This window comes from Rattus norvegicus, chromosome 20, assembly GCF_036323735.1.
Source record: "Rattus norvegicus strain BN/NHsdMcwi chromosome 20, GRCr8, whole genome shotgun sequence".
NCBI classification, from domain to species: domain Eukaryota; kingdom Metazoa; phylum Chordata; class Mammalia; order Rodentia; family Muridae; genus Rattus; species Rattus norvegicus.
The window spans coordinates 47,924,637-48,068,340 of NC_086038.1; the positions used below are offsets into that span (position 1 = coordinate 47,924,637).

Genomic DNA, 143,704 nt, shown 5'->3' on the forward strand with positions numbered 1-143,704 from the left:
AGTGCCAGGAAGCTGTTGGGATAGACCAATTAACCACTGTGTCTTGGAAGCAAATGCCTGGGCAAAGCTGTCCATCACTTCTGAGCCCTTGGGCAATTTGCCTAGCATCCTGGAGGCTCATTTTTTTTCTGGTCTGTGGAGTGGGACCAATACCTATTTCCCAAGATTGATGAGTGTCATAGTTAGGGTTTTACTGCAGTGAACAGATGCCATGACCAAGGCAACTCTTACAAAGGAAAGCATTTAGTTGGGGCTGGCTTACAGATTCATTATCATCAAGGGGGCATGGCAGCATTCAGGCAGGCATGGGGCTGGAGGAGCTGAGAGTTCCAAAGCTGTTCTTGTTCCAAAGGCAGCTAGGAGAAGACTCTGGCTTCCAGGCAAGGAGGGGTGTCTTAAAGCCCATGCCCACAGTGATAAACTTCCTCCAACAAGGCCACACCTCCAAACAGTGCCACTCCCCGGGCCCAGCATATCCATCCCACCACACTGAGGTTGGACTACATGGAGCAGTAGTCCTTTAGTAAGTGTTACATATCACCTTAGAATGGCTGTGTGTGAGGGCCATAATGCTGATGGCTTGCCTACAGCGGAATCCTCTCAGCCTAAAGCTCGTGTTGGGAAACTCCATTTCTCCAAGCAAAGGTTGCACTTGATCTGGGTGATGTCTTCATCAGCAACTAACAAACCCCCAAAGGGAACCCTTTTCCCTTCATTACCTCTTGCTACCCACCAACCAAGTGGTGTTTATGTGGAGTATACTGTGCTCTGAGAGAGAAATGTGACCACAGCACAGAAAAGAGCAGGGGGGCAGGGTGGAGGGAGGCTGGAGAGATGGCTCAGTGGTTAAGAGTATACACACTGTTCTTCTGAAGGCCTAGAGTTCAATTCCGAGCACCCACATGGCCTCTCACAACTGTGTGACGTTGCCTTCTGGCATGCAGATGTACACGCAGCAAAGTACCCATATACATAAAATTCATAAATAAGGAAATCTTTTGTAAAAAGAGCATGGTGGAAAGCACTAAGCGATGCGATGCACTGTGTGTGTGCGCGAGTGAGTGTGTGTGCGTGTGTGTGTGTATGTATGTGTGTGTATGTGTGTGTATATGTGTGTGTGCATGTGTGAGTGTGTGTGAGTGTGTGCACATATGTGTGTGTGAGTGTGTGCATGTATGAGTGTGTGTGCGTGTGTGTGTATGAGTGTGTGTGCATGTGTGAGTGTGTGTGAGTGTGTGAGTGTGTGTGTGCATGTATGAGTGTGTGTGTGTGCATGTGTGTATGAGTGTGTGTGTGCATGTGTGAGTGTGTGTATGTATGTGCATGTATGAGTGTGTGTATGCATGTGTGTGTATGAGTGTGTGTGCGTGTGTGAGTGTGTGAGTGTGTGTGAGTGTGTATGAGTGTGTGTGTGCATGTGTGAGTGTATGTGTGTATGTCTGTGTCTATTGGCACATATATGTGCACATACGTGTGAAGGCCAGAACAGAGGTTGATGCTAGGCATCTTCTTTGATCCCTCTACTTTACTTAGAAGAGCAGAGTCCCACAATGAGCTGGAACTCTCTGGCTCACCTGACCCACTTAGCCAGTGCACGCCAGGATCCTGTCTCTGCTTCCTGGTCATGATGGGATTGCAGAGTCACCACACCTGCCTGGCATTTCTGTGAGCGTTTGGGGTCTGAACTCCGATACTTATGCAGCACGCACACACCTTATCCACCGAGCCATCCCCCCAGCACAGCCTGAGCATTTTGGTGGTCATCCAGGGATATACAAGGTCAGGGCTGTGATGGAGGAGGAGAACACTTTGCCTTTTAAAAATCCTTTGGCGGATACTCACCATCCCACACATTTAATTTTCTTACATGCTTAACTTAAATTTTCTTGGAATAAAAAATATTCAATATTTTTGTAAAATATTGGTAACTTCAGGTGATGGTTAAGCAGAAAGGATTTTGAGTATCGTGCTTGCATGCATGTACAGTTCATCTCAGTAATATCGATCTAAATATTTCAGCTGGGCTTTAGTTAACTTCAAGGTCATGTGTGACTGCCAAGTTGACCCATGGAATGGCGAAGCAGCAGCCCAGCACACCTTGCTGAAGGACAAGCACACAGACAGAGTCCGCAGGCAGAGGAAGCGTTCGGATCAGAGGCAGAGCCCCTCAGAGTCTTCCTGGGAAAGGAAAACCAAAGGTCTTTGGAGTAAGAGTCCACCAAAGCCTTTTCTCTTTATATGGTTTGATTCCTTAAGAAGCGTTGGTTTCATTTGTCGAAAGAGCCATATTAAATTAAACACCAGTTACCCACGTTCACCTAAGGTGCCCTTCAGTGGAACACTGTGTGAGACTCTATGACCACAGCTGTGGCTGGAACTTGGTGCAGGCCACATTTAAACCACCCATCAGGCCCTAGTGTGCTCCTCCTCCCCCCAGGGCCTTACCCTATAGTTGAGGTTGCCCTGAGACTCACCATGTAGCCCAGGCTGGCCCATTTCTTTCTGCCTCAGGCTCTTGAATGCTGACATCACAGGTATGTGGCCCACGCCTGACTGGCTTCTAATTTCTCTTCTCCTTCTCATCTTCTTCCTTAGGCCCTTTCTTCTTTAAATGAAGTCAGTTATATGAAATTACAAACAGCTCCCCCCACCCAAATGAAACTTCCAAGACTGTATTTTCCTGAATAAAACATTAAAATTCGACAGGTGATTAAAGTAAGGATGTGGATTCCTTCTCTTCCTTCTCTTCATTTTTACTTTTCCTGTCTCCATTTTTACTTTTTCCGTTTGGTTTTATAATATATTTATTTTCAAAGGATAAAACCCTTGACAGTTTAAATATATACAAGTCCAAAGGAGTTGTTGTAGGTCAGTGGTGAACCCACGATGCTTTCTTCAGTTGCCCACTGCCTCCTCTAAGGCCTCTTCCCACGAGGAGAGGACTCTGACTATTCCTACCCCTACTCCTACCCCTCCTCCCTCCAGGGCTGGAAATGAGTCTTTATTGCCTCTGCTATTTGAGGGGGATGAATCGGGAGGAGTGGGTGGCCTCAGTATTGGGCCGGCCGTGTTTTGCCAGCTTGTAGGCGATGGAGAACTCGCCCAGGTAGTGGCCGATCATCTCTGGTTTGGTCTCCCCCTGGCTGAAGGTCTTGCCATTGTACACACCCACCATGCTGCCAACCATCTCAGGCAGAATGATCATGTCCCTCAAGTGGGGCCTCACTACCTCGGGCTTCTCCATGGGTGATGCCTCCTCCTTGGCCTTTCTGAAGCCCTTGAGCCTGCTTCCGCCGCAAGCACGGTCTCTGTCAGGCGCTGTACAACGGCATCAGCTGTTCGTAGGACATGTCTAGCAGTTGGTCGAGATCCATGCCATGGTAGGTAAACTTGTGGAAGGTTCACTTCTTCTGCTCCACTTCGGCCATCTTGGTTGCTGTTCGGAAAAGGAAGTGTCCCATCCTCCCTAACCGCACGGATCTGCACTTTGTGGTGAACATGTTTACTTTTCCACATCTACATCATGAGTTTCAGCCCAAAGTTTGTCTCTCATGACCTTAATAATTTCTACTTGGGCCAAATTGCCCATATCTTTCATAAAATGGAGATCTATCGGGAGCTTTTCTGGACCAATCTTGTTTTGCTAACTCAGCCTGATTCCCTTGGATGTCAAAGGGGACATTTACTATACTGTTGGTACAAATGTGTGACTCTTTGTGGCGTTTGGTAGGAATGGAGACTGCCATCCAAGCTGGGCCAGGACCAGCATGGGAACCAACTTGGGGCAGAGGAGTCAGGGCCATGGCCGGCAGCCAGCATAGGCAGGAAGGACACATGCCACCCAGGGGATTCCTTCTTTCTTAGTAAGGTTAATGCTTTGACTTCAAAAACATCAATTTCCCGTATCTATTTAATTTAATTGGACAAATTTACTTCAGACGGCACATACCTTCAGGTAAACTTCAAATTGAAGTTCCTTTCTAATTTTTCATATTCTCGGTAACTGGCTAAGCTATGACCCAGACCTTCCAAATTAGCTTAGCTAATGGTCAGTCCTGGCTATAAACATGCTGCCCGTCCCTGCACGTCAGCCTGGGAGAGAGACCAGGCATTTCATCTGTAGGAGATGCTTGACACACATCCCGTGTCCCCAGATGAATGAAGTCAGCACCAGAAAACCTGGACTCACTTTATAGAAAGAAGGGGAGGAGAAAAGGTGCCTTCTCTGGTACAGGCTGGTTTAGTGGACAGGCAGTGTGTATGGAGGAGAGACAGCAGCCCTTCCCCAGGCAGGTCCCAAGCATGTTTGGGCATGGAGAAACACTTCCATATGTGCATACACGGATGTGGAGCCGTGTGGCATTAAATGTAGGATAGGTAGCTTCAGAGCTGACAGGTACAGCCATGGTGTGTCCCCATGGGTAAGCTCCTCTGACAATATACAGGTTCTCTGTTGGAATAGCATCTTTCTTCCTTCCTTCCTTTCTTTCTTTCTTTCTTTCTTCCTTCCTTCCTTCCTTTCTTTCTTTCTTTCTTTCTTTCTTTCTTTCTTTCTTTCTTTCTTTCTTTCCCCCAAAGCCAAACATTAGCCGTGTCAGATCACGACAGTCTTATAAGCCTGGTGTGGCCCTCACTGCTGCAGGACTGGGACAAAGAGATGGTGTTACAGTCTGGTTTCTATGGCAACGGGAGGAGGGGTCATGAAAACTGAAATGCAGGAAAACACCCATTCTGACTATTGTGACATAATTCAGTTTATTACAAGGAAGTAACTACCTAAGAAGCAGAAGTGTCATTACCTGCCAGCTCCTGTTCACAAAAAGCTGCACTGTACAGAGGAAAGAAACACCACACACACACACACACACACACACACACACACACACACACACACAGAGCTCTCGCTTTCTGCATGTAAAATGTGTGTGTGTTCTTTAGAAGCCAGTGGTTGGCTGGTTTTCCGGACATGATGTGGTTGAAGCTGTCATCGTAATGGAAATTCACTGCTGTAGCTATGGTAAATCGAGCGCTCTGCCTGTGCTGAATGCATTAGTCTAATGAGATGTTTGCAGCGGGCGAGCAGGGCTGCTGGCGACTAGCTGTGAGCCGTAGCACACGGGTGGAGGATAGCTTGTGCCACACTCACAGTACGTGTGCGTGCGGGAAGTCACCTGTCTCCTAAGACAACACTCCCGACCTCATCAACACCCTGATCAGGGTCCTGTGACCCAGCTGTAGGTAAGGGATGCGCATGCTGGAGGGTGTGCTGTGGTACTGTTATACGACTCCTCGTCGTGCTGTCAGCACAACAGGTTACCTGCTTCAGTTCCTTTGGGAGGGTTTGCATGCCTGCCTCTGTGGTAATGCACGAGTGTCTGGTGCTAAAACTACTGAGCCCGGTGGGGAAACTTCAGATCCTAACATGCAAAATACAATGTTTGATTTCTCAACTCTATCTCAAAGGAAGATGAAATAGAAACATACAGTTTATAACCATTTTTGATATTACACACCGCTCTTTAAACCTGCATGTAAATATGTGCAAAGTTTTATTTTTTCAAACGTGAACTTGGTGTTTTTTTCCCCTAATAGTAATTTTGCCTTATTTTGTTTTATTAATGTAAAAATTGTAGTGTGGTTTAGGTTACAAATATTTACCTAAAATTTATTATTAAAATCGGCATGACATAAGCACTCACCAAAGTATTTGTTTTTAAGTTGGATTTTATTGACTTACGTTGAATGTTGCAGGTGGGATAGTTCATGTGTTTTTGTGGCTAATTTACCACAGATAAGAATAGTATTAATTGTCTGCAAGTTCCTGCTGTTAGTTCTTTAGGAAGAAAAAAAAAAAATCCCAGGTTAGTATGGAATGCTTGGAGTTTTCCCAAGTTCAAAGTTCACTTCCTTCCCCTACACAGTACTATGTGACCCAAGCTAGCTCCCACCGGTTCTTCCTGCAGCACCAAGTGTCACAGACAGGTGCTCTGTGGATGGACAGGACCGGTGGGAACCGGTGCGGAGGGGGCTGCTGAGTAAGCAGTTTTTACTCGTCATTGATGGGTTTTGTGACGATAAACCAGGGGTGGCTTGCTGTGTTGCCTTTCTAGGGTCATGGCATTTCTCACGAGGGCTAAAACCATCAGCAGCCCTCTGAGAAAACAGGACCTTGTAGCGGGGGGAGGGGGCTTGAAAAGTGATCCAGATGTGGTGGTTGTGTGTTCTGTGTAGTTCCTTTCTCAATTAAGGAATGATGTTTTTGAAGGGCCAGAGACATAATTGCCCTTCCCCTCCTCAAGGCATTTTTCTCTTCTTATTAAAAACAAAACGAAACGGAATGTCTGGAGAACTCGGGAAAATATAGAGGCCACTGTAGAGAAGGTGCCTGAGTTAGACTATTTTATGGATCATTTTGAATGTCTGTTGCTTGGTAGAATGGCTCGGTCTATCTGAGTAACAGTTACAGGGTGGCAAGTACCTGGAAAACTACCAGTGAGTGGCCGTCAAAATGCTGCTACAATGTAAATACCGATGCCCCATTCAGAGAAGCTGCTTGTAGCTTTAGGACCGACCTTTAAAACATAGCTGTCAACTGTTTTAAAAACATGAATGTTTTCTATCTCTCTTAACATTGTGCCTGCCTGACTTGTGTCAGAAGAGGAGACGCAGATTCTACAAAATCCCATATTTTGTCGAAATTACTTTTATTTTATTAAAAGCTGTATACACGAGCAATAATAAGACAGGGAAAATGAGCGGGCAGGTGTGACTTCTTCCTGCACAGCCTTTCTGCTGCTGGTGTTTTCTGCAAGCGATATACCAGCCACCAGCGTAGTTTCACTTTCTGGTTCTGGTTGTGGGGCTGAAGGTTGGAGGTCACAGGCGATCAGCTTCTGGGAAACAAGCCAAACTCAAATGTTGTCACCTCAACTCATCCGCTTTGATCTTGCCAACTCAAAAAAAAAAAAAAAAAAAAAAAAAAAACCAAACCAAAACAACAACAAAAAAACCCAAGGACTTTTAATATATTCAATACTGCTCTCGTGTGATAAAAATTCGAACAAGACCCTGAAGGACAAAGAAAGACAGAAGTTAAAAAAAAAATTTTTTTTTACTAAATGTTTGGAAAATCATGACCAGATTGCCTTAAACCCTTCATAACATGGTGGTTTTTATTTGTCTCTTTTTCATCCTAACGTTGGAGCTCAGTGCTTAACTGCAATGAATGGAGGGAAATGACGAGGAATGCTCGCCGAATAACAGCTTTTCTGGTGTGTGGAACACAAAACTCAGAGTGTTTCTTAGGTTTGTCTACAGTTTTGTCAGACCCAGGGGCATATCACACACACACACACACACACACACACCACACACACACGCACGTACACACACACACACACACACACACACACACAGACACACACGCACGTGCACACCCCTGGTGGCCCACACTTTAGAACAGACGCCACCTCCGACAGCTTCAGCATTCCATGACCTCAGTGTAGCTGGGCTGTACGCTCCCTGGAGGTTAGAATTCTACCTCCCTCCTGTTTCATCTTCACAGATTTAGTTTGAGAACAGATCTGGGATGAAGATGATGGACCCCTTTCCCATGAGGGAAAATCGTTTTCCTGAGATGTTTATGAGAACAGGCTCCTTCCTGTCAGGTGTGAGCACAGAGGTTTGTTTTTAGTGATGGACAAATTCAGTATTTCTGAAAAAGCCTTTTAAAAAAAAAAGTTTATAAGGCTATTTTATGTCTTCATCCCAAAGTCTCCCAAGAGACTGAAATTTACACGTTTTCCCCTCCTTTTAAAATGTTTTTGTTGCTCTCGGAGACAGGTGAGGAGAGACGGGGGAATTCAAACGGTCCCTAGGAGGAAGAAAAATCAGATGGTTTGGTGCAAACATAAAGTTACAGAAGCCGCCAGGGTGTCTAGTAAATTACTCTAAATTTTAATTAATGAGACACAAAAGCCATACTACAAGCTTTAAAAATTACCCTTTTATCAATACGGTGGTAATTAACTTTCTCTAGAATTAGCGATTCTCTGAGCCCCGGGCAGTATGCCGCCTGCTAAGTTCTTTGGAATGCTGCCAGTTTTTAACAATCGGTCTCTTGGCAAAGCTAGTGATTTTTAATTCAAATATCTATTGTGGCATTTTTCAGTTGTGGCTCAAAGACCATTAAGATCACTCAAACCCTGGCGAAATCTCTGAGACCCAGAGTAGCTGGGAATATTTGGTTTGCATTAGAATTAGCTACTTTCTCTTTCTTCGTTTTCCCCGCTTCTACCTTTTTCCTCGGCAAACCCCGTGGCCGGAAGCCATGGTGATGAATTATGGTTTGCGGGCGCGCGCACAGCCCCCGGCTTCATTCGCGTTCGGTTTATCTCGGCTTCAGTTCTGGAGAGTGGGTGTTCCCTTACACTCCTGCAAGCTTGCGTGGGTGGGTCATCAGATGCAAAGACCTAGGTGGAGACTCGAAGGAAGCACAGGTCTGAGACCTTTTTCCGTTGTGTCCAGAGGTTTGCAATTTGGCTGATTTACCCATAGTGATGGCTACTGGTTGTAGGAGGCAGTCCTTACATCTCAGAGGAGCACCCAGCAAAACCACGCACATGCACACGCACGCACACCCACACGCACACGCACTTTTTTGGTCAGGCTGGGATGCTAGTGACTAGGTCTAGGCAGTCAGTGCCCACTGAGACAAAGTGCCCCCGCGGCTCGCCTTTTGGAATAAATCAGCTCCCTGAAACCAGGAGGAGCCTTTTAGCCACAGCTAAAGAGATCACACTCTTCAGGTCGTAGGGTGGTGACAGCTTGGGTTACTCTTTCAGAGAAGGAAGGAAGTTATCGCCCAGGGGCAGTCCTGAGTTTGTACTAAACTAAAGTCATTCCACAGAGTCCTGGTGTCACCCTGAAGGCAGGGGAGTGTGCCCTTGGCTCTCCAGGCAGGGGCCTCTTCGGTGTGTAGCTTTTCTTCCCCCTGCCTGTGGCAGTGTCAGGAATCTGGTGCTGCCAGCCTACATCCACCTCTCTTGAACCCCAGTTCCTCAGCCACCCTCCTTCAGAAAGTTTCACTTATGAAGTACCTGAGTGAAGGTGTTGACTCAGGGAGAACAAGGACCCGCCTCGCTTTCTGCAGAAGCCACAACAGCGAAGGGAGATGTGGGGTTGGCTGTAGGGAGAACACCAACATGCCTCGGGGGCAAAAGGCCCCAGTGTGCTCTGAGAGGTGGCCGTGCTGGCTGCCCAGACTGATGGTGACTCAGCTCTTGAGAGCTGAATGTTTGGTGAGAAAAGCCTGTTCCCTTCCTCTCTCCTTGCGAGAATTGTTTTATGTAGAGACCTCATTGGTTCGAAACAGAGGCACGTGGCTTGAAAGTCTTAAAGAAATTTTATGAAGGGACAGACGCAAGTGAGGCAAAGCACATAATTGTCCCAACAGGGTCCAAGTGAGGGGAGGAGAGGGGAACTGTGGGTAAGTGGTAATGGGTGCTGGGATAGAGCCCCAGAGAAGGGGGTTAGGGAATGTTCCCCTGGAGAGAGATGGCCCGTGGCTCTCAGCCGACAGAGTATAGGTAGAAGCAAGGTATTTCTTTTTTCTTCCTTTCATCCCAGGACATCATGTCTATAAGGAGAAAGTCAGGATTAAACACGAGATGTGTTTCCCTAGTATCCAGAGCCCTGCCCTGGTCCACTCCCCAGCTACGTGTGTTCTCAGCCATGTGTGAGGCTGGCTCTGCCACGGCACTGGCCCCTAAGCCATGTGTGAGGCTGGCTCTGCCACGGCACTGGCCCCTAAGCCAGCCTGGGGTGGCCTCAGGATCTGAATCCTGTTTTGACTGGCAGCCTGTGCCTCTGTGGGCAAGAAAAGGAAGAAATAGAGAGAAAACACATGGTGGGAGTCAGCTGTGGGGATACGTGCTTTTTTTTTTTTTTTTTTTTTTTTTTTTTTTTTTTTTGGTTCTTTTTTTCGGAGCTGGGGACCGAACCCAGGGCCTTGTGCTTCCTAGGTAAGCGCTCTACCACTGAGCTAAATCCCCAGCCCCGGGATACGTGCTTTTGATTTTGGGAACTGAGATTAGAAGTTTATATAACCAAAACATCCCTTTAGACCTATTTCTGGGCTACTACCATCTCGGACGCACAACTTGTTCTTTGCGTGTTTATGTATGTACACACACGTGCATGCATGTATGTATTTGTGTTTATGGCAACCAGAGGTTAATATCAAGTATCTTTCTCAATAGCTATCTTGCTGCGTGAGACGGGGACTCTTATGAACCTGGATCTTGCTGGGTATCTAGACTGGCTGGCCATTGGTCCCCAGAAGTCTCTTGTCTCTGCTTCCCTAGTGCTGGGATTCATTGCTTATGTCACCATGCCTGGTTTGTGGCGTGGACGCGGGTGCGGAGAATCCAAACTTGCTTCTCGCTTGTGCTTTCTCAGTCAGTTCAGACTGGATTGAGACATCTCCAGCCCCGAGGCCCATCTTCCTCTTCCACTTTCCTGAAAAGAGGCTGCCTTCTTAACTCACTGTTCCTTACGCTCTGCTCTCTTTCTTGTTGGGAACGTGTGTGTGTGTGTGTGTGTGTGTGTGTGTGTGTGTGTGTGTGTATGCCTGTGAGAGTGTTTGTGGGTAAGTGTTCATGTGTGTGTGTGTGTGCATGTGAGTGTTTGTGTGTGAGTGTGTGCACTATGTGCATATGTGTCTGTGTATGTATTTCTCTGTGTAGGCATTTCTCTGTCACCACTGCTGAGCCTCGTGGGCCACGGCACTCTCCGCTGTTGTTACTTCCTCTCGCCTCCTTAAACATCTGACTGAGAACGCTTGCCGTTAGCTGAGGACTCAGGTTCCGTTCTCAGTGTCCCCATGGGAGCTCACATCCGTGAGTCATTTCGGTTCCACCAGATCTGGTGCCCTCTTCTGGTCTCCTCATGGTCCAGGCATGCAAACCACCATACATAGACAAGAAAAAGTTTTAACTCTTAAAAAAATAAAGGTCTTACTTGATTCAAATGGTGATGGCTGCCAGCACCCATGGGGATCACAGGGCTGCTCAGAGGAGCCTGAGGGACCCACGGAGGCTTTGAGGGGAGAGATGAAGAGAGGATGAGCCTGAGAGCATGCAGTATCCCTGGAATAATTTTAAGAAAGGGCAGGTCTTACGGGAAGGTGCTTTTTAAAAGTGGTTTTATGGAATTAGATAAAAAGAGGGAAGGAGAGTGTGGGACCACAGTACTGTCCCAGGACTTCCATGGTCAAGCTCAGGGAGCCAACAGGGCAGCAATGGGACATCTGCAATGAGTCTTGACTCTAGTTATGTATTTGTAGTGCTTCAGAAACCTTTAACCAACACTCCCACTCAGCTGGCACTTGAGATTCCTGAAGTGCTTCCCCGAGCTAATGAGGCCGTACAGTCCCTAAGCCTTCAGCCAGTGACCTTTGCCCATCCTGGGTGTTCCTATCTCCAGTCCCCCAAATTGTATGTCTTGGATCACTGCCATCCATGGACCGATATTGATCAACAATCCCCGAGGGTAGGGAGAACCACAGTGAGCCACCATGTGGGTGCCTTGAACCCAACCTGGGTCTTCTGCAAGAGCAAAATGTTCTCTTAAATGTGGAGCGTCTTTCCAGGTCTCCCGCTTTTCTTTGAAAGGCACCGGTTCTATTTGGGGCCTCACCCTCATGACCTTATTAACCCCTACTTATTTCTGTAAGCGACCTGTCTCCAAATACAGTCATACTGCCAGTTAGGGCTTCAGCGCATGAAAGAAACACAAATCAGCCAATGGCACTGCTTACCTAAGTCTGGCTTGTTGACATCCGCATCCCTGTCAATATCATGGAAACCCTGCGAGCCTCTCAGTGGCCTCTCCACTGAACAGATGCCTACCTTTCATGGACATTTAAGCCTATCTTGTCCCTACTGTACTCACTTCAGGCATGCAGGGGTCCACAGAGGTTCCAGATCTCCCCCACAGCAGACGAGGTGACCTTTACGTCCCCAAATCCCTTTAAACAAGAATCCCCCATTTCTTCTTTCCCCTTCAACATTCCCTCCTCCTCCATGGTACACAGGTCACAAAGTCCGTAAGACTGATGAGACGTCCCAAGAGAGGGGTACACTGGCTACGCCTGGTTATCACCCCAGAGTTCACACTTGCTGTCAAGTCCAATGTCCTACCTGTTAGTGGACCATAAGACCCCTCCCCAGAGGTCAGGATCCATCCTAACATGCTTCAAATGCCCATTGGAGGGAGGTCTTGATGGTAAGAGTTCCAGGTAAATGGGAATTAGGAGTCACACTTTCAGACCAAATTTTCTCTACTCCAGTTCTGTTCTGTCGGCTGGCCTCCCAGTGAGATGCTCCTTTGCCCGAGTCTGAGATCCCTTAAGTTAAACATCTCGATGTGGCACCAGGGCCAGTGCCAGGGTCAGACCTGAAGTCCTGCTTTCCTGAATCCTATGCCAGAGTGGCTGTCAACGGTGGCCAGTTAATTCAAGGACATCTAATTTGATAGCGAACACGGTGGTGTTGAGCACGGACGGCTTTGGAAAAGCCTCACCTGTAACTGTCTGTCTCCAGCTCACACCCGGTGGGCGCTGTGGGTGGCTGGAGGCAGACTTCTCAGTTACATGGGGATGCTAAGCCCAAGAGGAAGGCTCACAAGCTCAGCTTGCCTGGGCATTCGAGATAGACCTGGAGAGTTTGATTTTTCTTTGTCCACATTTCACACCCTACACCTCAACCGGGGATTTCTAGTGTATCTCGATCCCTGACTGGTGTGGCAGGCAATGTGCAGAGAGCTATGGGAAGAAGACTGAGTGTGGGTAACCTTGGTGACAACCCCCACACCCCTGACCGAGCCTCCAGGACAGAGGCAGGTGCCAGACAAATGTCTGCCCTCCACCTGAGGAGAAACCCTGGCTAATAGCCCCTTCCACCCCAACCCTTCGAGCATTAGAGAGGGGCCATTATATTTTCTGGGTGCATCAGTAGATCTGCAGACATGGGGAGGGACGGGTCATTGGAAGCAGTTATGGGCCTGAGGCCCTCCATGGCTGGCCCCATCCCTGAGCTGGACTATCAACTCTTCTAACATCCTTGCTTACTGGTTGCATTGAAAACCTAACCTTAGCATTCCAAACCGCTTCTCCCACACCTCTTCCTCCTTTGTTCTGTCCTCATTAAAAATATCATGACTTCCCTTCTCCACTACCTGAGGTAACAGTTGTGAATCCCCAACTTTCCTCATGCTATGACTTCAAGTCTGAAAACAAGACCTTACAGATGCTACTTTTTTTTTTCTTTTTTCTTTTTTTTTGGAGCTGGGGACCGAACCCAGGGCTTAGGCAAGCGCTCTACCACTGAGCTAAATCCCCAACCCCACGGATGCTACTTTTAAGAGAGTGTCCTGCTTCCCCTGTCCCCTCCTACTCCCTATGGCCTTTGCCCAGGTGTCAGGGCACCCTCAGGAGCCCATGGCACAGAACCTTTATATGTGGCTCCTTCTTTTAGCCCGCTTTGCACACTGCACTAATGGTACCATTGTAAGACCCAAGATCTGATTGTCTCAGCCTGTTGTTGTATGATAAAACACCTTAGATCGGATAACTTATAGATAATAGGGGTTTGTTTCTCATAGATCTGGAGTTGGGCAGTCTAAGGTCAGAGTGGGAGTGACGTTAGTGGAGGATGCCCTCTGTTTCCAAGATGGTGCCATGTTTCTGGGTCCTTCAGACAAGACACAGTATTGTCCTGTAAGGGACGAGGCAGGGAATGGTTCTTAAACCTTGAGTCCTTTGTGGGGCAGCTAATTCCAGTCATGGGAGGAGAGCCTTCAAGGCTTAATTACTCCCCAAGGGCCACACATTTCGATACAGTGGCCATTGAGATTTAATTTTAATATGAATTTTGTAAATCATAGTGTCTTGGTCACTCAACATGTTTTCCCTCCACATTTGTGTGTGTGTGTGTGTGTGTGTGTGTGTGTGTGTGTTTAGGTATGTATATGGAATGTTGTGTGTGTATATGAGTATATGTGTGTTTAGGTATGTTTATGGAATGGTGTGTGTGTGTAAATATGTGTGTGTTTAGGTATTAGGTATGTATATGGAATGGCGTGTGCGTGTATATGAGTATATGTGTTTTCAGTATGTATATGGAATGGTGTGTGTGTGTGTGTATGTGTGTGTGTGCGCGCGCGCGCGCGCGTGCGTGTTTAGGTATTTATATGGAGTGGCGTGTGTACAGCACGGTGTGCAGTCGATCAGAGGACAACCTTCTGGAGTCAGTTTGCTCTTCCTATCACATGGGTCTTGGGAATTGAATTCAGGTCGTCAGGTTTAAGGTAAGCTTCTCTACCTGCTAAGCCATGTCACCTGCCAGCTCAACCACTCACAATCCCAGATTCTGTCGCTTACACTTGGTTGCCAAATACTTTATTTACTGTGCCCTCAACTACGCCATCATAGTATATGTCTACTGCTTATAATGACCTAATTATGGGTATTCTTGGGTACATATCTCCAGTGCATGTGTAGTGATGAGATGCTGTATACCCATGTTAATGCAGTCATTCACCATGGATATTATAAAGCACACGGAAAGGAACAAATGGAAGACCCGTTGAGCCTTTGCCTGCTTCCGGTTCCGGTTCCGCTTCCGCTTTCCCTCCCCCTTCCCCTCCCCCCTCCCCACTATCCTCCATGTTGCTTTTCTGTGCCCTGGCATTCTCTTGTGTCACATCTTCATGTGATGACATTCTGTGTAAGGATGCAGACAGACAGAGAGACAGACAGACAGGAGGAGGATGGGGGAGCAATGGAGACTTAATATCATGCAATTATTAGGTTAATGCAATCCGGGACACAATGGGTGAGTAAAGCTGGTGTTTATTTTCCCCTCAGACTGTAACTAGTTCTCAGAAGTGCTGTAGGTTGTTGAACCTTAGTAACCAGAAAACAGCACCGCTCTCTGACTTCAAGCAGTAGCGAGAACCTAGTCGTTTGACAGGAGCAGGACTGGAAGATAATCCCAGCTGGAGGGAGCTAGTCTCCATCTTGGGCAGCAGTGCTAGGGCCTGTGCCTAGGAGAGCTGCGAGCACCGGCTGCAAACCAAGTTTTCGGGCCACAAAGACATGGCCAAGCAGTTCTCCTTGCCCAGCCGGGGAGAGAGTGCTTAATTCGCTTTTTGGGTATTCCCACCAGTGTTGAATTGGGGTAATAAATATGACAATAAGAATGAGATGGGACAGGAAAGGCTGAGGCAGCGTTTCGTTAATCTGTGTGGAGCATCAGCCAAGGCTTCACAAGCCCACAGCAATGAAACAGGAGCTTCTGCTGCAGGCATTTTAATTAGAGGCCCTGGGAATACCAGAGTCTGTGGTAGTGGACCCAAGGCAAGCCTTCATCTAGACCCTGTGCTGCTATTAAGGAGTCTTGCTAGGGGTGGGGCTTGGGGAGGAGAGCCAAGAGTTTCTGAGAGGAGGAGGCGGGGCTCTGTGGGCTTGTGTCCAATAGCAATTAGCCCCTTGGCTGTCAGCACTTCGGCCCTTGTTTTAACAAAGATTGGCTGAAAGGCTTCAATCCGTGATGGACACCAAAACATTCTTAAAAAGGTTCTTTTCTTCCTTTCGTCTTTCACCCTGTGACTTAAATACCACAGAAAGGATAAAGACATCATGAATTGAAAGCGGCTAGCATACCTAGTCCCTGAAATGTGGGGGTATTGAGCAGAGAACATTTAGGCACATTTCACCGAAGAACTCTCCAGCTCCCAGAAGTTTCAGATTCCCCCTCCTCACCCTCAGGGCTGATTCCAGATGCTTTGGCACAGGAGGATCTGAACCCAAGGCAAGGGGGACACCACCTTTGTCCCACAGGCTCAAGGGGGTGGCCCTGTGCTCTGCCACCTACAGACACCATTTGTACAACAAGCCAAGAACCAAGAGAAACAGATGGCAGCCTCCTAGAGTCGTGGGTCTGTCACCAGCATTGGGTCTCCTCCTAGCTTGGAGCTGGGTGTGTGAGGTGTGTGACACAGTGGGATTAAATGGGGGGGGGTGGTTGGGGATTTAGCTCAGCGGTAGAGCGCTTGCCTAGCGAGCGCAAGGCCCTGGGTTCGGTCCCCAGCTCTGAAAGAAAAAAAAAGAAATGTAAATAAATGGGGGGGGGGGGTGAAAGGTCTATGCTAACCCAGGAAGAGAGTTTGGTACTCAAAGCCAACACTTCTGTGACAGCTCAGGGACACAAGGGCTAGTACCAGACATTGAGTCCTGGAAGAGTTAATAACAGAGGGGCCACCTGCTGTGAACACGGAGTCCAGCACACACGGGGAGGGAGGGGGCTCTTTTGCATTGCCAGGTAGGAGTGGCAGCACATGGGGGTTGAGGGGGTGGGGAAGGGTGTCTCAGGAGGTCAGTGGAGAGAGAGGTCGACTGGCAGAGTGACTTTGATTTATTAATTAGTGACTTTGATTTGATTAATTAATTATCAAGTGTTCGTAATGGGTGCAACTGGTAGGCTACCTTACTCTGGACATTAGAGAACAGGTGTCTCCTAGAGCCACAAATGGGTTTTCTAACCCCTAGAGACTCCTTCTTCTACCAGTGCTGCTTTCTGTCGGTCATAGGCTGTCTCATGAGCACGCTCAGGCCCACAGCCAGTTCCCTGTTTCTGTAGGTTGGGGTTCAACTATTTAATGTGTGAGATTTTTCTTAATGAGGGTACACTCTGAGGCCAGCTACTGCCTTTTCTGCTCTTGCACATGAGGTCCTAGGGTAGGCTGTTGGCGTTGTTCTCGGTTTTTTCTGTCTGTCTGTCTGTCTGTCTGTCTGTCTATATGTCTATGTGTGTGTGTGCACCTGTGTAAGTTTATGTGCACCATGCATATGCAGTAGAACATCGATCTACTGGGGCTGGAGTTACAGGTGGTTGTGAGGCACTGTGTGGGTTCAGGGGACTGAACCTGGGTGTGAGCGCTCTTAACCACTGAACCATCTCTCTAGTCCCAGCTATTAGTGTCTCGACAGCCCAGGATGGGAACTATAGCCCTGACAATGTCCAGGTAGACAAGTTGCCTCTCCTTGAGTCTCTGAGTCTTGGCATGGTCATGATTAGAGGGGAGATGAGAATGCCTAGCTCAGCTGTCTGTTGTGCACACGAAGTGGGGAGTTTGGGGTACATCGGCAGGCTGAGTCCGCCTGTGCTCAGTATTTCTTAGAGGCCAGGTTCCCTGTTTGACTGTCCTGAGTTGAGAAGAGAATCTATAACTTGTCTAAACATGTCTTATACACACAAAAAAAATCAGGGAAGACCGTAGGTACAGGACACTCTCGGGTGTCACCTCCATGACACATCCTGTTTTATTTAATGAGGAAAAAAAAGGGGGCCTCTCTCTAGACGGTTCCCAGATGCTTACATTCAAATGTAGTTGTAGAACTCACAGCCAGGCTTCTCTGTGTGAGAACCTTGGACCTCGTGCTCTCGATTCCTCTCGTCCCAGTTGTCACCCCTCTACTCCCCCACCCTGAGAGAAGTCCAACTTCAATTCTGTTGTCCCTGTGGTCACTGGAAAGACACTGCATCAGAGCCAAGCTGCGTTCTCATCAGCTCTGGTTGCCAGGGTTATATAGCTGCCCCGTGCTCCTCAATCGAGGGCCTATAAAACAGTTCACCACGTACTCGAAACTTGACATCACCCTCTGCTGAGCTGAGCTGGGAAGTTTACAGCTGAGAACACAGAGTCCAGGGGACAGTGCAGTTTTGGCTCAGCATAGCGGGTTCTCAGCTGTCCGTGATGCCTTTCATCTAACAGAAACATCCGGGCACACAGCACCAGCCAGGATTAGATCCAGGGTGTTATGTTAAGAGGTCCTGAAGTGTCCCCCAACCCCCGCTTCTATCAAAAGGGCAGCAGCATGAGTTCTTCATCTCTGTCTTTCCCAGAGTTCGTGAGGACAAGCATGGGGCCCTTGCACCGGTGCACTCTGTTTTCTTGCTAGTTGTCACCCTACAGCTTATCCAAATGCTGCCTCTGGCCCAGTTCCCGCTCTTGGTCTGTCCCTGTGGTTGTGCTTCTCAGAGACATGCTACAACATGGAAAAGGAGACCTCAGGGAGAAGGACACAGGCCCAGGTTATCATTTATAGTGTCATGGATCCTGGGAAACTCACACAGGGCCAAGTCTCTCCTGAGGGAGTTATAAAAATCCAGCAAGGTGATCAAAGCCTATGCCAGGGCCTGGCATGAGGCAAGCACCATTCAACAATCTGTCGACCTTCTCTTCTGCAAGCTGCTTAGTGTTGGGACTCTGTCTTGGAGTCTGAGGTGATGGTAGACTGAGGTGATGGTAGACTGAGGTGAGGGTAGACTGAGGTGAGGGTAGACTGAGGTGATGGTAGACTGAGGTGATAGTAGACTAGACTGAGGTGATGGTAGACTGAGGTGATGGTAGACTGAGGCAATGGTAGACTGAGGTGATGGTAGACTGAGGTGATAGTAGACTAGACTGAGGTGATGGTAGACTGAGGTGATAGTAGACTAGACTGAGGTGATGGTAGACTGAGGTGATAGACTGAGGCGATGGTAGACTGAGGCGATGGTAGACTGAGGCAATGGTAGACTGAGGCGATGGTAGACTGAGGCGATGATAGACTGAGGCGATGGTAGACTGAGGTGATGATAGACTGAGGTGATAGTAGACTAGACTGAGGTGATGGTAGACTGAGGTGATGGTAGACTGAGGTGATGGTAGACTGAGGTGATGGTAGACTGAGGTGATAGTAGACTAGACTGAGGTGATGGTAGACTGAGGTGATGGTAGACTGAGGTGATGGTAGACTGAGGTGATAGTAGACTAGACTGAGGTGATGGTAGACTGAGGTGATAGTAGACTAGACTGAGGTGATGGTAGACTGAGGTGATAGACTGAGGCGATGGTAGACTGAGGCGATGGTAGACTGAGGCAATGGTAGACTGAGGCGATGGTAGACTTAGGCGATGATAGACTGAGGCGATGGTAGACTGAGGTGATGATAGACTGAGGTGATAGTAGACTAGACTGAGGTGATGGTAGACTGAGGTGATGGTAGACTGAGGTGATGGTAGACTGAGGTGATGGTAGACTGAGGTGATAGTAGACTAGACTGAGGTGATGGTAGACTGAGGTGATGGTAGACTGAGGTGATAGACTGAGGCAATGGTAGACTGAGGCGATGGTAGACTGAGGCGATGCTAGACTGAGGTGATGCTAGACTGAGGCGATGGTAGACTGAGGCGATGATAGACTATACTGAGGTGATGGTAGACTGAGGTGATGGGCTGTTTATTTATTCATTTTTAAAAAAATACCCAATTTATTTACTGTCTTTCTCCTTGTCTGTTCTTTGTTAAGATCTGGTAAAAATCAGTGTGAGGAACTAGTCATGTGACACTGGAAAAGCTCATTCACTCATCCAGCCAATCAATAGAAGCCCCTTCTGCTTTAGCTTTGTGCTCGTCCTTATGGATGCTGGGGGAAGGACGTGACCTCACCCATGAGACACTCAGTCTAATTATAGTGCAGAGCAGGAGGGCTGTCAAGTCACTAGTGAGTCCCATGTGTGTCGAGGCAGGCTATGCAGGGCACTATTGGAAGGATCCCTTTGCATATGCTGGGGCAGAGAGGAGAGATGGGAAAGGGATATGAGGGCGAAGCAGCCCGTGTAGGGGAGTCCCAAAAGGAGAGGAGGTACTGGACTGGCTTCCGGTGTCTCACCAGGATCTTCCCCTATAGGCAGAATTCTGCTCTACCAAAGGGAAAATGGGTCTCTGCAAATCTACAGTCTAGAGCTGGGCTTGGGGAGAGGAGTTTCTGAGAAGCGAGGGTCCGCAGAGGATCAGGAAGAATTCAGTCAGTTGTGCCCAGCAATGGAGAAGGTCCTGCCTTCTAAGAGGAGCACTTGAGGGTGTGGGTTTTGTACCACCACAGAAGGAAAGCAGAAAGGAGAGGAGAGGGAAGGAGGAACATAACTCCTGGGTCTCCTGCCACTCCCAACCCCCACACTCAGATCACTCCACCTCCAATCCCCACACTCAGATTGCCCCAAACCCAACCCCCACACTCAGATGGCTCCACCTCCAACCCCCACACTCAGATGGCTCCACCTCCAACCCCCACACTCAGATCACTCCACCCCCAATCCCCACACTCAGATGGCCCCACCCACCACACTCAGATCACCCCACCCCACCCCCACACTCAGATTGCCCCCCTTGACTATCTTGCCCAGCTCCACAGTCAGCTTTGCTCTAAGCAGGGAGGTACAGGTCAGATAGGGGACTATATTCTGCTGGCTCTAATCTGTCTTGGGGGCCCCAGTTTTGAAATACTTTTCTTCTAAAGAGACTCAAAAAAAGGGATGACCAGGTAATATCTTCTGATAGAAGAAACTGCAAAAGGAAATTAATGGATGTGCATGGGTGCTCATATACGTACACACATGATTTTAGATAACTTAGAACGAACAAGGGCATACTGTGATTTTGCATCCTGTGGTTTCTATCTGGCACCTTCTCTCTATATTCCCCTTTGGACACTGCATTGCTCAGGCCAGAATTCATGAAAAGTTTGGAGCCTGTCTTGTCCTGGGGTCTAGCCTCAGGCAACTGTAGTCATTCTACCTCCACTTAACCTTGCCTGCTCCGAATTGGTTTACATTATATTTCTTAGTTATCCAAGTTGAACGCCATAGTTTTGTTTATATTTCAGCAAAAATGAGTGTGTCAGTCCAGGCAGTAGTTAATCCCAAAGAGGAGAGGAGAAAGACCATTGACCCAAATCTTCATGGCTAAATTAATTGAAACTAACTATTAATTAAAGTAAGCTTTTAAATTCATGTACATGAACTGTCTCCCCCTAAGGCGGGTTTCCAGAGGTCAGCACTGGGTGTGAGGAAGACAAGGTTTTTATAGCTCAGGGTAGGGGCTTTCCAAATGGGAGAAAAGAGGTGAGGCTACAGAAACAACATAATCATAACTAGTTAGTCATAATGACCTCCTGGAACAAAGACACAGTTGCAAAGTGGGCGTAACAAGGTAGTCATAACAACAGGTAGTCATAGTAACCTTTTCAAACAAAGGTAGTGTTGTGAGATGATTATAAACCAACTTCTCTGAAACAAAAGCATGGCGTCGTTTTCTGGACAGTACAGAACTATTTGTGGTTAGGTGGGGCACAGCCCAATCATTGAGAAACAGAGGTTTAATCCAAACCTTAGTTTGTCTTTCCCATAGATGGGTTTGAAGTCTAAAATGGAGGCAGGCTGGCTCTTCACTGTGTAGCTGTACAGTCAGAGTGAAGCTTTTAAATTCAGTGGGGGATGTAGTGGGGCTGAGTGTCATACCACTTAGAACACACACACACACATATACACACATACACACATACATACATACATACACACACATACACACATACACACATACATACATGCACACACACTTACACACATACACACATACATACATACACATACACACATACACACATACATACATACACATACACACATACACACATACATACATACACACACATACACACATACACACATACATACATGCACACACACACACACATACACACATACATACATACACATACACACATACACACATACATAATACATACATACACATACACACATATACATATTACACATACACACACATACATACACATATACATAATACATACATACACACATACACACATATATATACACACATACATACATACACATACATACACGCACACACATACATAATATATACATGCACACACATACACACACACACACATGGGGAGAGATGGGTGAGAGAGAAACTCCTGTTGTATCTCTGCTCAGCTTAGATATGCCCAGTGGTTCTATATCCAGTGTTCTCAGTGCCCCAAGAATAGCAACACTGAGGACCCCATTGTCTCCTCTACCCCATTCCCAGCCGTGTTCCCTCATTTTGTACCTGTTGTGTTAATTTTGAGCACCAAGCCCACCCCGTCCCAGGGTTTTATCTGTCGTTTTTGCTTCTCTAGGATGTCTTCATCACATTTCCTTAGGACTGTAAGTGTCTTGGTGTCTGCTTGAGTTTCCTCTAATTAGAGAGACCTTCCCAGACCCTCCCTGCATCAGGTTTCACTGCCATTTCTAAGTGTACCTTTGTTCCATGTCTGTCTTTAATGGTTTGCTTCTTCCCACTGGAAGACAAGTTCCAGGGGACCAGTAGCACTGGCTGTCATTCATATCCTTGGTACATGGGGAACCCTGACACTAGACAAACATTTGCTGAAGAAATGGGTGAAAGGATGAGTGACTGGATGCCTCAGAACATTCTCGTCCTGCACTCCCATGTGCTGATCTCCACTGTCTTGGTTTAACTGCTGTGAACAGACACCATGACCAAGGCAACTCCTACAAGGATCAGTGTTGCCTGTGCCCTGGACTGCTTGCTGCCCGATCCTACTTGCCCTTGGGGACTGGAGGTGAGGTGGCTCAGAATCAACAGAACAGACGCTGGAATAGGCGAGAAACACTTAGCAAGCTGCTCTGAACAGTCCTGTGAGCTCTCTTAATACCCTCCACCCATGTCCCATTGGTCCCAAGAAAGCATCTCTTCTGAATAGCAGTTCCCGATTGGCTGGCATTGTCTGCACCAGCAATCCTTGGTCTCTCAGGCAGTCCTCAGTTAGGTCCTCCTGCAGGAGATGCCTTTGTGGCTGCGATACCCCCCGCCCCCACACCCCCTCTCCCGGCATTTATGCAGAAGCGGTGTGCAGTTCCTCCTACGTCAGAGGTCAGAGGTTCATCCATTATCAAGTCAGGAGCAGGGCCGTGTCCAGGCAGGCATGGTGAGGAGAAGCTGAGAGTTCTACACTTTGTTCTGAAGGCAAACAGGAGAAGACTTGACTTCCAGGCAGCTAGAAGGAGAGGCTTAAAGACCACGCCCACAGTGATGCTCTTCCTCCAACGAGGCCACAGCTCCAAATGGTACCACTCCCAGGGCCAAGCATATTCAAACCACCACAGCCATCCATCCCAGTTTCACTCACAGACAGTGTGCTTTCTTGGAAACGTTCTCTTGTGAGCAAGTGTGCCTGCAGGCCCTCCTCCTCCGGGTAGATGCAGAAGCACAGGAGTGATCTCTGTTCCTGGGAAGCAACAGGAAACATCTGGAAAATCGAACATCGTATTTGTCAATGGGAGAAGTGATGGAAACCTTAACAGACAGTATTCCAGAAAAAAAAAAAAAACAAAAAAAAAAAACCCGCTCTTCTACTGTGTAACAGAGAGCTATACACAGACGGGTAGGCTTCACCCTGGGACTCAGATAAATATGGGGGGGGGGGCAGGGGAGGCTTCAGCAGGTGAGAGAGATTCCTCCTGAGCTCCCTGGAAGGATGACTTGAGTGTGCTCAGCCATTTGAGGCGAGGAAGGGACCATGGGAGTTGGGACTAGGGTGTCCGAATGTCTGGAGACCAGGCAAGGAATGGGAACTGGTCCATCTCTAGGTAGAAGATTCCAGAAGGAGATTAATCTGGTTCTCATAAGAAGGTTACAGGGAGGGGCTGGAGTTTGGAAGACCCTTGGGATACCAACCACAACAGCAATTTGCATAAGAAAAGTTAAAATAAAACACTTTAAGGTAGCGACAGCAGAGCAAGGTGGTTTTCCTGAGAATAGAAAGTAAGCAGCGATAAACTCAGAAACTCAGACAAGCCAGAAATACAGCCCCTGAAATACAGCCTCTCCTAACGAGCCTCTGCAAACACAGCCCCTGCAAACCAGAAATACAGACCCCTTTGTCTAGGGAGAGCACCGTGAATGGTTACTAGAGATCTGATCGATCTGAAGAACCCACTGCTGTCTTGTGGGAAAACAGTTCAGTGAAGAAGGCTCCTTCCTCCTCTCCCAGACCTGCAGTCCTCTCCAGGAGAGAGACATTGAAACAGGGCGAAGGGTGGGTAGTGGCAGATACCTTTAATTCCAGAACTCAGGATCGTGAGGCTGGACGTCGGTCTGAGCTACAAAGTGAGACTAAATTAATAAAAATTAAAAAGGTCTGGAGAGACATTTCAGCCAGATGTTATTACAAACACGAGGACCGAAGTTCAGACTCTGCTCCTGCACGACAGAGGCAGAGCGGAGCAGGTATCTGACAGCACTTAGGATGCCCTAAGCTATTTGATGAAGTTATAGACCCATCTTAAAGGAAAGACAGCGCCTGAAGAGTGACACCCTGAGGTTGTCCTCTGACCTTTACACACATGTGTGCACACATGCGTACACATACTGTCCCATAATGCAACCCCCTGCCCACACACACATGCACTGGTAAGACTAAAACAATAAATGAAACTAATCATAGAGAAATAGCTTTTTTTCCTTTGAGAAGCAATCACCTTGTAAATATTAAGAATGCACAAAACAACTGTGTATTCAAAAAGCCTCGAGTTCTAGAGTAGTTGTGGAGCACTGGTCTAATACTCTCAAGGACCCCAGGTTTGGTCTGGAGAGATGGTTCAGAGGTTTAAAGCACTGACTGCTCTTCCAGAGGTCCTGAGTTCAATTCCCAGCAACCACATGGTGGCTTAAACCATCTGTAATGGGATCCCATGCCTTCTTCTGGTGTGTCTGAAGATAGCTACAGTGTGAGTACACTGTAAATAAAATAATAAATCTTAAGAAAAAGTTGAAACTGGAAAGATGGCTCGGTGGTTAAGAGCACTGACTGTTTTTCCAGAGGTCCTGAGTTCAAATCCCAGCAACCTCATGGTGGCTCACACTCATCTGCTATGGGGTCTGATGCCCTCTTCTGGTGTGTCTGAAGACAGCTACAGTGTATTTATATATAATAAATAAATACATTTTTTTTAAAAAAGTCAAAAACAAAAATAAAGGAAGCATGGAAGAAGGAAAAAAAGGAAAGAAAGGTCAGCGGATCTGAACCTGGAGGTCTGAGACATAAATTCAAGGCCAGGCTGGACTCTAGAGCAAGACCCTCTTTGAAAACAGAGGAACGGCAGGAAGACCCTTACAACTGTCCAAGGGATGGCCGATGATTACGATACAAAGAAACCAGTGAAGGCGTTTAAGAAGAAATTTGTCTGCAATGCCACTGTAACTGAGCATCCAGAAAATGGAGAAGTCATTCAGCTACAGGGTGACCAGCACAAGAACATAAGCCAGTTCCTGATAGAGACTGGACTGGCTAAGGACGGTCAGCTGAAGGTTCATGGGTTTTAAGTGCGTGTGGCTCTCTGTGAGGATTTCCTTGGGATGAGTAGAATTTCCCTTCTGTCCCTTGCCACACGTTTAAAAACCTCATAGCTTGTATAATTCGGGGTCCGCTTTTAACTTGGACTACTGTCACTCCCTCATGAAATAAATTGAAAAGAGCCGTAAAAAAATTTTTTTAAAAGCCCTGGGGGAAAAAAAAAGACCTAAAATGGTTCTTAAGGTTTCCACTGTACAAAACTAGAAAAATTAGATCGAGTGAAATTCATGCTAATTGACAGAGAGCCATCCATCAAGGTAACGAAAATCTATGGAGTAAAATCCCAGCAAGAGAGACGTATTGATAAAAGCTGAAGTTGTTTGAATAGATGAATAAAATTACGTTCTCCAAATTGATCAAGCAAAGCGATGAATAGCGCCTATCCAGCAAGGGGGAGGGGCATCTATCCAGCAAAGTGGGTGGGGCGGGGTGGGATCTCCAGCGTACTTCGAAAACGTAACGAGGAAGGTTGCGAACCAGAACGGAGGCCGTGATGTGAGGGGGTCCTACAGAGAGCTCACACAGATGCTCTTTTTAAAAAATTTATTATTTTTATTTTTGTGTTCACTTTACATCCGGATCACAGCCTCCCTTATCTCTTCCCGGCTCCACCCCTACAAAGCTCCACGGCCCCGCCCCTTATCCTCAGAGAACCGAGAGCCCCCTGGGGCCAGCAGGACTAGGCACATCCTCTCCCACTGAGGCCCAGCCAGGCAGTCCAGGTAGGGAAGAGATCCAATGGCAGGGAACAGACAGACACCAAGACAGTGCTCATTGCACTTATTAGGGGACCGATATGAAGACCAAGCCGCACATTTGTTACAAGTGTGTAAGGGATCTAGGTCCAGCTGCTGCAGGCTCCCTGATGGTGGCCCAGGCTCTATGAGCCTCCACGGTCCCGGCTGTGGGACCCACTCTGTGGGTCTTCGTGTAGTGTCCTTGACCCCTTCGACTTGCTCACTCTTTTTTTTTTTGGTTCTTTTTTTCGGAGCTGGGGACCGAACCCAGGGCCTTGCGCTTCCTAGGTAAGCGCTCTACCACTGAGCTAAATCCCCAGCCCCGACTTGCTCACTCTTATCCCCCACTCATCCACAAGTTTCCTGGGCTCTGTTGTCCGGCTGTGGCTCTCAGAATCTGCCTCCCTCCCCTGCTGAGTGAAGCCTCTCGGGAGACAGTTATGCTAGGTTCCTGTCAGCAAACATAGCAGAGTATCATTAGCAGTGTTAGGGGTCGGCTCTCTCACAGGGCTGGGTCTCAAATTGGGGCTGTCATTGGTTGGCCATTCCCTCAGTCCCTGCTCCATTTTTATCCCTGCACGTCTTGTAGGATGGATGGATTTTGGGTTGAAGGTTTTGTGGATGGATGTTGCCCCCCTCCCTCCTCTGGAACTCCTTCCTGGCTGCAGGAGGTGGGCACTTCAGCCTCTATGTCCCTCTCTGGTAGGAATCTCAGCGAGGGTCACCCCAGAGACTCCCAGTAGCCTCCATCCCAGTTCTCCAGTTAGTAATAGAGATGGCCCAACCCCAGTGATTTCCATTCTCACTGCCAGCCCTCTCCTGCCCGCCTCCATCCGGATTGCCATCCCGTTCCCCACCTCACCTTCTCTCCTACTCAGTTCTCTCTCATCCACCTCCGACAACTAGTTAGTTTCTCCTTCCCAGTGAGACTCATACATCATCCCTTGCGACCTCATTATCACCCAGTTTCTTTGGGTCTCACACAGATCTTTTTTTTTTTTTTATTTTGTCTTTATTTTATTTATTTATTTTTATTAACTTGAGTATTTCTTATTTACATTTCGAATGTTATTCCCTTTCCCGGTTTCCGGGCAAACATCCCCCTAATCCCTCCCCCTCTCCTTCTTTATGGATGTTCCCCTCCCCATCCTCCCCCCATTGCCGCCCTCCCCCCATAGTCTAGTTCACTGGGGGTTCAGTCTTAGCAGGACCCAGGGCTTCCCCTTCCACTGGTGCTCTTACTAGGATATTCATTGCTACCTATGAGGTCAGAGTCCAGGGTCAGTCCATGTATAGTCTTTAGGTAGTGGCTTAGTCCCTGGAAGCTCTGGTTGCTTGGCATTGTTGTTCATATGGGGTCTCGAGCCCCTTCAAGCTCTTCCAGTTCTTTCTCTCACACAGATCTTCTTAAAACCAAAAAGAAAGTCTTTATAGCTGGCTGGAGGCTGCCCAAGTCACCCAGCCCCAGTCTTCACAGTTCTTTTTTTTTTTTTGCACACGAAAACCACATCCTGGGTTGGCACACTTCAGACAGCAGGAAGAGTTAGCAAGAAGCAGAACTACAGAAGCCAAAAATCAAGGTTAGTTCCTTTAGGACAATTTCCTGGATCCTGGAACTACGGACCAAACTTGTTATTGTTGATGTTGGTTCATTTGTCTTCTCCTCTTATTGATTCTTTGTGAGTTTCACATCATGCACCCCAATCCCACTCATCTCCCTGTGCCTTTGTATCTGCCCTCTGCCCTTGCATCCTCCTTCCACAAAATAAATTGAAAAACAGAATTAGAAAAAATTAACAAAAGAAAGCGTAGAAGATGTCCTAGTGTGGAGCTGAAGTTTTGGATCTGGAGGACCAGCTCTTCCCCGAACTCCAGTAATTTATAGGTGGGGTAGATGTTGGACTGGGCCTGGGACATAGCTGAATTCACCAGTCTGACAACTCTCCCACACCTGCACCACCAAGGCAAGCTCTCAGCGCTGCTCCAGGGAGCTGGCCCAATGCTGCAGCCCTTCTGTGGGTGGGCCCCAGACTGGCAGACCTCTGGGTGTCTTCTGCCTGCCCGTGCAGTGTGGTGTGGCTGCGGGTGCCAGACCCAGTGTTTGATGGATTAGGTCTTTGTTCCTGTTTTGGCAAATGTTGGGGCCTTTGTGCTAGGTTTTAAGGTCAGAATGGTGCCCTCGAACATGGAATCATTGCGCCAAGGTCTGGGGTCGTATTCTAGCAGAAGAGGGATACGTCCCAGGACTGACTGAGCTACAGAGTGAGGCTGCCTCAGACAGCCAAGAGCTGGGCTCAGGGGCAGAGCATTTGCCGGTCACACACAAGTCTTGGGTTCCACCTGAGCACAGACCAGGAGAAACCTCATTAATCTGATAAAAGGCATCTAGGCACCCCGGATATAACAGCTTAGCTAGAAATAAAATACCGAAGTTTGCCCCTAGGGGCAGGAACAAGCAAAGATGTCCTCTCTTGTCACATCAGCAATTTCCTGGAATTTCAATCGCTCTAGCAAGACAAGAAAGGTGCAGAGAGATGAAAAGGAAAAAGGCAAAAGATCAGAAAGACATGCACGTTTGTCATGGATCTGTGTGTGGTGCATGTATGTAAGTATCTGTATACATTGGGGGGCATATAAGTACGTGTGCCTGTGTGTGCACATATGTGAGTGTGTGTGATGTATGTATGTATGTCTCTGCATACATTAGAAGTGCGTGTGTCTGCGTGTGTGTTTTTGTGTGTGTTTGTGTGTGTGAGTGTGTGTGTGTGTGTGCACATGCACATGTGCCTGTAGAGGCCAGAGGCTGATAACAGGCATCTTTCTTTGCTACTGTCCACGGTGATTTTGAAGCAGGGTCTCTTTCTGACCCTGGAGCTCCGTGATTTAACAGGGCTACCTGGACTGCAAGCCCCCTGGAGTCTCCTCTCTGCCTTCTGAAAGCTGGAGTTATAGCTATGCCTTGCTGTACCCCGTTTTTAAGGCTGATTTTTCTTGTTTTAGATGTATGAGAGTGTTCCCTGCATATATGTATGCATAGTACACATGTGACCAGTGTCCCCAAAAGTCAAAATGTGAATGTCAAATCCTTAGTAACTGGGGTTAGACATGGTTGTGAGCCACCAGGTAGATTCTGGGAACCAAGCCCAGGTCCTATGTGAAAGCCAAAAGTGCTCTTTTAATGTCCGAGCTTATCTTCCCATCCCCTGCATTTAGGTTTTTAAATATGGGTGCTGGGGACCCAAACTCAAGTCCTCTACTCTCCCCAGTCCTAGAAATATACTTTTTTTAAAAAAACCATACCTTTAAAAAAGAAATACCATCTCAGAGTCTAGGACGAGGCTCAGCAGTTAAGTGTCTACTTTTCTCGCACTGAATTTGGTTCCCAGCACCCCTGTGGTTACTCACAACCCTCTGCCATGTCAGCTCCATGACACCCTCCTCTGGTCTCCACAGGTATCAGGCACACGTGTGGAACACACAAATACGCAAAAGCAAAACACATGAGGTAAATGTAAGCATTTTTAAAAATAAATAAAAAGAAATACAATTTTAAATCCGTGGATGATGTGATTGTGCTTATAGAAAAATCCAGAGAAATATTTAAAACATGGTCCCAAACACGGTCAAACAGTTAGCTTTCTAGTGGAATTGAGTTGGTGTACTAAAAATCAGTTATGGAGGGAGGATCTCTGTTGGGCTCCGAGGGAAGAGCCCGTGCCCGGTACCTGCAGCTCCTTCAACACGGGCCGTGGAGACCCCAACAAGCTTCAGGGCAAAATGTCCTCCTCTTCTTTCACACAGACCTTCTGGGAAGAGCACAGGACTAAATCCCCAGTCAATCTCTTGAAGAAGTGCCCCAGTATGACACAAAGTGACAAAGCTCGTATGACAGGGAGATGAAGGATTACGTTCTTCACAAAGGTGACAAGAAAGGAAAAAGACTTCGATGTTCCCAAAAGACTTCTTCCTGTTTTGCTCTGAGCGGCACCCAAGGGTCAAAGTGAACACTGAGGCCTATGTACGGGAAAAAACGCATAGACGTTGGATGAAATGGGGTCTGAGCAGTCAGCTAAGGGTAAATGATCAAATAAAGAAGCAGCGGAACTGTAGGAGAAGGGCGTGGCTGCAGACTGTGTCAGGGCATGAAGCAGCGAAGAAGGGTCCCGCTAGGTCAGCGGGCTCGAAGAAGAGGAAGAATACACCAGAAGATGAGGAGCGGAGGGAGGGAGAGAGGGAGGGAGAGGAGGAGGAGGAAGGGGAAGAGGAGGAAGCAGAATGAACCAGAAGACAAGGAGAAGGAAGAGGAGGAAGGAGAAGGAGGAGGAGGAGGAGAAGGAGGAGGGGGAGGGGGAAAAGAGAAGGAAGAAGAATGAACCAAAAGAAAAGGAGAAGGAAGAGGAAGAGGAGGGGCAAAGGGAGGAGGAGGGGGAGGAGAAAAAAAGGGGGAGGGGAGGAGAGAGAGGGGGAGGGGGGAAAGGAGGAGGAGCAGGAGGAAAAGGAGCAGTGGGAGGAGGAGGAAGAAATGGCTGTCTTATAATGTGTGTGTTGCTAAGAATGCAAGCACGGGTCAACATTAGCGTCAGTGTAAGAGTATACAGAGTTTTGCGTACCTGATGAGACTCTGTAGAGAAAAAAAAATTTTTTTAATGCAGTTTGCAGTTTTTGAGGGGCTACAACAAACAGTTCGATTTAAGGCTTTTGATGTTGAGGGTTCCTAAATATCTAATGATTACTTCATAGGAATTGGCATTACTGGCAAAATTGAGTTATTGTTTATTAAAATTGCAATAAGATAACGTATACTGAAAAAAAAATCAATTGCATGTCTGTGGAAAAGAAACAGTTTCTGGGAGTAAAGGCAGCCTCCAGAGTAGCATTAAAACCAGAGCATACTGACCGGGGATGCTCGCTGAAAACTGTACAACTATTTCATGGGCAAGCTACAGAGCCCTAAGAGAGCAGAGGCTGGCAGCACATGTCAGAACTGTAAACCAGACATTGCGAACATTTCAGTCTATCTTAATTACTCATTGATTCAAAGCAAACCCAATAAAAATCCAGTAAGTTATTTTTTTCAATTCGATGAAAATTACAAAATAATTTTTTGATCGAACCCCGGGCCACGAGCATGCTAATACCATCAGAAACTAGTGGTGAAAAAGGAAGACAAAATTGAAAATGCAGCCTCTCTCATTTCAAGACTTGCTATGAGTCGCAGTAACCTAGAGAATTAAGTGTCAGTACAAGGATAGAGATGTCAACAGAATAAGATCAAGAGGGCACAGTGTCTCCTACCTGTAACCCCAGTGCTACTCTGGCTTCCCAGTGAGCATCAGGCCATCCAAAGAACACATCTCAATAAAACCAGACAAATAGTAACCAAAACAAATAAACCAGAGTCCAGAAACAGACACCAGTTCACAGGGCTGACAGACTTCAAGAGAGGCGCCTCAGAACAACTTTTGAACCCGCTCTGGGTAACTCACAGTCATACAGTAATTAACTGAGGATCAGGTAAGCAGCAGCCTGCAAGGGGTGAGACAAGATGGCGGGTTGAAGAAAGCAGACTAATCATAGTCTTGGGGCATCTTGGTCTTTAGATGCAGAAGCCGATAACCAGAAAACAAAAGGTTGTTATATTGGACTTCATAAAGCATTTAACACATCTGTTTGCTAAAAGATACCATTGAGAGTCTGTCGTGGTGTGGGACACAGTGGTAGAGTGCTTGGCTGGCATGCACAGGACCTCTAGGTCCAATCACCGTCACTGGATAAAAGAGCACACAAATAAAAAGTAAGATAGACGAGATACTATCTGGAAAGTGAATAGTGAGCCAAAGAGGATAGTGAAGTTCTAGTGTGTGTGTGTGTGTGTGTGTGTGTGTGTGTGTGTGTGTGTGTGTGTTTGAACAAAAGACATGTATAAGACTATATAAAAAATCCTTACAGCGTAACAATAAAAACAAGCAACAAAAATATGTGTAAAAATCTAGAACTTTAAACTTTAAACCGAAGCTATATGACCGACAACCTAGACACAGAAAGACACCCAACGTTGCCATGCATGAAGGAAAAGAGAATTGCTTTCCACCAGCAACTCCTCGGCGGAGGCTGCGGAAAGATCGCTCTGTTACTCTGACATTGCTGGGAGGATCAAGGCTGTCCCCGCCCCTCCGTCCCGTCCCCCCCCCCCCCCCCCGCTGTTCCCACACAAAGTTCAATGGGAACCGAAGCTATGTCCCTTCATGCCTATCATCAAGGAAGAGCAAACAGACATCTACAAAGACCCAAGCAGGCATGTTGCTGGCAGAATCTTAAAAGCAGCTTAAAATTGCAAACAGCCCCAATAAACAGCCGGGTGGAGGACTGGCAGGTGGTACATCCATCCTGCCTTGGGGTACGCTGCAAAGGCCCATGGGTAGTGGAATGCCGGCTCTGTCAGCCAATACGCCAGGCGAAAGAGTGTGAATCAGTAAATCCATGTATGTGTGGGTCGAAATAGTCTAGTGGGGAAAACAGTCATTGCCACGGAAGCAGTAGGGCTCATCGGGAAAAGACGCGATGAATCTTTCTGAGGAGACAATGGTTATTTATTTAATGTTTTGAGGTACTGGAGATCAAACCCACGGTCTCGGTGCAGGCCAGAGAACTGATCTACCACAGGGCTATATTCTCAGTCCAGCAGCCGATGTTTTGAGTGGGGAGTGGGTTACATTGGTATATGCTTTAGCTGAAACTCGAGTGTGTCTTTAAAACCTGTGAGTTTGAATGTATGAAAATTATCCGTCAACAATCCAAATATCAGGGTTTGAAAAAAAAAAATCTTAGAAAGGGAGAAAAGTAGTTCCCCAAACTTGCGGAAAGTTAGGTGACCTTACACAATAGCATCAATCTACAGAACTTCGTGTTGAATTAGCACCTAGTATGGTGGCCTCACCTTTGTAATCTGAGTACTGGTGAAGAGCAGTCAGGAGGATCAGGGGTTCAAGGCCAGCCTTGGTTACACAAGAGATGTCTGGAAAAGAAGGTGCAATAAGAGAGAACTGTACATTGAATTAATTAGTGGTGGTGGTCTTGCCTGGAAAGGTTGCTACAAACTATTTGTGTAGGTTGAACAACGTCACTCTCAAAGGTCTTATCCACACAGACCTTCAGACTTTGAACTTATTAGAAATACAGTTTTTTGGGGCTGGAGAGATGGCTCGGCGGTTAAGAGCACTGACTGCTTTCCCAGAGGTCCTGAGTTCAAATCCCAGCAACCACATGGTGGCTCACAACCATCTGTAATGGGATCCGATGCCCTCTTCTGGTGTGTCTGAAGATAGCTGTACTCACATACAGAAAATAAATAATTCTTTAAAAAAAATACAGTTTTTTTTGCCAATGTTTTTTAGCAAGCTGAGATGAGATGACACTGAGATTGGTGGCCATAAATTCAATGGCTAGTGTCCGACTCTGACCCTATGGATCCTGAGGAAGAGAAACCTTGGAGCAATGGAGGAAGAAACTGGACTGGTGTGGCTACTCGTCAAATAATGCCGAGGACTGGTGGCAACCAGGAGAGGCCAGGAAAGGGGCAGAGTGGATACCAGACCCTCTGCCGGGTTCCAAGACTGAATCAGCAGGGTGGCTTTCAGACCCCCTGCTAAGACTAAACCAGTACAGCTGTCGCCTTGACCTCAGACTTTGGCCTCCGGTGTGAGGACCCACTTTGGCTGTTGCAAGCTCTCAAGTGTGGGGTAATTAGCGAGGTCTGCATTAGGACGCTAGTTCACTAAGCAATCTGGCTACCAGAGAATACTTAAGAATTCAAGTATCTGTCTGATACAGCAAGACTCAAATCAATATATAAATGAGCTACTTTAAAATTAGGCATTATATTTAGCATACCATATACCCCATGCATCTCCAAATATAAATATCGTTCTTTTATGCAGTTTGAGTAGCATGCAAACGAGGTGTCAGCACATAGCCATAGGAGACCTGTATTGTCATTTTCTGATGGATTTATAAATCCTAGGGACCCTGCCCTGTCAGCAACTGGGGAAGCCTGAATGGGTCCCTGTGGGCCGCTTTGGGACAGGTTGATTGGTGTCTCAGGAAATCACTGTGTCCCAGGATATGAATGTATGGTCATTTATTTCGACAGTCTGGTTCGATTAGACTAAGGTTTATTAAATGTCTCAGCCTGAGCATCCCCATTAAAACCGATTCAGTTCAATCCAATCAAACCAATGAGATCAGCGTCTACCGGGGCCTTTCTTTAAAAGTCACCGCGCTGAGCCCCTCTCTTAGCTCCAGTCTTGAGCACTGCCTCTGCCCCTCGGGTCTCACCACAAAGGTACTTTTTGAAAATCTATTATGAGATGTATGTAACAAGAGACCAGTAACAAGACCTCAGTAAGAGAGATCGATGGCTGGGATGGGACACAGAGGTTTTGTTTTGTTCTGCATCACCCTTCTTATTTTAATAAGCTTAAATATCCTTATGAAATTGATCTTCTTGGAGTTAGGGATTTGCCTCCAGGTGTCCTTCCTCTCCTGCCAAGAAGTAATAGAACAGGACATTTACTTTTGGTTGCTGTTGAAATACAAATACATTAATCCCCCCTTACCCACTTTTGAATGACTGGGCCATAGATAATGAGAATCCAGTTATTATCTGTTTAACTAATACTTTTATTTTACATGTGTTTTGAAATATTTTACTGTGTAGCCTATGTTGGCTTTAAACTCCTGATCATCCTGCCTCAGTGTTGGGAGTGTTGATGTGCATGTGCGTGCGTGCATGTATGCGTGCGTGCGTGTGTGTTTTGAAATGCCATTGTATTTCTCAGGCCAGAGATGTGGCAGTGGTTGTCTCTCAAGCTGGATGTTCCCAGCATCACAGAACCAAAATGGTGGTGCCTGCCTGTAATCCAGTTCTTGGGCTGTGGAGGCAGGAGGATCAGAAGTTCAAAGTCATCCTCTACTATATATCAAGTTAGAGACCAGCCTAGGTCGAATGAGACCTGTCTCAACTAGGTTTGTGGTTGTTGCTGTTGTTTTGATTCAAGGGTGAAAATTTATTACTAGAAATACCTAGTCTTTGGACTGCATGCTTAAATAATTTTAAAAATGAAAATCATCAATATCAATACTCTTTCTTCTCTCTCTTTCCGTCTCTGTTTTTGTGCCTCTGTCTCTCCATCTATTTGAGTCTCTTTCTCCATATTTCTCTGTATCTCTGTCTCTGTCTGTATCTGTCTGTCTGTCTGCCTCTCTCTGCCCTTTTCCTTCAGCAGTCTGGATTAGTTCTAATTTTGCTTCCTCTTTTTTCTCAAAATTCTTAATGCAGTGCAGGGAGGCTGGCTCACGAGACTGTTGTGATACACATTGGTAGTATGCAGTGTGGGGAGGCTGTTGTGATACACTGTAGTATACAGTGTGGGGAGGCTGTTGTGATACACTGTAGTATACAGTGTGGGGAGGCTGTTGTGATACACTGTAGTATACAGTGTGAGGAGACTGTTGTGATACACTGTAGTATGCAGTGTGAGGAGGCTGTTGTGATACACTGTAGTATGCAGTTTGAGGAGGCTGTTGTGATACACTGTAGTATACAGTGTGGGGAGGTTGTTGTGATACACTGTAGTATGCAGTGTGGGGAGGCTGTTGTGATACACTGTAGTATGCAGTGTGGGGAGGCTGTTGTGATACACTGTAGTATACAGTGTGAGGAGGCTGTTGTGATATACTGTAGTATACAGTGTGGGGAGGCTGCTGTGATACACTGTAGTATGCAGTGTGGGGAGGTTGTTGTGATACACTGTAGTATACAGTGTGGGGAGGTTGTTGTGATACACTGTAGTATACAGTGTGGGGAGGCTGCTGTGATACACTGTAGTATGCAGTGTGGGGAGGCTGCTGTGATACACTGTAGTATGCAGTGTGGGGAGGCTGCTGTGATACACTGTAGTATGCAGTGTGAGGAGGTTGTTGTGATACACTGTAGTATACAGTGTGGGGAGGCTGTTGTGATACACTGTAGTATGCAGTGTGGGGAGGCTGTTGTGATACACTGTAGTATCCAGTGTGAGGAGACTGTTGTGATACACATTGGTAGTATGCAGTGTGGGGAGGTTGTTGTGATACACTGTTGGTAGTATGCAGTGTGGGGAGGCTGTTGTGATACACTGTAGTATACAGTGTGAGGAGGCTGTTGTGATACACTGTAGTATGCAGTGTGGGGAGGTTGTTGTGATACACTGTAGTATGCAGTGTGGGGAGGTTGTTGTGATACACTGTAGTATACAGTGTGGGGAGGTTGTTGTGATACACTGTAGTATGCAGTGTGGGGAGGCTGTTGTGATACACTGTAGTATGCAGTGTGGGGAGGCTGTTGTGATACACTGTAGTATGCAGTGTGGGGAGGCTGTTGTGATACACTGTAGTATCCAGTGTGAGGAGACTGTTGTGATACACATTGGTAGTATGCAGTGTGGGGAGGTTGTTGTGATACACTGTTGGTAGTATGCAGTGTGGGGAGGCTGTTGTGATACACTGTAGTATACAGTGTGAGGAGGCTGTTGTGATACACTGTAGTATGCAGTGTGGGAAGGCTGTTGTGATACACTGTAGTATACAGTGTGAGGAGGTTGTTGTGATACACTGTAGTATACAGTGTGGGGAGGCTGCTGTGATACACTGTAGTATACAGTGTGGGGAGGTTGCTGTGATACACTGTAGTATGCAGTGTGGGGAGGCTGTTGTGATACACTGTAGTATCCAGTGTGAGGAGACTGTTGTGATACACATTGGTAGTATGCAGTGTGGGGAGGTTGTTGTGATACACTGTTGGTAGTATGCAGTGTGGGGAGGCTGTTGTGATACACTGTAGTATACAGTGTGAGGAGGCTGTTGTGATACACTGTAGTATGCAGTGTGGGAAGGCTGTTGTGATACACTGTAGTATACAGTGTGAGGAGGTTGTTGTGATACACTGTAGTATACAGTGTGGGGAGGCTGCTGTGATACACTGTAGTATACAGTGTGAGGAGGTTGTTGTGATACACTGTAGTATACAGTGTGGGGAGGTTGTTGGGATACACTGTAGTATACAGTGTGGGGAGGCTGTTGTGATACACCATTCATAGTATTGTGGATCCACCCCGTGTTGCCAAACAGGATCATTTCTTTCCTGGCTAGATGTCCTTACTTTTGATGGTTACACAAAGGAAAGCTCCATGCCTTGCCCTGCCCTCCTGTTTGAGTCAATATTTATTTTAATTCCGTCTGGGACACAGGTGTAGACTCCAGCTGTTCTGCAGACAGTGGTGCTATTGTTTCTTTCAGCTGGACTCCGGTCTTAGCCCCAGAGGCTCCTTCGTCAAATGCTCTAGGTCATAATCAGAACCAGGCCTTTTCAACTAAAATCCCTAAATCTCTTTTTAAAGATTTGTTTATTTGTATTTATGTGTCTGGGTATATTGGCTGCATGTGTATCTGTATACCATGCGCATGCCTGTTATCTACAGAGGCCCGAAGAGGGTGTCAGGTGTGTTGGGACTGAAGTTATGGTTGGTTGTGAATCACCGTGGGGTACTGAGGATTGACTGAACCTAAGTACTCTTGAAGAACTGTGAATGATCAAACCCCCAGCCATTTCTCCAGCTCCACGCCATATTCTTCACACTGGAAACCTCTCCTGCCTTGTATATATATCTTGGAATGACAGGGTGCCTTTTAGTTTCCTCTGGTTTTGAACATTTTGAATCCCAGCTCTGTAATCTGCAGCGCTGGACACCTCTCCCGAGCTGGGTATTTGGCACGCCTGCCTTCCAAACCTTCATCCATGTTCCCAGAAGATGATGACTAAACTGGAAACCAGAAGCTTGTGGCTAGAGGCAGCCTGTGGACCGTGCTGTCACCCGCCTCGGACGTGGCTCATTAGTCATGAACTCTACCCCACTGCATCTTCCTCCTGCTCATATGCTATTTAATATCCATTCCAGAAACGTCTGGGGCAGTTTGTCAAATGCTGGGCAGCTGTCAACAGTCTGTGGTTATTTCATGCTTCCAACCTCCTTGTAACTACCCTGCTCTTTCTCTCAAGTAAACCTTAATAGGTTAACCCTTAAATTTGAAGGGAATTAGTCCTTCTGGAGCCAGTGATACATTACAAACAAAGGTACCATCTTCTCGAAGTATTGTGTACGGATCTGTTGGTAGTTCTGAAATGATTGTTACACACAGGGTCCAGCTTGCTTTGAAGTTGGGAGAAAATGTGCTTTTTTCCCTCTGATTCCACAGAAAACTTCCCAGACATATTCATAGACTCTTGCTGTACCCCAGAGCTCATTTTGTCCAAGGCTACCAAGATCTGACTTCACAAGACCCTGAGCTGTGATGAATGTCTCCACCTGGACCTAGGACCCTTCATATTATCCCACCTCCTTGGCCCCATCTCTATCTTCTCACCTCTTGTCCCCTCCTGTCCAGTCCTCACTCTTGTCCCCTCATGTCCAATCCCCACTCTTGTCCCCTCATGTCTGGTCCCCGCCTCTTGGTTCCCATCTCATCCTGTGTCCTGCTGCTTCTTGTTTTCGATCCTTTCCTGTTTCTTATTAGACAGAAATGAAACAGTTCCCGAGCAGTCCCAGCGCCTTCTGGTTGGCTAATTTCCTAGGAGCAGGCTAAGTTCCTCTTTGTTTTTCTGGCTTCTAGCACCTTTTGCTTTTCCAGGGTCCCATACTGTGCCTCTTCCTAAACAACCATGCGGGTGTATCTCTCTGTCTTCAGGAACGCGTGTCCCATTGTCCTCACGCAGCCTCAGAGTACCACATAAATGCCTCAGTGTCCACTGAATATTCACAGAGACAGATAGAGGTTTTCAGAAGGTAAACTGACCAACAATTAAGAACTGACTTAGCTGAGGTTTCCTGGACTTGGGAGACCTTTGAGAATGGAGACCTGTCCTCCTCCCAAGCCCTGCTTGCTGACTATATCACCCTGGGGAGTGAGCTGGAAAAGGAAGGGGTCATTGTCCTTTATTGACCTTTCCTTTGGCAACTAAGAATGGAGGCCTACAGCTGTGTCATGCTCCCCACCCCCACCCCCAACCCAGTCCCTTCTCACAGCATCATCTTCACCCAGCCCAGACACAGCGTGTGAGGTGGTGGCAATTTTACCCTCTAGCTGTTTTAAGCTGAGTTCGAGGGTCCCAGAGTAGGAGCCTTCTCAGCTCCGCTGTGTACGTCTGACAGGCTCGCTCTGCATAAGAGGGGCTTCTCACGCCCCTGGCCTCAGAGTCCCACAGTGAGAATCAAATGGAGAAAGAGTAGCATGTGTGTGTCAATCCCCCATTTGTTCATCCTCTCTCTGTGGTCTTGTTGGTGCTGTGGACACGGACCTGCGTGTGACTGCGCACCAAGGACAGTCCCCACGCCGTGAAGGTCATGGTGAAGGGTGGGGGTGGGGGAGCAGGTTGTCTTCCAAAAGCAGGCACTCTGAGAGGAGCCACTCCCAGAGAGTCTTTGTGGTAGGTGTGCTACACACACACACACACACACACACACACACACACACACACACAGACACTGTCATTTTGGCTACTGGCCACTGTCCAGTGTGTCCTGAGGGTATACAGGGTCTGCTCCTCTTCAGGTGACCTGTGGGTGTGATCCAGACTCAGCACCATGGGGAGAAGCTATGTGTTAGTGACGAGGTGGTCATGCCGTGAGCTGTGCTGGGTTTGCACACCCCAACATGTCAGGAGGACTCACTGGACATGTAGGGATGCTCCGCCCTCTTCAAGGGACCCCTGAGGGTATCTGGGTACGTCTTCGTCTCCTCAGTGTTCTGCACAGATGATACACGGATGGTCGGGAGTTCGACAGGATGGCAAAAGGATACACAAGCAAAGAGGGAGGCGCATCTGGCCAGCACTTCCCCATGAGGGCTAAGAGTTTGCCCTTGGCTTGGTCTTGTGATACCTGTCAGGGTGGTGTTGGGCGACAGTAGGTTGTGAGAGGGTATGGGAACACTTACCAAGGAGGGAGTGACCCTCCTAACCTGAGACCCTGGTGGGGGTGAGGGCACTTGCCCCCTGATGAGGACAGCCCAGAAGCCTTTGTGACCCTGGGTGATCAGAAGTGAATTCAGCCCATTTTGGTTTCCTTCCTGTGAGATGGGGACTCCGTGGTATGTGTCACTCCAGCCCCCACATTCCTGCTGTTTGAAGAGTCTGGGTTCCTGGTGAAGTACCAGGGGCTGGTGAACCAGTGAGTAATGGTTACGCACGTCCAGACAAGGCTTACACCATGCCTGGCTCTCAACGCCCGCCTTTCTTCCCAGCCTCACAGCTTTCTAGACTGCCGAGCCCCTTCCCAGGTTTCAGCAGTTTTACTCCCAGGACGCTGGTGCTGTGCAGACAGGGGACTACTGTGCCACACTGCAGGCAGAGCTGAGTCTCACAGCGTTGTCTGGGTGTATTCGTCTTCTCGGGAGATAAAGGGAAAGCTCTTACCTGCCTGCTGGCTATCTTTGGGGCTGCTGCAGGGTGATCAGGAAATACACTTCCTTCTACTCCATTCTTTACAAGAAGAATAGAAAATCGTGTCGGGGGAAGAGCAGTAATTCATATCTCACGAGCCCTACTTATTACGCAGGGCTCCCACGGGATCCTAGTGGTATACTAGAAGCACAGACCTGGCAAATTCTTGTGTATTTGATTGCCAGCTCAGGACAAGGCTCGCCGGTCTCTCTGCCATTCCACTTACCGCCCATCAAAGGCAGCGTGCGTGATTGATGCATGCTCCCGTCTGCTGGGGAAGATGAGCCCAACTACGGAGCATAGAGAATCAAAATCAAGTCAGAACAATGGTGTACTTGCTGCTGCCTTCGCTGCCAATGTAGCTGTTGTCTTAGTTTCTCGAATGCTGGCTTTCCCAACTGCCGGAGGGGCAGCGGTATCGGTTGCGATCCCACACTGTTCTTTCTGCTTACTGCTGACTGCTATACGCTGCTTATGCTGGCCCGGAGGTAGTGGGTCTTCCAGAGCAAACACCGAGTTCTATAGTTCTAAAGACGTGCCTGAGAAACCTTGGTATTTTCCAAAGCATCTCTCATGAAGACATCAGAGTTGCACATCTCTGGACTTCAGAGTGATTAACTGTGTGCCCCAAATTCTATGAAACGCGGGCATTGGGAAGGTGGCCATTTCAGAGAGGTTTGTCCTTATCCTAGCTGGCTCTCCTGTTGCTGTGACAAACACCAGGATCAGAAACGACTTAGAGAGGAAAAGCTTTATTTGGCTTAAACTCCTATATTGTAGTCCATGACTGAGGGAAGTCAGGGCAGGAACTGAAGGCAGGAATCTAGAGGCAGAAACTGAACCAGAGGCCATGGAGGGAATGCTGCTTACTGGCTTGCTTCTCCTGGCTTGCTCAGCCTGTTCTCTTGATTCTTTTTTTTTTTTTTTTTTTTTTTCGGAGCTGGGGACCGAACCCAGGGCCTTGAGCTTGCTAGGCAAGCGCTCTACCACTGAGCTAAATCCCCAACCCCAGCCTGTTCTCTAATATAACCCAGGACCATCTGCCCAGGGGTGGCACCTCCAACAGTGGGCTAGACCCTCCTTCTTCAATTAGGAATGAAGAAAGTGGTCCAGAGACATTGCCACAGGCCAATGCCTCTGTCGGAGGCAATTCGACCATAATGAATGAGGTTACGAGGTTCCCTCTTCCCGGGTGTGTCAAGTCGACAAGTAACATTAGCTGTCACCGTCCTTGAGAAATCCACACACTCCGGAGACTGCTAAGGTCCCAGATTTGGGGAGTTATGACTGGTACTATTTGAATTTTCATCAGGGAAGTCTTTACTATTCTTTCTAGCAAAGTATTTGAAAAACTTGCTCTGTTCTCTCCCCCCACCCCCTCTCTCTCACACACAGCGCCTTGAAAAGAAGGCTTTCTTTGCAGAGCTTGAAGGATGAAAAACCCAAAACAACCAAACCACAAGCACTTTCTCTAAAGATAAACAGAGAGCAAAACAGGAAGCAGTGGTTTGCTGAAAACAAGAAATACCACAGCTGCCCTGGAAAGTGCTGCTCCCCGCCCTACAGAGCACAGGTTCAGAGATGCAGTGAGCCAAGAGCCTCCTGGCAGCTGTGTCCTTAGCAGACAAGTGTCTTCTACGGGCACTGCTTGCAATTGCTCTTCAGCAATGGCTAACAGTGTCTGCATCCACTCCAGTTACCGCAGATGCTAAGTCACAGGGGCATCCTGTGGATTATCGGGTTATGAAGATTGTGGCCAGAGGGGTCAGGATTCCTTTTTGTGCCCCACCTGTAGCATTACCAGTTCCATTCATGGCTGCCCCAGAGGAGCACTGACAGGGCTTTGTACAAAGCTCTGGGATTAGATATGAGCTCTGAACTGATGGTGGTGATCTCATGATATCTCTCTGGGCATCAGCTCCTCTTCTGTAAGTCCGAGGGCAGTAATGCTCGCCTCAGAACTGTGGAAAGTAACAGAGATGAAGCAGGTGATCTGTGGCAGGTCTATTTTGGAAACGTGTGGCTGCCATGACTTGCTGGAGTAGTTTTCTTGTTTGGAAATGGTTATTTTTTTTAAATTAGTGTATATGCGTATGGGCATGTGTGCATGCCGTTGGTGTGTGTGTGTGTGTGTAGGTCAGAGGGCAACTTTGTGAAGTTGGTTCTCTCCTTCCACCTTTGTGTAGGTCCTGGGAGTAGAACTCAGGATTGTGTTGTGTTTTTACACTTAAGTCACATGTAGCTGACCCAAGAACATAGATATTGAAGACTCCTCAGGTGGAGTTCTGAGCACAGGGCCACTACTAACACTAATACACACATGGCCGGTCTGGACCCTGCTGCCTCAGTGCAGTCCTGGGTGAGGGGCAGCTCGCCACACCACTCAATCATTTGCTGAACGTTTGTTACCTCCCCGAGATGTACGGATATTCAGCTCTCTGCTGGAGTTGGAGCCAGATGTGCATACCTGTAATCCCAGCACCCAGAAGCAGAGGCAGAAGGATCACAGTGGATTCAGAACCAGCCTGGTCTAGATAGCAAATGCTAGGCTAGTCATGGATACACAGCAATTCCCTGTCTCAAAAGCCCAAAGCAATCAATCAAAGACATAGAGCTGCAATCGTGGGCTTTTCTACCCACACCCTAGTCCCTGTAATAACGACTCTAAAGCCTAATTGTATGTGAATAAATGCCTAGGCTGTAAGCTTGGGCTTGTTCCCAGTACCTCGGAACTCAGTTATCCCGTTTAAACAAGTCTAAATCTGCCATAGGCTAGTTACTCTCCTAAGTCTGATGTGTCTGTCTCCTTAGACTTCAGGGCGAATTTCTTTCCGTGCCCGACTCTATCCTAGAATTCTACTCTCCCCACCGGAACTCCCACCTCCTACTTTCTGCCTCAGCTCATTGGCCAATCAGCTCTTTATTGACAGGTGACACTTCCATACAGGACACAAGAGACTGTCTCTGCACAGGGCTCAAGTGTATCAAGAGAGCTAGACATGGATACACATTGGTGTTAGGAGAAAAAGAATTTAGTTACAGTATAGAGAAGGAATTGGGAATTGGAAATTTCTGTTGGACTAGCAACTTCCAGTCAGAGCTCTGGGAAAAGAGGTAAAGCCCCTAACGCCACAACCGTGCCCTCCTAAAACAGCCCCCTGAGGTGCCTTTTCATTCAGGCAAGGGTAACGACTCTGTGTGTGTGTGTGGGGGGGGGGACACTTGTGGTAATTAATTAATTAGGGCTCTACCCAACCTTTGATCATTTAGTTTCCAGATAAAAGACACAAAACCTTCATATTTATATACAGCATTAGAGCTGGGCAGATACCAGCCCTCTATGATATTCTGTCTACTCCCCTGTCAGTAACCCTGAGATATGACTTGCATGTTCTGCCTGGGCCACTGTTACTCCAACAGGCAGGCCCTCATGGCCGGTTCTCATGATCCCTTACCTCATATCATCTTCCTCTCTCTTCACTCTCACTTCTCTCTCTCCCCTCACGGCCTCTGCTTCAGATTCCAAGCCCTGGAACTGAAGCCCCGCCCACCTCCCTTCTGCCCACCCACAGGATATAGACATCCTTATTGACCAATCAGGAATAACTTGGGGGGCAAGGTTACATAGTATCACTTGGTGTACACAACGGATCTCCTTGTCCCTGGGGGCAACCAGATCTTGAGGGGTCACAAGATCTTGGGGGGGCAGTCTTTAACATTACAATACATGGCAACAGACCGAACCTCAGCAGACATGGATTCCTGTTGGAGAGTGGAGGACTGACTTCTGTCGTGTAGAGTTGAACAAAGGTTAATTAATATTCTTTGATAAAACTGTGAGGGAAGCCCCAAGCAACAGGCTCTGAGGCCCTCTGTGGCTCAGTTCTCACCTCGGGCCCTCATTCTGCGTTTGGTTCGGTGGTGAGCAGGTCATGGAAACCTCTGAACGAGATAAGAGTAAGGGGTGTGGGAGTCCACGGATGCAGACTCGGGGCTTCCAGCTCCCACATGATGCAGGGTTAAGGGTGTAAGGAACACCCAGGAAGGGCAAGGTGGAGAAGAGCAGGAGTGCTGCAGGCTGTGACTGTCCTGGACTCTTGGGTACCATCTGTGAGGTCCAGTAGTCTCAGAGATGTTCTGCTATGTGGTACATGAGTATATCTACTCCCTTCTGAGTGTTCACCCTCCAAAGACAGGGCACAGGCTCCAGCAAGGTACTCCAGTGACCTTGAATGGCTCCTCTAGACCACATAGACGAGGCTTGGCTGTGGCTAACCTATTGTGAGAAAGCTTATGATACTCTCCCAGCCTTCTGCCCTCAGCACAAGGCTCGTGAGGAGCCGCTCCACTCTACTTTGCATCTAGACATCTGCTGGATGCAGAGGCCTTCTGCCTCGGCTGTTTTAGGTCACAGCTAAGGCTGCAGCATAGTTCAGCTTCATCACGCACACCACTCCTGCTGAGTCATCGGGGCCCCTTCGTTCTATTAATTCTGAGAGTTGCCAGAAAAACCAAGCAAGCTTTACAAAATATTAAATACTGACCAAGATTTGGACTTCGGTCAGGACCATTCCTATGAATTTCCCAGCTAAGAATGGCCTCGAGCCACATGTTGCAGGGGCTGATAAGGACAAACCTAGAGGCCACTGTAGTTTCCAGTGGGGCTTTGCTATTCTCCAAGAACTACAACTCCCAGCAATCCCAGGAAATTACCCAGTTCCTGGGCAGGTGGGGCTTAAGGGTTAATTTTGGGCATTATAGTTTCTGTATTGTGACTGTGAGTCCAAGGACCTGGGTACTTGTTGCTTTGACTGTGTGAGTCTGCACCGTTCACTTAGCTATGCATGAATGTGGGCGTAAATATAAAATATTCACTGTGCTTTTACCGGCATTGCTCAATGGGGAGTTCAGAAACCTGAAACTGTACCAATGGGGGACTAAACTCAGAAGGGTTGAGCAACACGTCCATCTGTCAACTAGTCAACAGCAGAGTCTACATGGACTTAGTCCAGGCTCATTCCCACCAGTTCCTACCACCAGACCCGACGTGCCATCAATGCCCACAGGGATAGGTGTGGTCTGGCCATCTGACTCACTAGGATGCGTAGGCATCCTGGTTAGTGTGAATGCACACACACTGCAAATGTAGCAGACTCGTGAGTGTAACACTCGGATGTGGTCCCATGATTTGCAATCTAAAGGTTGAGCTCTCCTTACCCTACCCACATCACCCAGGCCAGTGCAGCTGGCCCTGCCAATCAACAGCCGTGGAGGGCAGATCCACTCTCTCCTTTAGATCACACCTGATTTTTATTCTTTGAATAAAAAGGATTCGAATTAGAAAACAAGGCAGAGAGGAAAGTCTCTCTCCATCCCTCGGACCCCAGTTTCCCTCCTTATCCCATCCAGAGACAGTAGCTACCGTTGGAAGAACACCTCCAGAAACACTTCGTGCATGGCAGTCTACACAGTAGCCCCTCCCCTCTGCCCCATCCACAAAAGACACAACCAAGCCCCGCATTGAAAGCCTAGAACTTCAGATAGCGCTACTTGTAAGTGTTTTATTCTTATACACATAGCTGTGACAGAGCTGAATTTATAGGCCCAGCATGGTGAGAGAGCGACAAGAACAACTAACAATAAAACATGATATATACTATAATAAAGGTCATGCGACTATGATCTTTCTCTCAATGTATCTTAGTCCTTCATTGTGTTATAGCGATATTTTCAGACTACGGGTAACTGATGTCCCTCAAAGCAAAACCATGGCCAAGCGGCCAAGGGAGTCTGCAGGGATGCATAGCTGTGTGTGCATTTATACATATACCTTTCCTGCCCAGCATCTGGTTCACGATACCTTGCAACTATGCAAATTTCAACATTTACCCCTTCTTTTTCTTACCCAGAAGTCTGGGGAGCATGGATTGCCTGTCAGGTCCCCTATTGAGACCCAAAAGCTGGCTCAGGGGCACATCTCCAGGTGTGGCAAGAGAGGGGCATACTCAAGCCTTTGAAATAGCAGACACAGAACTTCCCAAACATCCCAAAGGAGCCTTTCTTCCAAGGTTCCACTCGCCCTCGTTGTTAAGGACCTGCCTAGGGCAGGTCCATGCTGTCATTTTACAGATATCTTCAGGGAAACCTCTCTTGTATTTAAGACAATGATCATTTAACGGAGGGGGATGGCCACAGGTGATGGAGAAGTCAGAATAGAGGGCTGGCTGGGTCTTCAGCTACAGTCCATGCAGCAAACACTTTATGGTACAGGAGACAGAGGATCAGCAGAAGTTAGGACCCTGAAGCCAGACAGGAGGATGTTTCTGGTAGACAGCTAGCAGAGCAGCGAGGGGGCTTCATCTGCTGGCTCCCTCAGCCCATGCCCACCTTCCAAGCTTAGGCCATCACCTCCTAGATAGTAGACTCAGACAGCATCCGGGTGTCACAGGAACTAGGGGATGTGGCTTAGGCAGACAGCTCCTTTTTTTAAGGAATGTGGTGAAGAGCATCAGATCCAGGCCAGTACCCAAGATCTCCAGAGTGTTGTCTTTTGTGAGGATGTCCCTTGAAGTGTAAGACACTGTGGTGTTGATATTAAAAGAAATGAGCACCTGACACCAGGAGAAGTCAAGGCTAGCCTGACACCAGGAGGAGGCAAGGCTAGCCTCTCATGGCCTTACACCCTGCTTCTCTTACCTCAGACTCATCTTCTGAGAAGCAGGTCTAAACCAATGGACCCTAGGGCAAAGCTAGTTATAAGGAAGTTCCTAGGCTGCCCATGGGGACTGAAGAAGAGTTAGAACACAGCTAAGCCCTGCCTAGCCAGTAAATTCTTAGTGCCTGTATGGCAATCTGTCTCCCACGTTTCCAGCTACTCTGATGTTTCAAAATCCTGCAGGGTGTAAGACCCTACTGCAAACATTTGCCCTTCTTGTGTTATGACCTCTTCCCTCCTTCCTCTGATGCAAATCACCTTTGGTTCTCTATCCCCCTGGCGGCTCTACCATTCATCGCTGGGGTTGGGGAGTTCATCAGGAGGGAGAGTAGGTGCAGCCAAAGGTAGCTGATTTTGCTTGCTTCTCCCTCCCCAGCATGTGGCCCAGCATAAAGACCCAGGGCAACTGCCACCTCGCCTCCCTGACATCATTGTGAGGATGCTATTTCTGTGGGCAAGGAGGCACCAAGGTCCTGAGATCTCCTTCTATTTCCTAGGCATGTCTAGAAGCTTCATGTCCTCCAGTTCCTCTGGAGCCCTTTTCTCCTTGGTTATGTTGTGGGGACCAGCACTGACCATTGCTTCTGCTCTGGATTCAATTCCTATTCTTCCAGGATGAGTCGTCATCTTCACAACATAGTACACTTATCTTCTCTATTTAGACTCTAGAGGCCGGTGCATACCAGAACTTAGTGGAAAGAAAAGCTATAAACGAGTTCTCTCTCACATGAATGAGGCCAGCTAAAAGAAATTATATTTTATCCTGCTTACCTTTCAATTATATTAAAATAATTACAGTTACATCTGGGCTCACTTCTCTAAGACTTCTGTGTGCTGAAAAGAATGTGTTGCTGCACACGTAATGTATCCCGGTTGCTATGTTACTACTGTCCCTGCAGATACACATCATTACATTGTTCCCCTTCGCTCTTTAGTAACCTCCTCACACCCTTAACTCCTCCACCCTTGCCCTACACTAGTCAGAGAGTCAAGCTAACCCTGACCCTTCTTTATCCTGCAAAATATGAAATCAGCTGCCTCAAAAGACTCTTGATTTTATTTCTAGGATAAAATAAATGAAATATTTATCCTATAAATAAAACATGGAGAACAATATCACCAAGTAAAATTTTAATGCTAAGAATAAATATATGTATTGATTTTTGGCTTCAGTTAGCTAAACTTTGTCAGAACCGGGAAAAGCATGCATTAAAAAGAACGCATTTTTCTCAATTTAACAGATTCTATTATTGTCTTTATTCCTTATTTTTAATAAAGGTTTATTCTATTTTTAATTATGTGCATGTGTGTGTCTGTGTGCACATAGAAGGAGTGTGTGTTCTGGACTGCTGAGCTATCTCTCCAGTCCTTATTGGGCCCATTCTTTGTCATATTTATTTTGTTTTGGCAGAACTGAGTATCGAATCCAGGGCACCACATAGTCTATTCTTTCTTTCACTGAGCTGCGTCTTCATCCCAGTGTCTATAGGTTTTGTTGATCTTCCAAGTGCTCTTTTATACCGAACACACTTCTATCCAAATAGATACATTTTTTGGCCCATAAAAACATAGACACAATGTTGCCACCTCACAGGCGTCAGGTGCAAAACTGAGCCAGAGGCGGAAGAGCAGCGTAAGAAGTGGAACGCAGGCTGCGGCCTCCCGGAATGTACCTCACACACTTAGGCGAATGACACAGTGAGGAACTGTGAAAACCATCGTTAATCAGTACGTGAGAATATTACTAGTCAGACAATGGGGGAGGGTGTAGTTGAGAGGCGAGGAAGAGGAAGTATCTCTGAAGTTTGAGCTCTTTGGGTAGCATTGAGCATGACTGACCAGTGCCGAAGGGAGACATTATCATTAGAAATCACCTCCTGTATACCCCTAAATCCCTAGAGCTATTAGGGCATTAGGCGTCCGAAGGCTGCATGTAAAAGACGCTGGGTCACAGTGAATTCGGCATGGAGCCTCAGAGCAAGATGAAATAGGATTGCCGTAATGTTTTGAAACGCTAGCGAGAAAGACCATTACACTGTGGTCAGGAACCCATTCCCTGTAGTTAACAGGAGAATCCAGGAAAGACTTGAGATCCCGCACCTGCTGTCTTTCATACTTTTAGAAAAAACAGAAAGCCATGAATCTTTCTCCTTGTCTAATTTATCCACCTTTCCTTCATACAACCCTCAAATATCCCTGCCCAACCCACCAGCCTAGGTAATTCTGCCCGAGAAGGTCCTAGATCTGATGTCATGCTCTGATTTTCCCATTTCCACCCACCCCAACTCTGCTAGCAGAAGGGATTTCTTCTATCTCTGATTCTCTAGCATTTCACTTTATTATTTTGTTACATATACACACACATATAGCTTTACAGGTAAATATTATGGGGCTGGGGATTTAGCTCAGTGGTAGAGCGCTTACCTAGGAAGCGCAAGGCCCTGGGTTCCCAGCACCGAAAAAAAGAAAAAAAGAACCAAAAAAAATATTATATATAATCTTATACTATTTCAAAATTATTATATTGTTTTTATTGCCTGCTTTTCTATAGGTGGTGATTATCATAGAATCTTTCTGCCCCCTCTTCTAGAATGTTCACCCAGGTCTTGAAGGGACTGATACGTCTTTTAGGACTGAATACTAATAGTCTCTAATTCTCAGAGTCTCAGTTATGAGACTGCATTATCCATTACCCACTGCAAAAAGAGACTTCTTTGACCAAAGCTAAGGGTGAAAAGCCATTAACAATCTTGGGAGCCCAAGTTGTGGACCCTGCTTACTACAATGTTGCCGTCTCATTAAGAGATGCCAGTGCAGGGGCTGGGGATTTAGCTCAGTGGTAGAGCGCTTACCTAGGAAGCGCAAGGCCCTGGGTTCGGTCCCCAGCTCCGAAAAAAAGAACAAAAAAAAAAAAAAAAAAAGATGCCAGTGCAATAGTGGTGAGACTGTTACATGGTAACCAATTATTTTCTGGTTGTCTCTGAGGCCTGTTCAGCAGGGGATTATGTGTCTGAAACTATAAAACTGGCTAAAGCTCAGTCAGTCACAGGCCCTACCTGGAAAGCCACACTAGCATTTTGCTAAATGGACGTACACAGTCAAATTGTCCTCTGAGTAATGTTTACATCAAATGCTGTAAATCAGGTGCTGCTCTCAGCCTCGTTCAAAGCAACTCCCTTTCACTGCTTTTGTCTGAGATATTAAAGCAATGACCAGTGGTGTTCAGTGTCTCGGGGTGTAACATCATCAGAAAACAAAGAAAACGAAAGGCTATTTTTTCTTAAAAGAGTAAAGGTATCCAAAAGAGCTCCTGGAGAATGAGACTCATTCATGAATCGTTCATTTTTCTCTTTGCATATTTGTCTCTGATTTAAAAATTTCAAACTATGCAAAATGGCACACAAAACAAAATAAAAAATCACATTTCAGTTTCTTTGTTCAAGGGTGACCACCTCCAGACTTTTGAGGGTTTTCTTTCCCAGACCTAGACTAGTTTATAAAGCACTGACGATTCCTACATAAAGCCATGCAAACACTGTAAGAAGAATCCTACATGAGCCCTCTTGTATACACATATACATGCACACGCATGTACACACATACGCACCACACACATGCACGCACATGCACACACACACTTTCGTACTCATGCATGCTTAAAGTCAGTAAGTATTCCATTTTATAAGTTAGAAATAATACACTAAATCAAGGCTGTTTTGGGGGATGTTTAGTAGTTCACCTTTATAAGTCATTTTGCAAAGAAGGACCTTGGCCATATATTTTTGGCTGTCTTTAGATTTTTTTCTTAATAAATTTTAAGTAAATTGTTTTCATTAGAATTTGTTCATTCCACCTTTTCTTTTCTTTTTTTATGTTTTTGGTTTGTTTGCTTGAGATATGGCCCACTGTGTTGCTCTGGCTGTCCTAGAACTCACTATGTAGACCCGGCTAGCCTTGAACTTACAGCGATTGGCCTGCCTTTGCTTCCCAAATGCTAGGACTAGAGGCTTGCATCACGACATCTGGCTATCCTTATATCCAGAGGAACTTTTCCTTCTGGATGGCAGTCTTTTATTGCATATTTCAATATTTGCCTTTTCTGTTACCACTGAACCATGTTTAAGCATGATAAAATGTCATGGTATCTTCCACAGTTCTACTCTCTTAACGAAATCTCCTGTGTCTTGCTCTCAGTGCTCCAAAGCCGAGACACTTCCTTATTTTTACTATAATTTTTTTTTAATTCTTTTTCTCTTTTCTATCCAAACCATAGTTTTGGGAAGGAAGATTTTGGGGACCTACATTCCCCACCCCATGCCCTCACACACACTTTCCAAAGTGTCTGGACCTGTTATTGAAAGTCAGTTGCTTTACTGGTCACTCTAAAATAACCCTACAGGGACATTTAAAGGAACCCTATGGTACTGATATATTCATTTATTATCCAATCAAGTATCCTTGGTACTTAGCAATAGATTTGTCTGGGACGAGTGTTGGTGAACCCACTGAAGTGGAAATTTCCGTTTTCTTTGGAGACTCAGTTGTGTCATGGGATGTTTTTCTGAAAACTTTCCTATGACAGGAAGTTTAGGCTGAAGCAGACACGTGGGAGGGTGTTTTTCTGAGAACAGACACATGGTGTTTTTCTAGAAACAGCCAGGGAAAAGGGCACCATATGTTTTGCTACAGAGGATGCTTGGAAAGGTTATAAATATCACCCATTGGACGGTAGATGACGCTGTCTGGTATTGGTTTGCCTTGCCACTCTTTGCTGGCCATAATTTGCCATGATTTCAGAGAGAGAAATGTCACCAAAGAACTTCTGGTGGTGTTCTGGTGGCTTCTTGCCACTTCCTCAGGCTCAGGCTGATTGGTGGAGCCTTGTGGTTTCTTCTGGATTGAACTGCCGTTGCTGAGTTGTGAATGGTGTTTTCAGGTGAATCAAGCTGCCACTGCTGCTTTGGTGTGAACTGACAATGCAGATTGGATTTGCTCCATAGAACTATTTCTAAAGAGGTCCACATCTACCTTTTCCCTATTAACCTTCCCTTCCCACTATCTCTGGTGGGTGGTGGGCTAGAAGGGCAGCTAAAGCATTTAAGAACCTTATTAAAAGTAGGTTTTGAAAGATATAAGCCTACAACCTGTTCTTGATTCGTAGGTAAAATGAGCAACCACCGGGGCATGGTAGGATGAGGAAGCTTGGCTATTTCTTGCCTTTGGCACTGGCTCCCATCTCTCTACTACCTACAGCTCCACCAACAATGGCTGGTCAATTAGCATAAAATTACGTATCAGACTGGTTATCCAGCAGGGCTGTCACACTGCCTAAGACTGGCCCTTCTGTGGAAGGCAGGGAGTAGGAGGCAGTATGAGGCATGGTCTTTCCTCAACGAGAAGGAGGTGAAATGTCAGGGGAAAGGAAATTAGTTGAATAAATAGCATCTGCTTCTGCTTCTGCTTCTGCTTCTTCTTCTTCTTCTTCTTCTTCTTCTTCTTCTTCTTCTTCTTCTTCTTCTTCTTCTTCTTCTTCTTCTTCTTCTTCTCCTTCTCCTCCTCCTTTTCTTCTTCTTCTTCTTCTTCTTCTTCTTCTTCTTCTTCTTCTTCTTCTTCTTCTTCTTCTTCTTCTTCTTCTTCTTCTTCTTCTTCTTCCTCTCCTCCTCCTCCTTCTCCCCTCTCCTCCTCCCCCCCACCTCCTCCTTCCTTATTAGGAAAGGATTTTGTTATATGGAACTGTGTAAGGAAAGTTAAGTTTAGTTGTTAGACGTCAAAGACTTCTTAGGTTTACTTCTATTTGAAACTTTGTTGCTAACTCATATCATTCTAAACTTGATTTTCCTTAAAGATTATTGCATTTTATTTATTTATTATGTGTGTGTCTGTGTGTGCACACAGGGACAGACCTGCATTATATAGGTGAATTTAAAGGGTAGCAATTACCTTCCATGTTGGTTCTTGGATGCTGTCCACCTTAGTTCTGAGACAGGGTCCGTCAGTGGGAACTGGCTCACTAGTTAGGTTAGGCTGGCAAGCCAGTGCACCAAGCCAACAAATGTACCTGTTTCTGCCTCCCCAGTGCTAGGATCCCAAGCACAATTACTATGCCTGCCTTTTTATATTGTGCTGAGAATGAAACTAGAGCCTCACCTTGCTGTATGAACAGTGTAGCAGTTGGATTTCTGCTCGGCTCCTAACCCTAAACTTTCTCTTGCTTCCCTTTTGACACCGATGCTATTAGACACATTGTTAATCTCTACACAAAAGGCGAAGTAAGACAGGCATGTCCAAACACTGTGTTCCCAGCACTCTGGAGACTGGAGCAGAAGGAACCTAAGTTGGAGGGCAGCTTGGACTGCATAGCGAGGCCTTGTCTCCTGAAACTAAAAACATAAACCAAAATAAAATTTAAAGAAGAAGGCAAAAGTAGAAAGGTGCAGAAACACAACCTACAATAAGAAAACCACCTGTTTCTGAAAACTTAAACTCATTATAAAGAAGCAGATCTTTGATCGCCATAGGTCAAAATGAGGCTGACTTTCACCCAACAAGATCTTCTTAGTTTTGTGCTTTTGACTTCTTCTGTACCAATGAATGTTTGGGAGGTTTGTCAGTGTCGAGGTCCAGGAATAGATTTTTATGCTATGGATTCCTATACAGTGATCATAATTTATTGACTCTAAGATGTATTCAATTACAAAACGCATCATTTTCTTATGCCTTACTAAGAATTCTGATTTGCTTGAAGTGATATAGGGGCACCTGTATTGCAATAAGGTTAATATGTTAGAATATGTTAATATGTTATCTTAGAATCAGTAATATAGGTTTTTTAACACAGAGAAAAAAGATATTTTTAGCAGGCTGAGTGTTTTATGTAAATTATCTTATTTTATTTGTAACTATGTGTTTATATATGTGCGTGTGTGAGGATTTATGTTTGTGAGAACAGTGCCTACAGAAGCCAGAAGAGGCCTGGGGAGTTGCAGGCATTTGTGAACTGCCTGAGGTGGGTATTTGGGTTCTCTGGAAGAGCTCTGCCTACTCCTAACCACAGAGAAACTCTCTATATCTAGCCTTTTTCTTTATCTGAAATATTCAACAGTGTGTAAAATACAAATATTTCTACCTTAAAATTCTATTTATAGAGTTGGGAAGTAAAAATGTTCCTCCTTTAAAATTGTATTTATGGAGTGCGAAGTGTGGCTCACTGGTGAAGTGCTTGGTTGGCACACACAAGGTTCAACCCCTCACACTGTGTATCTGCATATATATATATATATATATATATATATGTATATATAAACATATCCACCAAATATGGTATTTCCAAAACCAAATCTTCCCCTGTTGTGTTTTAAGAGAATTTCTAGTGTTTTGCCTTTTCTTCCCTGAGTAATGCGATGTAGTTTCTGCTTCCATGCCCCCCGCCAAGGTGGTACGGGGAGCTTCCCTACTAACACCTACTGCAGGCTTCTCAGAAGAAGCCTCTCATTTCTTTTGGAAGGTTCCTCTACTCTGTAGAAGTGAATTGCATCACCTAACATCGTCCCAGAGTTAAAGCTCGGCCCCACTCGACACATTCATGCCCAAGCTGGATATCTGACCTCTGAGCTTCCACTTCCTCTGTTCTCTGGGTCATGGTCTTGTTGGTGGCCTCTTGCTTCCAGATTTATGGACTTCTGCTCAAGCAGCTTATGATTAATATTGTCGGAACTATGCTAAGGTCACGGTCGCGTGCAGGGGGGCTGTGTACAAAGAACGTTGCCCACAGTCTGGTCATCTTTAGTGACCTTTTAGCAAGCCTCCTTCCTTTTATTTTACCATATAAAATTTTTTGCATAGTTGGGATCATTTTTATGCATCGTTTGTGCGCAGGATGCTTACTTTGCCCAACATCGTGCTATGAAAAATGTGTTGCTAAAGGCAACTTTAACTTCTTTGCCGGTTTTAGTTTGTGGATGTATTAGCTGTTCCCTTACGCATCGTTATTTGGGCTGTGTCTATTTTATTTCTGCAATTCTAAATAATGGTGAAGCGAACAATTTCTGCGTGCAAACTCCCGTCCACGTTTTCACTGAGGGATATCATGTCTTTAATAAAATTGACTTGTATTGTTAAAAAGGGCGATGACAATTTGTAATTCAACCAAAGGAACAAGAGTAAATATAGGGGGATGGATGAGTTTGTGTAATACAATAGTATTAAATATAATACAATTATATTATATATTTAATATATCAATATGTTAATTAGCAATATAATTATAATCGTTATTCATGTGTCATATAATTGCATATCAACCATTAATATGCTGTTATAATATTAATTAATATGATTAATATGATATTATATTTCTATATTATTAACATAATATAGTTTATGTAGCATTAAACATTATAAATGTAGAAGATCATGCATAGTATTTAGATACTATTATGATACGATTTTATTAGTCCAACATTGAATAGAGACGTGAAAGCACCCAGTCACTGGTGATAATCTCAGGTATGTCTAGATCCGGGAATCTCCTGTCTTCTCCACTTAGCAGGACTGCAGCCTAGTGGTGCCTGGCTCACTTTCGGGTGCCGCCATGTTTCTCCTGTAAGTGGTAGGTGTGCACAGATCACTATCAGATCTACGTGCTTTGAAAACCAAGCAGACGTTTCCAACCTTGTTTTCCTTTCTGTCTGGACTAATTCCCAGGACCTCTCTTGCCTGTGTGCGGTTTGCCTCCTCATTCAGTAAGCCTGGCACCAGCAGAAATGCAGACCCAGAGGGTCCCAGGGAGGAAGCGTGGCCGGCCTCCACTTCACTCCACGCGGGTGCAGATGGCAGTGCATAACCTTTATTCTGCTTCTTCTGCCTCCGTGCCAGCAGTGACAATCCCGAAGAAGAGAGGACGGAAACCCAGGTACAAGGTATGCCTCCTGGTCCCCATCATGTTGGGCTGGGGCGCTGGGAGACTGGGCACAGCTCTGCTGTAAAACGCCATGGAAGACTGGGCCTGGGCAAACTCAGGCTGAGAAATAAGTCTCTCAAAAGAGCCTGTGACGGACAAGGTCTCGTCGGGACAACGTGGCACACGTTGTGTGCTTTTTTTTTTTTTTTTTTTTTAACAAGTGGAGAAAGCGAATTACAGCAGATGGGGAAGCTGTAAGTTGAGCAGATTTTAGGACTGTTGCTAAACACATATTGTTTGTTTGTTTTTTTTTTTTTTCTTTTTTTCGGAGCTGGGGACCGAACCCAGGGCCTTGCGCTTGCTAGGCAAGTGCTCTACCGCTGAGCTAAATCCCCAACCCTTTAAACACATATTGTTAAGCTTGCATCTAAATGAGTGTCAGGGGCTGAGCTGTCCCCTGACTATTCTCAGCAGGGTGGCTCTTGAAGCCACTTGTAGAACTTATTCCTCATCTATGGTGGTTTTTTTGGTGGAAGCAGTTGACATTCCCGAGACATTTAAAGTAATGCCGTAAGTAGGCCAGTGTCAAAAGATGTAATAAGATTTTTCTGGACAGAGATTTAGCACAGGACTCCTGGGGGATGGATTATAGTTTTCGGCTTATAAAAGATGCTGATGTCAAGTTTGGCTGCGAAGAGGCAGATTTATAGCAATGAGGAACCTGAGAGCATTTTAAGGACTAACAGCATGGAGGGAGAGGCTGTGGGTGGGAAACGGATGACGTAACCCCAATCCTACGACCCCGCCCAAACCAGGGACCAGCCTCCATCTGACCCCGCCCAAACTAGCCGCCACCCCGGCCTATGATGTAACCCCAATCCTACAACCCCGCCCCAACCAAGGGCCAGCCCCCCCCCCCCGACTATGACATAACCCTAATCTTACAGCCCCGCCCAAACCAGGGGACAGCCCCCCGTCTATGACGTAACTCCAATCCTACAACCCCGCCCAAACCAGGGGACAGCCCCTCCCCCGTCTGACCCCGCCCAACCCAGGGGCCAGCCCCCGTCTATGACAGATTGTGAAGGGCTGGCTAACTGAGGGAAAAAGAGAAACTTGTTCTCTGCCAGCCTCCGGGCTTTAGAAGAGAATTTGTAGTTGTCTCCCACATAGTTTCCATGAAGTAAAACTGCAGTTTCCATCTTGAGACCTGAATTTTGCAACCAAAATGCAAATTGGCAATTAACTCTCAAGAATTAGGAAAATGTATGGAAATTATTTTAGGTCAGCGGAGAGATCTTGTGGAAGATCCGGTAATGAATTCAACCTTTATCCTTCTTCTTTGCAACTCTTTCAAATGAAAAAAAAAAAAAAAAACCCAGTCATGAGAGAAAAAGGTTCTTGGCTATTCGAAATTACTTTAGTTTTCTTAACTTTTTTTTGAGATATCATTTATTTTATTTTATCGTATGATTTTGCTAGAATGTATGTAGCATATGTGTGCGATGACTGAAGAGACCAGAAGAGGGCGTTCTCCCTAGGAGAGAAGTTATAGATGGTTATGAAGCAACATGTGGGTTCTGAGAATTGAACTTGGGTCCTCTGCGAGAGCAGCACTCAATGTCTGAGCCATCTTCCCAGCTCCTTATTTCAATTTTTAAAAAGTGTGTGTGTGAGTGTGAGTGTGTGTGTGTGTGAGTGTGTGTGTGTGAGAGTGTGTGTGTGAGTGTGTGTGTGTGTGAGTGTGAGTGTGTTTGTGCCCACAGAGGTCAGAGGCATTGGTGTCTCCTGAGTTACAGTTGGTTGTGAGCCACCTCCTGTGAGGGCTGGAAACAGATTTGGGTCCTATGGGAAAGCGGTGTGTGCTATGAACTGGTGAGCCATGTCTCTAGCACACGGTATATATTTTTTAAAGATCTTCTTCACCAATTCTTCCATCATTTTTCTGATGGGGAAACCTCTGTCAGGAAAGCTCATGATGATTTGATTTTAGGATTGTGTATCTGGTCTCAGAAGCTAGCCTGGGCACTTGTGCCTTCTCAGGCACCTACCTGTACCATTGCTGGAGTCTGGGAATTGCGTTAGGTCGGGGGAGGGGTGGAATGGACAGGTTTTCTGTTTCATAGAACCAGGGAGCAAGTCCAAGTTCCAAGAAAACATAGTAAAACTTCTCTGGCCTTCTTCCTGGTCCTCGGGGGGCTGTGACCCAAGAATGAAAATTACCAACAGACACAGTGTTTCTTGGGCCAAGAAAAACGGCGGTTCGCCCCCACGGAACAAACCTGATTCACGTTGCACGTTTCCTCCCTCCTAAAAGGGGGTTTTCAGTGTCCCCAACACTCAGGGAAACCTCTTAGTGTGCCTGATATCCAGGGACATCTCAGAGCGGTACGCAGCATAGGTCCCTTGGCTGACACAAAGACCCTGCACAATGCAAGCAGGTCTGGTTCTACCTCATGGTGAATTTCTTTTGTAGGAACAAGAGGCCACCGCTGTTTTGTGAGCCTACTTCCCTCAAAGTTAGGAAGATGCATGGGACATTATCTCAGACCCTGCTCCCCACCCCCGAATGACTCTATAGGCCTTAAACTTAATGTCCTAGAAGAGTAACTTCAAACCAGGTGCCCATCCCTGTCACCAATCAAATATGACACAGGAAAGATAAGAACCACGTGAAAGTTTCATAAAGCCAAAACGATTTGCTCAAAAGATTACCCTTTATTCTAAAATACATGGTGAGAGAAAGTTTTTAAAGCTGTGATAATTTAAAATGTTCTCAGTTGGCAAAACAAAGTTGCTAACCCAGCCTCCTCAGTTTCAGTTGGCGACACACCATTTTACCATTAATGACGGGACTCTTATTGTAGAGGAGCCAGCAAGTAGATTGTACAGGTTCACCCCATTTACCAAATGGCCGCTAATTTGGTGATTTTTAACTCCGGGGCACAGTTGGGGAGCCAGAAGTTGTTTTTATTTTGTTTGTTTGTTTGTTTGTTTTGTTTTGTTTTTTAAACTGACTAAGTAAGATCTTACTCGGTCTGGCCTTAATGACCTTGTATTTTATTACTAAGAAAATATTTCTTGGCTTGGATACTGTGCTTCAGGTTTCCATTTCTAGCTGTCTGGAGGCAGAAGGATTCTCGGAGTCTGTGAGTTTGAGAGCAATTTGGGTCAACAGTAGGACCCTGTCTCAGATAGATAGATAGATAGATAGATAGATAGATAGATAGATAGATAGATAGATAGGTAGGTAGGTAGGTAGGTAGGTAGGCAGGCAGGCAGGCAGGCAGGCAGGCAGGCAGGCAGGCAGGCAGGCAGGCAGACAGACATAAAATTAGAGTAGAGAGTGGATGTGTTGGAATGGGGGAAGGGCTCCTTGGGGAGGATAAGAGGAGAAGAGAAGGCAACCCAGGACGAGTAGGATCCAAATGCATTAGACATATATGAGTTGCTAAAGAATAAATAAAAATTATTTTTTTTAAAAAGAAAGCTCTTCCATGCCTGTCATCAGAGCCCCTTTACATTTATGTCAACTCTCCTTGCAAGTTCAGTTCCCGTAGTTTCTACCCTTAGATACAAAGAGGAAAGCATTCACAGGGGAAGATGCTGAGAGGGTAGCAATAACTCGCTACAATCCGATATATATTAACACAGTAAGCACTGCTAACAATATTACCCAGTAGCAATATGGCTAGTGACACTGTAATCGTGATCATCCCGTGACTGTGAACAGTATGATTTTGAGTCTTTGTTGCACTTTTCTCTTAGAGATTCTGAGGGTGTTTCTTCTGTGGCCTGGGTCTGTGGCAGCTGATATCTCTCCCAGTGCCTCTGTCAGTCCTCTGTTTCTCTGAGAACCTCCCAGGCATCTCTCTTCAGGACTTGAGCCCAGTTGACAGTAGGACATCTGAGTGCTCCTGAGGCTAATGCTAACACAGGTCTGCTATAGAAAAGGGAGGATCAAGCTAGAGGGCAGATGTCAGTCCCCTGGAGTTCACAGCCCCTGCCCCATCCTGGACCATTGGGCTGAGTCCCTGTGTATGGAACCTGCCACCATATTACTGGGGTCTGCTCACCACTGAGCCTTGCTGTCCACTGTCACCTTGGGAAAGGACACAGATAACCTCTGAACACTGTGGTTTCTAGAAAGAGCTGCACTCTGTCATGTGGACAGTCTTCTTTGTTTCAAAGGGAATGCTTACCTCTTAGCATTTCAGTCAGGCCCTCAGCTCAGAAACTCTGCCAAGGGCAGCAGGCGAAGGCCCCTTATATTCCATGACTGGAAAATGCCTTGATCTTCGTAAGGATACAGGAGGGGCTACATGAAGCAAACCCTTCTGTCCTGGAGGTGCGCTGACTTAAAAACCTTGAAGTAGTGGGACCGCCATCCTGTTTGTCAGGGCTGTGAACTAAAAGCCAGTTTGAAAACAAAGAAGAAACAACAACAGGGTTTTATTTCTTTGGGTGTCACCCACCACATAGCAGCCATATGTGCGACAGGCTTGGAGTTTAGATCAGCGTTTTGAAGTCTTTTTCTCTTCACGCCCTTAAGTCTGTAAACCAATACAAGAACCCGGGTCGGAACTTGTAACATTTGCAAAGGTACAGGTGACACCATTCCCATGCTGTCTGCTCTGAGCCACCGACAAATGAACCCGAGTATGGGGTGGGCAAAGTGAAGCTCTGAGGACTCATTACCTTTTAAATAGACTTAATTCAACTGTAAATCCATGCACTTGAAGTTTTAAACAACAGCTCTGCTTGACTTCTGTCTTAGTTTTCGTAGCTAGGACAAGACACAATGACCACGGCAACTCTTATAAGGGAAAACATTTCATTGGGGCTGGCTTACAGGTTCAAAGGTTTAGACCTTTATCATCGTGGTGGCTGGCACGCGGGCAGACGTGGTGCTGGAGAGGTTAGCTCAGAGTTCCACAGGCAGAGGAAGAGAGAGAAGCTTGAGCATCTGAAACCTCAAAGCCCACCTCGGGGACTCAGTCCTTCCAACAAGGACACGCCTCCTAATAGTGCCACACCCTGTGAGCCCATGGGCACCATTTTCATTCAAACCACCACAGCTCTCAACTTATAGGCCTTCCGGAAGATTGTATAGCCTCTTCTTCTGGACTGATACACGCCAGTTCTAGCACCCCGTAATTGTCTTCTTATGATCTTTTGTCTGTGGAAGTGGCTAATTTTCCCTATTTTCTTATGATGGACAGTTTTGAGGAGTTTCACAGAACGTGATACAATTGACTCTGTCTAGCACTTGCTCCACATATTAGACTGTGCGTGGGAGGGGATCACAGAGGGGATGTAACATCCCTGGGGAACTTCATCAGAAGCAACTACCGTCCCTACCGCTGCTGATGTTGACTTGGATCCTGTGGCTGAGGTGGCTTTGGTCGGGTGTCCCCACTGTAGGAGTCACTGGCCCATTTCTACACTGCAGTATTTAGAAGGGATTCAGTATGCACATTCTTAAAGACCAGGGTGTTGAGCTCACCTACGAGAGAAGATGTGCATGTTTGGTTCATGAAAGATTGATTTGTTCCCCTTACTTATTTACGTTTTCAGACATTTACGTACAGCAGATGGACCTGTGGACATCGATTACATAATACTTAGTGTTATTATAAGTCACTACACTACCTCTCTGTGGCTTGGAGTGGTCCAGATCTTGCTTCTTAAGATACGTCTATCGCTGGCTGTTTTCGTAAATATCTTATTATCTCTTGTCATATTGAGATGCTTCCAGCTGCCTCTGTACTCCCCGTCTTAGTCTTGGGACCATCCATTTCTGATAGAAGTCCCTGCTCCTTTTATTGAAGAATGACATTAGAAACCAACATACGAGCATTTCGTTTTACTTTTGTCCACGAAAACAACCATTTAAACAAGTTAATTAAAAAAAAATGCAAATCAAGACTAGCGAAGATGAATGGCCTGTGATGGTAGAAATGGATGCCGGCATCATATCACGGAAAACGTGCCGCGTATCTGTGTCCCGCTGTTTCTAGACGTTCCTCTCTGCCCGTGCGTTTGACTTCCGACTACTATAAACGGTGATCCCGTAAAGCTGGATGCCCAGAAGTCTCTCTCAGAGCCTTCGCTGGTTCTGCCTTGGAGTTTTCACGGAACTTTCTTCCTGGTTTCCATGGTGACCACAAGCTCGCCAACCTTGTATCTTCCCACAGTGTCTGCCCCAAGTGTGTGAGGTGGCATTGAATTGTAGGGTAAATCTTTTCCCGTTGCTGTGGATAGTTCTCTGTCCCCTCCTAGACAAAAATGCCAATACACAGTTAGATTTATCTTCTAATTCACACTCCCCCCCCACCCCCAACTCTTAAGTTTATTCCAATAGGAAAGTTAAATTTTTTCAATGTACCCGGGGGGTGGTGGAGCACACCCTTAACTCCACTGACCCTCGGAACCAGTTGTGACTTCTTTCTACCCAGATATATTTCCACCTTCTAAATGTGTCCAGAAACGTCCATCAGTCCTCTCCAGCCCCGCCCCACCCCGCCCGCCCCGCCCCCACCTACCGCTCTAGGTTAGTGTCCCTCTCCCCCAAACAGCTAGAGAAGGTCTGGCTCAGGACAATACATATCTGTAGAATGACTAAATGGGTGGATAGAGCATAAAGCTTATAGTGATTTGGATGAGAATGGCCCCCACAGGCTCATATATTCCCAGTGCTTAGTCACCAGGGAGTGGAATTGTTTGGGAAGGATCAGAGGGCGTGGCCTTCTTGGAGTGGGTGTGGCTTATTGGAGGAGGTGTGTCACTGAGAGTGGACTTTAAGGTTTCAAAAGCCCAGGCTAGGTCCAATCTCTCTCTGTCTGCTGCCTGCAGATCATGCTGTAAAGCCCTCAGCTACTGCTCTAGCAGCACGTCAGTCTGCTTCCTGCCATGATGATAATGGACTAACCCTCTAAAACAGCATGCAAGCCCTCAGTGAAATGCTTTCTTTTATAGGAGTTGCCTTGGTCATGGCGTCTTCTCACAGAATAGAATGGTAACTTACTGAATTGATCCATGGTATTGGAGCATTCTTTCTTTCTCCCTCGCTGTTAGTAGTTCATTCTAAAGGTCTAGAAGAAAGGTGTGTGTGTGTGTGTGTGTGTGTGTGTGTGTGTGTGTGTGTGTGTGTAAGTTAACAATGGGACATAATACTTGGCCCACCAAAGTGTGCTCATGGATCTGCAGAGACGTCCTACCTGGGGCTCATTAGGATACAGAATACTACCTCACACTCAGAATCCAAATTGACATTTCTATGAGACCCACAAGAGATTGTTTGAAAGAGGCTTGGGATTGAGCGATGGTTCTTGAACTGTGTCTACACGCTGATATCTTTTGAAACATTTGCTGCCAGGGGCCCCACACTCTTATAAATTGACTTAATTCTTCTGGGGTAGGGTTCCTACATAAGTCAATCACTGGTGAAAAGGAGAAGCTAATGACATATTCCACCTTCAAATTATATCCCGGATCTGTCTCCATTGACCCTCTACTGCTGTCCATCACTTGGACCCAACCTAGTGCCAGGTGCAGAGTGACTTGTTGACTCGCTGTCCCTGGCTTGTCTTCACCAGTTCCATTTGTGTAAACGCCATCTTCTCACGTGCAATTTCAGGGAGACCTTCACAGTGGTGGCTGCTCCTTCCGATCCCCATCTACACAGTTCGGTGGTCTGCTACAGGAAGTCACCATTGAACAGCTACTCAGCAATCCGGAGAGTGCTCACCCTGTGAGCTCATTAGAGAATGGGAAAAGCATCATGGTCCATCTCCTGGTGGATACAGGGAGAGCCTACAGCTGGGATTGTACCCAGCACGGAGTGTGGACAGGGCACTGCCCTGCAGTCTGCATTCTGGTCTCGGGAGCTCATGTGTTTTGACAAATCATGCCTCTCTGTGTTTCTACACCCACTGCCCGGTGCTGTCATTTCCTGATAGTGCCAATGTAAGGGTATAGAGCTATCGATCCTCTGAGGATAATCCAAATACGAATTTTGAACATGAACTTGAGTCTGGAGCTCCTTTCCCAAAGCTGAGGAGGAGAAAGGTGTAGGAGTGTGAGAGTCTAGAGAAGTTAGCAGACATCCGGATGGTTGGGGTGGCAAAGAGAGCATTTCTAGACATTCGCTGATTAAACGGACTCTCTTGCAGATCAAGTCTCCGGTGCTCATGACTCCCTTGGCCCTGTCACCTCCACGGAGCACTCCAGAACCCGACCTCAGCTCCATCCCTCAGGATGCAGCCACTGTCCCCAGCTTGGTGGTCCCACAGGCTGTCACAGGTACGTCTGCAGAACAGACGCATTGGTGGCAATGGTCCTAGAGTAGCAGGGTGTCATTTCATCTCTCAGGTACTTTATGAATCTAAGGTTTTCTCCAAGGTATCATTTCAGTGGGTGTGATGGTGCCTGCCTTTAATTCCAGGAGGCAAAGGCAGGCTAATCTCTGAGTTTGGGGCCAGCCTTGTCTATAGAATGAGTTTCAGGACAGCCAGTGCTGCACAGAGAAACCCTGTTTCTGAAAAGAAAGGAAAAAGAAAAGGAAGAAAAATTTCCCTGAGATAGCCCAAAGAAAGATTAGACATGGTAGCTGGCAGCAGATATGACAACCGCCCCCATTCTCTGAAAGCACACATTTCCTTGTCCTGCAGTTCGGTTATTAAAAACTTTGTTTTCAGACTGGTGAGGTGGCTCAGCAGGTAAGAACACTGGCTGTCCTTCCAGAGGTCCTGAGTTCAATTCCCAGCACCCTCATAGTGTCTCACGACCATCTCTAAAGAAAGCTAATGTCCTCTTCTGGCATGTAGGGGTACATGCAGACAGAGAGCACTCCTACAATAAAAAACAAAACAAAACGAGAAGGCAAAACAAAAACCTCTTTGTTCTCCGTGAATGTTGTTGTGAATGCTGGGTTCAGCTGGCTGCCTTGGGGTGCACAAGTGAGAGCAGCGGCTGGATCTGAGTGTGCTCACTTGAGTGTGCATTACAGAATGTGTCCATCCTGCATTTGTGATTCCAGTGGCTACCATATGCTCCAGTGTCTGTCTGTCTGTCTCTCTGTCTGTCTCTCAACAACTTCATCTTGTAACAGTAGTTAGATGGCTATAAAGGCACATGCATGTGTAGTGTATGCACACGTGAGTGTGCGCACATGTGGACACGCACAGGAACACACACTGCCCCTCATCACAATTTCAGTCCTTGCTCCTCCCACCCACTGAGTCCTTTAGCCTTCTAGCCCCTCCCACTGTAGTACAAAGACTAAACCCATTAACACTGCTGAGGAAGCTTCCAGCCTCCACCCCCACCCCGTGATTCCACTCACCAGATGTGTGATGTCCACACATCTCAGCATATTCTCTTCCTCCGTTTGGAATGAGCTTCCTGTCCAGTCACCCCATCGCTGCCTCACACTCAGCTCCGACAGACCCTGCCTCCTCTCTTGGGTCTTCACTGCTGGGGGTCTCACCTCAGCCTCTGAGGGAGAGTGGGCGCCCTTAGAGAATGAAGTGAACTCTTGTGGTCAGAGGGAATTGTCTCCAAGTTCCATGGCGCAGCCCTGATGGCAGACCTGAGCCGTTCTCCAAGCACTTTGGTTACTTCATGAGCGAGGCCGTAACACTCAGTTCAGGCTTGCTTGAGCGCGTGGGAGGTGCCTGCCTGCTGTCACTGTCTAACCATCCCAAAAGCTCTGCTAGTCACTTCACCCCCTAACATCCTTAGCACTCCCCTGAAACAGTGACCTCTGAGGAGAAATGGTCCTATCGTGGAAGGGCAAACACTTAAGAAGGCCACTGATGCATGGACGATCATATGACCCCTGCTGTTAACATTCTGTTTTACTTTACTCTTGTAAAACTTCTATCTCTCAAATCTATCATACACTATCAACAATACTCATGAGGCAGAGACTTACTGTGCCATTGGAAGGGGAGAAAATCACATCTCCACCTTACTTTGCAGACAGTTTTTCTCAGGAGGCAAGCTAGAAAAATCTTCGTTTGCTAAGGGTCCGGCATTGGGAGCAGAGAAGAAATCAGGCTTTCTATGTAGGTTACGATAACATTGTTGTTACTTTTAAATCTTCAAGCAGCTGACCTTGACAGCGGAGGACAGGATGCATTATGTCAGGGCAGTCTGGGGTCAGGCTGACCTGTTGGGCAATTACTGTCGAATTACAGGTGAAATAGTTGTGAGTGGGCACATGCGCTGTGTTGTAAGAACGGAAGGGAGTTGAACGTGTATCAGCTGACATCTTGTATCAGAGCCCCTCAGCCAACTGACTGTTATATTAACATTATTTATTATTATATTCATATAAACACGATGATTATTTACATAATAACAGTTAGTAATCCATCGGGCAACTTGTCAGTAGAAATATTTTCTCTGAAACAGAACTCATGGTGATCCCTGAGATGACTTAGTAGGTAAAGATGCTTGTTGACAGGTGCTTGGTGACCTAAATTCAGTACCTGGGACTCACAGGGTGGACGGAGAAAACATATTCCCTCAAGCTGTCCTCTGATGTCCACATGTGTGCACCATAGCATGCCTGATGCAAACATATACATGTGCATGTTCGTGAGTTTGTACACACACACGCACACACACACACCCCAATGTAAAAAATGATGCGTGAGGTTTTTATTTCCTCTTTTAATTGTAAAATTGATTAATCTATTAAACATGGAAAATCAGTTTACAGACACTCTGACACTTATGTTATATAAATATAACATTAAATTTATGTTACATAAATGTTACTTACCTATAAAACATACACAATACATAAACAGTTAAAATGCAGATGAACACAATTTATGTTCAAAATTTCATAATGAGATACATTACTTTATTAAGTAGTTAAAAGTGTGAGGAATCTGGGGCTTGAGAGGTGGCTCAGTGGCTAAGAGTTTAATGTGGGCAGAGGAACTGGGTTCAGTTCCCCACATCCACATGGTGGCTTTACAACGGTCTGTAACCAGATCCCAGGACACTGCATGCATATGGTACATAGACATACATAGGCAAACACATGCATGTGCATACAGTAAAAATAAATAAGTCTTTTAGGTGTGTAATTACTGACGGCTTTCGAACATTATTTTCTGGAATTATAAATGGAAGTCCCATAGGAACCTCATACTGCTTCTAGAATGATCAGTGTTACAACAAGCTTTTTATTGGTGCAAGTTCACAGAGAAAGAGCCAGCTTTTCTTGGAAGAGAAGAGAGATTTGTCATGTACCTACCCAGATGAAAATACCTTTATATACACTGCCCGTATGGGTGGTAATAGTCATCTTCTGTTCAGTTTTACACTGTTGGAGGAGACCCAGCTATCCTTCTGCTCACTGCCACGAGGTCGCCTCTAGAGCAAGCTCAGGCAATTAGAACGGGCAACTGTTTAGCCTTTTTATCGTCTTAAACTGGGAGGATCGGTCACAAGTCTGCCCTTTGCAGCTTTCCTAAGGCCGCAACTGTTTAGCCTTTTTATCGTCTTAAACTGGGAGGATCGATCACAAGTCTGCCCTTTGCAGCTTTCCTAAGGCCGGGGCCAGATGCAGGCCTTGCCTTAGACAGCACCCCCACCCCGTGTCCCCTCCTCCCCAACCCCCTCCCCCACATCCCGTCCCTGCCGCCTACGCAGCCTGCAGACCCGGTGTACTTGGAGTGCTAGATGTCTCACCTCTGGTATTCTCTGTGCCCACAGTGTGCCTCTACATTAACAAACAGGCCGATGCCGGGCCATACCTGGAGAGGAGGAAGCTGCAGCAGCTTCCGGAGCGCCTGGGGCCCGAGCGGCCTGCAGCTGTCCTGCAGCAGGCCGTGCAAGCATGCATTGACTGTGCGCACCAGCCGAGGCTGGTCTTCTCCCTTGTCAAGCAAGGATACCGTGGCGAGCTGGTGTCAGGTAAGGTCTGGGGGTGTGGGAGGGATGCCAGTGGTCTCTCTGCAGCCATCCCCATTGGGGACAGTGTGTGTCTAGGTCTTGTCTTTTACCTGTTGGGCTCCAGGTCCTCTGTGAACTTGTGAGCAGAATGTGTCTCTGGGCACGGCTTGAGAGACAGCTACCAGACCTAGACAGCAGGACCTCCTGGGTCCTCACCCTTGACTCGTTTTCCTCTCCTGATTTCCAACACCATTCCTTTGCCTTCAGACATATCCGCAACACAGCCCAACCACAGTGGACTCTGGAATAGAATCACACTTGTCCTTTGCTCTAAATCGTCCACCGGCTCCTATGTCCAAGTGAAAGCCCACATCTTTACTGGGCCCATAGGTCTATGTGAGGTGTTTCCAGCTCCCTCTCCAAACTCTGGGTGGCTTCTCTCTCATCCTGTGTTTAGCTCAGGCTAGATGGCTTCTCTGCCAGTCTTCCTGCATCCTACTATACTCTAACCCCAGGACCTTTGCACTTGCTGTTCTTGTCTTCCGGAATGCCTCACCCTAGTGGTCCATGCTACATGCTCCTGGACACCCTTTAGGGCTTCTCCTCAAATGTTGCCTTATCAGACTCCTCTCTTCTCCTGACCTTGACCTGAATATCAGATCCTTTTATTCTTTTTTCATAGCACTCACTACCATGGAGTGACATAGCAAAAGAAATCTCCCAATTTCACCCTATGGGGGGTGGGGTGCGGGGTGCACCTCCTTAAACAGGGTCTCAGCTCATCTAGGATTTCAGCTCTGACCGGACAGCTTCCAGGGGAACAGATTTGCCTGCGGAGTGGGAGGAGCAGAGCTTTCAAGTCTTTGGCCTCTCTATCCCACACTGTACAACTCTTGCCCCTGCCTGGCTTTGCGTTATTAAAGACATGGTGGAGAGTTAGGCTGGCGTTTTCTCTGGCTCAGCATTGTGGCGATGTCTTCCCTCCACACCAGGAAAAAGGCAGATTTCCTGGCGATGGGCTGTAGGGTTAGCAAGGGGAAGCAGCTGTGGGAATGTCTGCCTGCAGCCCCAGAATCTCAGAGGTAGAAGCCGGAGTAGCTTGAGTTTGAGGCCAGTGTGTGCTACACAGAGAGTTCTTAGATATCTGTGCTACACAGTGAAACATTGTCTCAAAGACGAAGGGAAAGAGATAAAAAGAGGAGGGGAGGGGGAAGGGAAGCAAATGGAGGTGAGGGAGGAACCTGGACTAGGTCCAAGCGCATGTGTCTGGCTGGGGGATATCTAAGGGCTTCAGCAGATAGGAAAACAGGAGGACCTGTGAACAAGGGAGGGGAGGAGAAGATAGTCCAGGAGTTCCTCTACTGTTCCACCTCTGCCTTCCACTCGCCACCATCTTACCCTGTCCCCTTTCCTTGTTGCATAGCAGAGCTCAAGACAGATCTGGGGCTGAGGAGGTCCTTGTCTCTGTGTGCATTCTCCATGTTGCCACCTGTCTTAAAGACTCTGTAGTCCCCGACCCTGAGCTGGAAGAACGCCAGTTTTCCTGCTCCTCCCTCTCTGTGGCCTCAGAGCCTTGGCACTGGAGAGAAGTAAGACCGGAATGGACATCTTTTGGAGTTCCAGTTGGCTGAGGGGATTCCCAGGAAGCCAGAGTGGATGTGTTGGAGAATGTTAGCCTTGGTCCAGTTCTTCCTGACTCCACCTGGAGGCCATGAAGTACGGGCTAGCTTCTCATGTTGTAGTTGGAAATAAGAGGTTCAACAAAGCTACAGGACAGCATCAATGTGGCCCAGAGAGAGAGAGAGAGAGAGAGAGAGAGAGAGAGAGAGAGAGAGAGAGAGAGAGAGAGAGAGGACTCAGGAGAAACAGCCAGGTGCCCACTCAGCACTTAGAAGCTGATCTTCAGGGCACTGCCCCCCCAAACACCCTACAACAGCACCCAGAATTTGGTCATATGGGGACTGGCAGAATCAGGGAGGAACCTTAAGGCTAGAAGAGGGTGCCTGGTCCTGATTCTCTGAAGAGTTGAGGAGAGCAACATCGTAGAGCCCCACCATTCTTCCCAGCACACCTGGGATGCTCTGCCTTAGCCGCAACCCCGAGGGAAAATCTATGAACTCAGCCATTCCACAGCCTCTTGAAAGAGATGGGATTTTCACCATGTGTGCAATCCCACGCACACGTGCCCCCCGCCCCCACCAAGACCCTCCTTACCTTGGAGCAAGTTTCTGTATCACTAAGCCTTTTAAAGACAGCAAAGTTCTGGGATAGCATGATGACAGCGCTGTGGCTGGCCCCTGGATCAGAGCCACGTAGAGTTTTAAATAAAAGGGGAGCGCCACATCGAAGCCACATGAACTGAAAAACCCAGCCTAGGTCCCGTCTGTCCCTGTGGTCTGTCCCTGTGTCCCCCACCTCCCCCAATCCCACCCCTCCCCCGCCTTCCCTCCTGTCCTCACAGGCTGGTCAGGAGGCTGTGAGAAAATGAGTGCCCAAGGCCTTACCAAACTGAAAATCGCTACAAGAAGGAATGGGCTCTTCTGATGTCTGGTTTTAATAAAAACTAGCTGTGGTAGCCCCTGCCCTCTGCCAGCACACAGTGGTATAATGCAAATCAGGAGGCTGCCTGCTTGCAGTTGCTGTGAGTCGGGGGAGCCCAGGTCAAAGCTGGATGTCCTTTCTGAGGTGTCTTTGTCCCTCACACTGGAGCTGTGTGCAGCTCTGAAGGGCTGTGAGACCGGAGACAGGATGAACTAGTCTCAGAGCTTCCGGAAAGTGATGCTACTTTCTGTGTAGAGCTGGAACTCAGAGTTGCTGTAGAGAGGTGGCTTTAAAGACTCTTGCTGTTGGTCTTTACTACAGACTGCAACCAACCTCCCTAAATGATCACCGACCACCAACCCCGCCTCTCGTGGCCCTCGAATTTATGTACCCTCTGAAAAGTTCCCAGAATTCCAAGTGTCACACAATCACAGAAAGTATCTATAGCTGGCAAAACCATGCTTCTGCTAGAGCATGAGGCAAATCATGGTCAGCCGCTGTGGATAGTGTGAATCAGCCCCACATCCCTACATCTGGGATTAAAACGTAAACACATTCTTATATTTCTGTACTTTAAAAAGAACCCAAAATTCCATAATTCTCAAAAATGTCACTCTAGACCCTTCTAAGGACTCCTCTCTTCAGGGCTTCCCCTGAAGTCCCCTGGGGTCCTGAGGTCACAGACAGGATGTGGAAGTAGAGACTTGAAGGTGAACGCAGGTATCTGCCTCGGTCTCCTCCTTCAGACATGGATAAAGACAGACCAAGTATTGCAAACGCTCCCTACCCTTTGAGTATGGGCAGACTTAGTGACTGGACCCAGGGGCCAGAATATGGAGACCGGGGTAGAAGGATGCGGAACTCATTGACTCCACCAAGTGTGGAAGGTTCATACCCCTGAAGAGCCGTGGGTACACCAGGGCTCCCGTCTACTGTGCAGTGAAGCCTCTGTAGTCTCTCTTCCCTGTCCCCAGTCCTATGACTCCAGCCATGAGAAAGAGCATCAGACAAAAGGAAACGGAGGAGCAACAGGTCTCACGATATCTGAGCAGAACTAGTCAAAGCTTCCATGGTCACGGAAAGCAAGGGAAGGCTGACAGGTTGTCATAGACCAAGGAGACAGGGGAACATGGCAGCTGAGGCAGCTTGCGGTCCTGGGTGGTACCTTAGACAGGAAACAGGGCGCTATCGAGAGCTCCAGTGTAGTTCAGTACGTCCCACTTACAAATGTAAGAGAATGGACGGTCCTTGCTCCCTGCCAGTGTCCAGCTCTAAGCTGCTCCTTCTGGTTTTCCAGTCTCTGCTTCCTTTGATGGAAAGCAGCACCTGAGGAATCTGCCTGTGGTGAACAGTGTGGGCTACGTCCTCCGCTTCCTGACCAAACTGTGCCGCAGCCTCCTGTGTGACAACCTCTTCAGCCACCTGCCTTTTCCTGGGAGCATCGGTGCCTCTGAGAAGGCCCAGGAGAAAGAGGATGGGAGGACTGAGTCAGGTAAGGCAGAGGTGGTTTGTCCTGCTGCAGATGCCCTCTCTCAAGGTGGGCAGGAGAGATGACAGATAGGCAATGCTGCCATCCTAGAGAGGCCCAGGCCTGTCTCTCTAGGCTGCTGGGAGGACTTCCAACTAACCGGAACTTTGGAGTCCAGACTATTCCCGTCCTGTGCAGCAGAGGAATGTGGTCTGAGGGCTGACAGTCTATCTTGGTGGCATGTGTGCATAAAATTTAGACTATAAGACCACGTCACATCTTCTCCACCCTTGGGTGGGGGTGATTTTCTTCCCCTGACTGCAAGGAAACTCTGGGTAATTGTTCATCGTTGCAAAGTTGTCAGAGGACTCTGAAATCACGGAACTGATCAATCCCAAAGGATCTAGGCTGGGGGGCTGTGATCAACTACAAGAGCAGCTGAAGGGGGAAAGCACTGGTTCTGGCTCACGGTTCCAGGGTGGAGTCAGACCGTCATAGTGGGGAAGTGAAGAGGGCAGGAGCTGATCAGGGTGCACCAGAAGTCAGGGAGCAGAGAACAGCAAATGTTAGGGCTCTGCTCTCGTCCTGTTGTACAGACCACAGCTTTCCTCCCAGCGAAGGCTGCCATCCACAGCTAAGATGGGTCTTCCCACATTGATGAATGTAAGACTGTTGGGGTCTGACTTCCCCAACCCCCAGCACAGCTGTGGCCATCTTGTTCCAGGCCTGCCAGCTGTTTCCTACTGTTGCTGTAACACGGCTATCAGTCATTGACACAGAGAAATAACCTAACTCAGAGCAAGGTCATGCTGACCACAGACCGTATTCTGTGTTCTGTTCTGTAGGTTCTGAGGTTTGTTACTCTGAAGGAATCCCACAAAGCTTTACATAGAACCCGTCGAGGTAAAGGTCAATATGAACTGTTGTGGTTTAAGTCAGAGCTGACCACCAGGTAGAACCTTCTGTGCCTGCGTGTGAGCTCTTTGTGTGTGTGTGTGTGTGTGTGTGTGTGTGTCTGTGTGTGTGTCTCTGTGTGTGTGCGTGTGCGTGTGTCTGTGTGTGTCTATGTGTGTATGTGTGTGTGTCTGTGTGTGTATGTGTGTCTGTGTGTATGTGTGTGTGTCTATGTGTCTGTGTGTGTATGTGTGTATGTGTGTGTGTCTGTGTGTGTATGTGTATGTGTGTGTATGTGTGTATGTGTGTGTGTCTGTGTATGTGTGTGTGTCTGTGTGTCTGTGTGTGTATGTGTGTGTGTCTGTGTGTATGTGTGTGTGTGTTTTGTGGCAGACACTGCAGAATGCTACTAATAAGCCGAAAAGTTATGATAATAATATCATGTTCTGTCATCTCAGTGTTCTGAAATTCCCCTGTTCACCACCCACCCACCACCCCTTACCTTACTCAGGACCAATCAGCCTCAAGGTTAGCTCATGATACTTTACCTAAAAGCCAGTTGCTCCCCTCCTTGCCTTTTACTCTTTGGAACCTGATTTTCCTATAAAAAGCCTGCCCTGAAAACAGACTGGTACCACAATTAGGCTCTTGCCTCCTTTTCGTGGTCCTGATCTGATCAGTATTAGGATGTGCGTTCAATAAACCATCTGGTTCTGACTGAGATGGACGTTCACGTGGTTTGTGGAGCGACTCCTAGAAAACAATGAAGACCAAACTGTCATGCCCTGTGTCAGCTTTTCTAAGGCTATGATGAAACACCACAATCAAAAGGCAAGTTGGGGAGGAAAGGGTTTATTTGGCAATGTAGTCTATCAGTGAATGAAGTCAGAACAGGAACTCAAGTCAGGTGATGCGGATACAGTATCCTTTCTGTGGCCTCCGAACCATAGTGAACTCAGGTTACATGGGGTTAACTTTTCGCAAGATCTTGGCATGAGACTCTCAGAGATACATAGTTTCATTTCTCAAACCCTTGTTACACTGATCAAACAGAGGCTCATAGGACTTGACCAGGAGCACACAATTCATGCTTCCCTCTGTTCTGGAAGTCTGTCCTCTGGAACCAGCTCTTCCTCAACTATGGATGAAATTTAGGACAAATCTTGGGACTCTCCCAGTCCCTTTCGTGCTACAAAACGTTCCTATTCAACAACTAAATGTGTTCGGATCAGTGTGATCTCTAACTCAGTTTCCCTCAGATTTCACTGCTGTGTTGTCAGTTTCCAAGTCGCTTGCCTGCAGTGGTGAAGGTGGGTGTGGCTGGCTCCTTCCATCAATCCTTGGCCCCTCCCACACCTAGCAAACCCTGCTTGATTTCAGAACACTTCATAGTAGCTTGGGGAATGGGCTGGAGAGATGGCTCAGTGGTTAAGAGCAACAACTGCTCTTCCAGAGGTCCTGAGTTCAAATCCCAGCAACCACATGGTGACTCACAGCCATCTGTAAAGGGATCATATGCCCTCTTCTAGTGTGTCTGAAGACAGCTACAATGTACTTATATATAATAAATAAAAAATCTTAAAAAAAAAAAAAGAAGCTTGGGGGATGAGGAAAGAGAAGAGGCCACTGGTCTTAACTCGACAGGCCCTGCTGAGTACAGCATGACATTGTGTTCTATGTTTCCGGCAAAGGTTTGAAACTGTCATCTGTGGACTCACTTTACCATCTGTCACCTGTGAGCTCCTTGACATGGACAAATGTTTGCTGCTTTTTCTAGATAGTTATATATGTTGCCTTTGGGGATCGACTCTAGTCTCTCTCTCTCTCTCTCTCTCTCTCTCTCTCTCTCTCTCTCTCTCTCTCTCTCTCTCTGGTCCTGGTACGTCATGGCCTTGACTTGAACACGAGGGCAAGTATCCCACCTCAGCCCATGGATTTCTGAGGTAGGGTCTAGAACTGGTGGTCCTCCTGACTCCTGTGTGGTGAGATTTCAGGAGAGTGCCACACTGACACCTGTCCTGTGGCACGGACCTGTTCCTTGAGAAACACATAGTCTTTCTTTGCTGCAAATACCTCACCAGGCAGGCTGAGCTCCACAGGGTGGCCCTCTTTTCCTCTGCCAGCTGTCTGTAGTCTACCAGATTTTCCAAGGGACTCAGATAGTAATTGAGTATATAACCCAAGCTCCAGGGGACAGATACCAAACCATTCCCAAGGCCATGTTAAAGCCATTGGGAACAGACTGGGAACTTCTCTGTATTTTGGTTTCCAGTCAGCCTTTAGGTCAGCCTCGTCAATCTGGCTCATACAGTAGATGCGGGCAATTTTTTTCCTGGAGTAAAACTGGACTCACTCCCTGCCCCCTCTGTGTGAGAGAAGGATGTGGTATTTATTGATGAATATGATTAACAGGAGGGTCAGTGAGAACCCCCCAGAGCACAGGGCCTGCCGCTTATCTAAAGGATCCATGATTGGGGATGTATTTGTCCCCACGACTGCCATGAATGAGTTGCTGGCAAAGCCCAGATCTTTGAGATTTGTCCCCTGGGCATCCAAGGAACCTGAAGTTGTTCTTTCATGGGACCACAGTGACATGTTCTCTTTCCTCAACTTGGTGCAGATGCATATGAGGATTCGGCCATTGTGAATGGTGCCTACTGGCCCTGGGGCTTCCTAAAGGCCGTCTGAAGGTTACCAGTGCCAACACTGGACAGTAAACAATGCTAAAAGGTGAAAACTTTTTACATGAAAGCTATCTTGCTAAGATCAGCTGTACGCAGACCTGTAAGAGCATTTTCTTAATAGTGATTGATGGGAGAGGGACTATCGCTGGGCTGGTGGTCCTGGGTTCTATCAGAAAGCAGGCTGAGCAAGCCGTAAGGAGCAAGCCAGCAAGCAGCACCCCCCATGGCCTCTGCATCATCTCCTGCTTCCAGGTTCCTGTCCTGATCTGACTTTCTTCAATGATGGACCACAGTGTGGAGGTGTAAGCCAAATGAACTCTTTCTTTCCCAGATTCCTTTTTTTGTTTGTTCTTTGTTTTACACAATGGGGCTTCTTTGAGTAGCCCTAGCTATCCTGGAACTTGCTCTGTAGACCAGGCTGGCCTGGAACTCAGAGATCTGCCTGCCTCTGCCTCCCAGATTCCTTTTGCTCGCGATATTTCATTGCAGCAATAGAAAGTCTAACTTAGCCAAGGGTATGTATGTGTGCATGGGGGTCCACATGTGTGCATGTGCATGAAGGTCAAAGCACCACACAGAGAGTCTTTCTCAGTTCCTCGCCACCATTTTTCAACTATTGATTCCCCGTGAACTCCACAGCATGCAGTCTTTTTTTTAAATTTTTTATTATTTTTTTATGTATATGAGTAGTACACTGTAGCTATCTTCAGACACACCAGAAGAGGACATCGGATCCCATTACACATGGCTGTGAGCCACCATGTGGTTGCTGGGATTTGAACTCAGGACCTCTGGAAGAGCAGTTGGAGCTCTTAACCACTGAGCCATCTCTCCAGCCCCACAGCATGCAGTCTTAATTCTACTCATCTCCTGGTCCCTCTGCTTCTGCTCTCCACCCTAAAAGATATCAGCAAAACACAACATATCAAAATCTTGTCACAGGAGCTGCAGTGTGTCCCACAGTCTACCCTGTTGCCCACACAGCTTCACTTGCAAATGTTCACTGGAATGAGTCATTGGTCTGGTTCGAGGCCTCTGGCTTCGGTTACACCATCAATACTGGGGCCTCACTGGGACTCCTCTTGGATATCCAGTTGTTGCCCTGTGTCATGGAGACCCTGCAGCTTTGGATCTGCAGGACCCGCCCCTTTACACCCTCCAGCAGTTCACAGATGGGGTGGATGTTGGGTTGGGCCAACACCAAGCCCTGCATCTGGGCCTGTGTGGTAGCTGAGTTGGTCAGCCTTCCAGCTCCCCCACACCCACACCACAGAGCCAGCTCTCCAGCACTGCCTCAGGCAAGCTCACCCAGTGTCACAGCTGGCAAGGGGCAGGGCCAGCTCTCCCGCTCTCGTGCCCTCGAGGCCAGCTCATCCAAATGCTGCCCAGGTGAGGGGCAGGTGCTGCAGGCAGCAAGGGTCAAGTGGGAAAGGGTTTCTCTCCCTCAATCACAACAAGGGCAGACAACGGGCGGGGTCAGCTCTCACACTCTCATACCCCAGGGCAGCTCACCCCCAGCCCCAACCAGGCAGGTCTCTGTGTGTCTTCTGCCTTCCCTCTCCCCCATGAGAGGGCCACTCCTCTCCACTTTTGTATTAAGAGAAAAGATTCATTTTCTTTTTAATTATATGTATATGTGTGTGAGCGCAAGGCCCCTAGGAGTCCAGAGAGGGCATTGGATTTCCTGGAATTGCTCACAGGAGGTTGTGAACTGCCTGATAACTGTTGCCAAGAACATAACCATGGCTCTTCAGAAGACCAGAGCTGCTCTTAGCGGCTGAGGGGCTTCTCTAGCGGAGTCACCTTATTTTCTCAGAGACTCTTCCTGAACTTGGAGCTCACTGGTTAGCTTATGAACAAGTGTGAGCGAGAGAGTGTGTGCATGTGTGTATATGTTCATGTGTAAGTGTATGTGTTTGTGTGAAAGTGTATATGTGTGAGCATATGTGTTTGTAAGCGTGTGTGTTTGTGTGAGTGTGTATGTTGGTGTGTGTGCATGTTTGTGTGTGTGTGTTTGTATGAGAGAGTGTGAGAGTGTTGTGTATGCGTATGTGTTTAGGTATATGTGAGCGTGTTGTATGTCTGTGTGTGTTTGTGTGAGTGTGTGTTTGTGTGAGAGTGTGAGAGAGTATTGTGCATGCGTGTATGTTTGTGTGTGAATGTGTTTGTGTGCAGGTGTGTGCACGTGTATGTGCTTATGTGTGTGTGAGAGTGTGAATATGTGTATAAGTGTGTGTGAGTGAGTGTGTTTGTGTGCACGTGTGTGCACTTGTGTTTGTGTGTGTGAAGGAGTGTGAGTATGTGTATAAGTGTGTGTGAGTGAGTGTGTTTGTGTGCACGTGTGTGCACTTGTATGTGCTTGTGTATGTGAGAGAGTGAGTGTGTATGTGTGTGTGAATGAGTGTTTGTGTGCATGTATATGCACTTGTGTTTGTGTGTGTGTGAGTGTGATGTGTGTGTCTGTACTGTGGCGAGGGTTGTGAGTGTGAATATAGGAGCTCTGGGATTCTGACTCATGTCCTCACACATGTTCAGCAAAGCACTTTGCTCACTGAATCCAACTCTCCAGCCCCCAAGTTTATGAAAGGGCAAAGCACATGAGACTGTTGAGGAAGCAGAGTCAAGCCTGTGGGCCGCCCCTCACCACCGCACTCTGTTCACTTGGGTTTCCCACAAGCTCTGGGACAGACGCTTGGCAGAGCTGCCAGATCCCGGGGAAGGTGGTCATGGAGCCTGCGGTCCTCTGGAGGCCCCGAAGGGAATTCATTATTCCAAACAGCTGACTTCAGTAAAAACGGTCTTCGGTCCAAGTTTCCAAGGGAGGAAAATCAAACCGTAGCTTAGAACAAAGTCTCAGGCAAACCAGAAACACGCTGGAGAATGAAAGAAATGCAGGTGTCAGGCATTAAAACAAGGGCTGCTTGTGGGCCTCTCATTAGGGATGGGAAAATGTAAATGCACTAAAGTGGACCAGAGAGGAGCCAGGCTTGGACCTCGAGCCGAGTGATGGAGCTGGGGCCAAGCTAAAGGAGGAAAAAAAAATCTATACTGGCCAGAGACTAAGTTAATGGAAGATGTAATTGAAGCGAATGAATCGCTCCACCCATAGGTGGTGTGGCCCGGTGCCCTTTGAACCACGAAGGCAAGGCATGGGCCACCGAGGCCCTAAGGGAAAACGAGAATTGCTTATCTGTAAGAACAAGGGCGGGACTGAGCCTGGGAACAGAAAAGCTGCGACCAGAGCCTCCTCAAAAGCTGCAGAGGGACGGTGGTTATTTGCAGACCTCGGGGTCCCTTAGAGGACACGGGGTCCCGCAGCGTCTGGCACGTGTTGGGAGCGGCGTCCCCGGGAGTGTGGGCTAAGCTGTCAGCAGCAAGGACTCTGCACCCAGGTAGGATGAGAGGCACCTGTGTCTGGGTGAGAGAAGAGGGAGCCCCCAGCCCTTCCCTTCCTGCCCCCCAGCCTCTCCGCTGAGGTCTCCTGCTCTGTGCTCCGAGACTCCAGGCCTTTCTTTCTAGGAGCGGCTACCTGGCTAGGCCTCCCTGGTAAGCATTTCGCAGCTCTTGGAAGCTGGGCCTGGCAGGCTACAATCCAGCCTTTTCTTCTCTGGGCTTTGAGACTGAAGTGCTGCCAGCTCGTAGTGGAGCCAGGCCAAGCTGTTCTCACGGAAGCCTTTGAACCCTGCCCAAGAACTAGGCAGACCCGCAAAGGGCTAGACCATCCGTGAGAAAGGCCGTGCCTTTCAGCCTGGGAGAAGGTAGCGTTAATGGCTCGACCAAGGGCTCATTCTGTACAGCTGCTCCCTCAACCGGGAAGTTATGATTGATGTGGGGGGGGGGGGAAGAGAGAGAGAGAGAGAGAGAGAGAGAGAGAGAGAGAGAGAGAGAGAGAGAGAGAGAGAGAGAGAGAACGCGTGATGTGGCATATATGCGTGGTGTGGCGACTGACTGGGGAGTGGAATTGGTGGAATAGCATGTTGGTTTGGAGTCTAGGTATCATTGGGTATTGTTTGTGTGAGGTATTGATTATGTGAGGGGGATTTGCAGGTGGCTATCTTGCTGTATCTCAAGCCTTCATTAGAGAATCCTAGTAAGCACGGCTGGATCCACCGAGTAAAACCCATGGCCCAAGCTCCCTTGGCTATTTGCAGTCGAGCCTGTGCCTTCCGAACTGAGGGCTAAGGCTCGCTCTGCTTCTCTGTGTTTTGCACACAGGTCTCCCTTGCTTAGGGACTCTCTTCCTTTGTCTCTTGGCTTTCTCCTTCGTGTCCCCTTTTCTTCTGCTGCTTTCCCGTTTGGAGTTCTCCAGGACTGTGTGGAGAGTGGCCTGCCCACAGGGGTCTTGGAAGAATCCCTCAGGGGCAGGCAGAGGAAGGAAGGAACCTTTTTCCTCAAACGGAGAAACTTAGACAGGAGGCCCCTCCTGTTCTGGAGATGTCTTTGGTTTCATCCTCGCACAGGCTTTTAAACCCAGCAGCCGAGGAAACCACAGTCCCCAAACAGATCTACAATGGTGAAAAGGAAACACAAAGCCTATCCAGAAAGTTCCTCAGACAGCCAAACCCAAAGCTCCTTTCCATTTGTAGGCATGCGCTGCGTATGCGCTTGCCTCCAAGCTGAAGCAAGCTCTTGTGGGGACGCAGAAAGCAGGGTATTGTTCTCCCTGATGGAGACCCAGAATGATTTACAAGGGGTTTCTCTGGGTTCTGTGATGGACCCAAGGGACTCGCAAGGTGCCTGAGGCCTGCCTTTGCCCAGCTGGCCTTTCCACAGCCCCAGGCTGGGTTCTCTCGCTGGGGACACACAGCTTATTTCAGATGAGCAGGGGCTTTGTGAGGATCCAGGAGTGAATAGGCGCTGGCCATGTTTCCTGACAGGCCTGCGGTTTTCCAGGTCTGCGTGGAAGGAAGGCGAAGTCTCCGTGGAGACTTCTGGATGATTCCAGGTCTGCTGGCCCCATCTGCTGTTCACACTGTCATCTGTGGCAACTGAAAGCAGTTCTCCCTGCCAGTGAAACGGTCTTCCTTCGTGTGTCACAGTGCAGTTAAGCTCGTAGGTTCCTAGGCGCTCTGCATACCTGTAACCCATCGACCTGTTTAATGTCTTCATGGTTTTTAATAGAATCACAGGTATCCACTATGGAAACAGCAGTCATCTTTATACTAAAGCGAGAACAATTAGACTTAGTTGTAAGAGAGAAATTTCAGCCAGTAGATTTGTAGTATAGTGGCCTAGCTTTGGGGCAGACTGTAAGATTCCTTGGTGAAGATTTTACCTTATTTCCTTTTTATTTATGCGTACATTTGTGGCTTTGCGCATGTAGGTGCAGTACCAACAGCAGCCAGAAGAGGGCATAAGATTTATACACCCACCCCCACTCCCACCCCCACCCCCACCCCCACCCCCCCGCGAGCCAGCATTGTAGACAGTTGTGCAAGGTTCCGTTCTAAACCCATCCAGTGTGGGTGCTGGGAACTGAACTCAGGTCTTCTGAAAGAGCAGTACAGATTGTTAAACCACTGAGCCATCTCTCCAGGCTCCTGGGAACGCTTTTCCCATAATGCCATAAGAGGTTCAGTTACTACAGAAGAGAAAGATTGCCTCTAGCCCAGCGTGTTCCCAATGCTAGCATGCCCCCTTCCCAATTTTCACAATGTCTGACAATGACGTGAGATGTCCCCTTCAACTGACTCACTCCTTTCTAGCAAGACTTTCAGCAAGGATATAATTTGCTAATTGTATTCTATGGAGATATATTAAAATAAATGACTTAAAGATTAACAGCTATGTGTGGTCACTTACACCTGTTATCTTGGCACCAGAATTGCTGTAAGTTCACTGCCAGCCTGGGCTACATTACGAGTTCCAGGCTAGCCTAGGCTACTGAGTGAGATTCTGTCTTAAGTACACCACCAACAAAACTCAATTTACTCGTCCTCCCAAACGTTGTACACTTAAGCCCCAGCCCTAGGTCCTGTGAATGGGTCCTTATTTAGAAATGGGATCTTTGCGAAAAGAATCTATTCGTAGCCGATGAGATAACGTCAGATTGGAGACTGTTTCACAGTGGGAGACGGGCGCATAAACACTTGTGCACAGGTTTTGTATAGGCGAATGTTTTTATTTCCCTCGTGTCCACTCCTGGGACACTTACATCCCAGCCATACGCCCCTTGTTAGCTGCCGTTTCTCCTGGCCACTTGCTCATAGTCTACCTTCACTCAAACCTCAAGTCCCACCTCTCTCTCCCTACTGCCCAGGTGCAGGCTCTGGCCTCTTATTAACGGGTTGACTTTGAATAGGGGAGCAGGGACTACATAGCATCCCTTGGTGTAGCGAAGATCTCCTTGTTGGCATCCTGACCAGGAGTGAGCATTTGAATGAGCAGACCCACCTCCAACAGCACACTCTCGTTTCCCTTATTCCTGTAAGGCCGAGAGAAATCTCCTTTTATTTGTGACTCTGGTGATCTGAGTTGCCTATATTTTTGTCAAGACATTTAAAGGTTTGTCAACTTTGCTAGGGTTGCCGGAACTAGCTTTTTGTTATCCTTTTTTTTTCCTAGTGTTTTTCTATTGGATTAACTTCTGCTCGAATCTTTATACGTTCGCTGTAAATGTAATTTGCTCAGTTTTTAGTGTCTTAAGGCAAATGGTTATTAATATGAAATTCTCATCCTTTACAATATAAAGGTTTTTTTTTTCTTTTCTTTTCTTTTTTTCAGAGCTGGGGACCGAACCCAGGGCCTTGCGCTTGCTAGGCAAGCGCTCTACCACTGAGCTAAATCCCCAACCCCAATATAAAGGTTTCTTATGTGTGCATTATCTGCCTGCCTGTATGTCCATGCACAATGTGCATGCCGGTGCCTGCAGAGGTCAGAGAGGTTGTTGGATCCCTTGGGACTGGGGCTATAGGCAGTTGTGAGCTAACATATGGATGCTGGGAATTGAGCTGAGATCCTCTGGAAGAGCAGCCAGTGCTCTTAACTGCTGGGCCATCTCAATAGCCCTAAAATAGAAGAATTCTCACCTACAAAATTTACCTCTAAGTTTCCTCTTCAGTCTTACATCGTGGAGGCTTTTGTTTCCAGGATGTCTCCATGAGGTCCCCAGCAGTGGGACTTGCCACTTACCCGAATAATATCAAATCTTACTTTTTCAGTACCTTCCTGCAGGAGAAATGGAGACATGCTGAAAGTGTCGGGGGCTAACGGTCCTACATATGTCAATCCTGGAACACTTTTTTAAAGTGATGGTGTTTCTTTAGGGATATCAGGATCTGTTTGGATGATGGTATTAAATATTCCATTATTGGTGGTTTTGACTGGGTGAGGAGGGAGGCAAGAAGAACATCCTCTATTTTTATCTCCATTATGTATCTGGACCTACACACACACACACACACACACACACACACACACACACATAGACACACACACATAGACACACACATACACACACACACAAACACACACACATACACACACACAAACACAGACACACATAAACACAAACACAAACACACACACATACACACACACAAACACAGACACACATAAACACAAACACAAACACACACACAAACTCACAAACACACACACAAACTCACAAACACACACACATAAACACACACACATACACACACAAACTCACAAACACACACACTAACAAACACACACACATAAACACACACACAGACACACATAAACATAAACACAAACACAAACACACATACACACACAAACTCACAAACACACATAAACACAAACACACACAAACATACAAATACACACATACACACACAAACACACACAAACACACAAACACAAACACACACATAAACACAAACACACACACAAACATATAAACACACACATATACTCATGCAAACACACACACAAACACACACACAAACACACAAACATACACAAACATCATACACACACACATAAACACACACACACACACACACACACACACACACCATTTGGCCACATATATGGCTCACATACAGAACTATTGTTTTTTTGGGTCCGGTTGGTTTGACTTAATTTATTTTCAAGTGACTAGGGGCCAAGATAGCCACTGGGCTTTCTAAACACGGAAGAGCCTACGCCTTGGTTCCTCCCTGGTGAGGCAAGATCCCAATTTGCTACCCATGCTGTTCAGAACTATTATTCTCTGTGTTCACGCTCTCTCTTTGCCTGTGCTTACTGGTAATGGCGACCATGTCAGAGCAGGGTTTGTCAAGATGGAGGCTTGGGGAGCTCCCTGGACTTCTCTCATGTCTGTGCTCTTCCTCTCTTACGTTTTAGCCAAGGTAGCCACTGCTGAAGAGTGTCTGGTAAACGCAGTGGGAATGAACCGCTACACCATAGATGTCTCCTCCACTGCCTTTAGCCACAGGGGCTCTGTGACCCACTCTTCCTCGCTGTACTACAAGAGGCTGAACTCTGGAGACAGTCACCTCGTGGGAGGCCCCGCCACTACCACCAGTGGTTCCCGTACCAACCCTGTGCCCTCTGGAGGTTCATCAACACCTGGGCTGAGGCTCCCAGCTTCCAGCCCCAAGAGGAATGGTACAGCCATCGAAGGAAACAGATGTGGTAATATAATTCAAACTCTGGCTTCCTGGTGCCTTAGCGGCCTCTGTGTTCGCACAGGGGAGAGGTTATAGTGATTTGAACATGGCACCTCTGGGAAACTGGAACTTTCCACAAATCTCTTGAATTTTTATTATTCTTATTCTTATTCTTACTCTTATTCTTATTCTTATTCTTATAGGCTGCCAATCTCAACTTCTGATTGTAAATGATGAAAAGGACACATTCGGTTAGGAATAACCAGTAGACTCCAAAATGTCCACTGGCTCAAATGCCAATGACAAATTAGTTTGAGTCCAAAGTGGGTGTTCCACCTCAATTTGGGGACCCTTGCTCTGTCCCTCTTGTGTCTCCATCATGCCTGTCTGTCTTTACGCCCCACATCTAGGGGACAGGAGTGGGGATGGCACTATGATGCCCAGGAAGAGATGGGCATAGGTATCGATCACAATCTATTGGCAAGGCTGGATCATTCAGTCCCACTTAACTGGGAAGGAGTCCAGCTCTTTCCCTAGAAGAGAATTTTGCGTGGTGGATGATTCATTCATCCATGACTCGAGCTCCCTGGAGAGAGCAGAAGAGACACAAGTGCTTCTGTGCTGCTCGTTAGGTCCTCCTGTCTCCCTCCCAAGGGAAACATAATCCATGGAAGTGTTCAGAGGACAGAGGATTCTAGGAATATGGTGGCGGCCATTCTGACAGACGCTTTACACCAGGTGTGTCCAATCTGCAGCCTTTGGACTACCTGTAATCCAGAGTGGCATGGATTTAGTACAGCACATGCCATATGCCATCATAGCGCCATGTCAAAGGATCAGACACCCCTGCTTCACGACGCCATCGGCAAGCTTCTCATTAATGGATTAGCAGCCATAGAATGGAGTGGATAACTTCATGGATGCTGCAGCTTGGAATTCTGGATTAGCTGTTTCCTGGCTGCCTGGCCCTTTCCAAGTCCTGGCTTCTCTGTGCTTCTGTTTCCTTCCCCGAGAAGTTGAAGTTGTAGTACCAGCAAACCATGGGGAAGGTTAAATGAGTTCATATATATAGTTAGTAGGAAACCTATGGCGTATAGTAAGCGGTTAATAAATGCTAATGCCGTAGACCATAGTCTATCTCTACAGCAGGAAGTGCTGATGGAGACTCCAGGCCAGAGTCAGGGATTCCTCAGCTCGCTCCTCTGACTCTGCCCGCTGGGCTGCTTGTGTGCACTTTGGCAAAACATAGCTCTGCTCTAGGCGTGGATCCCTTTTCCAGTGGCAGTCACAGATCACTCCCGTGAGCTGTTTTGTATAAGCCAACACCCTCCACACACGTCCCCCAAACAGCTTCACCCATCCCAGTAGGGCCTCCACTTGCCAAGGGTGGAAGGGTCCGCAGAGACCCCTTGAAGGAGACATGACTCTGAAAGGCATAGAAATGAAATTATTCACTCCTTATAGCTTCAGGAACTCTTCAGTGTAAGCATTCCATAGACCATGTCTCTGCGGGGAGCTAAGGGGGGAAAATGCTGTATCTCTCCTCAGACAGACAGAGGGCTGTACCTCTCCTCAGACAGACAGAGGGCTGTACCTCTCCTCAGACAGACAGAGGGCTGTACCTCTCCTCAGACAGACAGAGGGCTGTACCTCTCCTCAGACAGACAGAGGGCTGTACCTCTCCTCAGACAGACAGAGGGCTGTATCTCTCCTCAGACAGACAGAAGGCTATATCTCTCCTCAGACAGACAGAGGGCTGTACCTCTGCTTAGACAGAGGGCTGTATCTCTCCTCAGACAGACAGAAGGCTGTATCTCTCCTCAGACAGACAGAAGGTTGTACCTCTGCTCAGACAGACAGAGGGCTTTACCTCTCCTCAGACAGACAGAGGGCTGTACCTCTGCTCAGACAGAAGGTTGTGCCTCTGCTCAGATGGAGGGTTGTATCTCTGAAAGAACTTCCCATTTCTGTTACACCTCCTTTTCTAGAATTTAGTCACATGGCTACTGGCTGCAAGGGAAACTAGGAAATGCGGTTTTAATTCCAAGCAGAAATCGGGGACCCCGTTTTAAAGAAATGGGGGAAGAGATGTTCTGGAAGCAACCAATAGTCTGAACAACCTTTCTTTGTTAAGAATGCTTGTGTTCTCCAATTCCTCCACCCCCACCCTGACCCTAAGTCTGCTGTGGTAGGGGAACCATGACTTCAATTTTGTGAGGGTCTCATTTATATTCGAATCCCTGACAGTCAAGCGAGGCTGTGTCATTTAGCGAGCACCAATTATGGACGGCTTTCTGCTATTTACCATAAGCTGTAATGTATTGCTTTGAGACGCGTTGCTATACATTTCTAGCTAACGGGGGGGGGGGGCAAGCAAGAGGCCTGCCAGTTGTTTCGCCAAGCTGACTTGGCTGACCCTGTCCAAACCACTCCAGGGTCTCTGGTCTGTGTTCGCAGGGTTTCTTGGGGCTTCTTTCTGGTGTGGAAGGGGATGGAGAAGAGTGTGAGAGTGACAGGAATCCAGCCCCACTGTGACTCCTTATCAAGGTCTCTTCACACTAGCTGTTCTTGAAACCAATCTGTCCAGCTACCGGTCGTTAGAGACCGTGGTGACTCACGTGCTGAACTGAGTGGTGTGACAGAAGCCTTCCAGCCAGCCTGCAGCTCCTTGCTGTTGTCCTTCTCGCTCCCCACCCCCACCCCACCCAGGCCTCTATCAAAATCTTCCTGTTCTCAGAGGACTGTTTGAGCTGCCTCTGAAAGTGTACCCCAGGAGAGAACCACTTGCACCCAGAAACTGTTTCTCTTTAGTGTGCTTGACCCAACTCATAAGTCCTGGAAGAAACCTAGAAATGAATTTTTCTCCCTATGTACTAATCACAACGGTTTAAAACCACAGAGTCTAGAAACCTACACCAGGCTGCAGACAGGAGGGGAGTGGGTGAGAATGTGCACAGTTCTCAGCTGCCTTTTCCTCCGGTGTGAATCCTTACCCCACCTTCCTGCTGCCCTGACAGTGCGAGGGCTGGTTCCTCTGGCTGCCAGCTCTCTGGGCTGCAGCACGGGATGCAAGTGGTTCCCTGGGGTTTGCTCATGTTCAGGTGAATATTCAGGAGGGGGTTTCTCATCTGAGATACACTCAGCCAGAGCTCTGGAAGGCTGCAAAAAGGTTTCCGAGAACAAAGCTTCCAGCACCCGCTATAGAATTCCCAACCACAGGCATCTACAAGATGTAGAAGCAAAAGCAAAACAAACCTGACATTGTTGTTACAGCTCAAAAGTTTCCTATGGGCTGGGGTTGGCTTCATGGGCTGTGGGAAGAGACGATTCTGCTAGAGAAAGCAAGAGGAGTGGGGACTCATGAGGGCTGGGATCTCTAGAGGCAAAAGGGCTTCCTTGTTATAGGGAGAAGGGAGAGGGGGCTGGGATGATCCTGGAAAGCATAGTGAATGCATTTAGGGCCCATGTCAGGCAGGTGGAGCTCCGGTTATAGTGATTGTAAATCCCACATTTCTGACCAAGGGAGTGAGCCACCAGGGGTGGTGAGATTTAGGGAGCTAAAACTACTGGATGTGTATTGCATGCCATAGAAGAATACCGCCTAGCTTTGGGGCTAACCTCTACCTCTTTATCCTGATTGATCCTTGATGCCCAAAATGGCAGAAGGTTTTACTAGTAGACAACTAAGAGACTGTGCTGTTCTGGCCTGCAGATGTCCGCTGACCAGCTAGGCAGGGGCTCTTCCTAGATAGGGGCTCTTCTCAGGTCTGAGGATGGTGCTGTGAACAAAACAGAAGGATCCTATTCCAGAGAAACCTCAGCACGTTATTGTGATTACTGTTGGGGGTGGAAAAGTGTGGCCAATGGGACAGTGCTGGAAGGGGAGGGGCTGTGGGACAGTGCTGGAAGGGGAGGGGCTGTGGGACAGTGCTGGAAGGGGAGGGGCTGTGGGACAGTGTTGGAAGGGGAGGGGCTGTGGGACAGTGCTGGAAGGGGAGGGGCTGCAGGACAGTGTTGGAAGGGGAGGGGCTGCAGGACAGTGCTGGAAGGGGAGGGGCTGTGGGACAGTGTTGGAAGGGGAGGGGCTGGGGCTTTGGGCCACCTCGTCCTTGGAGTCAGGAAAGGCTTCAGTGTGATGGAACCTACTGAAATGAGACTTGACACTTGAGCCTTTTGAAGGACCAGTGTCTAGAGGCTCCTGGTGGAGCGGGTGGTTGCTAACAGTGTCAGTTTCTGGCTGAGAAGGAACGCAGCCCAACCTGGCCTGCTGGTCCCTAAGGACATCTTCTGTCCTGTTGGTAGGTCAGCTTATCTTGAAGGATTAATAAAACAAAACAAACAGACAAAAATTCTGATTAAAATCTAAGGAAGGATCAGACTTTCTCCTCTCTGGTCTCTGTTGCCTTGTAGTATCTTAAAAGCCAGAACTGAAAGAATGTAAAACAATAGTGTCTCAAATCACCTGATTCTGCCTAGATGGTGGGCTAGCCTGGGCACCTCACACTCTACATAGCCTTGGATATACACCTGAGGCTTTCAGAAGTATCACTTATTGACAGCAGTCTGCTGTGTATTGGGTCACGTAGTGCCTGAGGTTGGAGGGAAGACAGAAACACACACAGAGACAGACACATAGACTGTACTCTGGAGAAGTGTAGAGTGTTGTGCAGCTGCGGGAGGTAGGGATTTCTGACTCCTGGCTCACCCTGGTTCACCACTCCCTTGTTCCACTCTCCCACTCTGTCAGCTAAAGTTTCCCCTGAATTATGAATGAGCAAAAGGCTATTATGTGTGTGCTCGTGGGGATGTGTAAGACGAAAAGAGATCTGCAGATGTGGTACGATCGCCGCGCTTCAGAAGGCTCCGGTGGGATTGCTTTTCAGCACCGAGTCTGTCGGTGGTCTATTTTTCTGCTCACCGTGGATTCAGAGCAACGGGATTTAATTACGCACCCATTCACCACCGGGTCTCACTTTTCACAGCTCAACAGCGCACAGGGAGGGACAGAGCTAGAGAAGGCTTTGCACACTCTGTCTGCACAGGGGCAAGATTTGTTCAATCCGTCCAATCTTGTTACCTGTCACATCTGCCTGCTGCAGCCCCTTCCTGTGCCGGACTGGACCCATCTGTCTTCCTGACACCGCCCCTAGCGCCTGGCTGGAGGAAGGAGGCAGTGGTGTGTTGATTTTTCTGTGAGCCATAGAATTGCACCAGCTTTGCAAACCCAGTGCCGGAAAGTTCCATTTTCCTTCTCTGGAGTTGAATTTATGTGCTTTGAATGAGGGGGGACCGCAGAGGTGTGACTTAACCTACCTGCTATCCTGCCTTGTATGACTGAAAGGCACCTCAGAAACATCCCTGAGCCAGCCTGACTGTTTTCCCATCATCCTGAAAAAGGGAAATGCCCACAGCCAGCACCAAGTCCCAAGCACGGAGAGCACTTGCCTCAGAGATGACCAGGAGCCCTCTGTTCTGCTGTAGACGGTGTCTCCTATTTGTGACCTCGCTCAAAGGACTGCAGGACTTGGGGCAGGATCTTATCAGTGGGCCAGACTTCCCCTCCTTCCTGCCAAGTATAGGAAATTAGATTTGACCTCTGCTCTCATCACCGCAGAATCATTCTTGGACTAAAGACTTCCCCCTGACATCTGGACATCTATTACCACGCTGATTAACAGCCGTGCTCCTGTGGGCGGGCCCTGAAGACAGATGGGATTTCTGGGCTTCTTCAGCTCCACGTTGAGTGCAGATGTCTTTAAATGGAGTAAAAAAAAAAAAATCATCTTTCACTAGCGGGCATCCATGTTCCAAGGGTTCGAGGGAGCATTAACAGTTTCTCAGCGAGAAGCCTGGTGCCACACCACCTCATGGGACCCTTCCATGTCCAAAAAGGAAAAGTTAGGGGAAAACAAGACAGAACTCAAACAAAATCTGGCTGTCCACCAGGACAAATTCAGAAATGAATCTTGCTCTCTCGGTGCAAGAGCACCGGGAGCTTCTCAGGCATATCATAAGTGGGAAGGGAAGCACAGAAGAAAGCTATTTTAAGACTTGGGGAAGGCTGACAAGCGCTGGTCTAAGCTCCTAGAATCATCCTGTAGGGCAGTCGCTATTTGCTCAGAATCTTGGCCTTTGTCTAGCCAGGAAATAGCAGCAAGGATCACTCACACACAGCTAGCCTCTTTCTACTGAGCGTATTGATCCCTCTCCCACCCATCAGATCCATGCTTCAAGTCTAGTTAGTCTTTGCTCAGCTGTGGAGGGGTTGAGGTAATATACGACCCTTGTAATGAGGGGGCTTGGTCTGCATTGCTCACCAAACACCTCTCCCAAGACTAAGCCAGGGAAAGGGCTTGGTACACGATCGTGAAGTGAACATAGGATTTATAATCTAAAGTACAGAAATGTATGCAAGTGACTGCACTGCAAAGGAGAATGTGGGAAGCCTTCTGGGAGAAGGATAGACAAAGGTCAGATGGACAGTCAGGAGGTAGCAAGGAGGACGGCCGCTGTGTTCACGAAGGGGTCTGATAGCCCCGGGGCTGGCATGCACTTGTGTTGATGTTCTCTCAAGACCTGGATCAAAGTCATGATGTCTTCCTGCCTCAAGATCCATGCCACAGGTGTGCCCTCCATTCCTGGATTGTAGTTCATTCCACATACAGTCAAGTTGACAACTGAGAACAGCCATCACAAGCAGTATGCCCAGATGATTGTACAGGGAGCCTCTTTCACTCTATAGAGCACCCGTGGTGGGTTGACCAGAAGGCCCAATGCTAGCTCACTTCAGTACCTATGGCTAGAGAATGCCACCATGATCTAAGACATGTTGCAGTCAAATGACAAGCAGAGGAAGCTCCAGGATTTGTCTCTAGGACCCCTGGCCCAAAGTCCTTTCTCTCTATCTAAGAAGGAAAGGTATGGAAACCATAATACAGCCATTGACTTGAAGGCACAGTGCCCAGGCAAGGGTTACTCAGAGAGACCGTGAGTGTGAGAAGTTTACAGACAGAGCTTGGTCTCAGGACAGCCTGAGGCAGTGGCAATTATATGGTAGATAGAAAAGAGCAGAAGCAAAGAGACTCACGGGGAAAATCATTGCAGGGTACACTGCAGGTACATTCCTGACTTTCCCCATTTTTATGAACAAATGCTTGACAGCAAGCAACTGAAGGGGTAACTCATTTCTCAACTGAGGTTCCTTATTTCGAAATGATTCTAGCATATGCTGAATCCACATAAAACTAGCCAGCACACTAACGTTCTCCACCTGTACCTCATTCAGTCTGAGACCCCATCCTCTGGGGTAGTACTGCCCATTCAGGGTGGGCCATCCCTTCTCTCTGAAAAAGCTCCCCAGAGGTGTGCCTCCTTGGTGATTCTAAGTGTAGTCACGTTGACAGGACAATCAGCCATAATACTAGTGTCATGAGATTCAGCATGGATGGCAGGGGAAAGGGCCAGCAGGAAAGGTACCCTCCCAAGGACTCCTATGAGCCTAATGCTGGGGACAAGGGACACGTATTAAAGTAACACCATCTTCTAAGAGCAGACAAGACATGGACAGACCCTTCCAGTGCTGCTGGAGGTATAAACAGTAGATTAGCCATTGTGCAATGTCCAAAAGTGAACCACCTCTGTTCTGCCACACTGCCATCATCAGAGGACACAGGAAGGGCCCAGTATTGCTTTGCCCCACAGGCTGCAGAGGCCCACTTTGCTTACCACTCAGCTCACCAGCCCCAGGTACCAATAGCTGTCTATTGCAGGCTCTAGACCACAAACACAGAACTGAACCAAAGGTCTGGGGAACTTTAGCTAGGTTTTTGAACCAGAATTTCAAGTTGTGAAGGATGAGAGCTCTCCCAAACTTTCCTTTCATGGACAGACAGCACAGCACAGCCCTTTGCTCCTCACTGACCAGCCACTCACAGCATCTACCTGTCACAGAGACACTTGGTCCTACCGTGGACTTCAGAGCACTAAGGACTCCTTCTGGGCAAGCATGGGGTGGGTAAACCCAGTAGGCAGCACCAAATGGGCACTGAGTTTCAATGGTTCATGGTCTCCTCCTCTGCTTACTCCCTCCAGCCCCGAGCCCATCTCCAGAGATACAGGATACCAGGAGGCCAAGCAGCAGGAATCCTTCTACCTGGACCGTGGAGGACGTGGTCCGGTTTGTGAAAGATGCAGACCCTCAGGCCCTGGGGCCTCATGTGGAGCTCTTCAGAAAGCATGTATGAAAGTCGTGGGTCTGAAGGGAGGGCCGGGGAAGGGGATGCATGGAAGGAGAGAGGAGTTCAGGATCCTCCAAATGCTGGTGATCTAGGCTAAGCTCTAGCCGTGCCCTTAAGTGAGCCAGAGGCAACCATAGGCCTGTCAGGGCAAAGCAACCACCAGATTTGTGTTTTGAAGAGACACATCTCTTTTCTGTTCTCTTTTGGGCCTTGCCTGCTTTTCTGCCAATCCATCCACCCCTCCATCTGTCCATCCATCATCCATCCATCTGTCCATTCCTCCACCCATCCTTTATCCATCCACCTATTCGCCCACCTGTCTATCCATCCATCCACCAATTCACCTATCTATCCACTCACCCACCTGTCTGTCCATCCATCCATCTGTCCACCTGTCCATCCAGTCATCATCCACTTACCCACCCATCCGTCTGTTCATCCAACCATCCATCTAACCACCAATCCACAAATCTATCCACTCACTCATCTGTCTGTCCATCCATCCATCTATCCATCCACCTGTTCATCGACCATCCATCTGTCCATCCATCCACCCACCTGTGCATTCAACAGTCATCTATAGCACCCCTGCAATTTGCCAGGCAAACTGTGATCCAGTGGTTCTCAACCTTCCTAAAGCACAACCCCTTAATACAGTCCCTCATGTTGTGGTCACTACCAATCATAAAATTTTTTAAATTTTTTATTAGATATATTTCTTTACTTACATTTCAAATGTTATTGCCCTTCCTGGTTTCCTGTCCATAAGCCCCTATTCCCTCCCCTCCCACTCCCCCATACAGGTATTCCCCCCATACATCCCCCTTACTGCACCCTCCCCATATTCCCCTGCACTAGGGGTCCAACCTTGGCAGGACCAAGGGCTTCCCCTTTCCCTGATGCCCCAACAAGGCTATTCTTTGCTACATACCCAGTTGGAGCCCTAGGTTAGTCCATGTATACTCTTTGGGTAGTGGTTTAGTCCCTGGAAGCTCTGGTTGGTTGGCTTTGTCGTTCTTATGGGGTTGCAAGCTCCTTTAGCTCTTTCAATCCTTCCTCTAATCCTCCCCAAGAGGGTCCTGTTCTCAGTTCGGTGAATAAAATTATTTTTGTTGCTACTTTATAAACTAATTTTGCTCCTATTATGAATCATAATGTCAATATCAGTGTTTTCTGGTGGTGACCCCTGAGAAAGGATCATTCAATCCCATAAAGGGGTCACGGCCCTCAAGTTAGAACCACTGGCTTAGAGGGTTAAATGAGAAAATACACATAAACACGTTACACGAAGCCTCACTCAGATACGCAGCCTTCATATAAATGTTATGATCATTTAGGCACTTCTGAAATAGACAAAGATGGTAAGTAGGGCGAAAGGTAAGAATTGCTATGTTACTTGCCCAGCTTACTGTATCAGTTCGGGATTGGTAGTATAACACATTGCTACATATCGGGGCTTTTAGACAATGGACAGACATCACTTACCTTTATTTCTGTGGTCTGGAGCCTAAATGGGTCTCAGTGGACTAAGATCCAGGTGTGAGAGGGATACATTGTTGCCTGGGTAATTCAGGGGCAATCTGCTTGTCTAGCTCTCCCATTTCACGGCCCTCTTTAAAGCCAGGAGCATCAGTCCTGGCCCTCCTCAGGCTGACCTGTCTGTGGCTCTCTCTTTACTTGGATGACATCTATCCCACATGAGATAGGAGGACTCTAAGTGAAGCTCTGTCTGCTTCAATCAGAAGAAGGCAGGAATCCAAAAGGTACAAGGTAGCGAATGAGTTCCAGGAGGGGCCAGGAAGAGGAGGGCATTATAGTTGCTTGCTTCAGTTGTACCCAAGTGCTTTCCCAGAGCTAGGAGTGTGTGCTCTCTGATCTATTCACCTGCCCGTAAAGTGCCCTGTGAGCGCCCCCAGACCTTAGCCCCCCATCTGACTACTCTGACTGTCCTTTGGCTTTTCCTTCCCTCCAGGAGATTGATGGCAATGCCTTGTTGTTGCTAAGGAGTGACATGATCATGAAATACCTGGGACTGAAGCTGGGCCCCGCGCTGAAACTCTGCTATCACATTGACAAGCTGAAGCAAGCTAAGTTCTGAAGTCCTTACGAGCTGGAAACGAAACCCCAGATCTCAAGGTTCTGTCTGCCAGAGCAGCAGTCGGCCAACGTCACGGGCTGACAGCCCCAAAGACTGGGTCTTTTTTATAAAACGTGTGCATCCTTGCCTTTTCTAACACACCAAGTGGTCCCTTTCAGAGACTCACATGTGTGTGCGCTGGGCTTGTCAGAAAGATCACAGAAAGCCTATTACATTGAATGTTCTGACATGTTGGTCACTCTTTACGGGTGCTATTTGTGCCATGACAGAGTGAATAACTGAATGTTGTCACCCAAGAAGAGTCCTGGGGAGTCTTAAGAAGGACCCTGTAGGGGCTGGGGATTTAGCTCAGTGGTAGAGCACTTACCTAGGAAGCGCAAGGCCCTGGGTTCGGTCCCCAGCTCCGAAAAAAAGAACCAAAAAAAAAAAAAAAAAAAAAGAAGGACCCTGTCCCTGCAGAGGCTGTGGGGATGCTGTCCCGGGAGGTAGTGGCAACCTCTCCCTGTTCCGGGGACGGTGGCAATCCCTCCCTGTTCTGGGAACTGAGCGTCACTGGACTCAGCTCTGGAAGTTGTCTTCTCATGACTGCCTCGCCTTGCACTATCTGGAAAACTTGAATTTTTGTTGCTTTTTTTTTTTTTTTTTTTTTTTTGTCTGTTCGTTTGTTTTTGTTTTTCTCTGTCAAAGAGAAAGAGGAAAGGATATTTTCCGGGCTCTAGCTACTGAAGTACTTCGTTGCTCCACCAGAGGGCAGACTGCTAATGAGCTTTCAGGATGTACAGACTGCATGGCTGGGGTAGGGTGTTTATAAGCAAGATCTAGGCTGCACAGGGACAGGGGACGAATTCCACACTCAGCACCCCAGGTTGCCAGTTGGGAAGAAATCGTGCTCCATCAGGGTCCAACTCATATCCATTCCTTACTGACCGACTTGTACAAATTCAGAAGCAACCATCTGCCTAAACAAAGACCTGGTGACCCTTCCCTCCCAGAGTCTCACTGAGGCTCCAATGGGACGACGTGCTGAAGAATCTTGGTGACACTTAGCTATGGGTGTTTCTTGGGAAAAATGGGGGTGGGGGTGGGGTGGGAACTGTCTGAGCAAAGTTTGAAATGGTACATGCTGATTTCTAGTTACATGACCGCACTCTGTAGCTGGGTCTGCGGCTAATTTTTCTAGTCTTCAACAAATACGTGGACATGTTTTTATTGGGTTTAATTCAATTTACAAATAGGTTTCTACTCTTCACTGTGAAATAATGGGAAAAAATTGATTTTCTACCCTTTGCAGCTGTGTCCAGAGGAGGGGGGATGGGGCCATGGTTTCCTCGGCAGAAGGGTGACCTCTTTGATGCTATTCTTTATGGAATCCTTCCCCCACTCCCTTTGTTTATTCTCGATGAATAGAGAACTCATGGGCACATCCTTTTCCATAAGGCACATCTGGGGAAGGTGAGGGTTAAGGGTAACCCTGGCTGTCCCATGACAATGGTATGAGTTTTAAAAAGGTTTCTTCCCCCAGGTTGCAGTCGGAGCATGGTCTAGCTGGCAAGGGTAGCCAGACGTCCTGGTCTCTAACAAGACAGACGTAGTCTCTTGGACAGATCTACCCATTGTACCAATCAGTTAGAATTTAGGTGAAGAACACGGGACACATTCCATGCTGTGCTATAAGGGCCCCCTTTGATGTTCCCTGTTTGTGGGAGTATGACCCTGTAAGGTCTGTGTTACGTATACACCAGTGGTTGGGTTTAAGTACGACAGAGAAGGAGAAAAAAATGTCCCAAAGCTTCCCGCTGAATGGAACTTGATCAGGTTGTGGATGAGCCGGATGTCTGTTATTTTTAGCACGAGGCAGAAATGACCTTGAAATAGACCTTGGAGAGACTCTTCAAAATGTTAAAGCAATGAGCAGACTCTACCTTGAAGAAGATTGTTAATGCTGGGTGCTCGATGCTGTTCTGAAGTTAGATCCTTGTCTCAAAAAGCACCAGACAATTCCCATGTACAGAGTTGCTGGGGGGAAAGCATCGAGATTAGAAAAGTCGCTTCTCGAAAGCATTTGCCCCTCAAAAGCGTTTGCCCCTCCCTGTAGGCTCATGGTGCGGCTTCCAGGGACACAGGCTCCTGAATGACTAGCAGTATTGAGCTTGCCAAACGCCCTGCCTAAACTGACCCATGTCTCACTGGTGCCCCAAATTAAAATAAGGCCGAACAAGTCAGGGGAGGCCTCAAGCAGTTTTTGAAAGAGAGCTAGGTTCAAGTCTGTGGAAGAACTGGAGCTCTGTCCCCAGACATGATGTCTTATTTCACATGAAGCCTTAAATTAGCTCAATTGTAGGATTCCAGACATTTAAGGTTTGGCCAAACAAAACAAAACAAAGCACCAGGAAGCAATCTCATTAGTCTGGGAACGAAGGCTGACATATCACAGAAGACCCGGCGAAACCAATTCTTCTTGCCCGTTTTCTCATGGAATCTAATTAGTTGACCAAATCACTGTAGCAATACTGTAAGTATAATTAATTTCCATCCCTCTCAAAAATCTTGTCAGACAGCGCAACTAAGTAGCTTCTCAAATGTAGAACATGCAAGGCTATTTCCTCTGAGCAGACCTTCAGGGGTCAGGCCATCCGGGTTACCCTGGCCCGAATGAGAGAGACTTAAACTCATATCTGACGGTTCACACACTCGCTGTGTCTGCCGCACAGCTTGGCCTCAGGTTGTGGTGGGTAATGATCACATTTTGCATAATTCCAAATTAAAGAGTGTGGGTGCCCGTGCTCCGAACATTTCCAATTACACTTGGAAACACTTGGTGGGGGGATCAAGGGACAATTCAGTGGCCTAAAGCATTTTAAATGTTTTATGAAACACATTATTCCTGTTGTGAAGATTTTAAATAAAAGGTGTGGCCTGTGTGTGTCTCTGTGTGTGCCTGTGTGTGTGTGTCTATGTCTCTGTGTATCTATGTGTGTCTCTGTGAGTGTCTGTGTCTGTATCTATGTGTGTCTATGTGTGTGTGTGTCTGTGCCTGTCTGTGTGTGCCTTTCCCTGTCTGTGCCTTTGTGTGTGTATGTGTTTGTGTGTGTATGTGTATGGTATATGTGTGTCTGTGTATCTGTGTGTCTCTGTGTATGTCTGTCTGTGTCTGTGTGTGTGCCTGTGTGTGTGTATGTCTGTGTATGTGTCTGTCTGTGTGTGTCTGTGTGTGTATATGTGTATGTGTCTATGTGTGAGTATGTGTGTCTATGTGTATATATATATGTGTGTGTGTGTCTGTGTGTGTGTGAGTGTGTGTCTGTGTGTATATGTGTCTGTGTGAGTGTGTGTCTGTGTGTGTGAGTGTGTGTCTGTGTGTATATATGTGTGTGTCTCTGTGTATGTGAGTGTGTATATGTGTGTGTCTGTGTGTGTGTGTATATATATGTGTGTTTGTGCCTGTGTGTGAGTGTGTGTCTGTGTGTGTATATATGTGTGTGTGAGTGTGTGTCTGTGTGTGTATATATGTGTGTGTGTGTCTGTGTGTGTATATGTGTGTATGTGAGTCTCCTACACTGGAGTTGGAAAATCTAAGAAGTGGCGGGAGTATAGCCGCTATTGCATGTTCTTAAATATCTTTCCAGCTTGGTAACAAACGTGGAGGCACTACACAGTCTAATCTTCCTACCAGCTGTTACTTGTAGGCGTCCCCTCTTACTGTAGCACGGCCTGTCCTGGGACAGCTAGGTAACCAGAACAGTTCTGGGGCCTGGGTTCGGCTGAGTGGAAATGCCAGACCTGAGGACCTGGATATCTGAGAAAGGCGTACTGGGGAGTCCTGGCCAGGAGCAGCTGCCTAAGGGTTTCGGTTATGTCTGCCCGGGAGGACACAGGCCTGTTATTTCTCTTCCACAAGATTGTCATTTCTTTCCCCTTTCAGAAGAAATAAAAGAGCAGAGAACACCTCAGAAAAAACTGTGTTCAGAATTGAAAACTTGGGAAGGGAGGCTGGGCTGAGAGGTTGAGAAACAAACAGAACATACAGAATTATACATTTCTTAGGAAAATAGTGCAATACCATGTGTGCTCACTGCCCCTGCTCACGACACAGCCACAACCCAATGATGTCACAGAATACTTCTTTAAATTAAAATGGTTTAAATTAAAACACTTTTTGTATATTCTTTTAGGAGGGTTTTGTTGAATCTGAAGGAAACTGGAAACACCCAATATTCTATTTGAACATAGGCATCATCAGAAAGCCTTGAAGGACATTCTGATCTCTCCCTGAGAACTATTCTGGAGAGAGACTACCTGGAGAGGTAGCCCAATGCATCAGCTATGGGATGTGCCCTCAGAAGGTTCCCTTTCCTACTTTCCCCAGTAGAGCCAGGCACATCTTGTTAAGAGGAGAAGCGCCAAAAAAATCCAACGCGGCTTTTTTTTTTTTTTTTTTTTGACATGAACACACTAAGAGCGGAATCTCGGCTCGGCTTTTGTGTTGCCACACGATTTTATTCTGTCCCATGAGAGGGGCAGACCAAGAACCCTGAGGGGAATCCAGCAGATCGTCAGATGTCCAGAGGCACAAGCATTCCCTCCTCCATATTGCCAAGTTAGTAATGTCTGCCCAGGAGCGCCGCCCTGACCCTGCGGCGCTAAGGATGCTGGGACCTCCGCCCCCTCGTGCCTTTCCCTCCAAGGTTTAGTTAGCTCCACCCCACGTGATTCCTTCACGGACAATTGGAAGCTGGGTTTTGGGGAATCTAGTATTGACTTGAAAGAGGATCACTCCTATTTACAGCCACCGGTTAAAGATTACGGCAACACGTCTGCTAACAATTTACTTTGTGTAATTTTGTTCTAATGCTAATAAGCAACAGCCGGGACACTTCCTGTGGTAACTTCCTCTGTGGTTACGGTGCAGTCAGCACACAAGACTGTACCAAGTGCTGCACTTGACCACACGCCGGCCTGGAGACGCTGCGCTGGGAAGCCAGCTGTACGTTTTCCCAAGCTGTGCCCCCGACCAACACGCTAAACCAACATGCTACCCTGAGACGCTAAACTGCCTACCTGGGGCTTCTTGGCACACTTAGCAAGACATCATATCCCAGGATGGCTGCTAGTGGGACCAGGAGTTGATGCTGTGGCACAGGATGGCAGAACAGGAAGATGACAAATACCAGGGCGAAGGGGCTTGGCGGTGATCGAATCACGATTCTCGATACTGTGGGGGCAGCAGCAGCTCTACGCCTAAACATATCCATGAACCACCCGGACTTGCTCTGTCACTTTCTGGACCCTGTGGTCTGAGCCGCGGTGCTAAGGCAGAAAAGCAGTCTACCAGCGGGACCTGCTCTGGAAAAAAAAAAAACCCACAACTTGCTTCTTCAAATGGCTCACTGTGAAAGGAGACACTCGGTCATTTTCCAGCAGTCATGTGCTATCCAAGGCTACTTTCATCGGAAATGAAGCAGCCTCAAGTCGGGGGATGTCTCTGCCTCCCCACCCAGGGGTGCACTGCCTTCCCTAAGGTCCTGCAAAGTGTCTCTGCTTGGTTTCTTCCCATCAAAGGGAGTTCCCTCCCTGAGAAGCTGGCTTATCTCTCTGTTGGACAGCGCTGGTTGTGAGAAAGCTTCCTTCTCAGGGAGACCCAGATGTCTGTGAATCAGATACGAATATTCAAGGTGCAGCCAATTCTGAAATCTTTGTCTGTTTAATAGAGTTTATCCACGAAGAAGCCAAATCTATACCACAAAAACCTTGGCTAGTTGATCTCAACAATAAGCCCCCTTTCTTTGTGATAGGAGAATGGACACCATGTAAGAGTCGTACCCAAAGGCTGCAGTTAGGTTTCCATTGCTAGGACAAACACCATGAAAGAACAGTGTTTGGGCTTGAATGTGCTTGGCCGTGGGAAGTGGCGCCATTAGGAGGCGTGGTCTTGTTTGAGTAGGTGTGGCCTTGTTGGAGGAAGTCCATCACTGTGGGGGTGGGCTTTGTGGTCCTATGCCCAAGCTCCACCCAGTGAGGAAGGGAGACAGACCCACCTCCTAGCTGCCTGTAGAATACACGGATGAAGATGTAGAACTCTCAGCTCCTCCTGCACCACCATGTCTGCCTGCACACTGCCATGCTTCCCACCATGACGGTGAGGGACTGAACCTCTTAAACTGTAAGCCAGCCCCAATTGGTCATGGTGTCGCTTCACAGCAATGAAATCCTAACAAAGGCAAGCAATTTGGGGAAGAAAGGGTTTGGTTTGGTTTGGTTTTTCATTTCCACATTACATTCTATCATCAAGGGAAGTCAGGGTGAGAACTTAAACTGGGCAGGAGCTGATAAGAAGAAAGGCTGCCTACTGACTTGCTTTTGCACAGCCTGCTTTTTCATATACTCAGAGACCACCTGCCCAGGACTGGCACCACCTACAACGGGATGGGCCCTCCTGCAGCGATCACTGAGAAAACGTACTACAGATTTTCCTTCAGGTCAACTTTATGTTGCTGAAGCCCTAGCTATCCTGAAACTCAGTTTGTAGACCAGGCTGGCCTGGAACTCACAGAGGTCCTGCCTTTGATTACTGAGTGCTGGGATTCAAGGCATTCACTACCATGCCTGGCTATTAATTAATTAATATCTGTGTATGGGTATTTTACCTGTACACAGAAGAGGGCTTCAAATCCCGTGGGACGGTAGTTACAGATGGTTGCGAGCCGTCATGTGGGTGCTGGGAATCGAGCTCAGGAGCTCTGAAAGAGCAGCCCGTGCTCTCAACTGCTGAGTATCTCTCTCTCTGCCCTCTCTCCGGGCCCATCTTATGGAAAGAGTCTCTCAGTTGAAAGTCCTTCCCAAATGATTCTAGCTTGTGTCCAGTTGACATAAAACCAGTGTTTCACTTGGATAAGATTGCCCCACCTCTGTAGGCTTAAATATTTGAATACTTGGTCGTGAGTGGCACTATTTGAAAGGATTAGGAGAGGGGTTGGGGATTTAGCTCAGTGGTAGAGCACTTGCCTAGCAAGCGGAAGGCCCTGGGTTCGGTCCCCAGCTCCGAAAAAAAGAAAAAAGAAAAAAAAAAAAAAAAAGAAAAGAAAGGATTAGGAGGCGTGGCCTTTTTGGAGTAGGCGTGACCTTGTTGAATGCCTAAACTAAAACTGGGCATGATAGCATGCCTTTAATCCAGCACTCAGGAGGCAGAGGCAGGAGGATCCTGGGAGTTCAAGCCCAGCCTAGTTTACAAATCAAATTCCAGGACAGCCAGGGCTAAACAAAGAAAACCTGTCTCATAACAACAACAACAACAACAACAAGCCAAAGTCAGGTCCATTGTCTCAGTCTCTACCTGCTGCCTGCCAATCCGGGTGTAGAACTCTTAGATCCTGTCCTGCACCATGTCTGCCTGCAGGCTGCCATGCTTCCTGCTATGATGATAATGGACTGAACCCCTGAAACTGTAAGCCAGTCGCAGTCACATGCTTTCCTTTACAAAACTTGTCATGGTCATCGTATCTCTTGCAACAATAGAACGGTGACTAAGGCAACTAACCGGCAAGGACACCGGACATGTCATTATCTTCCAATTCATCAGGCCTGTCAGTCAGAAAAAGAATAATGAAAAAATTGGTAAGTCTCACCAAAATGCTGCATTCACGTAAGCAGCCACGTTGTTCATGCTTAGGAGATCACATGCTTCATTAACTGTGGAGAAGACACTCAGAGATGGTGAGGCCCTGTATCTGTGATACAAGGAACTAAGGATGCTTTATTTTGATCAAGAACAAACAAGTAAGTCTGTAATTTATAACAGGAAAGGAAGCAGTCTGCTGCTACCAGCAAGGCACCTTGTTAAGTACTAGACCTGCTTTCTTATTCCCTCCCAAACAGGACTAGATTTTGTGTTTAAGGTTTAACACAGAAGAGGAAACAGAGACCATTTGTCGGGAAAAGAGAAACGTTCCTAAGCTCATGGAAGGGCTGGTGAGCAGGCCTCGCCTTGTGTTCCAAAGCTTAGATTGTTCTCTCAGCTTCTACTGAGAGCAGAAGCGCCATTGAGACGGGCTCACAGAAGGGATCCAAGCCTTCGCTCGTTCTAAGGCTCAGCCTGCTCTAATACCCACCCTTCTGCCTTAAGGCCTCAAGCTCTGACTGGCTTTATGCGTCATGGCAAGAATTAAAGAACAAGAGCTGATTGTTTTCAGGGTTACTGTGTAACCTGAAAAAAAAATACATACATATATATATACATACATACATATATATATACATATATATATATATATATATATATATATGGAGAGAGAGAGAGAGAGAGAGAGAGAGAGAGAGAGAGAATATCTGGCTGCTTAGCTCAGGCTGGCCTTGGGCTCACAGTCTGACCTCTGCACCCCTTTCCCCCATGCCGAGATTTTGGGCATATGTCACCCTGCACAGCTACAGCCTTACTTTGTAAACACCTTCTCTTTCTCAACCCACGATGCCTCTTCAAAACGAGAGCCAGAGTTTTTCTGCTGGTCGAGTTCTCCATTGGGAAAATCTCTCTCTTCACTCTTCGCACAGACACTCCTGCGGAAGTAGGTAGAAGAGAAACTCCGCCTACCCTTTTCTGTTCTCACTCGCCTTCTCCCTTGAGAACAGGTTCAAAATAATAAGGGCTCCCCTAAACCCCCTAACTCCTTGCCCACCCATACACATGTAAGTCGTTATTGGGGAGCCTCGAAAGTACAATCATGTGACTGATTATTTGGCAAAATCAAAATACCCAAAAGAGTGTTTCACCTTGAAAGAAATCACTTGAAAAGCCTAGGCAAGTGTTCCCCAGATGCTGCATTGCTCAGTACATTTCTTTGGAGCTGGTCTTTAAAAGGATAGGTCACATTCTTCCGAGAGTTGCCGAAGTCCTTTATTGTCACTCATAGCGATACAGAGGCACTGGATGGTGTCTGATGATGCAGGAGATACCAAATTGATGTCTAAAATTCTGTGTTTCCGTTCATGATAGGCTGAGTTTTTCTAGTGTGTTTCCTTACTTGGTACGAATGGTTTGAACAGCAACAGCTGTTGATTCGCTCCTTGACACGACAGCCTTTTCCTTGTGTTTTTATTTGCCAATTGTTGGGTTGGGGTAGAAGCTGAGAAAACTCACCTCAGAGACCGAAGCTTAAAAATGAAAGCTTTTCTGTGCACGCAGGGAGGTGGCCAGTTTGGGATCTGAATGAACTTCGTCTCTGAAGGAAGATTACACACCACTTTTATAGGATGGGAACAGAAATCGGGGAGGAGCAGGGTGGCCTGTTGCATTGACGAATCATACGTTGACACAAGGGGTTAAGCAAAGACGTTAGCATTGCTGGCTGGGCCTTATCCGGGTCGCCTAGCTTCAGGGTCCTTGAGTCGGCTTTTGTGGTCAGGTGCCCTCCTGGACTCTGGGATTGAGAATGAAGAGGGAATCAAGGGGCAGGCAAACGGCATGTAGTCAATTATGTCAAGACAGGCAGCGCATTCACGACGTGTGCGCCTTAGTTTAGCTAAGGGATAGGAACATCCGCCCTCTTCGCACCCTGTACTGGTAAAGGGAAGCATGGAGCGCACGAAGAAGCAGGGCAGGAGTTGGCTCCCGGGCCAGGGAACCAGGGCCACTTTTGGCCCTGCCGGCAGGTGGAAGGAACTTGTTCCGGTGATGACTGGACTCAGGAAACCGTCTCCTAATACAATTTGTAGTGAGAATCCTGGAATTGGTTCCTTAAAACAAACAAACAAATAAACCAGAAATATTATAAGAATGCCTTTTTTTTTTTTTTAATCCCAGATGTGGGGATGACCCGGGACTGCTTTGAAGCAGCTGAGCGTGATTTGCCTCGTGCTCTAGCAGAGGCACAGTTTTGCCAACTGCAGATAGTTTCTGCTAGTGTGTGACCTTTGGAATTCTGGGAAATTTTCAGAGGGTATATAAATACTAGAGACCGGATAGTGAGACCATGGTTGTTGGTTTTTCAGGGGTGGGGGGGGTGTCTTAGTTAGGGTTTTATTGCTGTGAACAAACACCATGACCACGGCATCTCTTACAAAGGACAACGTTTAATTGGGGCTGACTTACAGGTTCAGAGGTTCAGTCCATTATCATCAAGGTGGGAGCATGGCAGCACCCAGGCAGGCCTGGTGCAGGAGGAGCTGAGTTCTACATCTTCACCTGAAGGCTGCCAGGAGAAGACTGACTTCCAGGTAGCTAGGATGAGGGTCTTAAAGCCCACACCCACAGTGACACGCCTCCTCCAACAGGGCCACACCTTGTAATAGTACCATTTTCTGTGTAGAGCACACACAAACCATCACAGGGGTTTCAGTTTGTTTGTAGTCCTACTCAAAAAAGAAACAAAAGGAAACAAATTAGATTCAGGGACCGCCTACCTTACTCTCTCCCCTCTATCCTTTCTCTCCCATCTAGTCATAGAGGTGGGGGTGGGGGATAAGAGGTGGAGGAAAAAAAGCACCCACACAGCAGCTCTGAGGTACAATGAGTCTGTTGAGATGTGAGCAGAATTAAATGGCTATATCTGAGTAGAGGGCAGTGGTGGTAAATTTCCTGGCCTTTCCCGGCACAGTTCCCACACCAGAAATCCTTGGGATGTAGGTCATGTCATTCTGGTCATTCGGCACTTGGCCTTCAAGACTGGGTGGGAAGGGACGGCTAGTTCAATGTTTCTGAGGCTCAGAGCAACCAATGAGCTATTAGGTTTTTTCCAGGGGTCAAATTTCTTTCTTTTCTGGGAACTAAAAATCGTTCTGCTAAAGTGTGAGAGAGTTTAGTGGGCTTGGATTTCTTTATTATCCATTATTTCTCAGCCGCAATATTTAATTTTCTGTTATTGTTTAATCTTATTTTTGATTTCTTGGGAATTAAGAGAAAAAAGACAGCCCTTCCTCAAGAAAATGTAAAATATCGGTTGCATTTTAAAGCAAATATTTCTACTTTACAGACATTGCTTAGTTAGATTATTGCTCTCCATTTTGCACAGAGAAATAATTATTAATATAAAGGTTTCATACTTAAACTGCATTCGTGAATAAATTTACTTTTAAATTCTCTATATGTGCAAGAAAATTAATTGATTCAATACAATCTTTTCATCATAATTATCTCCTATTTTTTCCTTTTCACTAGCAGGGAGAGAGTTATGTTAATTAAGGGCTATTGTAACATCACAAAGCTTCAGGAGGCCATAAGGTGTGTTTTACTACAGCTCCAGGATGAGGCTGTCATTGTGTGACAAGCCTCTTACTGAACAATGGGGGAGCGTGGGCCCTGGGAAACCCGGCTGCCTGAGCCTGCGAGGTGGAGTTGATACTGATTGAAACATTACGGCTTTTGTTTTGTAAGCTGACAGGTTCATTTGCAGATTCTTCAAACTCAGCCTTAGTTAATCTCCTCTTTATTCTGGTTCATTCCCCCTGAGCCCACTTGGGAAGTTGAGTGATCTCGTCCTACCTGGGAGCTGGCTGCTGCACCTTTCCCTCACAGCATCTTCCTTCCATTGCTGAACTGCAGGAAGCAGACAGGAACCAAGGACACAATAAGTCCACCTCGCATGTCAGGGAAAAGCCAGTCGACCCTCTCCCCAGTCCTTTCTGTTATGAAATATAATGTAGCCAGGGGGTACCTGGTGGGCCCATGCCCTGGTGAATCCCTGAGAAGTTATGCCAAACAACAGTTCTGGTATCGAGGGGTCTTATTAGGGAGAAGGGAGGGAGAGAGATAAATGGACGTGTAGACACACTCCCTATATGGTCTTTCCTCCTTTCTGATGAAAGATTGCGTGCGCGTGAGCCTGCAAAATGCTCACACGCGCTCTCGCGCACTGAAGCAACAGTGTTTTCTCTTCCTGTGGACCCAAAAGGATCCTGGGACATTTCTGTAACTCCATGTTTCATTTGGAAGTGCTTGTGAGGAAGAGTGGAGCTTCGTGCTTGAAAGTGGGGTTGCTTAGGTGCTAACTTAAAAAAAAAAAGACAAAAAAAAAAAAAACAAAAAACAAAAACCTGATGGATGTAATTTTGCAGGATGAGCAGCAGAGAGTAGCTTTCGTAGGGACACTGAGCAGCATTTGCATTGGAGACAGAGCCCTAAAGCCTGCCACCTAGGGGGAAGGGCTTCACCTTAATTTCTGCTCTGTGCGGCAGTGATGTAATCAGTGCTTCCCAGTACTGGTAAAACCCTCTCACCTCACATCGTTCCTCTGTAATTGTGTCACATAATGGGAAATTGTAATAGGCAATTTGGTTGTGTAATTCGGTTTGCAGAGCATGCAAACACGAGATAACTAGGTTAAATTGCAAATGGGCATTGCACTAAGGTGCAGAAAACAAAGGGGAAAGATGTTGTGTCCAAACTTAGAAACGGAGCTCTGTTCCTCCTGGGCCTCAAGGTGGGGAGTTTATTAAAGTTATTTATCCTCTACTTTAATGCCACCAAATCGTATTCATGCAGACACACTATCTCAGGGTCCCGATGGCGTGCCCTCGCCACTTCCTGTCCGTGAGAAGCAGGCTGCCGCTGTGACACCCTCTACGCTCCTCAAGGGTGAATCCATCTTTGCAGTGGACAACGCCTTACTAGAAAGGCCATGGTCTGTAAGATTCGATTTCCCAAAGCTTTTTTTTAATATGCTGTTTGCAGCCTTTTCTTCTGGACCAACGAGTTCATTATTTAGAAGTCTGATTTTATGTTTTTTAATGCACCTTTAAACAGTAACCAGTCAGTACTTATAGTCAGATGTGTACAGTGCGATAAAATGCCACTGGCCCTGGCTATTTTGATAGGATGAGTGTATGTTTTTTTTTAAAGTGTGTGATTTTCATTTTTAATGAGTAACAGTTCTTAGTGCCACGTGTCACCAAGTAAGGAGGAGGAACCAGGCATAACGTCTAAAGTTGGGAATGATTAAGGTTTCTAAATCGTAAGATTTCAAGCCGATGCAGCTTTTTTTTTTTTTCTTTCTTTCTGTTCTTGCTACAGTAACAAACAGCCCGTGGGCTCTGAGGTTGTGTAGCCTTTATGCGATCCACTCTCTAGTCCCAGGGCATGGGGAGGCGTCTCATCAACTGGACTCCAGGCAGCCGCTACACGGCCTCATAAGCGCTTACTAAAGGATTCCAGGGCCCTCTAGGGAAATGTCTTTGCATCTGTGGAGCCCCAAACCACCTCTAAGCTCATATTGCCCCTCCCCCGAGCCTAGGGGCAAGTTGGGGGGGGGGTAGCCTTTTCTCCTATCTCCATGAAGTCCCAACTCAAATCTACAAGAAAAACCACTTCCAAGTGCCCTCCCTCATAGACCTGCAGATCCCTTCTCTCAGCCTCCGTCAGAGAGTCAAGCTCTGAAAACCAGGTCACACTCTTACCTCAGATGTACAAATGGGATTATTTTTTCTATCAGAGGGCAAGGTGTGGAAGAACCCCAACATGAATATTATATGTGAAGTTTGAACATGGATTTGGCCGCCCAAACACCTAAAGTCTTTCAGGCCTAGGAAGGAAGGAGCCAGCTCCACTGCCTGAACCAGAGCAGTTATATAGGGTGGATGATTTGACCTGGAGCGGGGCGGGACTAGACATGTCGCAACATGTCACGTGCTCTTGCGCATGCCTCGATCTGCGCATGTGTGTGCAGTGCCCCATCTTCTCTTTCCCACTCTTCTTCCGGTCATCTCTCCGTTCTCCTTTCTCCCCTCATATTTTTTTTTTCCTCTTAGAGACAGGGTCCCACTGTCTAGCACGGGCTGTTCCCAGGCTTGTGACCCTCCTGCCACAGCCAGCGTCCCCTTTGCTAAGATCACAGGAACGCTGATTTAAGCCCTTGGCCCCTGCTTCATAAAGACAGAAGACGGATGGAGCCATTGAACCAAAAACCACAGAACCAGATTCAGTCGCACTTTTCAGTGGCTCAGCTGAAGGCCTTGAACAAGTCACTTCGTCTTTATTAGTATCGTTTTAAACAAATTTATTTTTTTATTGGAAACATCCATCAGAATCAACCAGGTCGAATATTTAAAGTGCTTTTGGTACACTTATATAAATTTTACTATTGAGCAATATATTTTTCCATTAGTGTACTTAAAGAGATATTCCCCCCCTAATCTTGTGAGCTGGGGGCGGGGCGGGGTTAAAATAAAGACCTTCCTCAACTTTTCCAGGGCGCCTCATCTCAAGATACGGAACATAATGAAGTCACGTAATCTTCCCTGATAACAGGGGGGTTGGACCAGACAACGCCCACATTTTTTTTCTTTTTTTCTTTTTTTCTTTTTTCCGGAGCTGGGGACTGAACCCAGGGCCTTGCGCTTACTAGGCAAGCGCTCTACCACTGAGCTAAATCCCCAACCCCCAACGCCCACATTTTTACACCTTTACCGGGTCGCAATATCCCACAGGTCTGTAACTTAGCGATAAAACGGACTTCCTGTCACTAGACTCCCATAGTCTAGAGCGAGAGAGCCTACCACAGCTTTGGGGGGGGGGGCGACTTATGACAAAGTTGAGGGCACAATGGTGACCTGCTTTAGGGGTCTCTCAGATGGCAACCTAAGCCGCAAAGTATTGAGAGCCAACTGGGGTGCGTCTTCGTGAGCAGGTCAGCAGAAAGGGTTGTTGCTCGGTTCTGGGGATTGAGAGCGCAGTCACAGGTCACACACACAATAAACGACGACATCCAGCCTTCTGATCGCTAAACACTTCCATTTATTTTATGAGCTCGCTTACTCAATGAGCTCGCACACATTTCCCCACTCCACCTTTCATTTAAAAAAAATTATGCTTTAAGTGGGATTGCTTTTCTTCTCGAACTCCTTCCTCTATGCGGTTCACTTGATATCTATCTCGAAGCCGGAAGCCGCTCCTAACTTATGGCTAACCTATTAGCAGAGGCAATAAAACACATCAGAAGATGAAGGCTATTGAAATGAGAAATATTTCTCCGAGCTCTCTGGGGATTGGAGGGATGGGAATGTGGATCTAACAGCAGTTCTATTGCTAGTTTTAGATTAACAGGTTTGGCAACAATGTTTTGTTCGCAGCAGTTAATCAGCGAAATCATTACTTCCGAAGGTTATCACTCCCAGAAAAAAAAAACTGCAAATTACAGTTTCTTTCTCTCCGGGCTGAAGATAACATCCTTAAAAATTTGCATCTACAAGTAGTATCTCATTAGCGGAAGCAGGGTAAACAAATGCTTTGAAAACGCTGCCTTTACAAACCAGGTTGATGTTTGTAGTTTTTGCCTTGTTAGCCTCTTCCTCACTCTGTCCTTTGGTGCTGGTGTGGACTGTGTGTCAGAGAGGTGCTAGGAAAAATGGTGTTTTTCAATCACCAGTTGCAGAAGACACTGTGTCCAGATATTAATCCAGAGGCTTACTGGGAAAAAAAAAAAAAAAAAGCCTGGTCGACGTGCTCATGGACTTGAGAGGAGGCTTTTTAATGACACTGGAAAGCCACTCTCTTCCCAAAGTCTCCTCCATTAACCCCCATACCTCTTCCTTGTCCATGACTTATGACTTACGCTTCCTCACCCTCTTACCCCTCCCCGCCACCCGGCATCTGTTGGCTCAGCTGGTACGAAAAATCCATACTCCCAACTTTCCCTCCCTGTGTTTCTAACCTATTTATCCAGTCCCTCTCCTGATGGGGGCTGGAGGTGTGTGCGTCCAGAGAATACAGAGAACCTCAGAGAAGGATCTGACAGCACGAAGCGCCTACCTAGGGACCTCCATTGCTCCCTGTGGAGGGTGTAGCACACAGTCCACAGGAAACGTTATGGCGCCCCCTGGAGATGAATGCTGGGGAAGCCGCTTCCTTGATGGGAGGAGCTAGGGAGAGCCTTATCTGGGAGTCCCGACCCTTGAAGATGTTCTATCCCAGCCTCACCTCTGGAAGGGCTGTGACTGAGCACACAGCTGCATTCGCTGCCCCGAGCCCCAATTCAACAATGTCAGTTCAGCCTCAGTTCAGCTATGAAATTTTCAGTTCAACAGATTTTTTTTTTAAATCCTCTCTGGCTTACATAGCTCCAGAGGGGATAAATTTGAGTTTTTAATTCCGTTGTGTGTGTGTGTCGTGTATATATTTGGGGCCTTTGCTCTCCTTCCTGTTGTGGGTGCCGTTCCCCACTCATCCTGTGGCCCTTCTGAGTATCCCCCACCCCCTCTCTCCCCACTTAACCCCAGAAGGATTCTGTTCTCTGGTACAACTACCCTTTCTCCACTCCCAGTGCAATTCTCTTCCCCTTCTGCTTGTACCCCTGTATCCTCCCTCCACTTGGCTCTTGAAACGCTTGGGGTGGGGGGTGTTTTATTTCCTTCTCTTGGCCCCTCCGCTCTCACCCAGAGTGAGAACATCTTGTGTCTTACAGCCTTGCGTTTCCCACCAGGAAACATTTCCAAGGGCCTCGGTGACTTGTGAAAATTCCTTCCAAACCTGTCTCTTGGAAACAGGGTGGCAGATGAAAGATTTCTTCATTAAAATTAGACACTTTAAAGAGGCATCGAGTAAAAAGCCCTGGAAAGCCAGTCTGCATCTAGCTAAGGTGGAGGCTGCTAGGAGGCCTGGGCCTCAATCTTTTGAGGTAGGGATTCAGGACAGTGGGGGTTTGTACCTGGCACTCCCTTTCTTATGCAGACCCTCCGGCTAGGGCTGCAGGGTTGAGCCTACTGCCTTGGGTTGTTGACTTACAGTCAACTCTTTTCCCCATATGCTTAGAGCCCCTCGGGTGAGGTGTCCGGCGGTCCTGCTGACCCGCTGTTATGACAGAACAGGATAAGATTTATGGCAGAGAGACTGGTCAAGTTCTGGATGAGGTTTCAAGCTATGATTTCTCACCCGGGCATCTAATGTTTGATTATACAGCTGGGCGGTGTCCCAGGTAAGGCTGCTTTACCGACACAACCAGTCCCATGCTGGGGGCGAAATGGACCAGCAGCGTTCAACTGGAGCCTGGAGGAAAGATCTGGGCAAAGCCTCAGGAAATTCCGGTGGAATTGAAAAGCCGGTGTCTGATTCTGGCTGAGGGTGGAAGGGGAGGCAGCAGGGCGGGGCTTCCTGGGGAGCAGATTGGCCCTGGGGGCTTCAGGCGCAGCAGACTCCGGAAAAAGCTCGCCTTTGAGCGGCTGAAGGACAGCAGGCAGGTGATTAAGATGAAGTCGGATTCCCCATCTGTGAGAGCTGCGAAGCCTGCCTGTGGATAGAAAAAGATTCGGCTCTCTTCAGCTTGCCTCTGAGAATGATGGGAAGATCCCGTCCATTTTCCTCAGGCCTCAATCTTAGATCCTGGGGACTTTAGGCTCTGCTTCCCTTGACCACCAGGTGACGCTGTTGCTGGATGGCAAACCGGGTCGCATTCTCAGCCACCTCTGCTGTCACACCTGGCCTGAATTCCTTCAAGAATGTGTCTAAGAGAGGGAGTGACCATTCTGTTATAGGAGCCCTCTAATGTTAGTAACCAGGCACCTCCATGGCCAGCCCTAGAGGCAAAAGCAGATCACATCAACGCTAGCTGCGGTGAGGTGACACATTCCCACTATCACCTCCTGTTGCATGTCCTCCTGCGCATGTGTTTTATCCCCTGATAAAAGGCCCACCCACCCCACCCATTCCCACCCAACTCCCCGCCCCTTTTTCCTCTACCTCCAGAGGCAGCCTCTGTATCCCCGCCCCCCTGCCCCCGAATAAACCTCCCACTTGTTGCATGGTGTGACTTTATGGATCCCACAGCATAGACCCAACACTTACATCCTCTGCCTTCTACTTTAGCCCATGTTTAGAGGGTTTCCTTTTTCTTTTTTTTTCTTTTTGCACCCACTTCCCTCATGCTGGGGATTGAACCTAGACTCACACAGGATAGGCAATTGCTCAATTACTAGGCTACCTCTCCGGTCCTTTTTAGAATCACTTCATGTCGCTGAGTCTGTTTTTCTCTCTGTGGAAGAAGAGATCTGGTTCACACTTTTCATCCCGTGTCTGAGGCAGAGGACAGGAGGCCTGGCCTTGCTCCTATCCTACTCCCTACCTCAAGCTGGACCGTCTTTACCTGTTTTCTTTGGAGGGTCAGTCGCCAAGGCTTTTGAAATAAACACACACCAGACAGATTAACAGGAGGAAAGGCATCCAAATCCACTGTCAAAAAAATCATAGTTCTCATCTTAAAGGGAATAAAAGATAGTTTATTCTGGAGCCATTTTTGAGTGACTATGGCCTAGGAGTACAGATTTAGAAGTAGATTTACCGGGGTTGGGGATTTAGCTCAGTGGTAGAGTGCTTGCCTAGGAAGCGCAAGGCCCTGGGTTCTGTCCCCAGCTCCGAAAAATAAAAGAACAAAAAAAAAAAAAAAAAGTAGATTTACCTCAAATTCTGTGTTCTAATAATGGAAGCAGTTTTATAATCTTGTAAAGTTTTACAGAACAAAGAAAGCCCTAAATCAAGACACGTTTAAAATACATTGGTGGGTACATCAGAGGGGAGGTTACATTGAGTTGGGAGAAGCTTTTCCTTAGACCCAAGATGCTATCTGGTGATAGCCTTATCTTTGGGGATAGTGTAAGCTGGTGGTCTGCTAAGTTCATAGATTCCAAAAGGGTTTTATCTATTAGTCACAGAGTGTTCCTACACAGAGGTGGACGAGGAAAGGCTGCTCCTGAGGGTTAGAACTAGCCCAAGATAGGTAACTAGCCTTTCGGACCTGCAATATTCCAATCTCCACAGGACTGAAATTCTAGCTGGTTAATCGGTTTCTGCAAACACAGCTTTTACACTACCAATGTACAAACTCTTGGACATTATACGAGAATGACCAGATGGCTGAGGCTTAAATACACTCTTCATAAGAGAGAAAGAAGTTTGGATGGGGAGCAAAGGATTTCCTCAGGGGAGATGAAAGGGCCCCCCCCAAAAAAAAACAGAGTCCACCCAGGTCTGTCAACATTAGTTTTCCCTCCTAGGGTATGCCCTTGTCTCTTAGGTTGACAACCTCTCTGCCTATGGGATTCACAGTTGAGTGTGAGCTAGAAAACCAGTCATGGACCGGAAGCTCCAAAACCATGAGCGAAAGACAATCTTTCCTCTTTTCAGGTGTTTGATCATAGTCACATAAACTGACTTGTACAAGGGGCATACACCTCCGACGAGCTATCGATCGGGCAAACACTAAGGCAGAGATTTGATTTTGGCCACCCGGCCCATGCAAAGGAAGCCCTGGTATCCGGCAGGTCGGCATACCTGTTTCAGTTACCATGGGGAGCAGCAGCTGTGCCCCACCCTTCCCTACGTGGGATGTTTTCCTGCTTAAAGGTCAATATCCTCACCAGAACAATAGCCCCTAAAGCACTAGTAAGTGACTCTATTGCGGGGGATTCCAAAGGCTCCCGCTTGTGATTTAATAATAATAAAGTCACAGAGGCATCTATGTAATAAAAGGCTATTGGCCATTCCTCAGCTAGCGAGCCTATCTAACTTAACCTGGCTTTCACCACCGTGTCTCTCCATGTGGCTCTCTTTGCTCTACCTCCCTGTTCTGCTCCCATTCCTCTGTCTTGGTCTCCTTTCCCTCTCTTCTGCCCCAGCTTCAGCTGCCAACACTTTATTGCTCGAATGCCAAATTTTTTCCTCATACAAAAAAAGCTATTACTATAGTGGGAGAGATCCCTCCCCACGGCAGCCTGCTGTTCTCTTTGGGTAAGTGAGGAAGCATTACATAGTTACATATCCTGAGCTGGAGGGGGTGGGGTGCACAGCAATTAACAACTGAGAACAAAGGACACACTTTCTACTTTCATAGCCAGTTGATACAATGTGTATGGGTTATTCCAACGGATACACTGTAACGTCTTCCATATCTAGCTCCACAGCCCACCCCAACAGTTTCCTGTTCCTCCCCATAGCCACCTGGCCAGGTCCTACCTATGGTGTTCTGACTGCACTGTTCCTGAAACAGATCACTGTAGCTGTCTATTGGCTTCAAGAGTAGTCTTAGTTTTGCTTAGTTAAGTTTTGCTTGTCGGCAAGCAAAAGGAGGCTATTTCCCTGTGTCTAGTAAGGGATATCTGCACAAAGCTGGAGAGGCGGCACATGGCTGCAAAGCACCTGCTGTGCAAAGCATGAGGACCCATGTGTGAGCCCCAGAACCCATGTTTAAAAATGAGCCAAGTGTGGTGGCATATTTGTAACCCCAGGACTGGGGAGGTGGAGACAAGTGGGATATCTGGGGCTCACTGGCCAGCCAGCAGAGGCTGGTCTGCAAGTCCCAGGCCATTCAGAGACTCTTAGGCAGACTGTCTTAGTTGGGGTTTTACTGTTGTGAGCAGATACCATGACCAAGGCATCTCTTATAAGGACAACATTTAATTGGGGCTGGCTTACAAGTTCAGAGGTTCAGTCCGTTATCATAAAGGCAAGAACATGGCAGCATCCAGGCAGGCATGGTGCAGGCAGAGCTGAGAGTTCTACATCTTCATCTGAAGGCAGCTAGTAGAAGACTGACTTCCGGGCAGCTAGGATGAGGGTCTTAAAGCCCACACCCACAGTGACACACCTACTCCAACAGGGCCACACCCACTCCAACAAGGCCATACCTCCTAACAGTGCCATTCCCTAGGTCAATCATATTTAAACCATAACACAGACCCTAAGGTGACACCTGATGTCCAATGTACACATGCATGCACACACATATGAGATAAAAAGATAGATTATATATAGATATCATAGGTAGATGATAGACAGACAGATGGATAGAAAGACAGCTCTGCTATGAGAAACTAGTGGCTAAAGACACTGTCGTTTTGTTGCTGTCTTTAGAGGCCGGGTCTCACTATGTAGTCCTGGCTGGCCTGGGACCTGCTATGTAGACAAGGCTGGCCTCAAATTCATAGAGATCTGCCTGCCTTTACTACCAGAGTGCTGGGATTAAAGGCATGCACCCACATACCCAACTGGACAAGAATTCCTAAGCATTTCTTGTAGTGTGTAGTTTCTAAGTTCCTGTTTTAAGTTCCGGGCAGACTGCACTGCCGGCCACTGCCCTGGTTACCTTGGATCTGCAGGTAATAGACAAACATACACATTAGCTCACTTTAACCTGCCTGATGACTCAGTGGCTGGGCTCTTCTAAGCCTCCTATGGCCAGTGTGCCCTTCTCTTTACTCAACACTCTAAATCTGCCCTTAGTTTAGTTGCCTGGTTACCTTCTCCTCACTCAGCATCCTACATCTTCCCTCAGCTTAGTTGTGTCTCTAATCTCCTGCCTTATATTCCAGGCCCAATCGGGGAAGCAGTCAATAGCCACTCCACCTGAGATCTTACATGGTTGGTGGCGCTCTCTCTCTCTCTCTCTCTCTCTCTCTCTCTCTCTCTCTGACTCCTGGCCTGCCTGTGGGAACCTGGAAGTCCTCCCTCTTCCGCCCAGCCTTTGGCCACTGGCATCTTTATTGATGGATCAAGAACCACCTGGAGAACAGGACCTTTGGTGCTCACAAGCAGATTCCTGATCAAAGTGTCAGAACCACCCGTACAATTTCCAATCTAATAAATGTCCCCAGTTCCAGTCACGATCTCCTCTCTTGAAGCTTTAAGACCGTGAATTTGGCCTACTGACCTAAGGTTGCACAGTCAGTGTTCTTCATAGCTCTGCTAGTGCCGTAGTAAAGACCAATCAATGGCTGATTTGCAGCACAGTTTGTCCTGTGGGTGCAGGGTTCAGAATGAAGGGCTTATAGTGGCCATAGAGAGACACCCTAGCTTTTCCAGTGTTCCCACAACTGCAATAAGTGGGCCTGAATGGGTCTTAATCTGGTATCCCAATGCCCTGAGAAGCAGTCCAGCACCTACACAGAGAATTATAATGACTTCATTCGACCAGCCAAGAGCCACAATCGACACATATCCCAAAGTTATATACGTATAAGAGTTACCTGAGGGTATCTTTAAAAGTGCTGTCACCTGACTTCTCCTTGTCAGTATTTTGATTTAATTGCTATGAGATGAAACCTGGGAAGGACAACTTCTTAAGCTACCCCGCTGATTTTGTTTTTGTTTGTTTTGAGATGAGGTCTCGAATCCTGTGCCCGGCTGGCCTTGAACTTGCTATGCGATACTGACAAGACTTGAACTCACTATGTCATCTACACAGGCCTGGAGGAGATGGAGTAGATGGGCTACTCTGGAGCCCTTGTCTCTTCGTGCCTCTGCCTCCCTGCTGCCTTGACAGAACACATCAAGACAACATGGTCCCACATGGAGAGGTTTAATGAGAGAAGAAGAGGAGAGGAGAGGAAAGGAGGCTGGCCATGGGCACATGGAGGGAAGGGGGAAGGGGACAAGAGCAGAGAAGAACAAAGAGTAAGAGAGAGGTAAGAGAGAGAGGAGGGGGCAAGCAGCCCCCTTTTCAGTCAGGCACAGTTGGCTGTTGCTAGGCAACTGTGGGGCGGAGCTTACCTGGCTGCTGCCAGGTAGCTGTGGGGGTGGAGCTTAGACAGACAGACTACCAATGAAGTCCAAATCCCATTCTAAGGTTCTGATTTCTAGGACAATTCTTGTGCTTGTCTTTTGAAGTACGCTGATTGGCTTTTGTCACCTTGACACAAAACCTAGACCTATCTGGGAAGAGGGGTCTTAACTGAGAAAGTACTTCCATAAGATTGGCTTGTAGGCAAGTCTGCGAGGTGTTGTCTTGGTTAAAGATTGGCGTGGGAGGGCCCAGACTATTACAGGCAGTGAAACCCTTGGGCAGGTGGTTCTGGGTGCTATAAGAAAGCAGATTGAGCAAGTCGTGAGGTGCGAGCTCATGAGTGGCACTCCTGCCCGGCTTGTGCATCCATTCCTGCCCTTCTTGACTTCTCTCAGTCAGTGATGAGAGCGTCTTTCCCTAGACGCTTTGTTCTTGGTGCTTTATCACAACAATAGAAGACAAACAACTGGGCAAAAACTGACATTGCAAGACTGGGGGTGGGGGAGGGGACAGGGGCTGTGAAATTCCAGGAACTCAAGAGCAAAGAAAGAAGATAAAGAAGTAGAGAGAGAGAGAGAGAGAGTCCAAAGTTTCTGATAAGCTGCCAACCGCTTTATGAGCTATTAATTCAGCCTTGCATGATGTCCCCAGAGACAGCATACGATATTACCAGTCCCTCCTAGTGGATGGAGGTAGATTTTATCTCCTACCTCCCATATCCCTGTAGCTGTCTTTACAAATAATCCACCACAGGCATCATCGCTTTATGCTTACAAGCAGGTCTCTTGGTCCACAGTTATGAAGGTGGTTGCAGCCATCTGGCTCCAAGATGGCACAAGTGGATGTTCGAGCCACTAAAAACCAAGGGCAAGCCTTGAGTCTTGGGGGCCACAACCTGCCTTCAGAGGACACATCCTGCTCCGAATACTTGCAGGATAGAGATACAACTACCTCAGAGAACACTGTGACAATACCGAATAAAACTGAAGATGTGTCTACACAGTAGCCGCAATAGTCTACCTCTAGAGAGTCTGGACTAACTGACAAGGAAGGAGGACACAGCAACATTGTTCCAAAGAGCAAAACATTGGCACGACCTAGAGGCCTCTTAGCAGTAGGAGGCATAAACTTGGATTTTCACTCTAAGAGTTGCTGCACTGCCCGTACAGGTGAGATCTATAAGGAGGTAAAGTGGGTGGGTGGATGGGTGGGTGGTGCTGGGCGTGGAGCTCAGTGGTAAAACACTTCCCTGGCATGTGAAAGACCCTTGGTTCAATGTAAAGGACTGGAGATCTGAAACAAGGCATAAACCCCACCCCCCAGTCATGGCCTCACGTAGAGATTTTGCCGTAAATCTCTCAGGGGACCCAAGTAGCACAGCTCAAGCAAAAAGAGGGGAGTCATTTACAGAGGGATCCAAGACTCAAAACAGATCAACAGGACCGTCTCTGGGTCTAATTCTGTGTCTGTCTTGGATGGGAAATCAGAACTGTGTGGTTCTGTAGTCAAACAGATTCACATCCTCACAACCCATGATCTTCCCCACCCCAACACAATGTTTCTATTAATTATTTACAAGTTTCTTACAATGCACTTTCTATTTCTCCCAGGTTCACCCTCCTACCCATGTGTCCCCACCCCATCCTCCCGAGGGGCAGGAAACTAAGTCCAATTTGTGTTACTCATATACTCATTGGAGCATGGTCAAGCTCCCAGTGGCCAGACCCTTAAAGAAAATGAGTCACTCTGCACCCCAGAAGCCATCACTGGGAAGAGCTACGTGCTAGCATCTTTACTGCAACTTTTTTTTTTTTGGTTCTTTTTTCGGAGCTGGGGACCGAACCCAGGGCCTTGCACTTCCTAGGTAAGCGCTCTACCACTGAGCTAAATCCCCAGCCCCTTACTGCAACTTTTAAGGATTCTTCCATAGTTTTATGTCTGGATTGTTTCCTTTCTTTCCTCTCTCTCTCTCTCTCTCTCTCTCTCTCTCTCTCTCTCTCATCTTTGTGTGTGGGAGTTGGCATAGAAGCCTTCAATGTCTCTCATTCTAAGATACGAGTCTGCAGTCACGCATACCATTGCAAAACAAGCTTCCTTGTCCATAGCAGCTGGGGCGGCACAGATCACGGGCATCGGCATGGTTTATGGGGACAGCATAGACTCCGGAAATCTTTTGTGGAGACTTAACCCAGAAAATGAAATTGTCTTCATCTCGGAGGAGGACCTGTGTGGACTCCATGAGGCTGCGCACCACCTTGTCCTTGGTGCTGCTGTTCCACCTGAAAGCCCAGCTCTGTCCTGTTTGTAGCCCTTGGGCAGAGTTGTGCCTCCTGCTCTTCTTTCCCTAAGGAGGGGCAGCAGCAGCAGCAGGAGGAGCAGCAGGAGCAGCAGGAGGAGCAGCAGGGGCAGCAGCAGCAGCAGGAGGAGCAGGAGCAGCAGCAGGAGCAGCAGCAGCAGGAGCAGCAGCAGGAGCAGGAGCAGGAGGAGCAGCAGGAGCAGCAGCAGCAGCAGGAGGAGGAGCAGGAGCAGCAGGAGCAGCAGGAGAAGCAGGAGCAGGAGGAGCAGCAGCAGCAGGAGCAGCAGGAGCAGCAGCAGGAGCAGCAGGAGCAGCAGCAGCAGCAGGAGGAGGAGCAGGAGCAGCAGGAGCAGCAGGAGAAGCAGGAGCAGGAGGAGCAGCAGCAGCAGGAGCAGCAGGAGCAGCAGCAGGAGCAGCAGGAGCAGCAGGAGCAGGAGCAGCAGCAGCAGCAGCAGGAGCAGGAGCAGGAGCAGCAGCAGGAGCAGCAGCAGCAGCAGGAGCAGCAGGAGGAGCAGCAGCAGCAGGAGCAGCAGGAGCAGCAGCAGGAGCAGCAGGAGCAGCAGGAGCAGCAGCAGGAGCAGCAGGAGCAGCAGGAGCAGCAGGAGCAGGAGCAGCAGGAGCAGCAGCAGCAGCAGGAGCAGGAGCAGGAGCAGCAGGAGCAGCAGGAGCAGCAGCAGGAGCAGCAGGAGCAGCAGCAGCAGCAGGAGCAGGAGCAGGAGCAGCAGGAGCAGCAGGAGCAGCAGCAGGAGCAGCAGGAGCAGCAGCAGGAGCAGCAGCAGCAGCAGGAGCAGCAGCAGGAGCAGCAGGAACAGCAGGAGCAGCAGCAGGAGCAGGAGCAGCAGGAGCAGCAGGAGCAGGAGCAGGAGCAGGAGCAGGAGGAGCAGCAGCAGCAGGAGCAGCAGGAGCAGGAGCAGGAGCAGCAGCAGCAGCAGCAGGAGCAGGAGCAGCAGGAGCAGGAGCAGGAGCAGGAGCAGCAGCAGGGGCAGCAGGAGCAGGAGCAGGAGGAGCAGCAGCAGCAGGAGCAGCAGCAGCAGCAGCAGCAGGAGCAGCAGCAGGAGCAGCAGGAGCAGCAGGAGCAGCAGCAGCAGGAGCAGCAGGAGCAGCAGCAGGAGCAGCAGGAGCAGCAGGAGGAGCAGCAGGAGCAGGAGCAGCAGGAGCAGCAGCAGGAGCAGGAGCAGGAGCAGCAGGAGCAGCAGGAGCAGCAGCAGGAGCAGCAGCAGCAGCAGCAGCAGCAGCGGTGCAGCTCCATGCCATGGGCCAAGCCTGCACTCTGAGCAATGGCACCACCGTAACTGTGGCAATGGGCGACGTGACCCTGGTGGTGGCCCCAACCCCTCGGTGACCTCAGGACCTGCTCTACTCGACAACATATTCATTTGTCCAGCAGCCCGTGACCTTAGAGATGAGAAAGGGAAAGTTTCTTGCTCCATCAGCACATCCACCCTCTTGGGAAGGACTCTTCTGGGACCCAGTGGAGTCTCCTATTCACATTTGGAACTAACTACTCAGGCCAAAGAGGGGGGTGTTATTATGGCCAAGGGCTGGCGTCGTGTGGTATCATCAGCTCGTAAAGGAAGGCATTGTGCTGTTAACCTGAGGCAAGGAATGGAGCAGGCTGGGGAACAACAGCGAGGGTCTTCCCAGTGAGTGAATGCTAGAAAGCCCGGATTCTCCCAAGTCCCCGAGGCAGCATGTAGGCATATCCAGTGAAGCTTGTCCTGCCCGCTGCCAGCCACACCATCCTTAGGATATGTATGGATAGCGTGCAAGGTAGGGACAGTCTCAGGCAGCAAAAATGATGTAGGCCTTAGCAGCTGTCCCGAAGTCTGGGGTGAGGAGCGCCGTGGGGCTTTAGTCCACTGCTCCTGGGCCACCAGTGGCCATTGTTTGGGTGCTTTAATCGTCTGACTGCTTCCCCTCATCTGCTTTCTTTCTAAAGGTCATGACTTTAACGCTCTAACCTTTCCTAGTGGTGGCTAAATACATCCCTGGCTTCAGAGTGCTTGAGTCTGGGGACGGAAGAGCAGCGAGTGGTGAAAACTTGGGTATTAATCTTCCACTGAGAAGCAGCCTACAGGATTCTAAACAAATTATTAGCCGGCCGAATGCAGATTGCTAATACCTGACTATTTTTGACCTACTAAATTCCAGCAGTCTCATGTACTTCCAAATTTTCATGTATATATATATATACATATATATACACACATAATATATGTATATGTGTATAATACATATACATATGCACATATATACATATACATATGCACATATATACATATACATACGCATATATACATATACATGTGCATATATACATATACATATGCACATATATACATATACATGTGCATATATACATATACATATGCACATATATACATATACATATGCATATATACATATACATGTGCATATATACATATACATATGCATATATACATATACATGTGCATATATACATATACATATGCATATATATATAATTCTACTACCCTGTTAGATTTTAACTCAGGGAGCTTAAGACTTCGTAGAGTTATTTCATTATGTCATGTTAATCCTGTAGTGGATGGTGAATTGGACATATATAACTTCCTAATTCAAGATTAAATCCTTGTAGCAGATTGGAAGTAGAAAGATGTTCTTAGCCTAGAAAATAATACTTCAGATAGAATACTACTACTGGCTACTTTCTTGGTGAGCAAGCCAAACGGTGGAGGGTAGAGGCCGGGTTTCTTCTCAGGAGAGAAGGAAGTTACAGACAGTGAGAGAAGCTCGGAGCGGACGGCGTGGTCGCGGGTGAGAACCAGAGGCAGCAGTATGAACTCAGGTTGCACCTAGCACTGTTCAGATGGATACAGACAGACATAGCGGTAGGTTCTCGTGTGTGCTTGACTAAGCGTTGAGTGTGTTCTTAGTTCTCTCTGCTGAAAGGCCAGGGACAATGACATTCTGGTTCCAGTGTGCACACCTCACACGGATCTTGGCTTCCAGGTTGAGAAAGGGCCGGTTTGGGGCCTAGGACAGGGGAGGCACAAATGGACTTAGAATATGTCATATTGTAAAAACAAATGGAGGACAGCAGGCAGGCCAGAGGGATAGCCAACCCAGAAGAGGTCCAGGCTGGGACAACTGGAGCAAAATAAAGAATAGCAGGGTATTAAAGCACATGCACTCACACACGCATGCACACACATGCACACATACACACATGCACACATACACACTCACTCACACACCCACACACAGACACATGCACACACATACACTCTCACGTGCACACACACATGCACACACGCACACACGCACACACGCACACACGCACACACGCACACACGCACACATGCACACATGCACAGTCACTCACACACCCACACACATACACTCTCAAGTACACACACACATGCACACACGCACACATGCACACACACACACACACACACGCGCGCGCACACACCTGAGTGTGGGTTGGAATAGAATAGAGAGGATATTGAAGAGATATCTTCCCTTTGGAAACAAATTGTCATGGACCAGTAAGGATTCACGATGACGAAATGGCTACCCCGACCGGGCCCCTAAGGAAATCTGAATGAAGGCCAGTGTTTAGCCCATGCTGATCTCTCACTGCTGGGGGCCTGGGCTTCCCAGTACTATGCCATATAATATGATAGCCATGGGGAGACTGGGTGGGGTGTAAATGAGAACTCCGTGCACTGGTTCTGCTACACTTTTATTAGTCCATTAATTCTCCAAAGTAAAAATGTCCTTAAGTGAAGCAAGTAAAGACACAAGCTCAGAGTGCTCAGGAAGCTGGGGCAAAAGAAACCCAAGCTCCAGGCTAGCCTGAGCTACATAGAGAGTTCCAGGCTAGCCTGGGTTACATAGTGAAACCTACCTCCAAAAACAAGGGTTTTTTTTTTCCCCCTTAAAATTAAGATGGGGAGAAGGATGACCTCAAGACACTGACGAGTGCTGTAAGAAAACTAAAGTGAGCCAGGGGATCCATAGCTCAGAGGCAGAAGAGCTGCCCATCAAGAGTGCAAGGCCCTGGGGGTCTATCCCCGGCAATACAAAAACTAAGAGGGAAAGAAGAGAGAATAGGATCAGAAAGAGAAAACCCAAAGCCGTTTATGTTATCTCTGGAAATAATGGTTTAAGAATTTGGCCTTATTAAGAGGGGCTTCATGGCATAAACCTCTAGCCCCAGCACTCTGGAGGCAGAGGCAGGCTGATCTGTAAGTTTGAGGCCAGCCTGGTCTACAAAGCAGGTTTCAGGATAGCCAGGGTGACACAGAAAAACCCTGTCTTGAAAATAAAAAAAGAAAAGGAAAGAAAAAAGAATTTAGCATTATTGAATATGACACTAGGAAGCTATTAAAGTTATTTCTTTTTAAAAATTTTTTTAGATCTATTTATTTATTTATTTATTACATACACAGTGTTCTGCATATATATGACAGACGAGGGCACCAGATCTTATTATAGATGGTTATGAGCTACCATGTGGTTACTGGGAATTGAACTCAGGACCTCTGGAAGAGCAGTCTGTGCTCTTAACCGCTGAGCCATCTCTCCAGCCCCAAGTTATTTCTTTTAGTTAATACTTATCAAGACACTCCTAGAACACACATGTATTTGCATGTGTGTCTGTAATAACAATAGAAGGGCAGGAACCCCGAAGCCTCTATGATGCTTTCAATTTCAAAACTATGTTTTATTTCAAAGTGAACTGAATCTTGCTAGTTCTTTATAGGAAAAACCTAAAATTTTGTACAGAAAATTCTAAAGAAAATTTGAATAAATAGAAAGGTACACACTGGTCATGAATGGAAAACCCACATCCTGAAGGTTTCAGTTGTCCAGGAATTGAGATGTAACTTGGTTCCTTTAGAACTTTACTGTGGGCTTCTCCTTTCCCAGAGTAGCTCCCCTCCTCCAGGATCAGGTCACAGGTAAGCCTCAGGAAACAGCACACAGTTGGGATAGCCTAGCCCCTCTTTGCTATTGTGCCTATGTGAACTACCTGAGTTCTGCCTCCCACCACGGCATGCTATGAGCAGTTAAGTCTGGAGTTCGGCCTTGGACAGTTTTGATATCAGTGGGGCTCAATGGTTTTAACTGAGTTGCAAAGGAGAAATTAGTCCTTGCTGCTTCTATCGCTCTGGAACCGAAGCCTCCTCTACCCTGGGCTCTGGCCAGCCAGGACATCATAACTAATGCCCACACCAGTGGAAAAATTGTCTTCATTCAGTTCCATGAGTTTTTAACTCAGTGGTTCCCTGCTCCGTCTCAGTTTTCTCCATCATCCTACCGCTGGGGAGTGTCCTGAGGAAAGCGTAATGCTCTGAAAGGTGCACTTCACGCTCACCCGATACTGAAAAGCGGGCTCACTGAAGAAAAAGAAGGAGCAAGCATTGAGTGCCAGCTTGCCCCTGGACACGGGCTAGAGAAAGACATCCAGGAGGATCTGGTTAGAAGATGGCGCTGTCAGGCTGGAAGAAGTTTATGGCTGGCAGCTCACGCTAGAGAGGCCATATTTCCTGAGTAAGGTCAGCTGGCTCCTTCACGATACGGAGTCAACAGGGAGCTCCACGATACATCTCAGCTGAGAAGATGATTCCCTCGAACTGCATCCATGTGTACACAACACCTCCTAATTTGAGAGTCGTTTTATGTTATTTGAACCATATTACCCTGTGGTTAATACCACTTTTAAAAAGTGGGGATTATGTTATTTGGGTAGGCAGGAAGCAAAGCCACATAGCTAGTAACCACATAAGCCCAAACTCACACGATATCAAAAAATGAAATCTGCCCTCAACTATCCCGTCTCTGAGCATCCCCCATGTCCCCACTTTCCTGGCCTGTTTGCCCTCAGCCCCTGCCTGCACTGGCCCCTTCACGCTCAAGTTCAGAGTAGTCAGGACATTTGGCAGAGGCAATCATCTTAAAGAAGACACTGGCAGGAGCAAGGGAGAGTCTTTCTGCAACTTAATTAAATCACCACGTCCCCACTAATAAGAAGAGAAGTCTCCCCAAGCCAGGAATTTGAAGGTCAGACAGTGACCCTCCCCCGCCACCGCACCCCCCCGCACCCCCCCCCCCCCGCAGGCATTGAGCTACCTCCTGGCCAGCCCACTGCTGACATCTTGTGGTGGAGAAATAGAGTCCTGTGCATTTCCTAGTTCGTATCAAGTCGAGGGCCAAACTCTTAGGAATCGCCAGACACACCCCACACCCCCAACCTCTTCCAGGATCCCCTTACAAAACCTGCAGCTGAATCCACAGGGCTAGGATTGGTGACAGCTGCTGACCCCACCCCAAATTCCTGTGGGCTTTGCTGAATTTCCTCTGGGTTGGAGCTACCCAGCTCCTGCCAAGCCAGGGCAGCAGTCACACGCCCTCTAGGTGGCACCTGCTGTCCAAAGGAGAGGCTCACACATATATAGCCTTCTCCAAAGGATGGTCATCTGAAATAAAGATTTACCCATACATGTCGTCTGAGCTAGACACTTAAAGGTCGGTCTACTTGGGGACACTGCTTCTGCAGTCATAGGATGCGAATGGGCTTGGGAAAGAAGTCAGCACACCCTTCAGGACATAGGTTATGTGGCAAGAGGCCTTCTGTGAATACCATTAAGGTAAATGACACTTTAAAGGCAGAAGTCACCCAGGGACTCGTTTGATGGCAGCAAGGAAAGGGGTGACTGATGTCTGAATACAGAGGGTTCTGCTCAGTTCAGGCGGTGCCTTGCCGTTTTAAAATGTGGCGCGCAAGAATTTCAGCTCAAGGTACCTTTAATATTCCTAGTGGGGATCACCAACATGGCTGTAATTAGTTTAATTAATTAGGCTTGTAAGAGTTCAGGGTGATCTATGGGAAAGCATCATGATCGCTCCCGTTAGAGCCAGGAGTCCAGAAGCACCTTCCCACCCAGCAAACGAACATTCTAGATTTCTTACAGTGTGGTCTGCAAACATACTTGAATCGTGAGCACATGGTTTTATTAAAGGGTGCAGATTATCGTTGGTGGTCTGAGGCACGGTGATGTGTACTTCCACCCGCCAGAACAGTCGCAAAACAAAGTGGCAGAGGGTCTAACTGGAACCTGTTGTGTGGTTCTCCGGTCGGAGATCTTTGCCCTGAGGGAGCCTGAAGCACTGCTTACAATGGACACAAAATAAACGGAAGTGTGGAGAGGGTAGTGAGGATGGAGGAGCCTTGCCCACCTCGTGACCATGCCTTGGTCCCAGGGAAGGCGGAGCCCCGCCCCTACAGCCCAGCCAGCTGTGTAAGAGGAGAAGGCTACTCTGAGGACTAGCCTGCGGTTTTCATTTGATCCAAAAATGGATCCAAAGCTCTGGTAATCTCATCCTGTCCTTCCAAAGAAGCAAGAGGTCAGGTCCTCAGACAGGGAACGCCCAAGGGGTTCCTGGGCACGCACCACAGCAGGCCCACGGGGAGGGATCTGGAAGCCACAGGGCAGGGAGCACTGACAAAAGCTGACCCGGAGTTTTGTGTCAGAAAATTACTTCCTTAATAAAAGACTTTAAAAAAGAAACATTATCTTTCCTTCTTATTTCTGTCTCTTTTTCCTTTCTGTTTTCTTGAAACTGTTTCTTTGCTTCTCCTTTTGTTAGTTAAGAGTTTACTAAGTCCCGTTTTGTGTGCAGCCCCGACTGGCAGCATAGCGAGTTCCAGGACAGCTAGGTCTATGCAGAGAGATCCTGTCTCAAATAAGTAAATTTAATAAATAGCTGGGCAGGGTGGTGTTCTGTGAGTTCGAGGCCAGCCTGGCCTACATATCGAATTCCAGGATAGCCAGAGCTAGATATTAGAGAAACCCTTTCTCAGAAACAAAAACGACAACAATTGAGTAGATACAAAAAGCCAGGTAGGGTGGTGGATGTCTGTGTTCCCAGCACTAGAGAGGCTCGCTCAGTGGTCTCTAAGCTTAAGGTCAGCCTGGTCTATACAGGAAGACTCAAAACAGCCACAGTATGGGGCTGGAGAGATGGCTCAGTGGTTAAGAGTATGGGCTGCTCTTCCAGAGGTTCAATTCCTAGCAACCACATGGTGGCTCACAACCATCTGTAATGGGATCCGACGTCCTCTTCTGGTGTGGGGGACGTTGAACTAGCATACATAAAATAAAAAAAAATTGCAAAAACAACTACAGTCTCAAAACAACAGCAGCAATAGGATTTAAATAATTATAATAAAAAAGGAAAGTAAGGGCCAGCAAGATTGGCTCAGCAGGTCAAGGTACTTTGTCATTCGAACCTGGTGACCGAAGCTCAATCCAAACAAAGGTCAAAGGAGCAAACTGGCTCATCCACGTTGACCTCTGGCTTTTACACGTACACTCTGGCTTGTGTGCGAGCACACATGCACACACATGCACACAAACACCCCCAAATGAAAGGAAAAATAAAAGGAAAGTGATAAACACTACACACATATTATGTTTCAGTTCTTTCCCTACATTGTATTAGCATCCATGGTCTTTTATTATATCTGAATATTACACAATGGCATACCACTGCACAAGAACTAGTAACAAAGCCCAGTGACCTCAGATAGCCTGAAATCCAACATGGCGGATACTCATCATGACTAAAGTGAATTATTAAAGGGAATTTTAATAGGAGTAAAACTTAAAAGTGTACTGTATCTGGACAAGACGGTACAGCTATTCAGAGCATCTGTCGCTCTTCAGGAAGATCCCGGTTTGAATTCTCAGAGCCCTGTGGAGCCTCTCAACCCCAGTCCAGGGTATCTGGTGCCCTCTTCTGGCTGCTCTGGGCACTGCGTGTATGTGGTACACAGACACAGAGCAAGCAAAACTGCCTGTATACATAACACGAAAGGTGCGTCTCACCCATGGTGCTGTATTGTGAGTAGCCCAGATGTTTCAGGAACTATGCTGCCAGCATTTGAAAACCATGGCCTGATTGAGAAGTCACTCGTGTCACTGATGAATGTGTCAAGTTCCAACCTGTGTCTTCAAGGTTTCCTTTTAACTGATACATTAACATTTAAGGAGACATTACTCAACATTTACGTCCCAGCCATACTCAATCACCGTTTTCAGCCAGGCACGGTTCCAAGAGCTCAGCAAAAACCAGCAAGCTGCTTCAGGGAGAGTTGAATGGGCTCTGTGGAATGTATAACAAAGAGTGTCGGTATTTTAATAGTATTTCTAAACACGAGTGATATACATCCGGTAAAATGGCAGCCTTTATATAATACGTTTATGTAAACATGTCTATGTATTTGACCATACAGAGGGCCAGTTGAACGTTTCCTTTTATCTATTAACATTTAACATTATGTTATCTGACATTACGTCAGAACCACACTTTTCACCAGGCACTGTTTGCCAGGCACCACCCGACCTCCTGCACCCCTACATTCACTGAATACAGCTCATACCCAGCAAAGCAGCAACTACTGTAGTTGTTTACATTGCCGAGAGGGGTGGGCGAAAGGAGTAAAGTATAGAGGGCACATGTCCACCCGCATTCTCCTCTGGACTCTGTCAGCCACATTGTATCTGTTGCTGCTGCTAACGGTTGCTACCTAGTGTCAACTTGGAGGGTGCTGGATGGTGGGAACAATCCAGCAAGGCCTTTCTGACCCTCAGATATCATCATGTATGCACATAAGTAAGGATGCACCGCAAGAGGATGCCACAACGAGAACACACCTGTCTGGGGATGTTGTGCCAACATAGGGGTTTGCAATGTCATCTATGAGACCAAAGGTGGGTCTGAAACGTTGGTGACTATGGAGGCTACTCGGCATGTAGGCAGCCAGCGGGGGAGGGAGAAGCCTCCCTAGAATGTCTTCCTAGCTCTGTCACTTTGAGATGACATAACATCATCCTGCCTGTTGCCATGGCACTGAGTAAGACGTCATAGCTATGCTCCTTACTACTATTGCCCTGGTGTCCCCAGCTCATGGTCCCTCCTCTGCATCCGGGCTGTCCTACACCATGAAGAGGCTCAAGCTCTGAATTCTCCCAGGCGGCAGGACACAGCTCTCCCCACTGGCTTCATGACCTAAGCGGAGGCTGCAGCGGGAGCTGACTGACCCATAATAGACATCACTTCAGAGCAGAGTCTCCTCAGTGTTGGGTAGGAAATGGTTAATCAGGGAGGGCTCTGGGCTTGGACAGCCGATTAATTACACTGCACAGGAAACACAGGGCTCGACTCTGCTCAATGGGGAAATCCATTTTCAATTTTGACCTCAATACGGAAGTTAGTCTTCCTGACAAAGAAGCTAATAGCTTCCCTACCCTCACAGCACTGCAGAACCCGAAGAGCCATGGGCAGAGAGTGGCCTGGGACAGTGCAGGGATCCTGATGGGCTGTGGAACAGGACCAGTGGACTCAGAGGACAGCAGAGACGGGGAGAGACCAAGCCATGCCTGGCAGCACAGGCTGCTTATGGAAGCCATCTGGGAAGCCGAGGTGGGAAGGTGGTAGGTTCAAAGCTTGCCTGAGGCTAGCCTGGACCATGTAGCAAAACTGTACCACAAAAATAAAGTAGCTCAAATTAAGAGAAGGCAGGGACACAAACCAGAGCTAGAGCATTTGTCTGCTGTGCACAATCTCTGGTCTCAGGACAACAACAGCCTTGGAGGGTTCAGACACACCAGCCCAAACCATGAGCAGTGCCACCAGCAAGGAGCACAGGGACAGAAGGTGCCCTGGAATAGTCCAGTGGGCATTTCTTTCCCATTAGAGTCTGTATTTTTATTTTGAGATGTGATTCTTTTAAAGCCATATGCATGAAGTCTTTTAATTCAATTTTTTTTGTAGAGTTCCAAATTGAAAAGCCCCACTAGAAATGGTTGCAGATTGATAACTGGCCCAGAAAGACCCCGAAATCAGTATGGTTAAACTTGGAATCCGATGCCTACGGTCAGCAGTCCCTCCCCTTCCTATGTAATAGAGTGAGATCTTCGAAGTCTGTTTCCTCCTAAGTGTGAGAAACACACATTCACGTGTTCTTTTCTGAACCAACCAGGAAATAGGAAGCCCCGAGACAGTCACATCTAAGAGCACCCGTGCAGCGAGTAGGTTACAACGGTGACAGAGAGCTGAAGATGGAATGGTGACCCCAAGGGTATGAGGCCATCGGCAAGAGCTGCCACTCTTAAGGAGTTACCATGGAGACTCGGAGGAAAGAAGTTGTTGCTAGGAGGGCGTCTGAAGCAGAGACAAAGAGAGAGATGCTTTCCCCAAGCCTCTCATTGGTCGAGCTCAAGTCACCTGGTCACACAGCGGGGAAAGATGGACAACAGAGCTGAGGGCTCACAGCTCCAGTCATTATGCTCTTGATTGATCCCAGAAGTAACCTCATGGATAGTTAGCAGAATCTGTCTATCCCTGATGGAGACATAGTCTTGAAGACGTGACAGACCTCCAGAGCCAATGGCACACAGCGGTAAATGGTGGAGCAGGGACACGAGAACTTAGTTTTTCCATCTGTCCACATCGGTCTGTCCGTTCTCCTGTCTTGGCCTCGCCATGATGTAGAAGCCTGGGACATCTCACGAGACAACATGGCACTTCAAAGCTGGTTCGATGGTAGGGCGTCCTTAACCCTCTGTTCCTTCCCATGCCAGGAACCAGCGAGGGTACCACATGGTCTTCTGGCACCAGGGGCTGTCATTATAGTCCAGGACCATCAGCCAGGGAGGTGGGCTTGTGGAAGGCCTACCCCAACCTTGCCGAGCCTACATTAGAGGCCTCTGCGTGCTCTTCAGAAGGGCAGAGCAATGGGCCAGCATGTGGGCTGTGCCAGCTCATTATCCGGGCCTCCTTCTGCTCTCTGGAAGGCCCAGCCTTGCTGGACAGGCTGCGTTCTGTGTTCTGGTGTCAAATGGCCCGGTTCCTCCTCTCAGTGGGGCTGGTATTCAGTTGATCCTCAGACTTCTATTTGGCTCATAAAACACAAACATCTGCTGGGGTTCGGGTTGGCCTGCGGAAGGCTTCAGAGCCGAAAGGGATGGAGAAGAGGTGAGGCGAGGCAGAGAAGGCAGCAGGGTTAATCAGACACTGAGGGGTGGAGGAGCCGTAGAGGAGCCAGGTAGCTCGCCCCTTCACCTGGTTCCCAGGCAGAGGGAGAAGGGGAATTAGCATGGCGCTACGTTGGAACCTGCCTTCGTCGCTCAGCTGCCTCCCAACTGTTCCTTTTCTCACCAGTTGGCTATTATTTTCTAACGCGTTTTGATAATTACTTTATCAATCAAGAAAGATTAAACAAAAGCCTAAAAATACAGCTGAGTGACTTGCTGGAGCCAACCGGTTCTCAGTTCTCGGATTTGGGGGATCTTCATGACAGACGATCAGAAACAAAAGCGCCACTCCTCTTTCATGGTCAGTTCTGTCTGTCCCTCAGTCCATTCTACACCCCTAGCCCTTGGTAAGAGGGCTCCTGGAAGATTAGACCATACCCGCTATGCAAAATACCTCCCTGTCCAGCCTCCTTCTTATTAGAATGGCTCTCCATTTTTGATTTGCTTATTTAATCAACAAATTACTGGGTCAAGAGTTGAGAGAACACAGCATCACGTGCCCCGTGAAAACGGGAATACAGGGAGAATTTGTTCTATTGTAACGGTTTAGGAAGAAAAAAATGCCCATTACTGAAGGATAGCTCGCATTTCAGAAGCCAAATGTTGTCTAGTTATGGCCTCTGAGTGACTGGACAGAAACAGGCTCATTAACCTCTTTGAATGTGTCACAGAGGGGCCCGGACCGCCCACGCTTGGGGAAATGGGGGATGGGGGAAGGCGGGCCCTGGGGGAAAGGGCCAGGTACTGCATCAGGGGAGGCACTGCCTGTCTTAGTCCTAAATCCGTGACTCGGGACTGAGAAGTCATTAATGGAAATCAGTCCAGTGATGTGTGGACTTCTGCCTCGCCCCTTCCCGGGTTTCCACCTCCCTGCCAAGAGGGGCGTGGAGCTTTGTTCGCAGTAACGGAGAACAGAGCGGGGCTGACGGCAGTGACTGTTCCCCACACCCCATAACAGATACCGTAGGGACCTCAGACCTGAAGGAAGCCATCCAAATTATAGCTGCTCATGTAAAAGCCATCAGGAGACTGGGGAAACGATTCTCCGTATGTCACCCTGAAGCTTCCAAAAAGCTATGGAGAAAGGCACTTGGAAGGAACGGCTCCCTCTTTGGAGACAAGGAAGGTGGATGGCAGAGCATCTGTGGCAACCTGGAAAAGACACTCCTCTTAGTACCCTCCCCCTTGTATCCCCAGGGGTGGCCCGGAGGATCAGCCTGTGACAGCCTGGGGCCACGGGGTCACTGCCGCTGGCTGCACAGGCTTTTCCATCGACTGGGCTTATGTTTTCTAGCATAAGTGAACTCTACGGTTACATTGTGTGGAGGCTTCAGTACACGCTTTGCCAAATGGAAAAACATTTGGAAGTTGGGGAAAATATCTTGCACATAAATTACTGAAGGCGCAGAGAATCTAAACGAGGGTTGAAATCAGAAGCCAAGGAAAAGCCAGAAGGACGCCAAAGTAAAAAAAAAAAAAAAGTGGGGGTGGGGGAGGGGGAGAGACAGCTATGGGGAGGCGGTGTGATGACTTCTCTTGATGACTCGCCCTCCCCTCCAAAGGCGAGTTTGTAACTGGCATTGGAGCCTGAGTACCGGGAAACAGCCTCTAAATGGCGAGGTCAAACCCATTTTTCATCCTTTCTGAGCGGATTCTGCATTGGTTATTATGTATTGCCCACCAGAAAGAAGGACAGAGAGTTGAGTGTCTTTGACTGTGGCAAAGCCAGCTACACACTCGTTAATATTCTGATTTATGACATTGAAGAGATGGAAGAGAGTCTCTCTCTCTCTCTCTCTCTCTCTCTCTCTCTCTCTCTCCCTCTCTCCCTCTCTCTCTCTCTCTCTCTCTCTCTCTCTCTCTCTCTCTCTCTCCCCCTCTCCCTTGGTGGAAACTATTAAAACAGAGGCAGACCAGGAAGTTTGTGATAAAGAAAAGCCAGGCTCTAGTCTGACATACAATCTTTCTCTTGGCTTAAGTAAACTTGCGCCTTCAAGGCCTGCCATCAGCAGAACCGGGCTCACGTTTCACCGCTAAATCTGAGTCAACAATCTCTAATCTGGACACTGGGTTCGGAATCCAGGCTCAGGTTGCACTTGGAAGCTGACAGCAGGGACGAGAGGAGAGAAAAATACGGCCTTTGTTTCTGGTTTGATCGTCCCCACCGAGTGAGCTGAGGTCATGTGTCGCTTGCTGTCATCAACAAGATAAAAGTTTGCACCTCTCTGGCCCTGCGACTCTCTGCTGCCATTTATGTGAAGGCCAAGGCACTCTGCCTGCCCATTGGAGGGCCAAGTTTGTGGAGAGCTTGGATTGGAAGCCCTTTTCATCTTTCTGACATGTGATACCGTGACAGAGGCAGCCCTCTCGGGGTTGCTATGCAGATATACAATTTCTGAAAAGTGACACCCGGAAAACGAAAACCCTGGGCCGGATTAGCATTTCACAAAGAACAGGGCTAAAAATGGGCAGCAGTTAGACTAAAAAGCTAAAAATGGAGGGGGAGGCGGGGAGGGAAAGGGGGGAATTAAAGTTTCATGAAAACAAACTTTTTAAAAAGATCAATATGTATAAAAGTATCTCATTGTATTTCTGGCCTTCAGACCTGAGCTCTAATCCAGCTTCAGCGTGTGAAGTTACACGTGGTGTAAACAGGGGAGGTTGAGGACATGGTTCTGGGGTGCTTGGGGGAGTGTTGTATAAAACAGCGTCCACTGGGCCCTGCCATTTCCTAAAACTCTTTCTCCCTGCTGTATCTGTTTCAATGTTTCAATCCATCCCTTTTGCTTAACTTAGCCTAGAAAGAACGCAAAGCTGGCCTGTTCTGCCTACCATGTGCTCTCCCCTTTGCCTTAGGAAAGCCAGAAAAGAGGCCTGCTTCCAGAGCTCGCTCACCCACGACCTGCCCTTTCCTAAAAAGCATCTCCCCCAAGCATTTGCAACAGCATAAAGAGAAGGACGTCATATGGAGCATTTAAAGGAAGTGTGTATGTTTACACAAGACTCGGGAGAAGGGAAATAGCTTTTGTTTTTGTTTTTGTGTTTTCTTTTTTTATCCTCAAAATCCAGTGCCTTCTGGCCTCAGAAACACACATGTGCTGTTCCTGTGTCCTCTGTGAGCTGGCTTTGTGGTCACTCCTCACACACCCTCCCCAACAGCCTGCCCCTCCATCCCTCGACCCCCTCCCATTCAAAACACCTGGGCTTCTCAAAAGCCCACCCTCAAGAAGTCAGAAGGAAACCGAGAATGAGGGATGGAAAGGAGAAGAGGGCAGAAGGGTCTGCAGGGGCCCAGTCCATGGCTCAGACTGTGGGTGGTGGCCGGTAGAGGGGCCAGGAACCTGCCTCCCTCCCGAGCAAGCCAGTCCACACAGGTCAGACTCTTGCCTCATGCTCCAAGGCAAGCGGTTAGTGGAAATCAACACAGCACATAGCTTTCGGGAGTCTTCTGGAACATTCTGATGTATTGGCAATGCCTGCAAAACAGAGTCCTCATTCGAGCAAAAAACTGCCTCGGGTAAATAGATGGAGGCATTTGGCCTTCCTATCACTGGGGATAAGGGATTACTTTTGCATCCTTTATGTCTGCTCCTAGGGTTGATACTCCAGTCATTCTCAAAAATGAGAGGGTGTCCACGAAAGGGATTGCCATGAAAGGCTTGGTCACGCAGATGCTTTCGGATGCAGAAACCCTCCCTTCCCCAGAATGGCCCAGTGCAAGCATGCTGGAAAGGTTCAGGTGTTCTACTGCCCGAACGTGGTTCTGGGTTCTGCACCAAGTCTCTCTGTGTGCTCAGCTTGGGAAGTGAGAATGAGGTGCCTACCTCAGGTCTGACAAGGCTGAAGCAATTAACAAGCTTTGGATATATGTCCACTAGAACTGAGAATAGTGGCCCCTGATTCGTGGAGACTTCATTGCCTGCTAGTGAGACACCAGTCTGCGTGTGAGGAAACAGAAAGGAGAGTCTGGTCCATTGTCATAAGACTGGCTGCACGCCGATGGGTCCCTTGGGCTCGTTTTGAATAGATTGGGTGATGAGCTGAGCTGTGGCCATCAAAAGGGCACTGCACTTGGCACATAGGGCTCAAACCTGGGCTGTTCTTCTCTCACCCTGCCCAGGCTGTAGTTTCCTCACCCAGAAATGAGGCTCGCACTGAGAACCGACAGAGGCTCACATGGGTCCCAGCGACTGTGGTAGTGTCTGGCACACAGAGGTCTTAATCATTGTCTATCTGTCCACTTTCTCGGTTGCCTGGTTAGGCTTGCCTTCACCAAGTTGTGACGTGCCATGGAAGAGACCCTAGTTTGAAGAAAACAGACAAAAGAGTCTGCTCCTGCTAGCCCCCTCTTCCTGTCCCAGGAAATGTAACATGGATAACAAAGTGCCTGTTACTTCTCACTTACTTTCTGAGTTGCTGGTAACACAGGCACTCCAGCGTCCCCCAGACAGTACCTGGGACAGCCACATATTTGGTCTTGAATCAGGTGTCAGGAAAAGGAGCTATAATTTCCCCCCCACACACACATAATGTAAGATCCTTCGATGTCCTTATGTCTTGTGCTCAGTGTGTAGGCCCCATGGAGGTGGTCTGATCTCTCTGATTATAATTGCTGAGTGATTATAAAGCCAGCTCAGCTCTGGAGCCCCTGCTGAGTTGTGTCCTGGTCAGAAAATCCCTTCATCTACCTGCCTGTTTCTATGGTATGAAGTAGAGATGGTGATGAGAATGATGGTGGTGATGGTGGTGATGGTGATGATGATGGTGCTGGAGGTGATGGTGATGATGATGGTGGTGGTGATGATGGTGGTGATGATGGTGATGATGATGATGGTGGTGATGGTGGTATGATGGTTGTGATGGTGGAGGTGATGGTGATGATGCTGGTGATGATGATGGTGGTGATGATGGTGGTTATGGTGGTGGTGATGGTGGTGATGATGATGATGGTGGTGGTGGTGGAGATGGTGGTGGTGGTGATGATGATGGTGGTGGTGGTGGTGATGGTGGTGGTGGAGATAGTGGTGGTGGTGGTGATGGTGGTGGTGATGGAGGTGGTGGAGATGGTGGTGGTGGTGATGATGATGGAGGTGATGGTGGTGGTGGTGGTGATGGTGGTAGTAATGGTGATGGTGGTGGTGATGATGAGGATGATGGTGGTGGTGATGGTGGTGATGGAGGTGATGGTGGTGATGATGGTGGTGATGGAGGTGGTGGTGGTGATGGTGGTGGTGGTGGTGGTAGTGATGGTGGTGGTAGTGGTGGTGGTGGTGGTGATGGTGGTGGTGGTAGTAGTTATGGTGATAGAGGTGGTGAAAGGTAAAGTGAACATAAATGAAGTCCTTAGCACACTTCTCTCATGGGTAATGGATGAGCTATTTCTCAGCAAGGTTTTCCCTTTGCTGTGAGAGCACCACATGGTAGTAACTGCTGTCAGGAGACAGAATAAGAGCCCCTCTCTGGGTTTGTAGTCTAACTTGTCATCTATTAATGTGTGTAAGGATCAAGGTACGAGCTTATCGCCAAGGCTCTTCTGGGCACAACATGTAATGGTTCTGCTACCTTGGCTCAAGTGTTCAGCGCAGGAACACGGGGGCAGCAACCATGCCCTTTTCTGCACTGGCACCAGAAGATGAAACTCACCAGTTCCTCAGTGCTCACTGCCATGTGTCTCTGCCTGCAGGGTCTACTGTTGCTCAGCCTCCACCAATAGGCTGGAGGATCAAAGCGCTTCAGTTCCAAGGGTGGGAAACAGAGTGAGGTGGGCCATAGAGCCTGCCTCTGAGGAGCTCAGCGGACATGGAAGACTGTTCAGTACAGGTCATCAGAACTGACTCTAGTCCATTTCAGTTGTGGGTGCAGGACCCTGGAGGAAAGCCACCTACTGTGCCCCAGGGAGTCAGGTTTGCCCTTGTGTGGGGATGTGGGGCTGGCACGGGAAGGGAGGCTTGAAAGCAGTGGATTGTAAGTGTTTATAAGAATCATGATTTCCTCTAGACTAGCAAACGAGGCCAGTAAGACATGACCCCCATTCTCAGAGAAAGGACACGGAGAGGTGTGTGGCTGACTAGGCAGTGTGCCTGCATGGGGATGACAATCATTGTGCTGGGAGGAAGAAAAGCTGCTCTGAGCCGAGACTGTGGGAGTTAGGAGAGCCACTGGGGACAGAGGCACAGGACTTGGGGAGAGAGCAGGGCTACCAAATCAGACACAGGCTGTGGGTAAGGCTGGCCATGGCGAGGGAGTCAGTAGGGCTGGGAGACCACCAAAGCTGGGTCCGTGGCTCTGGCATCTAGGCCTACTTGTAGTTCCTGGGCCTCTATAACCGTGAAGCACCTGTAAGGGAAGGTGGCTTTCAAATCTGTCACTCTAGCGCCCAGAAATCCAGTGATACAACTCTAGAAAACATCCAGGCAGAGTCTCGGTGAGACCAAGAAGTGGTCGGTCCTGTTCACAGCCCTGTCCTGTGAGGGGTGAGGAGCCTCAGGGACAGAGACTGCAAGCTTCATTTTTCTCTAGTCTACCCCGGGCAGCAGACAGGTGAGGGATTTGACAACTTGAAAATACGGCCTGGTGCACTTCTCAGAATAGAATGTCCCCAGTTCTGCCCCCACCCCAGGAAGAAGCCACAGACAATACCTTCCAACACTCACCCCATGGTCTGAGCTACAAGAGTGTCTCTCAACCTTCCTAATGCTGCAACCCTTTAATACAGTTCCTCATGTTATGGTGGCCCCGACCATAAAATTTATTTTCATTGCTGCTTCATAACTGTAACTTGCAACTGTTATGAACTGTAATGTGATGTCTGATATTTCCGATGGTCTTAGATGACCCCTGTAAAAGGGTGGTTCTGTCTGCAAAGGGGTCCTGACCCACAGGGTGAGAAACACCCATCTGAAACAAAGGCCATGTCCAGATGCTATCGCGTCACTGCTTCAGGTTTTGTTTTCTATGACAGTGCCTCTCTACACTGCCCTGACTGTCCTGGAACTCACAATGTGGACCAGGATGGCCTCTTGAATCCTCTGCTGGGATTAAAGTCATGTTCCACGACAGCTAGCTCACCATTGCCAATTTAAAGGGAATCAAAGTGACCCCTCTGAGGATGTCAGCCACTTCTCCCAGTCCAGACCCAGTCCAGACCCAGGTCTATCAAGCCTTACAATTTACCAGTTGTGTGACTGGGGTGGTAACCAAACCACTGAGCTTCTCCTCAGTGCTAACAGGGAAAGAGGCTTCTCCTCACCTGCTTGCTATGGAGAGGAAGAGAGGCCATTGTCTGTGTGTTTGATACGGGCTGGTTCTTGCTTCCACAACTGTTCTGTTTCTCTTTGTGTGTGGTTTTGACGGTTCAAGAGAAGGATACGTTCAGAGAACACCAGGATCAGGAGGGAGGGAGGAGAAAGAGACAGTGGCTGATGAGATGCCACAAACTCTTTCCCGGTGGGCACAAAGGTGTCTTTTGTTTCCAGCTGGGCCAAAATGTTTGCTCGACAATTTTGGGTAACAGACAAAAGCAACCCAGACAGCCACAGAAGGTGCCCCAGGTCTGACATGTCTATGTCCTCACTAGGTCTGCCACCAGGAACTTTACACGGAGTCACTGAAATCTTCACCTGGAAGCCTGCAAGAGTTCTCCATGCTCCAGAAGAGAAAGAAACCAGGCTTCTGGAGTCCACAAGCCGGCTGCTTAGAGCATGGGTTCACGGTGCCTAATGTTTTAATGAGCGAGCGTTTGTTTTTTGACAAGCTAAATCAGCTAGTTGTGGGATCGTGGACACCCCCATTTGCTTTGCTAAGTTTGAGGTTTGCTTTCTTTTCACACATAGAACCCGAGGATGGGACTTGATTTTCATTGGGTAAGAACCACAGTTGATGCACGTTTTACCTTAGGAATCTTCTGGTGTTTTCAGGTGACCCCACTCCATCAGAACAAAGCTGCAGCCAAAGCCGCAGTGGGCCCTGGAGCAAAAGGGGTGAGGTGGGGTCAAGTGTGAGGAGATGGTGGTGGAGTGGAACCCAAGGCAAGTGCTTACTTTTAGCTACTTGACTCTCAGACCCGAGATCTAAGGTCTCGGAGCTGACAAGGCCAGCAGAATTTGCAAGCCCCAGAGCCCGCTTGTGCACACTTGTCTCTGGTCAGAATTGGGGTAGCTGACCCGGAAATGGCAGTTTGGGCCGGGCGGCCCCGTACCTCATGACCTTTAAAAAGTGTCTCCAGGGACTGAGGAATAAGCACTTTCTACAACAAGGCAAATAACAACAATGATCTAAGAAAGAGAAAAGCCAAAGAAAAAAAGCACATGTAAGTGCGCTGCTAACGTTTCTTAGAGATTTATTTGTCTGATGATTCTGACACGGCAGGAAAAGGAGTGCCCAGAGGGGCGGCAACTTCCTGTAGGGGCGTGGCTTGGTGGTGGGCTGTAAGCTGGTTTAGTTTGTCGTTGGAAGTTTTTTTTTTTTTTTTCTTTTTTTCTTTTTCGTTCCCTTTTATAAATCTCTCCCTGGGCTTATGAGCAACCCCTCCCTCCCGCCTCCCTTCCCTTGCCCCCCATTTTATGTTTAAAAAGCGAGCTTGCTCGCCAGGTGTGTCCCCCCCACCCCCAAGCTCTCACGGCTCTAATAAATAAGGAGCGCCTGCAAAACAGTAGCTTGACTCGACTGTACAAAGGCGTATATAGAAATACAGTATGTACACGCATCCGCGGCCCCAGTGCAGCCGCGAAGCTGAGACGACACCAGCCCCTCCTGCCCTCCTGCCTTCTGTCACCCTCCTGCTGAGGCTCGGGGACCTGGAGGGGCGGGGCACCTGGACCCCTCCAGAGGGAACAATTGCTTTTATTTGAGTTAGTAAACAGATACACTGAATCACAAGGTGATTTGACTTGATTTTTTTTTTAAAGTTTTCTTCTCTTTTTTGGGGATTTTTTTTCTTTTCTTTTCTTTTCTTTTTTTTTTTTTCGTACTCATCAGACTGGGGCACTCCACGACAGTCTCTGCAACTCAGTGCCAGTACACATGTTCTAGAGGACTTCTGGACTCGCAGCTACAACTGTACAAGTGCACACAAGTAAATCTACCCTGTTATCCTCCACCCACTGATTGAGGATCGAATTGCACATTTCTCTTAACCATGACAGGAGAAAGCAAACAGTGAAACAGAATCCAGCGATCTTTCTCACTTTCTCTCTTGTTTGCATCGGTTCGTCCATACCATTCTAATTATCATGAAAGGACTCTGCGCAGAGAGAGATTGTCTCGCTGACTTCCTGGACCACGGAAAACCATCAGGGTTGAAATTTCATCCGAGTCTTTCCTGACGCCCAGCAAATATTCCCCCCTCAGATTATATTACACCTTGAGGGCATTTTGGTCTTCAGTTCAACACTCTTGCTCTGTTCCCAAATGGGGCGCTATTTAGGGGCATTTCAAGAGAAAGCTGAGAAGAATAAACATTTACCGAGTTCTCTTGGCATTCGGTCTCTGTTAAAACCACAGTATAAACTATCCATGCTGCTTCCTACATCTGGCAGATCGAAAATTAAAAGCCATAAAAGTGTAACACTGAAAATATGGCATCAAAAAGGATAAAGGTGGCCTTTGTAAAAAATAACATGAAAAGTAGAGTAGCCGATAAAATATTCTACCTCTTCATTTAAAAGTGCATCGTGGGCTGGGCAGAGATGAGTCTGAGGCATTGAGAACTCCAGCACCATCCCGTCTCCCCACCAAAAAACGTGAACAGTTCCGTTCCTAAACTGTAAAAGCAACTCACAATTCTTATCGTAGCAGCAAACCACAGCAGTTCTTAAAAAGATTTTTATAAAAGGTTCTTATTTTCCAGTCCCTGTCATCCTCCAGCCTCATCCGTAGAGCCTTGACGATGGGGGCAAGAATACCTACATTGGTCCTTGTGGCGGGTTGGTGTTTTGTTTTGCTTTTTGTTGTTGTTTTTAAACCAGCGATATCCCTAAGTTCTTCTGGGGAGAATTGAGATGAAGTAGGCAGGAATGCTGGGCCCAGGCTTGATGGGTCCAAGACCTGCTGGCTTCTCCGGCCTTGAGGCCACCAGGGAGGGCTGCTTCCTCCAAGATGTTTAATGACGGGAAGCTGTGTTATTTGCTTGAGTTTTAGCCAGAGCGAGGTGGTGAGCTGAGCAGCTGGTGTCATTGGATGGCATGACTTGGTTTGCTCCACGCCCTCTCTCCATGCAATGTACCCTGGGAGCGAGTGTTCCTGGGAAAAGATGAGAAGGAACCATGAGAACGCGCCGGACCAAGTCTCTCCCCGATCCGCCCACCTCCTCCCACCCCGTCTAGCTGCAGAGAACCAGTCAGAAGTGAGAGAGCTGCAGCTCTGGTGCCAGCTCGCTCTAAGATGAGTCCCAGTATGGGCTCCGCGGTGTGATTTCAGAGAGCTTCATTCAGTCTGCTCGGGATCAGCCCTGCCAGCTTTGTGCGAGGAACTGAAGCTCCAGCCCTCTCTGGAAAACCAGAATGGGCGCGATGGACCACGCCCTCCCCAAAGACCACAGTGCCCTTTGCAACCAGCAACACTCAGCCTCCACAGGACTACATGATTAACCAGGATGAGGTCTTTTGAGTCACCCAGGGTCACTCCGAAGCCATGCAAGGTCCTAGAGAGACCCAGGTCTCCAGACCCCATAGCTGCCCTTCGCATATGAACTCTGGAGTCTGAGGTCTCAGAGACTCACTATTATTACTTGTCAAAGGCAAGCCACGGACAGCTCTTCACATCCAAAGAACGCAAGAGCACAAGGTGGCCGGACAACAAACCACCCATGCGTGATGGACTTGGGCCGGGGGTTCAAACCGAACTTTCAAACTATTTCCTGGGGATGCTATCTCCACGTTCCCCACACACTTGAGGCTCCACCTTTATCCTTACGGGTGTCTGTTGTTTGTTACCAGGCCTCTTGAAGAGTCAAGCATTGCCGAGAAACAGCTAGTTAGAGGTCTCCTCTGCAAACGGTGACATCCCGGGGGCTCTGGCCTGGGTCATCTAACTCTCTTCTCTGCATTAGCTGATCTGCTGGTCATCAGTGTTCAACTCAATTTTGTGCAATGAACGAGTTAAGCAGCTGTCTTCCACTACGTCCCCAAGGAGTCCCTCCGCCAATAAATGTGGTTATGAGAAACAAGAAAGGGTGAAACTCGGCAAAGGAGAAATGGTAAAACACAAGACTCACAAACATCTTTACAACAACCCTTGAGATTATTCTTGGAATAAGGAGCAAATAATTTCCGAGAGATGATACAATTTAGCAGTCAAAGGGAACCCTAGAGATAAAATGTGGCAATTTCACTTTATAGGAGAACTGGGGGCCATGGAGCCCTGGTAACTGGCTCAGGGTTTTAGCCGAACAAGGAGGAGGTCAGCCACTTATCGGGAGGACTCCACCAAAGCTCATGCTGTCCAAACCCTGGTGCTAATGACAACGATAATAACAGCAGCCAAAACCAAGGTTTGAAATTCTCAGTGTGCATGGGAGGAAATGCCTGAGTTCCCCAAATCACATTAAATCGCCAGAGCCGTGTGCAGCTAATATGTATATTAAATAATCAAAGTGTAAATGCAAAAGACCGCAAATATGCAACGGGGCGGGGCTTACGACAGGGGCGGGGCTACGAGGGCAAGGAAATCTCTACATCTGGCACCCGCAAGTTTGAATATGCGGAGTTTGCATCGCCTAGCCCCCCTTTCTGTCTGGAGGATGAGACCCCAAACAAAATCATAAAGAAATGGAGGCACATTGGAGGCCTCAGGAAGTTGCGAAAGAGTTAGGCAATGAAAAGTGGGTTAGAAGACACTGGGTCACTTTTTCTGGGGACACTGCTGTGGAGGCGGGGAAATACCCCCAACTCTGGGCCTGGGACCAAGAGTGACCACATATTGGAATTAGGCGGCACGCACACGTGTCTCTGTGTGTGTGTGTGTGTGTGTACACGCGTGCGTGCGTGTGTGTACGTGTGCGCGCGTGTTTGTGCGTGCGTGCACATGAGTGTGTGTGTGTGAGTGTGTGTGTGTGTGTGTGCACGCACGCGAGCACAGGGGTTTTTAACATTTCCTTCCAGTAACCGGGAGGCATCAAGATTTTTGTTTCGGCTGTTTGTTCTATGATGCATATAGCATTTTCCTTTAATGCAATCACAACCCAGAAAGTAAAAGGAAAAAAAAAGAAAGAAAGAAAAGA

General features: G+C 47.7%; 2 protein-coding genes, 1 long non-coding RNA gene and 1 pseudogene across 6 annotated transcripts in view; 1 reads left to right on the plus strand and 3 right to left on the minus strand.

The window, feature by feature from the left end:
• Positions 1–1,015: 1,015 nt before the first annotated feature.
• Positions 1,016–4,368, minus strand: Rps15-ps15 (ribosomal protein S15, pseudogene 15; annotated as a pseudogene).
• A 534-nt stretch (positions 4,369–4,902) lies between these two features.
• Scml4 (Scm polycomb group protein like 4) lies at positions 4,903–98,783 on the plus strand. Of its 2 annotated transcripts, NM_001415016.1 has the most exon segments (8): positions 4,903–5,238; positions 56,021–56,235; positions 64,391–64,520; positions 67,953–68,153; positions 71,971–72,165; positions 84,033–84,323; positions 92,390–92,535; positions 94,508–98,783. In NM_001415016.1, coding segments are annotated over 7 exon segments (1,245 nt in total). In that variant the 5' UTR covers positions 4,903–5,238; positions 56,021–56,079; the 3' UTR covers positions 94,634–98,783.
• A 10,547-nt stretch (positions 98,784–109,330) lies between these two features.
• Positions 109,331–115,963, minus strand: LOC134483826 (uncharacterized). 2 transcript variants are annotated; one of them, XR_010060895.1, is made up of 4 exons: positions 115,014–115,963; positions 112,690–112,775; positions 112,528–112,578; positions 109,331–111,837 (listed from the first exon to the last, which is right to left on the minus strand). It is a non-coding gene; the product is annotated as an uncharacterized LOC134483826 (long non-coding RNA). The 2 variants fall into 2 exon arrangements; XR_010060896.1 differs by having other exon boundaries at positions 113,874–115,963.
• Positions 115,964–139,808: 23,845 nt separating this feature from the next.
• Positions 139,809–143,704, minus strand: part of Sobp (sine oculis binding protein homolog) — a 179,163-nt gene continuing 175,267 nt past the window's right edge. For both annotated transcript variants that reach the window (NM_001104640.2, NM_001412110.1), the window contains exon 7: positions 139,809–141,726. The gene's annotated coding sequence lies outside the window, so the exon portion shown is untranslated. The remainder of the gene's footprint in view (positions 141,727–143,704) is intronic.

What these genes read in the sequence shown, in the direction of transcription:
- Scml4 (XM_063279174.1), top strand. Translation starts at nt 84,077, where the DNA reads ATGAACCGCTACACCATAGATGTCTCCTCCACTGCCTTTAGCCACAGG. An exon ending in CATCGAAGGAAACAGATGTG is followed by an intron (nt 84,324 to 92,389) that starts GTAATATAATTC and finishes TACTCCCTCCAG; the next exon opens with CCCCGAGCCCATCTCCAGAG. An exon ending in TGGAGCTCTTCAGAAAGCAT is followed by an intron (nt 92,536 to 94,507) that starts GTATGAAAGTCG and finishes CCTTCCCTCCAG; the next exon opens with GAGATTGATGGCAATGCCTT.